This window comes from Saccopteryx bilineata, chromosome 9 (assembly GCF_036850765.1).
Source record: "Saccopteryx bilineata isolate mSacBil1 chromosome 9, mSacBil1_pri_phased_curated, whole genome shotgun sequence".
NCBI classification, from domain to species: domain Eukaryota; kingdom Metazoa; phylum Chordata; class Mammalia; order Chiroptera; family Emballonuridae; genus Saccopteryx; species Saccopteryx bilineata.
This window is the reverse complement of record NC_089498.1, coordinates 41468537-41612715: the sequence shown is the minus strand read 5'-3', so window position 1 is coordinate 41612715 and position 144179 is coordinate 41468537. Positions and strand designations below refer to the sequence as shown.

The window sequence follows — 144179 nt, the reverse complement described above, 5'->3', positions numbered from 1 at the left end:
TTGTACTCAGAAAATCATAAAACATTGATAAAAGAAATCAGGGAAGATACAAATAAGTGGAGGCATATACCGTGCTCATGGTTAGGAAGAATAAACATCATTAAAATTCCTATATTACCCAAAGCAATTTATAAATTCAATGCAATACCGATTAAAATACCAATGATTTACTTCAAAGATATAGAGCACATATTCCAAAAATTTATATGGAACCAAAAGAGAACACGAATAGCCTCAGCAATCTTGAAAAGGAAGAATAAAGCGGGAGGTATCACACTTCTGGATATCAAGTTATATTATAAGGCCATTGTACTCAAAACAGCATGGTACTGGCATAAGAACAGGCACATAGATCAATGGAACAGAACAGAGAACCCAGAAATAAACCTTCAGCTCTATGGACAACTGATATTTGACAAAGGAGGTAAGGAAATACAATGGAGTAAAGACAGCCTCTTCAACAAATGGTGTTGGGAAAATTGGACAGCAACCTGCAAAAAAATGAAACTAGATCACCATCTTATACCACTCACAAAAATAAACTCAAAATGGATAAAAGACTTAAATGTAAGCCGTGAAACCATAAGCATCTTAGAAGAAAACATAGGCAGGAAGCTCTCTGACATCTCTCGCAGCAATATATTTGCTGATTTGCCTCCACAGGCGAGTGAAATAAAAGACAAGATAAACAAATGGGACTTTATCAAACTAAAAAGCTTTTGCACAGCTAAAGACAATAAGAACAGAATAAAAAGACAAACTACACAATGGGAGAATATATTTGACATTGCGTCTGATAAGGGGTTAATAATCAAAATTTATAAAGAACTTGTAAAACTTAATACCAGGAAGACAAACAATCCAATCCAAAAATGGGCAAAAGAAATGAATAGACACTTCTAAAGAGGACATACAGATGGCCAATAGGCATATGAAAAAATGCTCAACTTCACTAATGATTAGAGAAATGCAAATTAAAACCACAATGAGATATCACCTCACACCAGTCAGAATGGCGCTCATCAATAAAACAACACAGAATAAGTGCTGGCAAGGATGTGGAGAAAAGGGAACCCTCCTGCACTGCTGGTGGGAATGCAGACTGGTGCAGCCACTGTGGAAAACAGTATGGAGATTCCTCAAGAAAATAAAAATCGAACTGCCTTTTGACCCAGCTATACCACTGTTAGGAATATACCCCAAGAACACCATAGCACTGTTTGAAAAGAAGAAATGCACCCCCATGTTTATGGCAGCATTGTTCACAATAGCAAAGATCTGGAAACAGCTCAAGTGTCCATCAGAGGACGAGTGGATTAAAAATCTTTGGTATATATATACTATGGAATACTACTCAGCCATAAGAAATGATGACATAGGATCTTTTACAACAACATGGATGGGCCTTGATAACATTATACTGAGCGAAAGAAGTAAATCAGAAAAAACTAAGAACTATAGGATTCCATACATAGGTGGGACATAAAGATGAGACTCAGAGACATGAACAACAGTGTTGGGGTTACAGGGTGGGGGGAGGAGAGGGAGGGGGTTGGGGGAGTGGAGGGGCACAAAGATCATGGCTTTTCAGCATTTGCCATATTCCCCCTTTAATGTATAGACAGACAGCAAATATTTACTTATGGTGTTTCCACTATAAAGACTGCTGTCTTAGGGACAAATGCTGATGAACTATTTCAGCAGTTCCTCCTTCTTCAAAGACTTATATGTCAACATAGAGCTCCATGTTTCATAGGACATACTCAAGCTCACTTCATGCTCCCTGGAGCTTTAGCACAAGGGAATGTCCTTTTTTTTTCTCTTTTCTTTTCTTTATTTTTTTTTTATTGTTGTAGTTTTTCTTTTATTTATTTATTTTTTGTATTTTTCTGAAGATGGAAATGGGGAGGCAGTCAGACAGACTCCCGCATGCGCCTGACTGGGATCCACCTGACATGCCTACCAGGGGGAAATGCTCTGCCCATCTGGGGTGTTGCTCTGTTGCAACCAGAGCCATTCTAGCGACTGAGTCAGAGGCCATGGGGCCATCCTTAGTGCCCAGGGTGGCTTTGCTCCAGTGGAGCCTTGGCTGCGGGAGGGGAAGAGAGAGACAGAGAGGAAGGAGAGGGGGAGGGGTGGAGAAATATATGGGCACTTCTTCTGTGTGCTGGGACTGGGAATCGAACCCAGGAATCCTGCACACCAGGCCAAGGCTCTACCACTGAGCCAACCGGCCAGGGCCTAGGAATGCCCTTGTTGATCAAGCTACCCAAAAGAAAATTATACAGAGCAACCATAACAGACCGAGCAAGTCAGTCCCATACTATTCATCACCAGAACGCTGCAGCCCGATGTAAACAGTTTCAACTTTCTCGGGAAGTAGCACAGCAGATTGGGAAATCCTGTCCAAGGGGTCCTATACTGCCCCTTCATTTGGAGTTAACCCTCAAGGACCCCTACCAGGACAACTTTGGCAGATGGATGTTACTCATATACCTTCATTTGGCAAACAGTCATATGTCCACACTACAGGGGATATATATTCCAGATCTATAGTAACCTCTGTCAGAACAGGAGAGGCTGCTAAGCATGTTATAGCTCATTGTCTGTATGCATTGTTCTGTTACTGGATTTCCTAAACTGGCTAAACTGAAAATGCTCCTGCATATGGAGCAAAAGCATTCACTGTATTTTGTCATGCTTACAATCTTTAAAGTTAAGGTATTATTAAAGTGTACTCAGCAAACATTTTAAGGTCAATTAAAAAAAAATTTTTTTTAAAGGGGCTAGTCATATCCTGGAACTCCTATGGGTCTACCATATCATACTTTTTACTTAAAAAAAATTACATTTCTTTTGAATGCTGATGAACAGGAGACACCAAATCTTTTTCGCCTGCAAACTACTACCTTCTTTATTAGATTCAGCTAATAACACTGTTTTGTCTTTTTCCAAATAGCTCCAGATATATGGAAAAGATTTATATAGGCGGATAGGGATCCTCAAACCCCTCAGCGAGATCTTCTGAGCATGGCTTTTAAGATACCTAGAGGCAGAAAAAGCCCAATAGAGATCAGGGGAACTACCAGCTTTTAGGATACACCTTTAAAGGCTCCAATGCCCCAAAGGGTTCTCATAGGATGCCATCTGGATCCTGCTTCAATAGTGGAAAGGAAGGTCATTGAGCTAAAGCCTGCCAGGCTTACACACCTCTGCTGTGAGGAAACAGGGACACTGGAAGGTAGGCTTCCCCCTCGCTCCTCTAAGGGAGGGTTCAGTCTCTTCCAGCCATGCTCCAGCCACCTATGACCTAACCTTGACCAGAAAGCTGGGGTTTGCCACTGAAGGCTGAAGGTGCCCAGGGCCGTCGGCCTCATCTACAACACTGTGGACGAGCCTAGGGTATTTCTTCCAAGAAGCAGGTAAACTGATCTCATTTGCACAAGGGCCACTTAACTATATTTTGCCTGAATAGTCAGGTTTTTTATTCTTCCCTCAAAGATCTCTGTTGTGGGTGTTGATAGTCCTATTTTCTGCTGCTTTGCTTAATATATAGTGTTTCCTTTATCCCTCCTACCTCAATGCCCCACTCATATTTCAGGCTGGGACCTACTCCTAATTTAGAGCTCTCTTTCCCCCTTTTGCCAACTTCTATTATGAATCTACCTTTGCCACCCAGCTTAGTGTATCCCAAGGTTCTCTTTACCATGCCACAGTCGCAGACTCCAGGAAAAAGCAACCTGGTCTCCTCTCTCCAGGCAGAGGAGAACAGAAGCTCCATATCCACGCATGCTGCAAATGGCTTTTCCAGTCTACCTGAATCATTACCAGCTAGAAGCAGTGGTCATTGGGACTTGGACATGAGCTGCAAAGTATAGAATGGTGACAACTCCAGTGCCATTTGGACTTTTCCTGGATGTGGACTTTTCCTGGACTCCTGCTCCCTGTGACAGCTCCTAACAGGCTGAACTGTGGTTGGGTTGCATTTTTCAGGGATTTGGCATGGTGATGGGGCCAACTTGGACTTGGTGAACTGCCGGGGTCCAGCCCCGGGGGGAAAGGATCCAGGGGTCCCACAGGAAGAGACGGCGTCGGCACGAATCGAGTGAGAGAGCCGAATTCTTTTCTTACTCTTTATTCTCCAATTAGCATTTACTGCCAGGCATCTCTCTCAATTGCTGGTCTAGCTTTCCTTTTATGCACACACACTAAGTTACAATCACATGGTATTCAGAATACATTGATTAGTCATTGTTTTTGTTTCACTATGGTTACATTTCCTAGGTAACAGTTAAATCATTTCTATAAACTATAAATCAGGTGGTAAGTCATTCAAAGTACAATTATACAATAACTTGAACAGCAATAACAATATTGATACAAACTTCCAAAAGGTCAGTACTGATTAATAACTCTACCTTGTCTAGGATACTATTGTCTAGTCAAATTTTATTTATTACTATATTCATATACTAATTAAGTTCTAACTTTACTTTTCTCAGAGTGTTCCACCACCTGCAGGTCAGGTATGCAAGAAGAATGGAAAGTTTCTTTACTCTACCACATGAGAAGGCTAGGGAGGAAAAGTGATGAATTAAGTGAAGGCTGAAAGGTGCTCTGTGTATAGTTACTGTTTCCTACCTATTCATAAGTCACAATCTATTCTTTCTAACATGATTAATAAGAAGAAATTCTCCTACCAACTTAACCCTTTATGAGGGATATCATAGCCAGCCTCTTATGTCTATGAGCCCAGTTCAAGGGGCTTACAGGTTTTTCTGTGGAACTCACACCCTCTGTCTCATTTCCAAAGAAATTACTACAATTCTACAGGGAAAGTACGGTACTATTATCCCTGTGCCATAAATGATAGCACACACCCAGAAATGGGGGGATATAAGGCCAGATTAATTCAAAAAGGTCTAAAGGGGGGAGTATTGTTGTGCCTTTCCTTTGCGGTGACTTTGTCAACCCGCAGCTGTTAGTCTTCACTGCGGTGACTTTACTAACCAGCAGCCATAGGTCTTCTTCTGCTGTGACTTTGTCAACCAGCAGTTGTGGATCTTCTTCTGCTGTGACCTTGTTAGCCAGCACTAGTGGATCGGCTCCCGACAGTGAACATGTTAAGGACACTACTCTTTTATGGATTCTTGCTGTATTGGCCAAGAGTTTGCTTAAAGGCTTTTAATCACTGTAAAAAAAAATAGAAGACTGGATAAAGAAGATGGGGCACATATACACCATGGTATACTATTCAGCTAGAAGAAATGATGACATTGGATCACTTACAGCAGAATGGTGGAATCTTGATACCATTATGCGGAGTGAAATAAGTGAATCAGAAAAAAAACAAGAACTGCAGGATTCCATACATTGGTGGGACATAAAAACAAGACTAGGAGACATGGACAGGAATGTGGTGGTTACGGGGGAGGGGTACAAAGAAAACTGGATAGAGGGTGACGGAGGACGATCTCTCTTTGGGTGATGGGTATGCAACAGAACTAAATGACAAGATAACCTGGAAATGTTTTCTTTGAATATATGTACCCTGATTTATTGATGTCACCCCATTAAAATAAAAATTTATTTATATAAAAAAAGATATACCGAAAAATAGTTTATTATTTTATTCATTTAATACTTAAATAAGAACAATAAAAGAGGTATACAAAAGTAGATTATGTTATAAGAGTTTTAAAATATTAATAAAAATATTATATGATACCTAAGAAAACAATAAAACTGTTATTTAAGATATTTCCGTATTGCTTTTTGATTGGCGTCCTCACTTGCATTTTTTTTCACCTATGGAGGGAATGAACATTATTACAGGCACTTAGAAAACGTTGTTGTGCAGATGAACATTAAAAAAGAGTAAGGAATGTACATTTGTGATTTTCACATTGGGTGACTGCCCAGGCACCCACCTTGGAGAGAACCCTGACTATAAGTGCCATTTTAACAACCGGTTGACCAAACTCATCAAAAAATTAGGTATCGGTTCTGCCAACTCAGTGGGAACCCGCTAAATCTCACCACTGGGGGTCTCCCTCCCCATATCAGGCAGTGCTCCCAAGACTCACCTTCCTAGGAGGCCGTGCTGTTGGTTTTTGGTAGTCCAGTCTTGAACTGCCTGACCAGGCAGGGCAGATTGAAACGTTTACATGGGGTTTCCCTGACTTCTGACCAGACTGGCCTTTCTTATCTTTTGTTATGGCTGGAAAACGGGAATAGCCCTGGCTGCCCTGCATTCTGCCAGGAAGAGAGGATGGAGAGTGTGGAGGTCGTGAGGCCTTGGAGAGGCCCCTCCAGGGAGCGTTGACCTCTAGCTACTCTTTCTCCCACATCCCCAGAAGCTCACGGCTGCCCCCAGAAAGGCTGCAGGAACGTGGTCCTCACCAGCTGGATACTGAAGGCCAGCCAAACTGCAGGGCTGAACAACTGCCCTCTGAGTGCCCAGGACCTCAGAGACCATGGTCACTTGCCCCAGCGGCGTCCCTGCCTTCCCCAGCTTCCAAGCTCCAGAACCTTACAGCAGGTTTTCGCCTCTCCTCCCACTTCCACGTCCCCCATGCAGAGTCTTTGCTTTGCCAGAGGCCCTGGTCACTGTCTACTGGGGGGCTGGTTAGGGGAGTGAGGCATGTCCCAGGCACAGGGTAAGTCTCCTCTTCTGAATGAGGGGGACTGTGCTTGGCCACATGGAGGGCAAAGTGTCTGCAGGGAAAGATGTTGTGAGTTTACCAAGCCCAGTAACCCCTTTCTAATGGTGGCTTGGAAGGCCGGAGGATACTCAAGTGTGGACACACAGGAGCTTGTTACATTTCCTCTGGCCTGTGGACCACCCCAGGAAGGGAATCCCCTGGGTGACACCGCCCAGACACCCAGAGAACTTGCTGTGGAGATGGGGCTTCCTTGTGCCCTGGATGGCCCACCAGGATTACCTGTCACTGCTGCCCATCGGGTTTTTTTCCCTGCGCCCAGTGTCTGCCCCACACATGAACCTTCGGGAGTTCCGGGTCCTTGTGGACAGGGACTCCAGGCCCCGGGGATTGTTCGCATGATGGTCCGAGAGACGGGAGTTGGTGGGAGGAAGTGGCTGGGTCGGACGGATGTAGTGGCAGTTGAGAATTCTTTCCAGATCTCTAGAGGCCAGAGAAGGGTGAGAAGGGGGGTGTGGGGCAAAGGAGGTGTGGAGGGCAGAGCATCAAGGCAGACAGATAGGGTGGAAGGAAGGAGGGGGAGGAGGACCAACAAGGTGGGGGAAGCAGTGGACCCCAGTGGACCTGTGGAGGCTGCCATTCTTGTGGGCTTCCAGTTCAAGAGCTGGGCCACCGGCGAGAGATGGGAACTTGACTGGAGGACGTCGAGGAGCAGGAGCAGGCCTAGGGCCCAAGGTGGGGGACTGCCAGATGTCGGGGGTGGAATCAGGTGAGGAGGAAGAGCCAGGGGAAAGGGAAGGGGTAGAGGGTGGGGTGGGAAGAATTGGTAAACGAAGTATCTTTTTCTTCATCGTCCGTGCACAGACTGAGAGCTTAACCCAAATGTGGGGTTCTGAAATCTGCCTCTGTCCTTGTGACCTCAGAAGAAGAGAGTTCTAGAAAGAGAACTGGAACCCTGCCTGAAGCACATCTGTGTGCACTGTAGGGAAGAGCAAACCAAGGCTTTTCTGATTTCAATACAGATGACTTTCAATATTGTTTCGTGTTAGTGTCAGGTGTACAGCACAGTGGTCGGACAATCGTACACTTTACAAGTGTTCCCCAGATATTGTCAGTACCCACCTAGTAACATGCATGGTTTTTCAAATGTTAACTATATTTCTGATGTTGTAGTTTCCATCCCTGTGATGATTTGGTAACTACTAATCTCTACTTTTCAATCCCTTCACCCTTTTCACCCAGTGCCCCAAACTACCTCCCCTCTGGTTACCATCAGCATGTTCGCTGTATCTATGAGTCTGATTCTATATTGCTTGTTCATTTATACCAGGGGTCGGGAACCTATGGCTCGCGAGCCAGATGTGGCTCTTTTGATGGCTGCATCTGGCTCACAGAGAAATCTTTAATAAAAAAAAAAAATAATAACATTAAAATATAAAACATTCTTATGTATTACAATCCATTCATTTCCCACCACTCATGTTCATGGTTGCGGGTGGCTGGAGCCACTCACAGCTGTCCTCCGGGACAACACCAAATTTTTATTGGATAATGCGTAATGTACACGGGTTGTTGTATGGCTCTCATGGAATTACATTTTAAAATATGTGGCGTTTATGGCTCTCTAAGCCAAAAAAATTCCTGATCCCTGATTTATACTGTTAACGTCTTGAGTGTGTCACTTGTGGGAGTTGCTGGCTGGTAGTGGGATGAAGTGGAGTGAAACTGTCTACTGGCTGTACTGGTTCTGGGTCCTCCCGGGAGGTGTTGGCCAAGGTCAGCCACCACCTGGGTTCTTCCTGGGGCCACACTACTGGAGCTACAAAGAGATGGCTGCTACTTGTGCTGGGCTTGGAGGTACCCAGGAGGGGCCAAGCTGTAAATCAAGGTCAGCTGCTGCTGGTGTGAGGCCCGGGACCACTTAGCTAGAGGTATGGGGCTCACTGAGGCCAGATGCTGCTTGTTTCAGGCCTGGGGCCACTTAGTTAGAAGTATGGGGCTCACTGAGGCCAGATGTTGCTTGTTTGAGAGATTTTAGGAAAACCTGAAGCATGAGTCAAGACAGGCTATGGATCTGGAAAATCCACTGGAAACAGCTTGTGTGGTCCCTAAAAGTTCAGTGGGGCAGGGCCTTAAGCTATCACCAGGTTGGGAAAAGAGTGTGAGCCAGGTTGGTGGAGTGTCAGATATGGGGCCTGGCTGCTGGTTTGGTTGAGGGAGGGCTCAGAAAAGGAACAATGACTTGTGTTTTCTTTCTGTCTGAAAGAAAGCTGCCCGCCTCCCAGCTCTAGTCCTGATGTTGGCAGATCAGCTCTTCCCTGTATGTTCCTGCTGCCTTTCAAGCTATCGCCCCATCCCTGGAGCTCAGAGGGAATGAGTCAGAGTAAATCCGTGCACAGGCCCTTTAAGTGAGAGGAACTGCCTGAGACTCCAGCAGTCATCCGTTTCCCTCAGCCTAAATCCTTGCTGGTTTTCACAGCCAGAAGTTATGGGGACCTCTTTTCCTGGAACTGGAACCCAGGGCTGGGGGCCTGGTGTGGGGCTGGGCCCCTCACTCCTCAGAGCAGAGGTCCCCAAACTTTTTACACAGGGGGCCAGTTCACTGTCCCTCAGACCATTGGAGGGCTGCCACATACAGTGCTCCTCTCACTGACCACCAATGAAAGAGGTGCCCCTTCTGGAAGTGCGGTGGGGGCGGATAAATGGCCTCAGGGGGCCGTAGTTTGGGGATGCCTGCCTCAGACAGACTGCCACAATTAACATACCACTCCTGATTTTTATCTACCAAACGTGGGTGTGGGACAAACCCGATTTGTGTCTCTGCCCTCCTACTGATCTCAGTGTGGCCTTCTCTTTAATTCCCTGGTTGTACGACTTCCATTCAGCTCGATCTTAGGGCTTCTGAGTGATGGTTGTTCTGTAGTTTAGGCGTAATGTTGATGTAGTTGTAGAGGGTGTGACACTGCAGGTTTTGTTTGTTTGTCTCCATTTTGTACTTCTTAATTCCTCAGATTTTTCACTCAACCCCTAAACCTCTTCCCGTCTGGCAACCCTCAGTCTGTTTTCTGTAGCTATGAGTCTGTTTCTTTTTTTTGTTTGTTTATTTTGTCCTTTAGATTTAAAACTATATTAATTTTAGTTGTACAACATAATGATTAAATATTTATAAATACTGTGAAGTGATCCCCACCACAAGTGTATTTAAAATCTACCACCACATATCCTGGCCGGGCAGCTCAGCTGGTTAGTGCATTGATTGAAAGTTCAGAGGTTGCAAGCTTGATCTCTGGTCAGGGTACATACAGGAACAGATAGATTTCTCTCTCTCTCTCTCTCTCTCTTCTTTCCTCTCTTGCTGAAATCAATAAATAAAAATTAAGAGATCCACCACCACATATAGTTATAAATTTTCCTCTTTTGATGAAATATTAAGATCTACTCTCTACCATATGATTTCACTTATATAAAGAATATAATGACCAAAATAAACTAATAAACCAGACTCATCGATGCAGAGAACAGACTGGCAGCTGTCAGAGGAGAAGAGGTCTAGACGCTGAGTGAATAAGGTAAAAGGATTAAGCAAAGGAAAAAACAGCTCATAGATACAGGTAACAGTGTAGAGATTATGGGAGGAAAATGAGGGGGGGAGGTAGAGAGGGTAAAGGGGATTAATGGTGATGAAAGGAGACCTGGGGTGATGAATGTGTGGTACGGTGTATAGGTAATGTGTTCTGGAATGGTACACATGAAACCTATGAAATTTTGTTGACCAGTGTCACTCCAATAAATTCAAGTAAAAAAAGAATTTTAAAAGAAAAATATCTACTCTCAAATATACATTACAGTAGAATTAACTACAGTTCCCCATTGCTGTACATTGTATCCCATTAACATTTCTTTTATAACGAAAGATTTGTACCTTCTGACCCCATATACCCATTTAATTCACACACCTGCCCTGTACTGGAATTGCTGGATCCATGTGGTAATTCAGTTTTGAATTCTGAGAAACCTCAGTAGGGTTTCTTCACTGGTCTTTCTCCCTTTTGATTGAACTAAACTATACCAGTGTGTGGAAGTCCCAGTTTTGATTCCCGGCAGAGCACATAAGTGCCCATCTGCTTTTCCACCCTTTCCCTTCTCCTTCCCCTCCCATAGCTAAAGCTCCATTGGAGCAAAGTTGGCCCAGGCACTGAGGATGGCTCCATGACCTCCACCTCAGGTGCTAGAAAGGCTCGGTTGCAACAGAGCAACCCTAGATGGGCAGAGCCTCACCCACCAGTGGGCTTGCCAGATGGATTCTGGTTGGGAGCATGCGGGAGTCTGTCTCTCTGCCTCCCCGCTTCTCACTTTAGAAAAATACAAAAAAAAAAAATTAACACTATACTGATTTGTTTAGTTATAGACCTGTGTTCTCTGTAGGGTCACATAATGGTCCAAATAATGATGAAAGAAGTAAGTCGAGGAAACCTATGTCTGGCCTTACATAGAATGTCATTTCCTTCCAGAGAGAATGTAAAAGAATGAGAAAGGGTCTAGGAATAATAGCAGTTGCAATTCACCAGATGTCACCTCAGAATGTTCTTGAAGCTCTAATTCTCTGTAACGGAGAAGGTGGTGCACAACTATTCATTCTGTGCTGGTCATGATTTAATAAATCTATCTGAGCAGTGAATTACTCTTTTTTTTCTGGTAACATTTATAAATGACTCACTCTCCACACCTGGTCATCAGCTGGACTGGAACAGACTAGCACACTCATCATATTATTTAATAATTTAGTCATGTCCGTTATAAGAGATAATGCCATGGAATTGATAGTGAATGTCATGACTTCCTTTGTCGTGGGTAAGTTAAGCCTGCATCTCCCAGAATGGTCCATGAGATCGCTGGAGAACCAATGGCTATCCATGTGGTATTCAAAAAGATGTGCAAGTTTCTGTTGGAGAAGACACTTATGTTTACCCTAAATGTCCTCACTTCAGTTGTGCGCAGCTTGTTGGTAAATCTTTAATAATTATCTTTTATAGTTTTTGAAAGAAGATATTTTCTGTTATTGCTGACATACTCACTATGCTATCTAGGCATTCTGGGTAGCACTATGTTGTCACCTGGTGAAGAGTGGTTACGTACTGCCTCTTCCTCGGCCCCTGGCAGGACTTGGGTTTCCTCAACTCTTGCCATTCAGCATCACTGGGCTCATTGTACCCACTCGACAGGGAGGGGGGGGAAAACAGGCTTGCACCAGAACTCATGAACTTATAGAAGTTGCCCCCTTATTTAAGGTTTTCCTCTCCACCACTTCCATGTCCTAAGGTATTAAATAGAAATCCCAGAAATAAACAATCCAAAAGTCTTCAACTGTGCTGTTCTGAGTAGCTGATGAAATCTTGGCCGCCCTGCTCCATCCCACCTGGAATGTGGATCATCCGTGGGGCCAGTGTTTCCAGTCATGTGTGCTCATGGCCTGGAAGTCACAGGTTGCCGGCTAAGTTATAACATCAGAAAGACATAGTGTATATGTATAGAGTTTGGTGCTGTCCTTAGGTTCAGGCATTAATTGCACTGTGGGTTTTGGATTGTATATTCCACAGATTAGGGGGGACTACTGTAGTATTTGTAAACGGGGCGCATGCAGTCTTACCATGATGTTCTGGGTCGGTTTCCTTCTCCCACGGAGCTTAGATCTTTGGCCTAAATCAAGGAGAGGAGAAGATGGCCTAAATCATTCTCCAGATGAAGAAGACCATGATGATGGAGGTGCTGAGAGTCTGCAACCTTGGTGAGGTGGGCTGTGGGAAGGCAAGATCCTTGTAGCCTGGGGCTTGGATTTAGGACTAAGCCTTTCCCACCCTTTTTGATGTGGGGTGGTGGAATCCATTATGCCTCAGATAAGTGACTTTGTATTAGAGACTTCCCTATTTTGTATATTGGATTAAAGGTTTTAATTTCTGCACTATAAAGTGGGGCAAACCGGGAGCTTGCTCTCTCTTGATTCCTGAGATTAGCATTAGAGGAGACAGCAGAGAGCAGAGAGAGGCCACGTGGAGGAAGCCAGGAGAAACAGCCAAGATGGTGGAGTGTTGAGTGAGAAGCCAGTTTGTGCAGTTTGTGCAGGGAGAAGGAAGGAGATGGGGAACAGAGGTGAATAAGTCTGGTGAGCTAGAAACCTTTGATTCTAGGAAACTCGGATAAGTCAGTAGCTTTGTGAGCACTGAATAATGGGTTTTGGAGCCCAGTGTGTGTTTTTACTTGCCTGCCGGGTGAAAGCTAGGATTAAAGATGATGGCTCACCAGTTCTTGGCTCCGTTGTTTCTTTATGGACTGTCCAAATCCAATGCGAACCTGATGGGCCAGGCTGCTGTGATGGTGGCCCTGACTACTGGCTTTACAACCCTGTACCTCAATTCCGCGGGTTTTAGTAGAGACACCAAGTCCAGATGAATTTTGAAGAGTTTTATTAAAGGAGAAGATTTATTAAATATGCTGGCTGCATATGGCTGACATGGGGCAGTTCCAAACCCAAATCATGTGCCCAAATACATTTCGGGGGTTGGTTATATACCCTTGATCACACATGGGTGGGGGAGAGCATGACATCATGACACAAGTTTACATTTGTTTAGGGATACACAGAAACATTAAGACTTTCAAGGTAACACAATTAAAGATGTTTACAAATCTTTTAGGGTTCATCTTCCCTCCTTTGCCTAGAGGTATGTTACTCTCAGGATTCCGGGAAGGGGGAGGAACTTCAATCAATGTAAGGTGGTATGTAAATTCTGTCTCCCATTGAAAGAGAAGAAGTTTCTTGGTTAACCTTTATTTTAGATTTAAAACTAAATGACCCAGCCTGACCAGGCGGTGGTGCAGTGGATAGAGCATCGGATTGGGATGCAGAAGACCCAGGTTCGAGACCCTGAGGTCACCAGCTTGAGCGCGGGCTCATGTGAGCAAAAGCTCACCAGCTTGGACCCAAGTTCGCTGGCTCAAGCAAGGGGTTACTGAGTCTGCTTAAGGCCCACGGTCAAGGCACATATGAGAAAGCAATCAATGAACAACTAAGGTGTCGCAACGAAAAACTAATGATTGATGCTTCTCACCTCTCTCCGTTCCTGTCTGTCTGTCCCTATCTATCCCTCTCTCTGACTCTCTGTCACTATAAAAAACAAACAAACAAACAAACAAAAAAACTAAATGACCCATTGTTCTTGTTAGCTAGAAACTTCTACATTCTTCTCCCTCCCCTCCCCAAAGGAAGGATGAGACAAGAACGCCTGACCTTTCCTCCTAAAATATCAATATTAATTTTGCAGCTTTTTGGTACCTTACTACAACATTGTAGTTTTAATCGAAATTTCTCTAATAGCTGGCAAAGATAAATATCTTTTCCTACATCTATTTGTTGTTTGTATGTCTTCATGAGAGATTGTTCTTGTGTCTCTCCCCATTTTTAAATTAGATTGTTAGCTTGTTTGTTGTTGAGTTTTGTGAGTTCCTTATATATTTTAAATATTAACCCTTTTCAAAGTGATTGTTTGTGAATATCATCACCCTTTGGTTGGTGGTCTGTTTTGTTGTTGGTTACTTTAGCTGTGCAGAACATTTTTAGTTTAATATAGTACCACTAATGTATTTTTGCCTTTACTTCCCTTACTGTTGAGATCAAATTCATAAAAAGATGTCTGTGGCCAAGGGCCATAAGTTTAGTACCTATATTTTCTTCTGTGTGATCTATTGTTTCAGATATTATATTGAGGTTTTGACCCATTTTAAATTAAATTCTGTGCATGGGGACAAACTGTAGTCAAGTTGCATTCTTTTGCATATAGTTTTCTAATTTCCCAACACTTTCTTTTCTCCATTATGTGTTTTTGGCTCCTTTTTCAAAGATTATTTGTCCATATATATGTGGTTATATTTCTGAGTTCTCAATTCTGTGTTATTGGTCTGTATGTCTGTTTGTTTGCCAATACCATGCTGTTTTGATTATCGTGGTTCTGTAGTACTATTTGAGGTCAGGTAGTGTGATACCTCTGGCTTCATTCTTGGTTTCTCAGGATTGCTTTGGCCATTAGGAATTTTTTATGGTTCCATACAAAGCTGATGATTTCTTATCCTATTTCTTTTAAAAATGACATTGAGATTTTAATGAGGATTGCATTAAATTTGTTTATATTTTTGGATAATATGGCCATTTTAATTGTTGATTCTTCTGAAACATGAATATGTAATATTTTTCCATTTCATTGTGGTTTTTTTTATTTTAATAATTCTTTGTAGTTTTCAGTATATGGGTCCTTCATATCTTTGTTAAGTTAATTCCTAGGTATTTTATTTTATTTTATATTTGCAATTGTTAAAGGAATTTTTTTAAAGTTCATTTTCTGAAGTTTCATTATTGGTGTATAGGAAAGCAGTAGACTTTTGTATTTTTTTTTTTCTGAAGCTGGAAACGGGGAGAGACAGTCAGACAGACTCCCACATGTGCCCGACCGGGATCCACCCGGCACGCCCACCAGGGGCAACGCTCTGTCCACCAGGGGGCGATGCTCTGCCCCTCCGGGGCGTCGCTCTGCTGCAACCAGAGCCACTCTAGTGCCTGGGGCAGAGGCCAAGGAGCCATCCCCAGCGCCTGGGCCATCTTTGCTCCAATGGAGCCTTGGCTGCGGGAGGGGAAGAGAGAGACAGAGAGGAAGGAGGGGAGGAGGGTAGAGAAGTAAATGGGTGCTTCTCCTATGTGCCCTGGCAGGGAATTGAACCCAGGTCCCCCGCACGCTAGGCCGATGCTCTACCACTGAGCTAACCAGCCAGGGCCGACTTTTGTATTTTGATTTTGTATCCAGCAACTTCATTGTATTGGTTTGTTGTTTCTAATAGTTTTTCAGTGGAGTCCTTGGGTTTTCTATATATAAAGTCATGTTATTGACAAAAAGTGATACCTTTACTTCTTCTTTCCCAATTGGATGCCTTTTATTTCTCTTGCTTGATTTCTCTGGCTAAGACTTCCAGTACTATATTGAATAAAAGTGGAGAGAGTGGGCATCCTTGTCTTTTTCCTGATTTTAGAAAAAAAAAAGCCTTCGGTTTTTCACCATTTAGTATGATATTGGCTGATGGTTGGTCATATATGGTCTTTATTATGTTGAGGTAGTTTCTTTCTGTACTCATTTTTTTAGTGTTTTAAACATAAATAAATATTGTATCTACAAATGTCATTTATGCATCTATTGATAGGGTCATATGATTTTTGTTTTGTTGATATGGTGTATTATATTGATCAATTTACATATGTTGAACCATCCTTGAGCTCCTGAAATGAATCCCACTTGATCATGATGCATGATTTTTTAAAATATGTTGTTGTATTTGATTTGTTACTATATTGTTTAGCATTTTTGCATCTATAGTCATTAGAGATATTGGACTGTAGTTTTCTTTGTTTGTATTGTCCTTGCCAGGTTTTGGTATTAGGGTTATGTCAGCCTCATAAAATGTGTTAGGGAGAATTGCTTCTTCTATTTTTTGGAAGACTTTGAGAAGGGTAGGAACCAAATCTTCTTTGAATGCTTGGTAGAATTCACTAGTGTAGCCATATGGCCCTGGACTTTTATTTTGGGGGAGGTTTTTGATAATTGTTTCTATTTCCTCCCTGCTTATGAGTCTATTTAGGCTTTCTACTTCTTAATGATTCAGTCTAGGAAGATTTGTATAGTTTGAGCAACTTATTCGTTTCTTTTAGATTGTTGACTTTGGTGGCATATAATCATTCAGAGTATTCTAATGTGATCCTTTGTATATCTCTGATGTCTGTGGTAGTTTCTCCTCTTTCATTTCAGATTTTGTTTATATGAGTCCTTCCTCTTTTTTCCTTAGTGAGTATAGACAGGGGTTTGTCAATTTTACTGATCTTTTCCAAGAACCAGCTCTCTATTAATTTTTTATAGTTTTATTGTTCTCTATTTCATTTAGTTCTGCTCTAATTTTTACTATTTCCTTTCTTCTGCTGACTTTGGGTTGCTTTTGTTCTTCTTTTTCTAGGTCTTTCAGAAGTGATGTTAGGTTATTTTCTTGAGATCTCTCTTGTTTTCCCAATATAAGCCTGTAGTGATATAAACTTCCTCTTATTACTGCTTTTGCTGCATCCCAGAAGATTTACTATGTCTTGTCATTTTCATTTGTTTGTATATATCTTTTGATGTCTGCTTTTATTTTTTCTTTAACCTTGTCATTTTTTAAAAATATGTTGTTTAATTTCCACATTTTGGGGTTTTTTTTTTACTTCCTTTTTGCAGTTAAATTCTAATTTCAAAGCCTTATGGCCAGAGATTATGCTTGATATAATTTCAATCCTCTTAAATTTATTGAGGTTAGTTTTGTGGGTCAACATATGGTTTATCCTTGAGAATGTCCCATGCACACTGGAAAAGAATATATAGTCTAATGTTCTGGGATAATATGTTCTGTAAATGTCTATTTTTTTTTATTTAGTCCAGTGTGTCATTTTAGGCCAATATTTCTTTATTGATTTTCTGTTTGGATGATCTATTTAAAGCCATCAACAGTGTGTTGAGATCTCCAAGTATGATTGTGTTTTTGGTCTGTTTTTATTTTTAGATCTACTAGTAGATGCTTATATATAATAGGTGCATATATATATCAAGCAAAAAATAACAAACAATAATAAATTAAAAAATAAAATGCAATTAAAACTTAAAAATCTAGAGAAAAATTACAAAAAACAAAAACTAACCCCCCCAAATAATTAATAACAAACAAAACAACAACAAAAAGAACTAAAGAAAGGCAAAAAAATAGAACAAAAAATTTCCAAGAGGTTTTTCTATCTTTTTTTCAGTAGATGGTGATGTATTACAAGTTTTATTTCTGTTAAATCCCAGGCTGAACTCTGCTAAGAAGCTGCTGTTACAAAGGTGATGGCCAGGCTGCAGTTTTGATGATGGGTGGGATTGTGAGAGCTTTATGGCTTTAGCAATGATGATCTCAGGCTTCTTGGTGATCCTCCCTGCATCTGAACAGAGCAGGGGACCAGACACAGAGAACTTCTGTTCTTCAGCTGTGGGGTATATCTCTGCCACTCTTTGTATCTGCTAGCAGAGGGAGGTGGGATCTGGGCAGCTGCGGGGCCACACTACCACCAGCTCTGTGTTACACTAGGTACTGCGGGAAGCAAAGCCAAAGCCAGAACCAAACCATGAGCTCTATATCAGTTTAAAACTCTTGATAGCAAAGACACCATAAATAAAATTAGAAAGTGAAAGTTAAGCGGTGTAAAAATATTTAATCCAATCTACCCATTATATCATCCTTAAAAAATAAAAAGGTCTTCCACATTTGTAAGAATTAAATGCCACAGGAAAAAAAGTTAACAATCACATATAAAGGCAGTAATAAGTGAAGATGTACAAGTTCCCAATAATCACATGCAACAATTCTTATTTTCAATAATAGACAGTAATTACAAATTTAAACTACTTTACATATCTTTAAATATAAATATATATATTTTACTATATATTACATATAATCCATTGGAATATATTATTGTTTAACCTATTAGATTGACAAAATTTTATGAGCTCTGTTTCCATTGAAGAGGTTGGAGAAGTGAAGGCTGCACTTTCCAGGTCAGCCTCAGGAGCCCCAGGTTTTCATAGGGAGGGTTATTCCACTTGCACCTTTCCCCTTATAGTCCCAGTCCAGTCACAGTGGCAGTCCTCCCAGTCCTGCCCTCCTCTCAACACCTCAACCCCCATCTTTGCCAACCCCAAGGCCATCACACCCACAAGTGGCCTGTGTGCCCGTCACCACCACCCCAACTCAGACTTCAGCTGCCTCAGCCTCTTCCCCTTCTGTGACTTGAGCGTGTGCAGACTTCTGCCTCAGCCATCAAGCAGGTAGTAGTCGCTGTGGGGGCGGCTGGCCCATCTGCCTAGAAGGTGGAGGCCCAAGGCCTCTGTGCGAACCCAGGAGAAAGCCACACTGGAGAGATGTTGCTCCTACCAAAACCTTTGTTATCCCCCTACCTGCCCACTGCTTCCTGCTGCCTCCTCCCTGGGAGGAGCCATCTTGCCAGGAAGGCTTACCTTCCATACCTGCCCTATTTGCCCAGACACAATATACAAATTTGTTTTTATCAAATATTAAGAGGCTGCTGCTTCATTATCATAGAGATGATTATATTCTTTCATGTTAAAACTCATATAGCAAGACTTTGATCCACTGAAGGATTGTTGGCTTTGGAATTACTCACATTTTGGATCAGATCATTCTTCGTTGCAGGGGCTGGTCCTGTGCATTGCAGGACTTTCAACAGCATCCTTGGTCTTTATCCAGTAGGTCCCAGTAGTTCACTTACGGTTCTGAAAAATGAAAACACCCTGAGACATTGCCAAACACCTTGGGATGGAAAACTAATTTCGGTTGTGAACCACTGAATTAGACCTAAATATTCTGTAGGACTAAATCTAAAAGAAGGTAATGATGAATGAAAAATTAGAGATAGACAGTGTATGTAGCACAATGCCATTTAATACGAACTAATATTTCAGGCAAAATGAAGAAGGTCAGAAACCAGATAAGAGGGCCTTTGAACACTTTCATGTTCTGCTTTTTCCTCAAATACTATTCAACTTGAATCTCAAGGACCCTAGTTATACAGTCAGAAAATACAGCTGTAAATAGAGCAGTCACTTCCCTAAGGGAGCTCACTTTCTAAAAGGGGTGGAGACAGAAGACAGACAAGTAAACAAACTTATCCTATGTCAGCTGAGGACATGGGCTATAGAGAAAAAGTCAATTCATTCATTTCTTCTAAGGAGCTGACATTGGCATTTTGTATGGGAAATTCCTTGCTGTGTGGTCCTGCGCTTTTACCACATTTATTTTCTCTCACTCCACACTAAGTTCTGGAAGGCCTATTGAGTCACTAATGGAGCCAAAATATGGCTCCCTAAACACAACACACACACACACACACACACACACACACACACACACACTTCCAAATGCTCTCTAAGGGAGGTGGGGCAATGCTATCCCAGGTGAGAAAAACATCTACATCTTTAAAATTTATTTCCAGGCTTTGTGGCCATCTTCTTAAGCAGTAGGGGACGTCCAGGGAAAGTGAATAAGTCTGTGACCCACCTGTGATCGCCAGGCAAGGAAGGATCTGAATAAAGAAGATCCTTCCCTCATTGGCTCTTTTTCTGATTATGAGAGTTTTTTCTCCGGACCCATTCTTTCCTGGGGCACACAGGAAAAATATTTTGTCTAAATTATTCCAACCCCCATCCCTATTTCTTGGGAAACAGGAGTTGTGGTGGGGACAATATTAACAGTAAAGGGTCAGAGTCACAAAAGCCCTTTGCCAGCCTGGAAAGTCCCGGGCTGTCCTTACACGGCCCCTGGAACTGTGAGACCGTGGAAAACTCTCAGTCTTTCTCCCTTTGCAATTCAGGTAGGGACCCAGGAAAGCAGAAAATGAGGCCAGCTGCTTTACACATAAATATGAGCAAGGAAGGAGCGATCGTGAGTGGTGCACACATCGTGGGTATAACTTCTCAGCTCTTCCCCTAGTGTCCTGAGCCCTCCTACCAGCTTCAACCCAGGTTCTGGAGGAAAGGCACCCACAAAACCCATCACCTCTTCAGGAAAGACACCCTTCCCCCATGACCTCCCTCTCACCTGCTCCTTGTCATCCCAAGTCCACATATACGGCACCCTCATGACTCTTGGTCCATGAAGATGAGCTCTTGCCTCCCTGTATCTGCCTGTGTTGTCCCCACCTGGCTGCCTACTCCTCTTTCTCAACCTGCTCCTTTCCTTTCTTTGTAACCAACCTCATTTTCCATCTTGCCATAAGGTCATCCCAACCTCCACAGGTGGTCACAAGTGGGCTCCCTCTGAACTCACCTCCAGCTCTTCTTTCTTTGTGCTGTGACATGTCCAGGAGTGGTTACCTGTGCTCATGCTATGTGTCCTATAAATCCCTGAACCCAAGAGACAGGCAGGATGAGACTCCTCGTGTGTCTCAATGGCCCCATCACTCCTACACAAGGGGAAATGGTTATAGGTGTTCAGAGAATGAGTGAGGAAGGAAAAGTAAGGTGGGTAAAGAGGAGGACACTGCTTCTGCTCCTACGTAATTACAATGGATGTGCTGAGGACATGAAGGAATGCACATTCACGTACACACCAGTGTGAATAGGTGCAAGCTTTATACAAGGTAATGAATATGTTCCTCTCCTTAAATGTATTGTTTTAACATAAAATTCACAGAACCTAAAATTCACCATTTTAACCATCTTGAAACGTGCGGCCAGGGGAATGTTGCCCATCTGGTCTTACCAGAGCTCTGTGCTTCAGGATAGACCCTGGTGGCTGAGCCTTCACGCACCTTGCATCATGGAAACGGGTGGGGTGCTGTGTGTCCCCAGAATCAAAGTTTCTGTTCTGGACACCAGGCCCTGGGAGTAAGAGGGGACATTGACTTGCCCACCCTGCCCTCTTTGTTCCCTTGACACAGAACCTCCCCTCCTGACACACCCAGTCCCCCGCTCCCCTTTTCCCTCAGACCCACCACCCAGCATTTCAATCACACACACCACTTGACACCGGGGCACCCACAGTGTAACTTCTTGGGCACAAACACAAACTAATACACATTCCTGAAAATCTGAGTTTGGTGACATTACATTTAAAGGAGCAGGTAGGAGTTCTTGAAGCAACAGACACTGGGGCTCATGGAGCTGGAACACGATGATAGTATTAACATGCTAGGTGACCCATGTGAAATGTCTAGGGATGGATGAATAAACAGGTAGAACAGGACATAGTGACTACCGCACATCCCTCTTTGGCCACCAGAGGGAGGCAGAGTTACTCCTCAGCCTGGACCTTCCCCAGGGGGCTGCTGACCAATCCCTCCGCACCCACAGCAGAGCACTGTTGACATAACAAATTTTGTGTCTAAATACAACTTTATATATTTTTGATGAGTTATAAAATAGCTTAAGAGAAAGAGAATGTTTTTTTTTCCTCTCTACAGAAAATGGAATTTTAAGGTATAAGAAATATTCCAAAACTAATCCACGTTCACCCATCCTTTTCTGTGGAATCCACACTTGTTCCGCTCCATCTGGGTGAGCAGCCTTCTGTCCCTGTAACACAGACCTGTCCACGGGGAGCGCCTCAGAGTCACCGGAAGCCCTGTCCACTGTCTTAGGTAGTCCTCTTTGGAGGACATGCTGGCCTGGGGCTGACCGCATCCCGACAAACACCACAGCACTGCAGGAAGCTGTTGAGACAATTAAAATGGTTGTTGATTAACTTCCCACTGAACATGTTCAAAAGCGAACAATCTAATGATACTTCATTTCCAAAATAATGAAACTGACCAGAAAATGTATTTGATTAGTGGCAAAGAAAATAGTGAAAGATTTTAAAAGTTGGCATTGGAAGGAGCCTTATTGTAAAGAACTCAATCCTTTCAAAGGTGAAAAGAGTTTTATTTCTCCAAAATAAAGGACACAGTAAAGTTGACATGAAGCCCAGGGAACTATCCTGAGAGGACATAGAATATTGCCTTCTAGGGAGATTAAAGAGAAGGTAGAGAAAACTTTTTAAAATCCCTCAAGAGTTGACCAGTAATCCAGAAAAATTTTGTCCTCTTAAGAGAGAGAAAAACAAAGTTTAGTTTTCTATTAGTACAATCTTGGTCACCAAGGGCCTCCTTAAAATATTCTTGCACATAAACTGATAAAATCTAGGCCAGCTCTGACCAGAACAAGTAAAGTCACTTTCTGTAAACTTTTGCCACTTTCTATTCCATTCAGGTCTTGACCTACATCCCTCGCCTTCCCTTTCTGTAGCAGCCCATGGCTCTATGGTCGGCCCAAATACGCTCTTCCTGCTCCCTTTTTCTGTAGCGAGATCTCATCCCACATATCTTACAAACTAGGTTGTAGACTGTCTCCGTTTCTCCTACAAGAATCTCCTTCACACACAAGGTGATGTTCTATGACAAAAGGAAAGCTCCTAGGACCTAGAGGAAGCGGGGAGGTGAGTCACATGCACTGCCTGTCAGTCATGCTCCAGCAGTTTGCAACAAATTATATGTCCAGTTGCCCCTTCTCTGCCAGGAACACAATTTCAAGACCCCAGTGGATGCCTGAAACCACAGGTAGTCCAGAATCTTATATATGTTTTCCCTACACATACACAGCTATGATAAAGTTTAATTTATAAATTAGGCACAATAAAAGATTAACAACAGTAATTAATAATAAAACAGAAAATTAAGTTGAGAACGTTCACTTTTTCCCTTAGAGGAGTCCTTACAGCTTCTCTCTGGTATTGCCCAAATTCCCAGCATCACCACCGTTGCACTTTGGGGCCATTTATAAGTAAAATAAGGGTGACGTGAACACAGCATGGCAGTCAGATAACGGCAATGGGTATAAAAAGTTGAGAGATGTCTCTTCACAGTGTCTGCTCTCATAGCCTGGTTTTGACAGAGTGCTCACATTTGTCCACATCCAATACATCCCTGTGTTTCTTTTGTTGGAGACTCTAATAGAAGGATTTGGGAACAAGAAAATAAACTTTTTGAGCATGGTACAGTGCATGAGGTATTTTTAAAAAGAGTAAGATAATGGTTTTGTCTCAGTATAAAATGATTATTTGTGCAAAGTAACACACAAGGAGGGAAGGAAAACAGGGTAGAGGGGAGGGGATTCCGGAGAGAGGGCCAGGCTTTCTCAGGACCCAGCTCTGACCAACATGAGATACGCTTAGCTTGCCCTCAGAGTGGGGCGTGGGCCCGAAGTTTCAGTATTGCTCAGCACTGCCCTACAACAGCCAGAGGTTGCCCTTTCCCCACAAGGCCTCCTTCAGCCTAATCCACAAGTTACCACATTCTCCAGGGGCTGGTGTATAGGGAGTCACCCAGCACAGATGGGTCCGGATGGCAAGGCTTCTGTCTGACCACATGCTGACCATCTTTTAAGACCATTGCGTGGGGGTTCCAAGTGAGCAAATGGACTCCTCGTGCCCAACCTGTCTCCTCTCCCTTTGTTAGTGAGTGACCTGGGGTCCTGAGGGTTCGAGGCCAAGGTTTACATGCTTATTTTTGTAATGAGGAGGCTGAGGAGCCAGAGCAGTGAGGCTCCACTATCCGGGGCTGCACCAGGAGCCCTGTATTTCCACAGGGAGGGCTGTTCCACTCACACTGTGCCCCTCTCCACAGGGGTCTGTCTTTATCCATCCAGGGACTCCTGGCTGACTATCAGGCTTCACAGATACAGTCACACTTCCCCAACTTAGATCCCACACAACATGTGACTTTTAACCCTTACTCCTTCCGCCCCTATGTCCTCAATGCTACTGTCGCTACTCTGCTAAGCTTGGATACCTGCCTTAGTGTGGGAGAAATATGCCTTCACACCACCCATAGTTTGTCCTTCTCCCATCTCGAGTCTCTCCTGTGGACACAGTATACACTTCCAAAATCCCCATCAGATGCTTAGCCCAGACTTTCAGCCTTGGAAACCCTGTGCCCCTCTTAGGGAACCTCACCAAGGCTGCAGACCCTCAGCACCTCTAGCCCCATGGGGCTCTTACCTCCATCATCATGGTCTTCTCCATCTGGAGACATGGCTCCCCTCCTTGATCCAGGCCAAATATCTAAGCTCCGTGGGAGAAAGAAGCCAACCCAGAACGTCATGGTAAGACTGCATGCACCTCATTTACAAATACTACAGAAGTCCCCCCTAATCCATGGAGGATACAGTCCAAAACCCACAGTGCATGCCTGAACCTGAGGACAGCACCAAACCCTATATACACCATGTCTTTCTGATGTTATAACCTAGCTGGCAACCAGTGACTGCCAGGCTGTAAGCACACAAGACTGGAAACACTGGCCCGACGGATGATCCACGTTCCAGGTGGGATGGAGCAGGGCGGCCAAGATTTCATCAGCTATTCAGAACAGCACAGTTTAAGACTATTGTATTGTTTATTTCTGGGATTTCTATTTAATACCTTAGGACATGGAAGTGGTGTAGAGAAAAACCTTAAATAAGGGGGCAACTTCTATAAGTTCATGAGTTCTGGTGCAAGCCTGTTTTTCCCCCCTCCCTGTCGAGTGGGTACAATGAGCCCAGTGATGCTGAATGGCAAGAGTTGAGGAAACCCAAGTCCTGCCAGGGCTGAGGAAGAGGCAGTACGTAACCACTCTTCACCAGGTGACAACATAGTGCTCCCCAGAATGCCTAGATAGTGTGGTGAGTATGTCAGCAATAATAGAAAATATCTTCTTTCAAAAACTATAAAAGATAATTATTAAAGATTTACCAACAAGCTGTGCACAACTGGAGTGAGGACATTCAGGGTAAACATAAGTGTCTTCTCCAACAGAAACTTGCACATCTTTTTGAATACCACATGGACAGCCATTGGTTCTCCAGTGATCTCATGGACCATTCTGGGAGATGCAGGCTTAACTTACCCACGACAAAGGAAGTCATGACATTCACTATCAATTCCATGGCATTATCTCTTATAACGGACATGACTAAATTATTAAATAATATGATGAGTGTGCTAGTCTGCTCCAGTCCAGCTGATGACCAGGTGTGGAGAGTGAGTCATTTATAAATGTTACCAGAAAAGAAAGAGTAATTCACTGCTCACATAGATTTATTAAATCATGATCAGCACAGAATGAATAGTTGTGCACCACCTTCTCCCTTACAGAGAGTTAGAGCTTCAAGAACATTCTGAGGTGACATTTGGTGAATTGCAACTGCTAAACATAGACTCTTTCTCATTCTTTTACATTCTCTCTGGAAGGAAATGACATTTTAGGTAAGGCCAGACATAGATTTCCTCAACTTATTCCTTTCATTGTTATTTAAACCATTATGTGGCCCTACAGAGAACACAGGTCTGTAACTAAACAAATCAGTATAGTGTTAATTTTGTTTGTTTGTTTTATTTTTCTGAAGTGAGAAGTGGGAGGCAGAGAAACAGATTCCTGCATGCGCCTGATTGGAATCCACCCGGCAAGCCCGCTAGGGGGGGATGCTCTGCCCATCTGGGGTGTTGCTCTGTTGCAACCGAAGTCATTCTAGCACCTGAAGCCATAGAGCCATCCTCAGCACCTGAGCAAACTTTGCTCCAATGGAGTTTTGGCTATGGGAGGGGAAGAGAGAGATAGAGAGGAAGGAGAGGGGGAAGGGGGGAGAAGTAGATGGATGCTTCTCCTGTGTACCCTGGCCGGGAATAGAACCTGGGACTTCTACACACTGTGCCAATGCTCTACTGCTGAGCTAGCCAGCCAGGGCAGATCTCTTAATTTTTATTTATTAATTTTAGTGAGAGTGGAAAGGAGAGAGAAAGAGAGACAGACAGAAATATCAATCTGTTCCTGTATGTGTCCTGATCAAGGATTGACCTGAGAACCTCTGAACTTTGGATCAATGCAGTAACCAACTGAAATATCCAGTCAGGACATGTGGTGCTGGATTTCAAATAGACTTGTGGTGGGGTTCATTTCACAGTATTTATAAATATTTAATCATTAGATTGTACAAATAAAATTAATATAGTTTTAAATCTAAAAAACAGAAACTGACTCATAGCTACAGAAAACAGACTGAGGAGGAAGAAAGATGATGACGGAGTAGGCAGACATTCTAACTGCCACCTCCTAGGACCAAATTGGATTACAACTTAATTTAAGAACAATCATCTTGAAAAACCAACTTTGGACTAAAGTAAAAGGAGTCTATAACCAAGGACCACAGAAGAAGCCAAACTGAAACTGGTAGGAAGGCCGAGAGGTGGAAAGGGCTGCCCCGCTACCAGAAGCTAGAGGCAACCGAGGCTCCGGAGAAATTCTCACTGCGGGGAGGTTTGCCCTGAGAGGTGTGGGTGCTCAGCCCCAGGACCAGAGCCCTAGCCTAGAGCCCCAGAGCCTGAAAGAGGTTCCCAGACAGCATTTAGCTGTGAAAAGAGCCGGGTTTCTGTCTGTGAGAAAGAGAGCTCTCAGATGCAGACTTTGGTTTAAAGGGCCCGTGCAGAAAACCTGGTTCACAGCCATTACCCAGGGCTCTGGCAGGGGAGAAGCTAAGAGTACTGGAGTTGCGTGAGGAGAGTATAAAGTTGGAGACCCAGGAAGAGTCACTGTGTGGCATAGCCACCGGAACCCCTGTGCTTAGTCATTCTCAGGTACTGCAGTCACCATCTTTCTTGGGTGGAGCAATCCCCTCTGAGTGGCATCAACCTGGGGAAAAGCAGCTGCTCCACCCTTGGGAGTCTCTCATACTCTAGCCATGGTGATGGGTCGTTCTGAGAAGCCTGAAAGGACGCATCAGTGATTCAGTTTTCTGGTGTTGAGACCGGAGCTCCCCCCACACTCTCCTGAGACTATGACTGGTGCTTCCACTTCACAAGAGACTCAGTTGAAACTGTGGGCAGGCAGACCACACCTCTGGATCTCAGAGGTCACACCCTCCAGACTCCTGTGGCAACACCCTACTCAGGTCTGTGAAAAAAGTCTGGGCAGACTGATGAGCCCAAGGTCGCTGGCTTGAGCAAGGGGTCACTCGGTCTGCTGTAGCCCCTCGGTCAAGGCACATATGAGAAAGCAATCAATGAACAACTAAGATGCTGCAACAAAGAATCAGTGCTTCTCATCTCTCTCCCTTCCTGTCTGTATGTCACTATATGTCCCTCTCTCTATCTCTCTGTCTCTGTCACAAAAAATAAAATAAAATAAAAAGAAGAAATGCACCCCCATGTTTATTGCAGCATTGTTTACAATAGCCAACATCTGGGAACAGACCAAGTGTCCATTAATGGATGAATGGATTAAAAAACTGTGGTATAGCCCTGGCCAGTTGGCTCAGTGGTAGAGCGTCGGCCTGGCGTGTGGGGGACCCAGGTTCGATTCCTGGCCAGGGCACATAGGAGAAGCGCCCATTTGCTTCTCCACCCCCCCCCTCCTTCCTCTCTGTCTCTCTCTTCCCCTCCCGTAGCCAAGGCTCCATTGGAGCAAAGATGGCCCGGGCGCTGGGGATGGCTCTGTGGCCTCTGCCCCAGGTGCTAGAGTGGCTCTGGTCATGGCAGAGTGACGCCCCGGAGGGGCAGAGCGTCGCCCCTGGTGGGTGTGCCGGGTGGATCCTGGTCGGGCACATGCGGGAGTCTGTCTGACTGTCTCTCCCCGTTTCCAGCTTCAGAAAAATACAAAAAAAAACACACAAAAAACTGTGGTACATATACACAATGGAATACTACACGGCTGTGAAAAAGAAGGAAATCTTACCTTTTGTGACAGCATGGATAAACCTGGAGATCATTATGCTAAGTGAAATCAGCCAGGCAGAGAAAGACAAGTATCATATGATCTCACTTATATGTGGAATCTAATGAACAAAGTGAACTGAAAAATAAAATAGAAGCAGAGGCGGGGTCATAGGGACCAGGGGGACAGCAGTTAGAGGGAAGGGGGATAAGGGGATAGGATCAGAGAAGGTAAAGGGATTAGTGAAACTATACATAACACAGAGATATAGATAACAGGACAGCAAATCCTAGAGGGAAGGGGGGCGGAAGTTAGGTAAAGAGGGGCAAAAGGGGTATAAAAAGGGACACAGGGGTGGGAGTTAGGGAGTTATATTTAGTGCGACACTTGAATTCATGTAAACACAATAAATTAAAAATTCAAAAAAAAAAAAAAAAAGAAAGAAAACAAACTGAGGGTTGCCAGACGGAAAGTTGAGTGAAAAATCTGAGGAATTAAGAAGTACAAAATGGAGACAAACAAACAAAACCTGCAGTGTCACACCCTCTACAACCACATCAACATTACATCTAAGCTACAGAACAACCATCACTCAGAAGCCCTAAGATCGAGCTGAATGGAAGTCGTACAACCAGGGAATTAAAGAGAAGGCCACACTGAGATCAGTAGGAGGGCAGAGACACAAATCGGGTTTGTCCCACACCCACGTTTGGTAGTTAAAAATCAGGAGGGGTATGTTAACTGTGGAGGTCCATCTGAGGAGTGAGGGGTCCCAGCCCCACACCAGGCCCCCAGCTCTGGGTTCCAGTTCCAGGAAGAGAAGTCCCCATAACTTCTGGCTGTGAAAACCAGCAAGGATTTAGGCTGAGGGAAACGGATGACTGCTGGAGTCTCAGGCAGTTCCTCTCACTTAAAGGGCCTGTGCACGGATTTACTCTGACTCATTCCCTCTGAGCTCCAGGGATGGGGCGATAGCTTGAAAGGCAGCAGGAACATACAGGGAAGAGCTGATCTGCCAACATCAGGACTAGAGCTGGGAGGCGGGCAGCTTTCTTTCAGACAGAAAGAAAACACAAGTCATTGTTCCTTTTCTGAGACCTCCCTTAACAGAGCCAGCAACCAGGCTGTAAAGCCAGGAGCCAAGGCCAGGGCCACTATCAGAGGAGCCCAGCCCATGCAGGTTCGCATTGGATTCGGACAGTCGGTAAAGAAACCATGAAGCCAAAAACTGGTGGGCCATAGTCTTTAATCTAGCTTGCACCCAGCGGGCAAGTAAAAATACACACTGGGCTCCAAAACCCAGTCACATTCAGTGCTCACAAAGCTACTGATTTATCCGAGTTTCCTAGAATCAAATGTTTCTAGCTCAACAGCCTTATTCTTCTCAGTTCCCCATTTCCTTCCTTATCCCAGATACAAACTCTGTACAAACTGGCATCTCACTCAGCACTCCGCCATCTTGGCTGCTTTTCCTGGCCTTCTCCACGTGGCCTCCTCCCGCTGCTGGCTCTATTCTCTCTCCTCTCTCATGCTAACCTCAGGAACCAAGAGCCCAAGCTCCCACTTCGTCCCCATTTTATAGTATAGCAATCCAAACTCTTAATCCAATATACAAAACAGGGAAGTCTCTAATACAAAGTCACTTCTCTGAGGCATGATTGGATTGTACCGCCCTACATCAAAAAGGGTAGGAAAGGCTTAATCCCAAAACCAAGTCCCAGGCTACAAGGATTCTCCCTGCCTTTAGCCCACCCCAACACACATTAATATCACCTGGGCAATGGCCTCTTTAACAAAGTGAGCATAATACATTTTATCTGCCCAACACAGGCCCCATATCTGACACTCCACCAAGCTGACTCACTCTTTTATTCTCCCTGGTGATTCCCTGAGGCCCCACCCCACTTAACTTTCAGGGAGCACACAAGCTGTTTTCAGTGGATTTTCCTGATCCATGGCCTGTGTTGAGTCATGCTTCAGATTTTCCTAAAAATTTCTCAAACAAGCAGCATTTGGCCTCAGTGAGCCCCATACTTCTAGCTAAGTGGCCCCAGGCCTGAAACAAGCGGCAGCTGGCCTTGGTTCACAGCTTGGCCCCTCCTGGGTACCTCCAAACCCAGCACAAGTAGCAGCCATCTGTAGATCACTTTGTAGTACCTGTAGTGTGGTCCCAGTGTGAACTCAGGTGGTGGCTGACTGTTGGGCAGATAAAACGTATTATGCTCACTTTGTTAAAAATAGGCGCTGCCCACGTGAGGCCGTCACCCAGGTGATATTAATGTGTGTTGAGAATCCTTGTAGCCTGGGGCTTGGTTTAGGGATTAAGCCTTTCCCACCCTTTTTTGATGTGGGGTGGTACAATCCAATCATGCCTCAGAGAAGTGACTTTGTATTAGAGACTTCCCTATTTTGTATATTGGATTAAGAGTTTGGATTTCTACACTATAAAATAGGGAAGGAGCGGGAGCTTGCGCTCTTGGTTCCTGAGATTAGCATTAGAGGAGAGAGCAGAGTAAAGAGCAGAGAAAGGCCACGTGGAGGAGGCCAGGAGAAGCAGCCAAGATGGTGGAGTGCTGAGTGAGATGCCAGTTTGTGTAGAGTTTGTATCTGGGATAAGGAAGGAGATGGGGAACAGAGGTGAATAAGTCTGGTGAGCTAGAAACCTTTGATTCTAGGAAACTCGGATAAGTCAGTAGCTTTGTGAGCACTGAATGTGACTGGGGTTTGGAGCCCAGTGTGTATTTTTACTTGCCCGCTGGGTGCAAGCTAGAATTAAAGACTATGGCTGTAGAGCCAGCAGCCAGGGCCAGGGCCAGCATCAGAGCAGCCTGGCCCATGCAGGTTCGCATTGGATTCGGACAGTCGGTAAAGAAACAAAGGAGCCACAAACTGGTGGGCCATAGTCTTTAATTCTAGCTTGCACCCGGCGGGCAAGTAAAAATACACACTGGGCTCCAAACCCCAGTCACATTCAGTGCTCACAAAGCTACTGACTTATCCGAGTTTCCTAGAATCAAAGGTTTCTAGCTCACCAGCCTTATTCTCCTCAGTTCCCCATCTCCTTCCTTATCCCAGATACAAACTCTGTACAAACTGGCATCTCACTCAGCACTCCACCATCTTGGCTGCTTCTCCTGGCCTCCTCCACGTGGCCTTTCTCTGCTCTCCTCTGCTCTCTCTTCTAATGATAATCTCAGGAACCAAGAGCCCAAACTCCCGTTTTGCCCCCACTTTATACTGTAGCTTCACAACCTCTAATCCAATATACAAAGTAGGGAAGTCTCTAATACAAAGTCACTTCTCTGAGGCATGATTGGATTGTACCGCCCTACATCAAAAAGGGTGGGAAAGGCTTAATCCCAAAACTAAGCCCCAGGCTACAAGGATTCTCAACACACATTAATATCACCTGGGCGATGGCCTCACGTGGGCAACGTCATCTTTAACAAAGTGAGCATAATATATTTTATCTGCCCAACAATGGCCCATCAGTTTTTGGCTCCGCTGTTTCTTTACCGACTGTCCGAATCCAATGCGAACCTGCATGGGCCGGGCTGCTGTGATAGTGGTCCTGGCCCTGGATACTGGCTTTACACTGACCTTGGCCAGCACCTCCCGGGAGGACCCAGAGCCAGTACAGCCAGTAGACAGTTTCACTCCACTTCATCCCACTACCAGTCAGCAACTCCCACAAGCGACACACTCAAGATGTTAATGGTATAAATGAACAAGCAATATAGAATCAGACTCATAGATACAGCGAACATGCTGATGGTTGCCAGAAGGGAGGTGGTTTGGGGCACTGGGTGAAAAGGGTGAAGGAATTGAAAAGTAGAGATCAGTAATTACCAAATCATCACAGGGATGGAAACTACAACATCAGAAATATAGTCAATGTTTGAAAAACCATGCATGTTACTAGGTGGGTACTGACAATATCTGGGGAACACTTGTAAAGTGTACGATTATCTGACCACTGTGCTGTACACCTGACACTAACACGAAACTGTTGTAAGGTATCAAAAAGCTGCAAAATTAATGTTGATATTCTAGGAGAAAAGGTCAGGCTTTTCTGTTCTTTCTTTGGAAAATGGAGGAAAAAGAATATAAAAGTCTCCTGACTTACAAGGATGACTAGGGTCATTTGGTTTTAAGTTCTCTGAAAGGATTAAGGTTATCTGAAGTACTCCATTTTACTTTCAATAAGAGACAAAATTAATGTATCATCCTACACTGATCTTAGCTCTCCCTCCCTTCTTGTAATCCTGAGATTAACGTGTACCTCTAGGCCAGTGGTAGTCAACCTGGTCCCTACCGCCCACTAGTGGGCATTCCAGCTTTCATGGTGGGCGGTAGTGGAGTGTTGGTCAAATAAGTTTGTAAACATGATATATATGTTTGCTCGCTTGTGACTTATAATGGGTGTGGGGGACAGGCTATAAGCAGGCCAGGTTGTTGTAGCCTGAGGTTTGGTTTTGGGACTAAGCTTTTCCCCACACCCTTGACTGATTGTATGATCTGGGTGGTGCACTCTCATGAGAAATCCAATTATGCCTTGGATAAGTGACTTTGTATCGGAGACTTCCTTGTTTGTATATTGGATTAAGGGATTTTGGTTTTCTACACTATAAAGTGGGACAGACCAGGAGCTCAGACACACAGTTCCTGCTATCACAATTGCAGGGGCTCCCCTAATCCCTTGCCCTTCATGGGAAGAGCTGGTTTTCTGCTTTTCCCTTGTCTTCTTTTGTGGTTTGCCTGTCTTGGTGAGACACCAATAAATAGGATGGCCCCCCATCCTCTGACTCCGCCATTTCTTTATCGCCTGCCCAAATCCAATGGGAACCTGCATGTGAATGGTCACGATGACAGCTCCTGGCCTTACATGGAGCAACCAAAGTATAAATAAATTTAACAATATAAATAAATTTAACAATAGTAAGTTGTTTTATAAAGATTTATTCTGCCAAATTTAGCAAAAATCCAACATAAAGTACTTGGTAAGTAATTATTATTATATGCTTTAACTAGCTGTAACTCTGCTTTCTAAATTTTATAAAGTAAAGTTACTTCCCTACTTTATAAATCACCATTACTGTGGAACTGGTGGGCGGTTAGAAAATTTTACTACTAACAGAGATACAAAGTGGGCGGTACTATAAAAAGGTTGACTACCCCTGTTCTAGGCAAAGGAGGAGAGATAGATCCTAAAGGGATTTGTGAATGACTGATTGTATTACCTTGAAAGTTTTTAACAGTTTTTGTAAATCCTGTCAAATGTTAATCTTGTTAATGATTATGTCATGCTGTCATGCCCTCCTCCCCAAACCTGTATGTAATCAAAGAGTATATAACCAGCCTTTGAAATATACTCGGCGCACACGATTTGGGTCTGCAATTGCCCCGTGTCAGCCATATGCGGCAGCATATTTAACAAATCTCCTCCTTCAATAAAACTCTTCAAAATCCATCTGGACTGGGTGTCTCTACGTAAACCTGATAGAGTGAGGTACGGTGCCTTTCAGAATCTGGGGTATGGTACTTTATAACAAAACAATACTGAAAGTCATCTGTATGGAAAACAGAAAGATCAGCTTTACTCATCTCTACAGTGCACATAGATGGGCTTTTGGCAGGGGTTCCAGTCTCTCTCTAGAACTCTCTGCTTCTGAGGTCATAAGGAAAGAGGCAGATTTCAGAACCCCACAGTTGGGTTCAGTTCTCACTCTATACACACAGACGATGAAGAAAGAGCTATTCCATTTATGTACTCCTCCCACCCCACCCTCTACCCCTTCCCTTTACCCTTCCTCCTCACCTGATTCCGCTCCCAACATTTGGCAGGCCCCCACCCTGGGCCGTCGGCCTGGCCCTCGTCCTGCTCCCCAGCTTCCCCTAATCAAGTTCCCATCTCTCACCCATGGCCCAGCTCCTCAACTGGAAGCCCACAAGAACGGCAGCCAGGCCCACAGGTCCACTGGGGTCCACTGCTTCCCCCACCTTGTTGGTCCTCCTCCCCCTCCTTCCTTCCACCCTCTCCGTCTGCCTCGATGCTCTGCCCTCCACCCCTCCTTTGCCCCACACCCCCCTTCTGGCCCTTCTCTGGCCTCCAGACAACCAGGAAGAACGCTCAACTGCCACTACATCCGTCCAGCCCAGCCACTTCCTCCCACCAACTCCCGTGTCTCGGACCATCATGCGAACAATCCCCGGGGCCCGGAGTCCCTGTCCATAAGGACCCGGAACTCCCGAAGGTTCATGTTGGGGGCAGACACTGGGCGCAGGGAAAAGGACTTGGTGGGCAGCAGTGACAGGTAATCCTGGTGGGCCATCCAGGGCTCAAGGAAGCAACATCTGGGTATCTGGGCTGTGTCACCCAGGGGATGCTGTTCCTGGGGGTTGGTCTGCAGGCCAGGGGAAATGTACCAAGCTCCTCCTGTGTGTCCACACTTGAGTATCCTCAGGCCTTCCAAGCCACCATTAGAAGTGAGGGTGCAGGGCTTGGTAAACACAAGGTATATTTCCCTGCAGGTCCCTTGTCCTCCATGTGGCCAAGCACAGCCCCCTCATTCAGAAGAAGAGAACTTGCCCTGTGCCTGGGACACGCCCCACTCCCCAAACCATCTTCCTAAGTAGACAGTAACTAGGGGCCCTCTGGCAAAGCAAAGACTCTGCATGGGGGACGTGGCAGTGGGAGGAGAAGTGAAAACCTGCTGAAAGGTTTTGGAATTTGGAAGCTGGGGAAGGCAGGACCCCTCTGAGGCAAGTCACCCTGGTCTCTGAGGTACTGGGCTGCCAGAGGGCAGTTGTTGTTCTCTGCTGTTTGGCTGGCCTTCAGCGTCTGGTCAGGTGAGGACCGCATTCCCGTAGATTTCTGGGGGCAGCCGTGAGCTTCTGGGGATGTGGGAGAAAGAGCAGCTGGAGGTCAAGGCTCCCTGGAGGGGCCTCTCCAAGGCCTCACAACCTCCACACCCTCCTTCCTTCTTTCCTTGCAGAACTCAGGGCAGCCAGAGCTATTCCTGTTTTCCAGCCATAACAAAAGATAAGAAAGGCCAGTCTGGTCAGAAGTCAGGGAAACTCCATGTAAGCAGTTCCGTCTGCCCTGCCGGGCCAGGCAGTTCGAGACTGGACTGCCAAAAACCAACAGCACGGCCTCCTAGGAAGGTGAGTCTTGGGAGCACTGCCTGATATGGGGAGGGAGACCCCCAGTGGTGAGATTCAGCGGATTCCCACTGAGTTGGCAGAACTGATACCTAATTTTTTGATGATTTTGGTCAATTGGTTGTTAAAATGGCACTTATAGTCAGGGTTCTCTCCAAGGTGGGTGCCTGGGCAGTCACCCAATGTGGAAATCACAAATGTACATTCCTTAATCTTTTTTAACATTCGTCTACACAACAACGTATTCTAAGTGCCTATAATAATGTTCATTCCCTCTATAGGTGAAAAAAAATGCAAGCAAGGATGCCAATCAAGAAGCAATATGGAAATATCTTAAATAACAGTTTTATTGTTTTTTTTGTCATGTATTATTTAATATTTTTTATCAATATTTAAAATTTTTTATAACATAATCTAGTTTTGTATATCTCTTTTATTGTTCTTATTTAAGTATTAAATGCATGAAATAATAAACTACCCACTGGTATATCATTTTTTTATACTTAAAATGGTCATTACGGCAGAGAATCAGTTGTTAAATTATTTAAATCCTAACAGTGGGGACCCCTGAACACTCAGAAAGAACACAGGCTGACTGCCATGTCCAATGGGGCACATCCTGGGCTAGCTCTTCTAACCACAGCCTGGTGTGCTCATGGTTCAGAATGATACTTTCTTTTGAACCCAGTAGAATTCTCAGTCTTGTTACACACCTGCCTGCGGGGTGGATACATGTTGGATGACACACCCTGTGACTGGAGCCCTTCTCCCCTGGATGCACAGGGTTTGAGGACCTGGTAAACCCCATCCCTCCTGCCAGTGGCCTGCAGTTTCAGTTTGCAAATGATTAGGAAGTGAACGCAGTCTGCCTGGAAATCAGAACTTAGAGCTTTGACTTCTAATGTCAAGAGCAGGTAGGGAGCCAGGCAGAGTTTGAGGACCCCTCCACAAGACCCAGTGGTTAGCCCCCATCCTCCATTTCTCCACCTGCTCCAGGGCATGGGTCCTACATCCAAAAGAGCCCCTTCTCTCAATGACCTGTGGTGTCCCAGACACCGCTATCTCAGACATGATGGACCAAGGGCTGAGCTGTGTGATGTCCACCCAAGGAAAGAAATGAATGACCCAACTCTTTGGGGCCATGGGACAGTAATCCTGTCCACTAGAGCTCCCCAGCAACCACACTGGGCACAGGTAACACTAGGCTCTCAGAGGCTCAGTCCAGGCCCCAGGGGTGCAGGGCAAGGGAGAGACCTGGTGAAGAACTTTGTGGGGAGGGTTGGCTACTCCCATCTGTCTCCATCTGGCCTTCTTAAGGTGTGTATTGGACTGCCAGGTGGGGAAGGGGCAGCCAACTCATAGCCTACTTTCCTTCCAAGTGCTGCTTTAGGGGCAACGTTTAAGAAGCCTTGTAGAAAGGTCAGACCCTTCTACTGGCACTGGGTGTTGTTCACGGAAACCTAAAAGAGATGCAGGTGGATCCAGGTTCCATAAATACGTGATCAGAATTGGAGGCTTTATTTACTTCCCTCCCGGAATGATGTCCTAAGATTTCCCAAGGAAAATGAAAAGAGGCAAGATCATGGGACGTGATGGAAACCTGCCAGCTGCCCCAGGGCTGAGGAGGAAGCGCAGCAGGTGTGAGGACCCAGAGCCTCCTCAGAGCCCTGCCCTCGGCCTGCTGCTTTGGGTTCTGGGTAGTTTTGTATTTTCCAGAGCCGGTAGAGTTAAGCCAGAAACGTACCAGCAATCTTCACCGACTCTCTTCCTCATTCTAGTGGCCCAGAAATGGTCAACTTCCTCTTGACTTTCCTTCAGGTGACAACTCTGGAATCAGCAAATATTTCCTACAATGATAGAAAAACATTTGTTAAAACCATTTCACAATAACTTGAGGCAAAGCCAATGTATGCCATGTTGGCTTGGCCAGTTATAGAAAGAGATCTCTGATTGTCCATCTTATATATCTTACAGTGAATAAACGGCATTAAATTTCTATTTCATCAAAATGCTATTTATGTAAATATATTGAGAATTTGTTTTAATTTTTTTTTGAATGAGAGAGAGAGAGAGGGAGAGAGATAGGAATGTGGAGAAGGAGATAGTCAGGAAGGTTGAGAGGATAAGCATCAACTTAGAGTTGCATCACTTTAGTTGTTCACTTATTGCTTCTCATTCATGCCTTGACCGGGGGACTCCAGCTGAGCCAGTGACCTCTTGTTCAAATCAGTGACCTTGGGCTTAAGCCAGTGAACTTGGGCTCAGGCCAGCAACCACAGGATCATTTCAATTATCCCAGGATTAAGCTGGAGACCTCAGGGCAGCATGGTCTGTATTGCTGCTCATCTCTGGAGCAACTGGTTCAACTCTAGCAGGTCCAACCTCAGCTGTGCTCTGCACTCTTGGTGCACCTCTGGGTTCATAACTCAATCTTGCTGTATCTCAGGTTCCTCATCTGTAAATGAGGTTAATGACAATGTATACCTAACAGGTTGCATGAACATTGAAATGTTTTATTTGTAAAGTGTGTAGCCCACTGACTGATCCTTAGGAATCACAGTATAAATGGTTGAGGATGCCATCACAATCGTTAATCAGTTTTCCTTGAAGAATTGGGGTGTCTAGGGGTGGAGACTGAGCCAGAAGTCAGGTAGGGTTGGAAGATGTGTGATGACATTAAAAGCAGAGGTGGAGGACTCCATGTCTGGGAGAAAATGGCCCAGGCTGGAGGGGTAGGGTCAGAGAACAAAGGGTTTGTGGGTGAGAACAAGAATTCTGTTCTTACCCTTAGAGAGGAGTAGTGAGGGGTGGGATTGGGACATCTGCTAACCCTGGCCCTCCAGGCCCTGGGTATTGGAGAAGCTTTTTGATCCTCCACCCCAAGACATATAAAAATATATATAAACAAAAATCAATTCAAAAATTTTTAGGAAGGATCGCCACAGTTGCTCTGACTCTATATGGGTGAGGATAGGGTCATTATTAAAGAGCTAAAAGACAGTTCACAGGAACTAAAGGATATAGTCTTACACCTAAATGAACAATTTCTATACAGCAAAACAAAGATCAAAATGTGTCAGAAGATTATGTCAGATTAATGGCAGTGTGAGAGATACCAGTGATTTCTCCCTATAAATTTCAACAAATTGAACAGCTATTTGAGAGATATTTGAGAGCATTTGGAGTGATACTGAACCAAAGGAGCTGCAGTGTGAGATCCTATAAGCTGCTGACAGCCCACACTCAGGACAGAGACACAGAAATATAAAGTGTGGCCATCCCAGCCTCCCATATCCCACTTCCCTCCCCTTAGGGGGTATGAACAGTGGCAGAGAAAAACCCCACAGCTAGTTCTACAGGGTAACTCTTTCCCCTGAAGAACAGAGGTGGTCTAGGTATGGTCTCCTGGTGTTTTGAACCACAGGGAGGCGCATCAGGATGCCTGAGATCACCATTGCCAAAGCCATAAAGCCCTCAGAGCACACCTCACCCCATCACTGCTGCAGCAACATCCCAACAGAGGTCAGCCTAGAAATTTTACAAAGCTAAAGCACGTAATCAAGCATCACCTACTGGGAAAAAAGAAAAAGAAAAACTTATGGCAACTTCAATACCACTTATTTTTTCTTTGATGTTTTTGTTTATCTTATGTTTGTTTTGATTGTTGGCTTTTGTTCTTTGTTTTGGGGGGTTCTCTTTAATTTATATATATATATTTTTTTCACTCTTAGGTAAGGTGTTTTTTTATTATTCATTTTAGAGAGGAGAGGGAGAGACAGAGACAGAGAGAGGAGAGACAGAGAGAGAGAAGGGGGGAGGAGCTGGAAGCATCAACTCCCCATATGTGTCTTGACCAGGCAAGCCCAGGGTTTCGAACCGGCGACTGCAGCATTTCCAGGTCGACGCTTTATCCACTGCACCACCACAGGTCAGGCTCTTTAATTTATATTTTTACATTATTTATTTATTGTTGTTGCTGTTGTTTTGCTTGATTTCTTAATAATACCATTTTCAAATGTCCATAAGGCAGAAACTAATATCATGTCTACTCAATAAAAAGACAGAGTTCAGAAAGAACAAAAACCTCCAGAAAGCAATTTCAATTGCATGGAAACCAGGGAGTTAAACGATGGAAAACTCAAAATTGAAGTTCTGAAAAATACTCATAGAGATGCGAAAAACACTGATAGGTAATTTAAGGAGCTGAGAAAACAAAACAAGAAATTTACCAAGAAGATTGAAACTTTAAAAACAGAGATGAAGAACTCCTCAATGCATGCCCTGGTCATGTGGCTCAGTGGTCGAGCATCAGCCCAGTGTGTGAAAGTCCTGGATTCGATTCTCTGTCAGGGCACAAAGGAGAAGTAATTATGTTTCTCCACTCCTCCCTCTTCCCCTTTTCTCTTTCTCTCTCTCTCTCTCTCATCCTCTCCTGCAGGCATGGCTCAAATGGTTTGAGCAAGTTGGCCTCCAGTATTGAGGATGGCTCCATGGACTCAACTCAGGTGCTGAAATAGCTTGGTTGCCAAGCAACAGAGCAGCAGCCCCCAATGAGCAGAGCATCACTCTTTAGGGAGCTTGCTGGGTGGATTCCAGATGGGGTGCATGTGGGAGTCTGTCTCTCTACCACTGTGACTCTCTGCCTCTTGCTTAAAAGAAAATAAAAAACTCAATACATGAATTGAAAAATGAGCTTGCAATCTTAGCTAGTAGAATAGGCTAGATAAAGGAGAGAATCAGTGATTTCAAAGACAGGCAAATAGAGATGATACTGAAAGAAGAAGAGAGAGAGACTCAAGTATTTTAAAAAATGAGGAAGCTCTATGTGAATTATTGGATTTTGTCAGAAAAAGCAATTTAAGAATAATGGACATGTCAGAAAAAGAAGAGAGGGAAAAGTGAATGAAGAGCTTATTCAAAAAAAATTGATGAGAACTTCCCAAACCTATGGAAAGAATTAGGGCCTTGAATCCAAGAAGCAAACAGAACACCAAGTAACTGCAACCCAATCAGGCTTTCTCCAAGGCACATTGTAATAAAACTGTCAAAAATCAGTGACAACAAAAGAATTTTCAAGGGAGATAGGGAAAGAAGAACTTAACATTTAAAGAAAGGCCCATCAGGTTATCATTAGACTTCTCAGCAGAAACTCTACAAACTAGAAGAGAACTGACACAAACCTTCAAAGTACTGAAAAAGAGGAATTATCAGCCAAGAATACTATATCCATCAAAGTTGTCCTTCAAATATGAAAAAGAAATAAAAAATTTTCCAGACACACAGAAACTGAGAAAATGTATCACCAGAAAACCCCCTCTGCCAGAAAGACTATGGGGGTCATTCTACTGGATGCAAAGAACAAATCTAAATAAACTACAAGTAAAACCTCTAACAAGGCTACAATAGAAAACAGGTATAATCTGTGACAACAGTGACATAAAAGAGCAGAGGTTAATGATGTGCCCCAGCAAAGGAAGATGGACTGCAAAAGCACTCATAAGACAAAGGGCTCTTGTATAAATGAAAGTGTTTTCCTTAATAACCTAATGGTAACCACCCACTAAAATACCAGTACTGAATCACATAGATAAAAAAGAGGAAACACAGGAATGAAGTATGGAATACCACCAAACAAAAATAACTGATATAAACATAAAAAACAAAAATCTGGTAGCTCTGTGTCTACAGAAGCTACCCAAAACAAAACATAAGAATTCCTTATGCATCAATAATTACCCTAAATGTAAATTGACTGAACTCAACAATAAAGAGGCACAGAATAGCACATTGGATCAAAAAGCAAAACCCAACCATATGCTGCAAGGACAAAAATAGACTCAAAGTGAAAGGTTGGTAAATGATTCTCCAAGCAAATAATACCCCCCCCAAAAAAGAGCAGGAGCAGGTATAGCCATACTAAAATATGACAATGCTGACTTCAAAACAATAAGACTAATTTTAAGGTAACAAGAGTCAAAGATGGGCATTTCATAATGATAAAGGGGACACTATATTAAGAAGACATAATACTTCTTAATATAATGCACTAAATCAAGGAGTACCAAAATATACAAGACATTTACTAACACAACAAAAGAAAATAAATAGACAAAAACACAATCATATTTGGAGAACTCAACACACCAATGACAATTTCAATAGATCATTCTTACAGAAAATCAAAAAAGAAATATCATCCTTCAAAGACCTACTTGACCAAATAAAAATAATAGACAGCTACATAACATTTCATCCCAGGACATCAGATTATACATTCTTTTCAGTGCACATGGAACATTCTCAAGGATAGACCATATGTTGGGTCACAAAACTAACCTCAGCAAATTCAAGAAGACTGATATTATACCAAGCATAATTCTGATAAAGACTTTGAAGTAAGAATTCAACTTCAAAAAGGAAGTAAAAACCCCACAGAAATATAAAAATTAAACAACATACTTCTAAAAAATGACTGGGTCAAAGAAGAAATAAAATCAGAGATCAAGAGAGATATACAGACAAATGATATTGACAATATAATATACCAAAACTTCTGGGATGCAGCAAGAGCAGTAATAAGAGGGAAGTTTATATCATTACAGGCTTATATTTAGAAATAAGAGAGATCCCAAATAAACAACCTAACATTACATCTTAAAGAACTAGGAGAATAAGAAAAAAAGAAACCAAAAGTCAGCAAAAGAAAGTAGCAAAAATTAAAACAAAATTAAATGAAATAGAGAATAACAGTGACAATAACAACAAACTACAGAAAAATTAATACAGCAAACAGCTGGAACTTTGAAAAGATCAGTAAAATTAACATACCCCTGCATAGACTCATGAAGGAAAAAAAATAGAAAGAACTCAAAAAAACATAATTTGAAATGAAAGTGGAGAAATTACCACAGACATACTAGATATACAAAGCATCATACTAGAATACTATGAAACATTATGTTCCACCCAATTCAACAATCTAGAAGAAATAGATAAGTTCGTAGAACTATATTTTTTTCCAACCTGAGTCATGAAGAAGTGGAAAATGTAAATATACCCATAAGAAGGGAAGAAATAGGAACAACTGTCAAAAACCTCCCCAAAATAAAAGTCCAGAACCAGATAATTACACTAGTGAATTCCACCAAACATTCAAAGAAGATTTGGCACCTATCCTTCTCAAAGTCTTTCAAAAAATAGAAGTAGCAATAATCCCTAACACATTTTTTTAAAGTTTATTTATTTATTTATTTATTTATTTATTTATTTACAGAGACAGAGAGTCAGAGAGAGGGATAGATAAGGATAGACACACAGGAACAGAGAGAGATAAGAAGCATCAATCATCAGTTTTTCATTGTGACACCTTAGTTGTTCATTGATTGCTTTCTCATATGTGCCTTGACCGTGGGCCTTCAGCAGATGGAGTAACCCCTTGCTCGAGCCAGTGACCTTGGGTCCAAGCTGGTAAGCTTTGCTCAAGCCAGATGAGCCCGCGCTCATGCTGGTGACCTCAGGGTCTCAAACCTGGGTCTTCTGCATCCCAGTCCGACACTCTGTCCACTGCACCACCGCCTGGTCAGGCTCCCTAACATATTTTATGAGGCCAACATATCCTTGATACCAAGTCTGACAAGGAGAATCTAAAAAAAGAAAATTATAGACCAACATCTTGAATAAATACAAATGCAAAAATCCTAAACATAATACTAGCAAATCAAATACAACAATACATTTAATAATAAAATACATCTCAATCAAATGAGATTTATTCCAGGAGCATAAGAATGAGTCAACATATGTAAATCAATCTATGTAATACACCACATCAACAAAACGAAGGACAAAAATCATATTCTATTGATAGATTCAGGATAGGCATTTGATAAGATACCACATCTCTTTATATTTAAAACACTCAATAAAATTGGTATAGAAGGAAAGTATCTGAACATAATACAGGCCATATATGAAAAACCATCAGCCAATATCATACCAAATGGTGAAAAACTAAAGGCTTTCCCTCTAAAATCAGTAACAAGACAAAGTTACCCACTCTCTTCACTCTTATTCAACATAGTCCTGGAAGTGTTAGCCAGAGCAATCAGGCAAGAGAAAGAAATAAAAGGCATCCATACTGGTAAAGAAGAAGTAAAGGTATCACTTTTTAAAGATCATATAATCATATATATAGAAAAAACCTTAAGATTCCATTGGAAAACAATTAAAAATACTGTAAAATTTCAGGACACAAAATTAGTGTACAAAAGTCTACTGCTTTTCAATATACCAGCAATGAAACTTCAGTAAATGAACTGAAAAGAACAATTCCTTTTATGATTGCTACAACAAAAAGATACCTAGAAATAAACTTAAAAAAGGATATGAAGGACCTATAAAGGCATTATTAAAAAAAATTGAAAAAGACACAATGAAAGGGAAAAATATACCATGTTCATGGATTGGAAGAATCAACATAGTTAAAATGGCCATATTATCCAAAGAAATCTACAGATTTAATGCAATCCCCATTAAAATACCAATGTCAATCGGAATTCCTGGGTTGTCCCTACCACTGGTGAACCTCTCACTCCGGAATCCCCTTCAGATTTCAAGATGAAGGCAAGAAGAAATAAAAAACAGGTCCCAAGCTTTAGGAAGTTGCTAAAACCTAGTAAAGTCAAACTTGAAAACAAGCTAAAAAATAAGCAATTTAAGCAACAAAGCAATCTCAAGAAGTACCGAAAGGAATAGAGGAAACTAAGGCAAGCTGTAAAAGATGCTGTGTCTAAGAAACCCATCCCACTGGAGGACCCAAAGAAAAAATGACCAGGTAAAAGGATTGAGAGGGAAGAGGAGGAGGAAGAGGAAGCCCTTCCTTTAGATATGATGGATGAAGATGACTTACAGTTAATGAAGGATTTAGGACAAAAAGCATCTTTTCTAACGAGAGATCTTTCTTCTAGTGAGCCTGTTCACACCAAGAAATGAAAGCATGAGCACGTTATAGATAAATACGAAAAAATACCAAGGTCTCTGCAAACTGCTCCGGAGAAGGAATTGATTCACTTGCTTCCTATCAAAGATAAAAGTGGTATAATCCCGCAGACATGGGAGAAGCCAGTTATTGACACTAACCAAGATGAAGAGGATCAAGAGGAGGTGGAACTTGAGGAAGAGATTACTGAAGATCCCATTCAAGACCTGACCTTAGAAGAGCATTTAATTGAGAGAAAGAAAAAATTACAGGAGAAGAAAATGCATATTGCAGCCTTGGCATCTGCTGTATTATCAGATCCAGAAAGTAATGTTAAAAAGTTGAAAGAATTATGTTCCATGTTGATGGAACAGGATCCTGATGTGGCTGTTACTGTCTGAAAGCTGGTCATAGTCTCTCTGATGGAGTTATTTAAGGATATTACTCCTTCATATAAAATCCAGCCCCTAAAGAAGCAGAAAAATCTGCCAAGATCCACAAAGAAACCCAAAAGTTAAGAGAATTTGAAGAAGATCTGGTTAGCCAATATAGATTTTATTTGGAGAATCTGAAGCAAATGGTTAAAGACTGGAAGCAAAGGAAGCTGAAGAAAAGTAATGTAGTTTCCTTAAAGGCATACAGAGGACTGGCCGAAGTGACTGTGAGGAGCCTGTGCGAGCTGTTGGTGGCGCTACCTCACTTCAACTTTCACAACAACATCATCGTATTGATCATCCCACTCATGAATGATATGTCAAAGTCGGCATCTGAAATGTGCTGTGAGGCAAGCAGTAAAGAAGCTTTTTAAACAAGATAAATTAGGCCAAGCTTCCCTCGGAGTAATTAAAGTGATTTCTGGTTTTGTGAAGGGCAGAAATTATGACGTTAGGCCAGAGATGTTAAGAACATTCTTGTGCCTAAGAATCAAGGAAGTAGAAGTGAAAAAAGATACAGAGGATATTAATAAACCAAAAAAGTTCATGACTTTCAAGGAAAAAAGAAAAAGTCTGTCAAGAATGCAGAGAAAGTGGAAAAAAGCAAAAGAGAAACTAGAGCGAGAGCTTCAGGAGGCAGAAGCTTCAAAGAGTACTGAGAAGAAACTTAAACTGCACACAGAGACTCTGAATATTGTGTTTGTAACCTTCTTCAGAATATTGAAGAAGGCCCAGAGATCACCTCTCCTGCCAGCAGTTCTAGAAGGTCTTGGCAAGTTTGCTCACCTTATAAATGTGGAATTTTTGGATGATTTATTAGTGGTTCTACATCGTCTCATTGAGTCTGGTGACCTAAGCTATCAAGAAAGTCTTCATTGTGTCCAGACTGCTTTTCATATTTTTTCTGGGCAAGGTGATGTTCTAAATATTGATCCAATGAAATTCTATACACATTTTTACAAAACACTGTTCAAGTTACATGCAGGTGCTACCAACGAAGGAGTCGAGATTGTGCTCCAGTCTCTGGATGTCATGCTAACTAAGCGCAGGAAGCAAGTTTCTCAGCAGCTAGCTCTGGCCTTCATCAAGCGCCTCTGCACGCTCGCTCTTCATGTTCTCCCCAGTTCAAGCATCGGCCTGTTAGCAACTGACAGAATACTAATGCATACATTTCCCAAAACAGATCTGTTGCTTGACAATGAATCTCAGGGCAGTGAGATTCAAGCTGGACAAGCCTGAGTACTGTAACGCTCAGAACACAGCTCTCTGGGAACTGCACGCACTATGGCGACATTACCATCTGGTAGTGCAGAGATTCGCAGCCCACCTCATCGCTGGATCCCCTTTGGAAGGCTCCAAAGCATTCAAACCAGAGTTGAGTCGAAGATCTGCTGTAGGACTTCTTTAGGCTTATAGCATGGCAACAATGACATTCAGTCCTCCTGTTGAAACTTCAATCTCCAAAAAGAAGGATAAAGTTTTACAATGGGATTCATTTTTGAATGGAGATTTAAATCAACTAACTGAAAGACTTTGCAATGAGGTTGCTACTCAGTTGCCTCTGGATTTCACCAAATATTTGAAAATATCATGGTAATAGAAGAATGAAGAGCCAGTGGCTTTCCTGTACATTTGTGTATTTTTTCAGGCGCACACAAAGATAATGGCTAATTTAAGGCCTTCTTTGTGTACAAGGGAAACTTCCTAAGAAAATTAGCAGAGGAGGAAGAATTACCCTTTGCATGGCACAGGATGCTGCCCTGATTCTGAAAATGTCCTTTCATTAAGAAAGGAAAATCAAAAGCCTTTTCCTCCCCTAATATTTGGAATCTTCTTTCTTAATGATGTTGCCTTTTTAAAATTTAATATACTTATTAAGTTACAATGAAAAAAATAAAATAAAATACCAATGTCATTTTTAAGAGAAATAGAACAAAATATCACCAGACTTGTATTGAACCATAAAAAACCCTGAATAACCAAAAGCTATGCTGAGTTTAAAAAAATGAATCTGGATGTATCACACTACCTGACTTCAAATTATACTACAGACCCATGATAATCAAAACAGCATGATATTGATATTGGGTTCAATAAAAAATATTTTTAAAACTAAAAAAACAAAACAAAAATAAACAGCATGATATTGGCAGACAGTCATATGGACCAGTGGAATAGAATTGAAAGCCCAGAAATAAAATTACATATATATGGACAAATCACCTTTGACAAAGGAGCCAAAAACACAGAATGGAGAAAAGAAAGCCTCTTCAATAAATGGTGCTGGGAAAATTGGAAAGCCACATGAAAAGAATGAAACTTGACTACACATTGTCTCCATGGGCAAAAATTAATTCAAAATAGATCAAAGACCTAAATATAAGATCTGAAACAATAAATTACACAGGAGAAAATATAGGTACTAAACTTATGGATCTTGGCCATAGAGACCTTTTTATGAATTTAACCCCAAAATCTAGGGAAGTAAAGGCAAAAATAAATGAATGGAACTATATTAAGCTGAAAAGCTTCTGCACAGAAAAGAAAAATAATGGCAAAACAAAAAGGCAGCCAACCAAATGGGTGATGATATTCACAAACAACAGCTCTGATAAGTGGATAATATCCACAATATATAAAGAACTGACAAAGCTTAGCAACAAACAAGCAACCAATCCAATTAAAAAGTGGGGAGAGGACCTGAACAGACACTTCTCCCAAGAGGACAAACAACAAATAGATATATGAAAAGATGCTCATCTTCGCTAGGTATTAGAGAAATTTAGATTAAAACTACAATGAGATACCATTTCACACCTGTTAGATTGGCTGTTATCAACAAGATAGGTAATAAGAAGTGTTGGAGAGGCTGTGGAGAAAAAGGAATCCACATTCACTGCTCGTGGGAATGTAAACTGGTACAGACATATGGTAAACTGGAAGAAAGTATGGTAATCCCTCAAAAAACGAAGAATAGAACTACCATATGACCCAGCAATCCCTTTACTGGGTATCCTCCCAAAACCACAAAAAACATTGGTTTGCCAAGACACATGCATTCCAATGTTCATCGCAGCATTATTTATGGTGGCTAAGACATGGAAGCAACCAAAGTGCCCTTCAATAGAGGATTGGATAAAGAAGATGTGGTACATATATACAATGGAATACTACTCAGCCATAAGAAATGATGATATATTGCCATTTATGACATCATGGATGGACCTTCAGAACATTATATTAAGTGAAATAAGGAAATCAGAAAAAGCTAAGACCTATATAATGTCATATACAAGTGGAATATAAAACTGAGACTAATGGACATAGACAAAAGAGAAGTGGTTACCAGGGAAGGGGTTTGGGGATGGAGGGAAGTAAAGAGGGACTAATATACAGTGATAGAAAATGATTTGACTTTGGGTGCTTTAGAAGAAGCAGATCTAAATGAAGTTTTCAAATGTTATATAGGATGAAAAATGTTGATGGGCACACAACACAACCAACAGTTCACACTCTATAGAAATGTTTACCTGATGCCTGACCAGGTGGTGGCACAGTGGATAGAGCATCGAACTGGGACACAGAGAACCCAGGTTCAAAACCCTGAGGTCACTGGCTTGATAGCGGGTTCATTTGGCTTGAGTGTGAGATCATAGACATGACCCCATGGTCACTGGCTTGACCCCAAAGTCGCTGGCTTGAGCAAGGGGTCACTCACTCTGCTGTAGGTATCACTCCCCCACCTCCGTCAAGGCACATATGAGAAAAGCAATCAATGAACAGCTAAGGTGCCGCAAATGAAGAATTGATGCTTCTCATCTCTCTCCCTTCCTGTCTGTCTGTTCCTATCTGCACCCCTCTTTGACTCTCTGTCACTGTAAAAAAAACCAAAATGTTTACCTGAAACCTATGTACTCTTATTGATAATGTCACTTCATTAAATTTAACATGTTTGTTTGTTTTTTAAGTTCAGTGAGAGGAAGGGAGGCAGAGAGACAGACTCCCGCATGTGCCCTGACCGGGACCCACCCAGCAAGCCTACTAGGAGCTGATGCTTCACCCATCTGGGGTGTTGCTCCACTGCTCAGCAACCAAGCTCTTCTTAGCACCTAAGGCAGAGGCCATGGAGCCATCCTCAGCACCTGGGCCAACTCGCTCCAATCAAGCCATGGCTGCAGGAGGGGAAGAGAAAGAGAGAGAGAAAAAAATCAAGAGAAGGAGGAGTGGAGAAGTAGATGAACACTTCTCCTGTGAGCCCTGCCTGGGAATTGAACTCAGGACATACACATGCTGGGCCATTGCACTACCACTGAGTCAAACAGCCAGGGCCTAAATTTAATTTCTAAATAAAAAAAAAAATACAAATGTAAGCCAAAATAGTCACAATTCACAATTAACAGATTGGCAACATCTGGTAGTTTCACCAAACCATGTACTGGCACTAATAGTTGGCAACCAAAATAACTATAAGGTATGGTAGAATTGCAAACTGGCACAACTTAGGAAAAACAAAGGACTTTGTATAAAAAAGAGTAGATAGGAATATAATTTGCACTGGCATCTCTTGTTCTGCACTCTAAGCCCAGAGAAAAATCAACCTGAGCACACTGGTGCCTTCATCCTCTCCTTTCCCAGTTACATAACAGCTTTGCTTTCTTTTTCCTAAATTCCAACAGCCCTTCTTTTTTATATCTGTAACTGGTTTCCTTAGCTCACATAGGCTAGTTGGCTCACTTTACCTACCTCTGTGACTTTCTAAATAAACTTTCTCTTATGATTTGAGTTTTTGGCTCTGGTTTCTTTCCCAGATGAACTGAAGAACTAAGATTGCTGAACAAGTTCCAATTCCATCCATTAACTTCTGCTGCTTTAGAAGGAGACCTAGACAAAATTCTCAGAACCAATTCCTAATATTTTGTTGAATTTGGTGAACCAGTTGTTAAAATGGCTCTTGTAATCAGGGTCCTCTCTAAGGTGGGTGCCTGGACAGCCACTCAATGTGAAAAATTGCAAATGAGGACGCCAATTACGAAGCAATAGGGGTCCTGGCCAGTTGGCTCAGTGGTAGAGCATAAGCTCAGCATTTGGATGGTTCAATTCCCAGTCAGGGCACATAGGAGAAGCACCCATCTGCTTCTCCACCCCCTCCTTCTCTTACTTCTCTCTTTCTCGCTCTCTCTCTCTTCCTCTCTCTCTCTCTCTCTCTCTCTCTCTCTCTCTCTCTCTCTTCCGCTCCTGCAGCTATTGCTCAATTGGAACGAGTTGTCTCTGGGCACTGAGGATGGCTCCATGGCTTCTGCTTCAGGTGCTAAGAACAGCCCAATTGCTGAGCAACTGAGCAATGCCACAGATGGGTAGAGCATTGCTCCATAGTGGGCTTGTTGGGTGGATCTCAGTCAAGACGCATGCAAGAGTCTGTCTCTCTGCCTCACTTCCTCTCAGTAAATAAAAAGAACAAGAAGAAGAAGAAGCAATATGGAAATATCTTAAATAACAGTTTTATTGTTTTTGTCAGGTATTATTTAATATTTTTCATTAATTGTTTAAAACTCTTTCTTTTAACAATCTAGTTTTTTGTACCTCTTTTATTGTTCTTTTAAAAATGTTAAATGCATGAAATAAACTACCTTTTGGTATATCGTATTTTTATGTTTAAAACTATCATTAGGGTAGAGAATCAGTTGTTAAATTATTTGAATCCCACCACTGGGGACAGTCATTAAGAAAGACAGTATGCTGGTTCCTCAAAATACTAAGAATAGAGCTACCATATGACCCAGCAATCCCTCTACTGGGTATCTACCCAAGAAACTCAAAAACATTGGTATGTAAGGACACATGCACTTCCACATTCAATGCAGCATTATTCACAGCAGCCAAGACATGGAAACAACCAAAGTGTCCTTCAATAGAGGATTGGATAAGGAAGATGTGATACGTATATACAATGGAACACTACTCAGACTTTGATCACTGTCTCTATAAATCTGTTTTTGTTTATTTTGTTTTCATATTTCACATATAAATAAAACCATATGATGTTTGTCTTTCTCTGCCTGACTTATTTCACTTAGCATGAATACTCTCTAGGTCTTTTTATGTTGTCACAAATGACAAGATTTATTTATTTTTATTGCCCCGATGGTGGCAGATCAGGCACACAACAACCACACCTCAGCAGCTCCATTCTCCTACTTATACATCAAAGGAGTGAAGAGAGAGCAATACTAAAAACAGTGAAAATGATCAGGCTTGGGTATGGAAAAGTTTGACCTTTTCCCCAGTAAACTTCATGGGAACACCCTGGGACTAAGCTGTGTTTCCCCCTTTCTTATGCCTTCTGGCCAGACAGCCATCTGGCATCTAGGGAGGCAGAAGGATTATCGACTCCACGGTCTACCCTGGAGTCACACCTCAGTCACAATCTATGTGTTAAGTCTTCTGGGCAATCATCTATGTGGTTACAGCATTAGTGTTTTGCATCCAGATGCCACAAATATAAGCTGCATCCAAGAATCAAAAGGAGCAAGCAAAGCCCAATAAGGCCAATAATGATGTATTGGCTCTAAAAGTCCAGAGAGAACTCCAAGAATTCAAAGAACCATCCACTATGGAGTTGACATGGAACATAATGCTTCAGCAATGTTATGTGTATTGTCAGGGATATATGTATACACAACACTCCATGTGGAACATGGCACAAATGCCTCTAAAGCCTGCCTTAACAGCGTCAGTTTAGAGAACTCTTTTATACAATGAATAGGGCTAGTTAGGGATGGGAAAGGAATGTGGCTATGTGTTCTTACTCTGGTCTGGATCCTACTTTTTTATTATGCCTTGGCATTCTCACTGTCCTTGGAGATGTTATGACTTTGTTACTTTCTTCAAGGATCTAGATTGGGCCCAAGTACTCTGCGGAGCTGTGGACTCCTGCATTTGTTGTTTTTCAACACCTAATATTTGGGTTAGGGAAGCAGTCCAACTGGCATCCCTAAGCCTGAAAAAAAGAAACATTCAGACAGTTCTACAATATGGCGTGTGTAATGCGGAAGATCGAGGCCAGGGAGGTTCACACTAGATTCAATCAGACCAAGGAATATATGTGGAGCTGGAGGGCGGCATGTCATTCCCATTTATTAAGCCTTGCAGCAGTGGGGTGAGTGGACAGGCAGGGGAAAGAACCGGCCTCTGGTTCGGCACGTATTCTTTGGTCTGACCGAATTTATTGTGAATCTCCCTGGCCTTGACCTCCTGCATTACAGTTGGCATAGTCATCAGGATTTGTCTCAGATGAGTATGGAGCTTCCTGCACCCTTGGAGAGTGGGATACAGGGGTGGCCATCCTCGAGCATGTGGTTTCCTGTGGCTTCCCTATTGTCCACCTGGGCATCTCCCCAGGACTGGCCTGATGTGAATAGGACACCTGTTCAGGTGGAAAGTGTCTCCACACTGTGGGTGAGGGCTTCAAGAAAATAAGCATCCACACAGCGGCAGGAATTGTGGAGTGAATATTTCCTACAGCTCTGTGGGAAGAAACCCAAAACACTCTGTGAGAGGCTGCCTGAGCCCAAGAACTCCTGTGTGGGGAGACTGCAATCTGACAAAAGTCCTCACAGTTTAAGGCTTAAGCCAAAGGGCTAAGCTCTTCCCCACAACCTCTGATTGTTTGATTAAGTTGGTAAAGGCAATTTACATGCCTTCCCCACACCTCCATGTTATCTCTAATGCTGATGGTTTCTACTCATCCCATCCCTCATGTCCCTCAAAGAGACTGGAGGCAGTTTTCTTTTTACCCTTTGTTTTGTGAAGTTAAGATGTTATGCATGGTGGTGGGTTTTCTGCACTTGGGAGAATTCTTGGTTCACCTTGGAAATGTGACTTTGTATTTGAGTTCTCTTTGTTTTGCAAATGGCTTTGCTCTCTGCACTATAAAATAAAGCTTTTGGGAGTGCAGGCTTGCTCTTGCTGACCATTAGTTTTGGCAATGAGACCTCCTGATCCCATCCTTTTTCTCTGTGTTTATTTTCTAATCTTCTATCGTTCTCACTTGAGACCTGCAAAATTACAAGTTGCGCTGGCTCGTGACACTCCAGGGCCAGCTGGAGGCTGTACAACAGCAGCAGCAGGCACTGGAACACAGCAAACGGCTGCTGGAGGAGGAGATGCATGCCTGCCAACATCTGAGTCTGCAGTAGCGATTGCTTTGACTCCTCCAAGAAGGATGAGGGGGCTGAGGCTGACCTTGTTAGACTCAGAGCCCAACCAGTCACCCAGAAGGTGAAAACCCAGCAGCACAGGGTACCTCAGGGGCAGGCACAACCCCCTCCACAGTAGTGGAACCCTTTGTGTTCTAGCGCCCTACACCCATATAAAGTTAGAGTTAAGGGCAAAACTTAGGCAGAAACCAAGTGTCTGGCAGCCTGGTTGCTGCGGTTGTGGGGCATAGGGTTGGATGGTATTTTGCTCTCTGGAGCAGAGATGGAGAAATTAGTCGCCATTACCGTGCACTCCTTCCTGAGACAGCACCTCCAAAACTGCTGTGCCAACCCAGAAAATCATTCCTTTTTTTATTTTTGAATTTTTCTGAAGTGAGAAGTGGGGAGTGGGGCAGAGAGACAGACTCCTGCATGCTCCCAACCAGGATCCACTCGACATGCTCACCAGGGAGCGATGCTCGGCCCCGGGGCCGTTGCTCCGCTGCAATCGGAGTCATTCTAGTACCTGAGGCAGAGGCCATGGAGCCATCCTCAGCACCCGGGCCAACTTTGCTCCTGTGGAGCCTTGGCTGTGGGAGGGGAAGAGAGTCATAGAAAAAGGAGAGGGGGAAGGGTGGAGAAGCAGATGGGCACTTCTCCTGCGTACCCTGGCTGGGAATCGAACCCGGGACTTCCACATGCCGGGCCGACGCTCTACCACTGAGCCAACCAGCCAGGACTGGAAATGATTTTTAATTAGACTGGATGATGGCTGCCATCCATATGACCTGGAAGAATGCTGGAGACCTGCTGGGGTGGTGAGCTGATGGCTGTCATATACTGAGTTGCAACAGTTCCTCCAGAAACTAAGCATGACAAATGCTATTTTTAATATTAGGACCCAGGGACCAGATGAGAAGGCATTTACAGCAGAGACGAGGGATCTTATCCTCCAGACTGTTCTATCTTCCCTTTTTGGGTCCTTTGTGACTATCCTGGGCCTCTATGTGGGGCAAAGCTTCAATGTGGTTATGTAGCCAGTGGCAGATTTGGGGGAGGTAGAGGCAGTGCGGCAATTCAAGCATGTATGGGCTGCTCCCTATGCTGCCCCCCACCCCACTACTAACAAAGGAAATGGGCCTGTGAAATTTTATTTATTTATTTATTTTTTTAAAATTTATTATTTTTTTATTTATTCATTTTTATTATTATTATTATTTATTATTTTTTTTTACAGAGGCAGAGATAGACAGGGACAGACAGACAGGAACGGAGAGAGATGAGAAGCATCAATCATCAGTTTCTCGCTGCGCGCCGTGACTTCTCAGTTGTTCATTGATTGCCTTCTCACATGTGCCTTGACCGTGGGCCTTCAGCAGACCGAGTAACCCCATGCTGGAGCCAGCGACCCTGGGTCCAAACTGGTGAGCTCTTTGCTCAAGCCAGATGAGCCCGCGCTCAAGCTGGCGACCTCAGGGTCTCGAACCTGGGTCCTTCCGCATCCCAGTCCGACGCTCCATCCACTGCGCCACCAACTGGTCAGGCTATTTATTCATTTTTAGAGAGGAGAGGGAGAGAGAGAGAGAGAGAAGAGAGACAGAGAGAGAGAAAGGGGGGAGGAGCTGGAAGCATCAACTCCCCATATGTGCCTTGATCAGGCAAGCCCAGGGTTTCGAACCGGCGACCTCAGCATTTCCAGGTCGACGCTTTATCCACTGCGCCACCACAGGTCAGGCTGGGCCTGTGAAATTAACCAGAACACAGATGTGGGTGGATTTGTCGATGGCTCAGGCAGATAAGGAGAAATTAGATGAAAAAGATAATTAAATCCTTTTAGAGATCTGGCAGCAGTTGAAACCAGAACAGAACTTCCAGCAGGGGAAGCGAATGGCCCCAGCCATCACCAAGAAAACAGCATTCACGCCCCACACCTGCAGGACTATATGTTGGAGACAGTAGAGGAGAAAGAGAAACCACAGTCGCTGTGTTGTTTCAGTTTGAATAGGGGGAAGGCCGAGGGACCGTCTAACAGGTTCAGGAGGAGACCAGAGGGCCTACATGGAATTGGCAATCCACTGGTCTCCTTCAAATGTGCAACAGGTGTTGGACTTAGTAGATGCTTCCTCTTCTATGGGAACCTGGAGTGGACCCTCAGTGACTATTGATGGCTACAGGGGCCAAACTACCACAGTAAAACCCACGACTGTCCCCTTAGGGCAGTGGTTCTCACACTTTTTGAAGTCGGGGCACATTTAAAATCCTACAAATAATTGTAGGTGCACTATATACAAATTTCTGAGAAATATGTTATAATAATTAAGTCAAGTATTAAAGAAAAAAATATAAAGTCCAAGCATGCTTTTATGGTAATTAAACAAAATAAATATAACAAAATTTAATTTATTCTGACATTAAAAAAGATTTTTATGTTACATTTTTTGAGTTATGCTTCTTAGAATTCATAAAAAAGAGGGGTTAAAAAAAACAACCAAAAATGTTATCTTTTTATATATATAGATGCATTCTTAGTAAGATTTAGTAAATTTGGCAGGTCCTGGAGCGAATGTGTGAAGTTTTTTCATTCTTGTGTTTATGAGAAACATGAGCCTGATGTGTCCTAGCGATTTCTTCAATGTTTGGGCATACATTTGAAAGGCAAACTCTCATTTCCTCGTTAATATATTGAAGAATTTCTCTCTTTTTACTCTTAATTATGTGAGTGCAGAAAATCTCCACCATACATATCATCTTAATTTTACACCAAACAAAGGATAGAAGAAACTTGCCTCCAGTCTTTCCTGAGAACATGGGGGTAGTGTAAACAATCCAGCACCACAGCTTAACAGCCTTTTGCAACCTAATCAGGCAAGTGAGGTGGGGGGTTGGGCAGACTGTCAGCTTATAGCCAATTCCCCACACCTCTGTCCCCCAAAAATCTAAACTACAAAAACCCTGTTGGTTTTTTAGTCCCCAATAGGCACATATATCTCTGGAATACCATAGGGCGCACCTGGAAATCTTCTAGGGTGCACCATTGCGCCCTGGCGCATATCTTGAGAACCACTGCCTTAGGGGATAGGAAAATTGCCTCATAAACTGTACAAAGTACATATGTCTCCCATTCCTGAATATATCTTAAGGGTGGGTATCTTGGAAGGGCAGTGGTTAAAGACTACAGCGAGAGAGTTCCGCCTTCAGATCCAGGTTTTGAAGGAGGTATTGCGGGGCATGAAGCACATTTCCCCCTTGCAACTGCCTGTCCCCCGGCATGTGACTAATACCAAGCAATATTGGTTGCTGGGAGGACATGAGGAAATCACAGAAACATGAGCCTGATGTGTCCTAGAGTCAGAAAAAGTAAGAATCACTGGGCCCACGCCCAGTCCTTACAAATCCCTGGTATGGCCTGTGCACAAGTCGAATGGAACTTGGCAGATGCCTGTAGATTACAGAGAACTGAGCAAAGTTGTACCTCCTTTACATGCTGCTGTTCTTTCTATAGCTGACCTGATGGATCGGCTGAGTCATGAACTGGGAGTGTAACATTTTGTGGCGGTTTTGGCAAATGTCTTTTTCTCCATTGATATAGCTGTGGAGAGCCGAGATCAGTTTGCCTTTATGTGGGAGGGGCGATGGTGGACTTTTATAGCATTACCACAGGGTTTTCTGCATAGGCCTACCCTGTGCCATGGGCTGGTAGCTGCTGACACAGCTACATGGAGCCAGCCAGAGGCAGTTCACATGTACCGTTGTATTGATGATATCATATTAACCAGTGACTCTCTTCCAGACTTGAAGCAAGCAGTCCCTACCATGCTTGCTGTGCCAACTGTAATGAAGGAGGTTGAGGCCAGGGAGCTTCCTACTGGACTCGATCAGACCAAAGAATGTATGTAGAGCTAGAGGGCAGTTCTTTCCCCTGCCTGTCTACTTGTCCCACTGCCACAAGGCTTAATAAAGAGGAATGACACAATGCCCTCCAGCTCCGCATATATACTCTTTGGTCTGACCAAATCTAGTGTGCACCTCCCTGGTCTCGACTTATTGCATTACAAATATAAGGCTATTGTATTAGGAATATGTCTATTGTTTGTCCTTGTACATAATTTTTTTTTATAACGCTTTTAATAAGTTTTATTTATTTATTTATTTATTTATTTTACAGAGACAGAGAGTGAGTCAGAGAGAGGGATAGACAGGGACAGACAGACAGGAATGGAGAGAGATGAGAAGCATCAATCATCAGTTTCTCGTTGCGCGTTGCGACTTCTTAGTTGTTCATTGATTGCTTTCTCACATGTGCCTTGACCATGGGCCTTCAGCAGACCGAGTAACCCCCTGCTGGAGCCAGCGACCTTGGGTCCAAGCTGGTGAGCTCTTTGCTCAAGCCAGATGAGCCGGCGCTCAAGCTGGCGACCTCGGGGTCTCGAACCTGGGTCCTTCCGCATCCCAGTCCGACGCTCTATCCACTGCGCCACCACCTGGTCAGGCCATAAGTTTTGATTATTTTATTTCTATAGAATTAGTAATTATTTTTCTGCTTTTTTGGGCCTGGAGATGAAACATAAACTAAATGTTATTCCTAGAGGCTAATGCTTAAGTACCACTCTCCGGCCTCCTAGTTCATTCCCCAGCTAAGGGGGTCTAACGCACTATTTTTTAAAATATGTATATTTTTAAAGACTTAATTCATTTTAGAGAGAGAGAGAGACAGAGAGAGAGAAAGTGGGAAGGAGCAGGAAGCATCAAGTCCTGTACAGGCCTAATAAATTTGCTTCTCACTGTCAACTGTCCTGGGGTGGGACTTCTGTGGGAAATTTCAGTTTTAAAAAGCAAAGAAAGATCCTGAGCCTTTTCATTTGTTGCTGAAATCACCATTTAGCTTATTTATTTATTTATTTATTTATTTATATGCTTTTTCTTTTGCATTTTCGCCTTCCGTGTTACGGGCTTCTAGCGGACTGTTGTCCTCCATCAAAACTATCTCCTACTCTTGGCCATGGAGTCCCATTTGGCCAGGTTCCAGACGGCATGACCAAAGAACTAATACATGCCTGAGTGAGTTGCCTTCCTCAGACTGTGGAGAGTGGCCTGCCAAATCCCGTAACTACTCACTAGTCAGCTCTATTTGCCTCCCAAGCACATCCTGTTGCCTGCCTGCATTAACCTCATGTCCAGTTCTAACTTCAACTCCCTCTCCAGTGTGTGCTTCTGCAGCAAATTGCTTTGCTGGTAACTGACTTTAGTGCCTGAAGAAAGGGCCAGTCAACAGCCCCCACAAGGAGGAGCAGATATTTCTTTTTAGGTGAGAGACACAGTTCACTGACTTTCTGCAAGGTCTAAAGCATACCAGTGGGCATTTCTGGGGGTGGCCCCCCAGTCCCAGGATGGAGTCCAGGGGGCTTGCCAACTCACACCACTTGGAGCCAACAGACCAACCTGGGAGGCCCCACTGCAATCCCCCAGAGGCATGGAGGCAGCAAAGGTCCGCTCAAGCAACGCACTTTCTGGAATATCCTGCCAGCTATGCCGATTGCAACACAGGAGTTCCAAGCCAAGGATATCAACCCTGTACTTGTATACTCCAGAACCACCAGGGGGACTGGCAGTGGAAATATAACCATTTATTACTCTTGTTACAGGAGAAGCCCAATGGCAGCAGATTGGGCAAACAAGCACCTCAGCAGCTTCATCCCTCCTACTTGTACACCAAAGGAGGGAGGAGAGAGCAATACTAAAAACAGCAGAAAATGCTCAGGCTTGGGTATGGAAAAATCTGACCTTTCCCCCAGTGCTCTTCTTGGGAACATCCTGGGATCAAACTGTGTTTCTCTCTCCTTGTGGCTGCTAGCCAGACAGCCATCGCACATCTTGGGAGGAGGAAGGGCTATGTCCTTCATGGATTTCACACTCTGGCATTTCAAATGAGTGTTAATCTAGATGCACAAGAACAGTAGACAGGGCTTCCTTAAGGCAAAGATAAACCTTTTACCAGTACTGGGATTCAAATAATTTAACAACTGGTTCTCTGCCATAATGACCGTTTTAAGTATAAAAAAACAATATGCTGAAAGGTAGTTTATTATTTCATGCATATAATACTTAAATAAGAATAAAAGAGGTACACAAAACTAGATTATAAGAGTTTAAAAATATTAATGAAAAAATAATAATACCTGACAAAAAACAATAAAACTGTTTTTAAGATATTTCCATATTGCTTCTTGATTGGCATCCTCACTTGCAATTGTTTTCACCTGTGGATGGAATGAACATTACTACGGACGCTTAGAATACACTGTTGTGCAGATGAACTTCAAAAAAGAGTAAGGAATGTACATTTGTGATTTCCACATTGGGCGGCTGCCCAGGCTCCCACCTTAGAAAGAACCCTGATTACAAGTGCCATTTTAACAACCGTTTTGCCAAACTCAACAAAAAATTAGGTATCCGTTCTGCTGAAATGGTGCAAAGCAGCTGAATCCCATCACTACCTTCTACTAAAGAAGTTATAGGCCTGGGGTATGACTACTCACCATGACCTGTCCAGTTAGGAATTTATGATCAGCTTACCCCTTGAGGTTACTATAGTCACTGAATTTATCACATATGCTACATACACCCTTTTTTGTTCACAGTATGTATGTATGTATTAAATTTGGTTATTTTCTCTTGTTAATCTTTTATAGATTTAATTATTAGATCAGCTGAAAGAACCTTGAGGAAAGCTTCTTCTTCCCTCATAGGTGCATATGAAATTGTGTCTCTCAGTGAGGGGATTCAGCCGGTTGTTAAACTATTAGAATCCCATCACTGGTGCTTCCCCTTTATGAAGATAGGAAGCTGAGGCTTGCTACAAATCATATTATCCCAGAGCTCCACCCAGCTCCAGAGATTGGAAAGAGCTCCCCTAGGCTGAGCGCCAGATGTGAAACTACGTTACCCAGAAGTCTAGGCGGGTGGGAATTAAAACAATGAGGGATGTGAAAGGGCCGTTTCCAGCTACCTTTATAGTTGGGCGGGACTTCCGGTGTCGCGGGTGAGTAGGCTTTTCAAACCTGGGTCTGTACACCTTGGCTCTCCAGTCAGGCGGCCCTTCAGCACCTTTCAGAGAAGAGCCGTAAGGAGAGGACAGCCACCGCCGCGCCTTGTAGGACCTGGGGCCCCCAGGACACTCTCTGTCGCCGCCTCTCTTGGCCCTGCTCCGCGCACGGACTTCCTAGTTGGTGCTAGTTCTCATGGACCTGGCGCCGGTGAGTACAGGGTGCCCCGGGACCCCTACCCACTTAGACCCCTACCTTCATTGTCTGGCGCCTTGAAGTGAAAGCTGGTTTTAATACGGGGAGTCATCACCGTTCCCTCGCAGCCTTTGGGTCTGGAGGGTCCTGGCATGGGGTCGCTCGCAGCCCGTGGTATGGGATCCAGGCTGGGGTTTCCGTGGAGAGATTCTCATTTCCGGCAATCACCGGTTTGCGGCGTGGAAGGAGGAAATGTAGCTTCCCAGAATCTCCAGTACGCGCCACCCACGTGGACCTTCCCCCTGGGTGGAACTGGGCTGCTGAGTGAAGACCTCAGGGTGGCTTGTAGCCCTCAACCATTCCTGGGCTGTGACATTGTCTGAGTCCACTCATTATACTCGGCCTACATTTTCTCAGGTATAAAATGGGCATGTTAGCAGTTGTTCCCTCTTAGTTTACGCAACTGGAGAGTGCACTTCTGCTGTGGGGAAATGACAGTGAGACCCAGGATGTGGGCCCTGGTCAACAATGTAGACTTCACAGGTCATTTGGCTCCCCTGCCTTTGGGCCCCCTGGCTACGGCTCGCCTGACTCAGCTCTAGCTCCCACGCTCGGTGGCCTGACCCAGCAACTGATATGTAAACCATGACATCATCTCTCCGCTCCTTGTGCTGATGTAACGTTGACACCATGCCAATATTGTCCCTAAGTACTATATCTAATGCACTGCTAGGGTAGGAATAAAGCATTGCAACATGTCTCATATTCCTCCAGCTCCTGATGCTTTCATTCATTCATTCATTCATTCATTCATTTTGGTGACAGAGAGAGGGACAGATAGGGACAGACAGGCAGGAAGGTAGAGAGATGAGAAGCATCAATTCTTCGTAGCGGCTCCTTAGTCTCCTTAGTTGTTCATTGAGTGCTTTCTCATATGTGACTTGACCAGGGGGCTACAGCAGAGCGAGTGACCCCTTGCTCAAGCCAGCAACCTTGGGCTCAAGCCAACGACTATGGGATCATGTGTATGATCCCATGCTCAAGCCAGTGACCCCACGCTTAAGCTGGTGAGCTCATGCTTAAGTCAGCGAGCTCGGGGTTTCTCGAACCTGGGTCCTCCGCATCCCAGTTAGATGCTCTACTCACTGCACCACTGCCTGGTCAGGCTCCTGATGCGTCCTTTACCTTGGGACTCTCACTGCCTAAGCCATCTCTTGCAGAGCAGGTGGGCTCCGACATCTGTTATGTGTGTCTGTCCTCGGCACTGCCCAGGGGTCATCATTCTGTACTCTGTACTCTTACCTGAGAGGTGCATCCTGGACCCGTGTTGATCTTAGTGCCTCACCCCAAGATAAATCTGGTCCTGACCTTCCTGGGCTCTGGCCTTACACATAACTGATGAATGGAGTGGGACATGGATAGCCTGGGGGAAAGGTAGGTGGGAAAAATGTTTAGAATTGCTGTTCTTAGGGCACAGGAGTTCATAAATCAGGCTGAGAGCCAGAAAGGCCCCCAATTCATCTTTTTTTTTCCCCCCTTGTATTTTTCTGAAGTGAGAAACCAGGAGGCAGAGAGACAGACACTGGCATGCACCCAACCAGGATCCACCTGGCATGCCCACTAATATATTTTATCTGCACCTCTTCCCATCTGGGCTGTTGCTCTGTTGCAACCAGAGCCATTCTAGTGCCTGAGGCGGAGGCCATGGAGCCATCCTCAGCATCTGGGCCAACTTTGCTCCAGTGGAGCCTTGGCTGTGAGAGGGAAGAGAAAAGAGAGGGGGAAGGGTAGTGTTGGGCAGATAAAATATATTATGCTCACTTTGTTAAAGATGGCGCTGCCCACGTGGAGGCCGTTGCCCAGGTGATATTAATGTGTGTTGGGGGCGGGCTGTGGGTAGGCAGAATCCTTGTAGCCTGGGGCTTGGTTTTGGGATTAAGCCTTTCCCACCCTTTTTGATGTGGAGTGGTACAATCCCATCATGTCTCTGATAAGTGACTTTGTATTAGAGTCTTCCTTATTTTGTATATTGGATTAAAGGTTTTGATTTCTACACTATAAAATCGGGGCAGAACGGGAGCTTGCTCCTGGTTCCTGAGATTAGCATTAGAGAGCAGAAAGCAGAGAGCAGAGAAAGGCCACGTGGAGGAGGCCAGAAGAAGCAGCCAAGATGGCGGAGTGTTGAGTGAGAAGCCAGTTTGTGCAGAGTTTGTGCAGGGAGAAGGAAGGAGATGGGGAACAGAGGTGAATAAGTCTGGTGAGCTAGAAACCTTTGATTCTAGGAAACTCGGATAAGTCAGTAGCTTTGTGAGCACTGAATGTGAGTGGGTTTTAGAGCCCAGTGTGTGTTTTTACTTGCCCGCCGGGTGCAAGCTAGGATTAAAGATAATGGCCCATCAGTTTTTGGCTCCGTTGTTTCTTTACCGACTGTCTGAATCCATTGCAAACCTGCATGGGCTGGGCTGCTGTGATAGTGGCCATGGCAACTGGCTTTACAGGTAGAAAGCAGATGGGCACTTTTCTTGTGTGCCGGGACCAGGAATCGAACCCAGGACTTCCACACGCCAGGCCAACGCCCTACTGCTGAGCCAAATGGCCAGGGCCCCCAGTTCATCTTTTACAGTTGCAACCTCGCCAGTGGGATTGACTTGCTACTAACAGTAGTGAATCAGTTTACCTCTTTGAGACACATTTGAAAAAGCACATTCGTTATATATTTAGTGTAGATAAAGAAGGGGCACTGTAATAAATCTAACTAAAAGTAACCTCACAGGATGATTTGATCATAAATTGCTAATTGGGTAGTCACACCCCAGGCTTAAACTTCTTTAGTAAAACGTTTATCTTTGCCTCAAGCAAGCCCTGTTCATTGGTCTTGTACATCTAGGTTAACACACCTTTGAAATGCCAGAAATAATTTTCTTTTCCAGACTTCCTGGAGGGGTTACTACCCTCAAGGGATAATTAATCTTGTAACTCTCCTGTACCTTGCTTTCTCCCACCTTTAGGTAAGCTTTAAATTTTCTCCTTAATTCCACATGTCTAAAAGAACTGCAAAGCTGTCATCTGGAGAGCATTTGAGGTCTTGCTTTCTAGCAATTGTCATTAGTTTCGGCTCAAATAAATTCTTATAAAAATTCTTTATAGGTTTGATGTTTCTTATGTCAACATCAGTAATAGTGGTGCGCAGAAGTGTTGTGTCTTTAGATGTAAACACAGAACAGGCCCTGTATTGCTCTCTAGCATGGCACCCCACTTACTTTTGTCATAATCCTATAATGGCTCAGGACTTGTCTTATTAATTTGTCCCCTATGTGGTTCCCTCTCTCACTTCATTTCATGTTCCCTCCAGTGTCCCCTCGTTGGAGACGCCTTCCCCATTCACCCTATTTAAAGTCCTGCCAATCTCTGTTACCGTCATTCTGGTTTGTTGCCTGTAGCATCCTTAAAGCCATTCGAGATAGTAATTTGCATTTCTTTTTGGGAACTTGCCCTCGACCCCGAAACTCCAGCTCCTGTTCTCTGCTTTGTCCTCAGACCTGGAACAGCACAGGGCCTGTGACCAGGGCTCCACAGTGGTTGGTAAGAGAATGACCCTTCTCTGGGCATTTCTACGGTGGCCTGCAAGGCCTTACTGCATCCACCTCTGCCCCGTCCCCTTCTGTTCTCTCCTGTTCCTGCTTGCTCACTGCTGTCCAGCTAGACTGGCTTGAATAGTCCAAGTTCTTTCCTACTTCCTGGCCTTCGCCCATGCAGTTTCCTCAGCCTGGGAAAGTGCTTCCAGATCTCTGCAGGGCTGCCTCTCGACTTCCTTCCCAGCTCTATCCAGTGTCACCTCTGACACGGTCTTCCCTTGGCCTAGCTAGTTCTGGATGAAGTATCCCCACTCCTGCCCGCCTGTCTTCTGGAATCTTTGTGCACAGACTTGAGTACAGTTACAAAAGCAGAGATGTGGTTTTTAAAAAAAAATTGTATGTTTGTTTGATCATATTCTGGGAGCAAAGAGGAAAAATAACAACTAAAACTGTAAGAGCTGGCCTTGGGTTAGTGCTCGATGTGTGCTGAGGCGGAGTCACCCCACCTCCTCAGAGTTGGGTTCTTTCCTCATCCCTGCTTTATCGAAGAGGAACTTCAGGCCTCCCACAAAGGTCACACAACTCCTAAGTAGCCAGAAATCAACACCCAGCACACTGATCACCAGAGCCTGCATTCTTTTTTGTTTGTATTTTCCGAAGTGAGAAGCAGGGAGGCAGTCAGACTCCCGCATGCGCCCGACCAGGATCCACCCGGCATGCCCACCAGGGGGCGATGCTCTGCCCATCTGGGGCGTTGCTCTCTTGCAACCAGAGCCATTCTAGTGCCTGAGGCGGAGGCCATGGAGCCATCCTCAGCGCCAGGGCCAACTTTGCTCCAATGGAGAATTGGCTGTGGGAGGGGAAGAGAGAGACAGAGAGGAAGGAGAGGGGGAAGGGTAGAGAAGCAGATGGGCGCTTCTCCTGTGTGTCCTGACCAGGAATCAAACCCGGGACTTCCACACACCAGGCTGAGGCTCTACTGCTGAGCCAACCAGCCAGGGATGAGCCTGCATTCTTAATCATCCTTCCATCCACAGTGGACTGGGAAGGCTTGGAAGTTACACCTAATGACAACTTTGCAAGGTAAGGAGTGTCTATTTGGCATGTGGACTTGGGAACAAGGGCAGATGGCGGAGCTTCCAGCCAGATGGAACTGTATGTGTAATACATAGGTAGGGAAGATCTCAGGAGAGTGAAGTTGTGTGGTCTTTCACGGATGCTGAAATTCTGCTTTTGTTTCTGGAGCATGTAACTCTGGGTGACTTGCTAGAGCTGCCTGAGCCTCACTGCCTGGCCATAATGATGATGTTGTTTACCTCATAGCTGTGGGTGGAGTAATGAAAGTAGGAAAAGCACGTTGAGCACTAACATGTACTAGGCACGCCAAGGTTTGCTTCATGAACATTTTTCTGTAATTCTCATAACCACCTAGTGAAGGGGGAACTACTACTGTACTGATGTGGAAATCGGGGCTCAGAGAAATAAGTTGATGTTCCTCCAGATTATAGAGCAGGCAAGTGTTATTTCCAGTAGGCTGTCTTCAAAGTCAGAATCTAGCTCCAGAGCTGCAATGTGTAATTGCTAGAATATGACATGTGCAGCTTCAACATGGCGCAGGCACATGGTAATGACCAGCGAGGCTCAACTGTTCCTGCTTTTGTCATGACTGGTGCTTTCATCATTGTCATGTCCTCCCTGTTCCTCTTCATTCCCAAAGTGCTTGCTGTCTGCCTCTCAGGCCACAGGGCCTTGCCATTGTCTTGTGTCTTTTGTGAATGGTTCCACCATAGAAAGCTTTTGTCTCTTAACACAGTCACGTTCTGTCCGACAGCAGTGTCTGACTCCTTGGATCCTGGAATAGAGCTAGGCTGCCAGGAAGTGCTCAGTGATACTGGTTTTGGGGCTCTGTGTTTCTTTACCAACAACTGGCCGTCGGGCTCTAATCTCATTTGACTGGCTCTGGGCTAATGAAGCTACCTCCGTTTGACTTTACAGGCATCAGTTGCCTTGGAGGATGTGGCAGTGACCTTTACCCAGGACGAGTGGGAGCAGTTGGACCTTGCCCAGAGGACCCTATACATGGAAGTGATGCTGGAGATCTGTACGCTCCTGATCTCGCTAGGTAAGGCCTCACTGCGCCTTTCTGTGGGGACCTACAGCCTCCTTCATTCCACCTTATGTTCAGAAGATTTCTATAGGATGCCTTCTATCCCTCTCATAGCCCCAATGTGTGTTGTTTTCACCTTCTCTTGCCTGTCTCCCCGTATTTCCTACGGGAATTCTAAACAAGAAGTGTAGTTCCCTTCAAAATGGCTCAGATACTAAAGGAGAAGTCTCTGAAAGAGGAAATTTGGGTTTCTTTTAATATCCAAGGGCAAGATGTGTAGCTGGGTATCATGAGAGGCTAAAGTCAGGAAATGGAAGAAATCCTGATTAGATTTTGGCCCTGAAGTCTTCTGATCGATACGTTTCTTTGTGGGTCTTGTTGTGCCATTCTCAGCAGATTGGCTTTTTCTGCCACAGAGAGTTGATAGCTGGAAGCGGCCATTCCTCTCCTCACTCTGAGAAGCCCCCAATTCCTTGTCTCTTCTTCTTTGGGTTTGTTGTGTCCCCCCCCTCCCATTTCTGTCTTCTCTCCACTTCGCTGTCTCTGCACAGATGTCCTGAGCCCACACTTCTTTTTACCCTCTCATCCCGGTGCTTGGCACAGGCCGACCTTAGTCTGTCCCTTCTCCAGATTTCCATGAGATGGGAGCTGAGTAGCCAAGCTTACTTGGTTCAGCGCCCAGTCAGCAGGACCCATGGGTAGTGGGATGTTGTTCAAAAATGAGTGAACCAGGTAGGACACCAGGAGGTATGAGTCCTACTGGCTATTGTTCTAAACAACACAATTCATTTAAAAGACCTCTTTGACCCCTGATGCCTACCCGCTCATCCCTTGTATCCTGAAGTCTTGGCCACGATCATCTTTTTGTGTGGGAGGTCATTGGGGATACAAACACAAGAAATGGCGTTGATGGGCAATCAGAGAAAGCTATTCTTTTTTCTCTTTTTTTCCTGCTTGCTGACTGTTCAGGGAGAAAGTATCTGTTTTGTGCTGAGCCTTTCTCTTTCTTTTTCTTTTTTTACAGAGACAGAGAGAGAGTCAGAGAGAGGGACAGACAGGGACAGACAGACAGGAACGGAGAGAGGAGAGAGATGAGAAGCACCAATCATTAGTTTTTTGTTGCGCGTTGCGACACCTTAGTTGTTCATTGATTGCTTTCTCATACGTACTTTGACCGCGGGCCTTCAGCAGACCGAGTAACCCCTTGCTGGAGCCAGCGACCTTGGGTCCAAGCTGGTGAGTTTTGCTCAAACCAGAGAAGCCTGCGCTCAAGCTGGCGACCTCGGGGTCTCAAACCTGGGTCCTCCGCATCTCAGTCCGATGCTCTATCCACTGCACTACCGCCTGGTCAGGCTGTGCTAAGCCTTTCTTAATGCCCCTTTGACTATTGGTAATTTTCTTCTTCAATAGTGGAGACAGTCTCAGACTCACAGCCCTGAGCAGGCAATGTGAGTTAATAGTGCTTTGATTTTCTTATAGTAACTTTACGTTTGTGGCAAATGAAACTGGTTTTTCTATTTCTCAGTTTGACACAAAATTCCCTTTTTGAAGGCATGTATTAAAAAATTAAATAAAAAGTGGGTCAGTGTTTAAAAAAAGAAAGTTAATGGCAATGGTCATAATGTTCTGTGAGCACTGGTGCCCATGGGCCCTGTGACTATATCTGAATAGTTTGGGGGGTTCTCTAGGATGGTGGTAAGGGAGGTGGTTAGGCAGAGACGACCTTCACTACATTACTCAGTGTTTACAACCCAGTGATGACATTCTTGGCCTTGATTGCCAGGTTACAGATCAACTTGACAAGAGCAGCCACATTTCGAGGTCTCTTCTCCATCCTGAAGCCCCAGACACTGTTGAGACATTTCTTTTTGACTTTGCTAAAATATGCATACCTTATTTCTTTCTCCACAAACAGGATATCCAGTTCCCAAATCGGAACTGGTTTGCCTAGCAGAGCACAGGTGGGAGTTACAGATGGTGAAGAGAGGCCTTTCCCAAGGTGCCTGTCTAGGTGGGCGGCCAGGATTTAGGCAGCGGGTGTCAAGGCAGACTATGAGGGGACCACTGCCCCTGGAATTCCGGGGGAAGCTTCTTGTGGCCTTCTTGGGCATTTGAGTGTTTTGATGTCCCTCTGTCCTCCCACCTCAACACATTCTTTCTTGCCACCAGGTGAAGAATCTGTTTTGTTAGGTTAGGGTAAGGCTCTGGGCTCCAATTGCTTGGTCTTAAAACCTGCCTCTGCCCCCCCACCAGCCCTGTGACAATAGGGAAGTGACATGGTTTTGTTGTGCCTTGAATAGCTAAGTTAGGCTAAGTTAATGCTCACTGCAGTAACAGATAACCTCCAAAATATCAGTGGCTCAACATATGAAACATATTTTTTCGCTTATGACAAGGTTCATGTGGGTCAGCATGTGAGTCCATATCACAGTTATTCAGAGACCCATGTGCCTTTTGTCACCTGTATGTGGCCTTTATGGTTACCCTGGAATCATTCTGCTGCAAAGGGCAAGTGAGAGAACGGTAGAGTCACACCCAGTTGCACACACACACATTACTTCCCCTCACATTCTGTATCCGAACTCAGCAGTTGGCCACCTCTTTGGATGCAGCAGGAACTGAAGTTTAGCTGCATGCCCACGGGGAAGAGCAGATGGGTTTGGTTGACTCAGCCTACTCTTGAAAGTGAAACTGGTAATAATTTCTTACTTGTGGGTTGTTTGAAGGCGTAATCATTCCATGCATGAAACTGCTTAACATCATGCCTAAGCTTTAGTTAGGATCTCAATAAAAGTCAGCTATTGGGATCATTCAACTGATATCAGTCACAATGCATAATGTCTCACGTCCTTCTGGACTCAGAAGAAAGAAGGCCTATCTTACTGTATCTGCCTGTAATCTGTTCCCACCGTCTCCATGCATTCATTCATCCTCCCATTTGTCAGGCAGAAGCACTCCCCGGCTCTGTTGGTGTCCTGTCCCTCCTTTACTGGAAAACCTCAAGGTGACCTTTGGATTTGTCTGCCCCACATCTGGGCCGCTGAGGAAATTGGAGTCACTGAGTGTGTTGATTGGCGCCACTGCAGAGCCATGCTCACGCCCCTCTCCTGCCTTGTCCTGCTCAGGCTGCCGGTGACTCTCCAGCCAGTCCTCCTCAGCCCGGCTGAGTCTCTTTACATGCCCCGTGTTCCATCAGATTCTTCGTGCCTAGAAGGAAATCACAATCTTGCCCACCGCTTCGTCCTCCACATTCTCACTGATTGGCTCTGTCGCTCAGACAGCTGAGAAGGGAAAACAACCTTGTACAAACCCATAGCACTCTGCCTCCAACCAACCTCCAGCCATCCTCATCGTGCTTATTTTATGTTTTTCCCATCAGGTGAATCCATCACCTCCACTAATATCCTAGTGTAAGCCCTCATCACCTTGTGCTGGAATGATCCCAGCACACCGTTAACTGGTCAGCTCACATCTGTTTGTTTCTGGTCAGCCCTGTCTCCTGCACCAGCTCCCTCACCCACTCACCCATTGACCCAAACACTGACCATTCCTGAGCCAGTGATGTCTCAGCATACAGCCTACTTCATGTCCTCCTGCTCTTGCTGCTGAGCCTTACAGATTCATCTGTCTGTCTCGTACCTGTAGCTCCCTTTCTTACCTCTGGAAGAAATCTTGTCCTGTTCTGTGGCTACTTCTTGTACCAGAGACTAACTCACATCTCCTGCCTTCTCAGGGACCTTGCTTTCTCACTTATTTTGTTTCTTTTATATTTCCCTCTATTCAACCTTAGAAACACATGCTCAGGGTGCTTAATTGGGGAAAATAAAACACAAAACAGTCCTGGTTCTGTGGCAGTTTGTAAATGTTGACTAATATATTTGTACAATCAAACTCTTGGAGGAGTTGTCTTATTCTTGGAAAAGTTGCCTACATTTGACTTCCTTAGCTCTGCTCTACTTTTTTTTTTTTCTTCTTCAAATTAAAAAGTTTTTTTTAACATTATGAAGGTAATGGAAGTGAGCCAGTTGGGTTGTGTGGGCTCGGGAAACAATTACAGGAGTAAAGAGCCTTGAAGCATAGAGGAGGGAAAGGCAACAGCAAGACACCTGGGCAAAGAGGAGGGGGAAGAAAAGGCTTGGACGTGCTCCCAAGAGGGAGAGCACCCACTCAACTCTATTTCTTTTATTATTTTTCTTCCATACAGCAGTATTCATGTATCTTAAAGAGTTCAGCCTGACGAATTTTTACATAGATATAAGCCCAAGTAACCACCACCCAGGTCAACATGCAGAGTACTTCCAGCAATTCAGGAGGCTTTTGATGCTTCCTCCTAGAAAGGTAACCAATATTTAGGTTGTCACCGTAGATTAGTTTTGACTATTCTAGAATTAATGTAAATGGAACCCCACTGTATATTCTGTCTCTCTGCTTTTTAAAAAAATTTTTATTAATTTTAATGGGGTGACATCAATAAATCAGGGTACATATATTCAAAGAAAACATGTCCAGGTTGTCTTGTCATTCAGTTATGTTGCATACCCATTACCCAAAGTCAGATTGTGTCTCTCTGCTTTTTGATCATCAGTATGTCTATGAGAATCATTTTTGTGGTTGCATATAGTAAATAATTGACAGTATGTCCTTATTTTGGGGGGGATTTTTTATTTTGTTTAGAAAATTAAATTTAATAGGGTAACATTGATCAATAAGAGTATATAGCTTTCAGGAAAACATTTCTATAGCATTTGAACTGTTGATTTTGTTGTCTACCTATAACCTAAAGTGAAATCATTTTCTGTCATCTTATATTTCTCCCTCTTTACATCCTTCCCTCACCCCTTTCCCCACATTCACCTCCCCTGGTAACCACTTGACTTTTATCTATGTCTGTGAGTCTCAATTTTATATCCCACCTAAGTGTGAAATCATACAGTTCTTAGCTTTTTTTGATTTACTTAATTCACTCAGTAAAATGTTCTCAAGGTCCATTCATGTTGTGGTTAATGACAATATGGCATCATTTCTTATGGCTGAGTAGTATTCCATTGTATATATGTATCATATCTTCTTTATCCAATCCTCTGTTGAGGGACACTTTGGTTGTTTCCATGTCTTGGCCACTGAACAATGCTGCAGTGAGCATGGGGCTGCATGTGTTTTTACGTACTAATGTTTTTGAGTTTTGGGGGTAGATACCCAGTAGAGGTATTGCTGAGTCATATGGTAGTTCTATTCTTAATTTTTTGAGGAACAACATACTTTCTTCCATAATGGTTGTACTAATTTGCATTCCTACCAGCAGTGAATGAGCGATCCCTTTTCTCCACAGCCTCTCCAACACCTGTCTTGTTGATAATAGCCAATCTAACAGATGTGAGGTGATATCTCATTGTAGTTTTGATTTGCATTTCTCTGATGATTAGTGATGTTGCACATTTTTTCATATGCCTATTGGCCATTTTTATGTCCTCTTTGGAGAAGTATCTATTCATTTCTTTTGCCCATCTTTTAATTGGATTGTTTACATTCCTGGTGTAGGGTTTTAGAAGTTCTTTATAAATTTTGGTTATTAACCCCTTATCAGACGTGTTAGCGAATATGTTCTCCCATTGTGTGGGTTGTCTTTTTATTTTGTTCCTGGTGTCCTGTTTTTCAGTTTGATATAGTCGCATTTGTTCATCTTGTCCTTTATTTTACTTGCCCATGGAGAAAAATCAGCAAAAATATTGCTACAAGAGATACTGGAGAGTTTACTGCCTATGTTTTCTTCCAAGATGTTTATGGTATTGTGACTTACATTTAAGTCTTTTATCCATTTTGAGTTTATTTTTGTGAATGGTGTAAGTTGGTGGTCTAGTTTCATTTCTTTAGAGGTAGCTGTCCAATTTTCCCAACACCATTTGTTGAAGAGGTTCCGGCAGGGGTCGTCAAACTTTATAAAAACCGCTCACTTTTGCAGTGCTGGTCAACCTGGTCCCTACCGCCCACTAGTGGGCGGTCCAGCTTTCATGGTGGGCCAATCGCAGCGCTGTTTGGTTGCACGGTAGGGACCAGGTTGACCAGCACTGCAAGAGTGGGCAGTTTTTATAAAAAGTTTGAAGACCCCTGCATGTTCTTACCTCCTTTGTCAAATATCAGTTGTCCATAAAGGTGTGGGTTTATTTCTGGGTTCTCTGTTCTGTTTCTTTTTTCTTTTTTTTTTTGTATTTTTCTGAAGCTGGAAACCGGGAGAGATAGACTCCCACATGCGCCCGTGGGGGATCCACCCGGCACGCCCACCAGGGGCAAAGCTCTTCCCACCAGGGGGTGATGCTCTGCCCCTCCGGGGCGTTGCTCTGCGGGGACCAGAGCCACTCTAGCGCCTGGGGCAGAGGCCAAGGAGCCATCCCCAGCGCCTGGGCCATTTTTGCTCCAATGGAGCCTTGGCTGCGGGAGGGGAAGAGAGAGACAGAGAGGAAGGAGGGGGTGGGGGTGGAGAAGCAAATGGGCGCTTCTCCTATGTGTCCTGGCCAGGAATCGAACCCGGGTCCCCCGCAGGCCAGGCCAACGCTCTACCGCTGAGCCAACTGGCCAGGGCCTCTCTGTTCCGTTTCATTGATCTATATGCCTGCTCTTATGCCAGTACCAAGCTGTTTTGAGTACAATGGCCTTGTAGTATAACTTGATATCAGGAAGTATGATACCTCCCACTTTATTCTTCATTTTCAAGATTGCTGAGGCTATTTGTGTTCTTTTCTGGTTTCATATAAATTTTTGGAATATTTGTTCTATATCTTTGAAGTATGCCATTGGTATTGTAATAGCAATTGCATTGAATTTATAGATTGCTTTAGGTAATACAGACATTTTAATGATGTATAATTCTTCCTATCCATAAACATGGTATATGTTTCCACTTGTTTGTATCTTCCTTGATTTCTTTTATCAATGTTTTATAATTTTTCAAGTACAAGTCCTTTACGTCCTTGGTTAAATTTACCCCTAGGTACTTTATTTTTTTGTTGCAATAGTGAAGGGGATTGTTTCCTTAATATTTTTTCAGACAGCTTATTGTTGCTGTATAAAAATGCAACTGAGGCCTGACCAGACGGTGGCACAGTGGATAGAGCGTCAGACTGGGGTGCTGAGGACCCAGGTTCGAGACCCCGAGGTGGCCAGCTTGAGCATGGGCTCATCTGGTTTGAGCAAAAAGCTCACCAGCTTGGACCCAAGGTCTCTGGCTCGAGCAAGGGGTTACTCGGTCTGCTGAAGGCCCGCGGTCAAGGCACATATGAGAAAGCAATCAATGAACAACTAAGATGTCACCATGTGCAACGAAAAACTAATGATTGATGCTTCTCAATCTCTCTATTCCTGTCTGTCCCTGTCTATCCCTCACTCCGACTCTCTCTCTGTCTCTGTAAAAAAAAAAAAAAAAAAAAAAATTTAAAATTAAATAAATAAAATTATAAAAAAAAAAATGCAACTGATTTCTGAATATTAATTTTATATCTTGCCACCTTACTGAATTCACTTATCAAGTCCAGTAGTTTTTTGACTGAGACTTTAGGGTTTTCTATGCACAGTATCATATCATCAGCAAATAATGATAGTTTTACTTCTTCTTTTCCAATTTCGATGCCTTTTGTTTCTTCTGGTCTGATTGCTGTGGTTAGGACTTTCAGAACTATGTTGAATAAGAGTGGTGAAAGGGGGCACCCCTGCCTTGTTCCTGATCTTAAGGGTATTGCTTTTAATTTTTTCCCATTGAGTATGATATTGGCCATGGGTTTGTCATAGATGGCCTTTATCATGTTGAGGTGAGGTATGTTCCCTGTATTCCCACTTTGCTGAGAGTTTTTATCATAAATGGGTGCTGGATTTTATCAAATGCTTTTTCTGCGTCTGTTGATATTATCATGTGATTTTTCTCCTTCCTTTTGTTTATGTGATGAATCTCATTGATTGCTTTGCAAATATTGTACCAGCCTTGCCTCCCTAGAATAAGTCCCACTTGATCATGATGTATGATTTTTTTCATGTATTGCTGGATCCACTTTGCTAATATTTTGTTGTGAATTTTATTATCTAAGTTCATCAGGGATATTGGCCTATTGTTTTCATTCTTTGTACTATCTTTACCTGGTTTTGGAATGAGGATTATGCTCACCTCATAAAACGAGCTTGGAAATCTTCCCTCATCTTGAAGTTTTTGAAATAGCTTGAGAAGGATAGGTGTTAGTTCTTCTTTGAACATTTGTTAAAATTCGCCTATGAAGCCATCTGGTCCAGGACTTTTGTTTGCTGGGATTTTTTTGATAACTGTTTCAATTTCATTTGTTGTAATAGGTCTGTTTAGGTTTTTGATTCTTCCAGATTGAGTTTTGGAAGATTATATGTTTCTAGGAATTTATCCTTTTCATGTAGATTGCCCTATTTTTTGGCATACTGATCTTCATAGTATTTTCTTACAATCCTTTGTATTTCTGTAGTGTCAGTTGTTACTTCTCCACTTTCATTTTTAATTTTATTTATTTGAGTCCTCTGTTTTTTTCTTGATGAGTCTGGTTAAAGGTTCATCAACTTGTTTACCTTTAAAAAAATAGCTCTGGGTTTCATTGATCTTCTGTATTATTTTTTTAGCTTTTAGATAATTTATTTTCGCTCTTATCTTTGTTATTTCTTTCCTTCTACTTCCTCTGGGTTTTATTTGGTGTTTTTTTTTTTCTAGTTCTTCTAGATGCAGGGTTAAGTTGTTTATTTGAGCTTTTTCTTGCTTCTTAAGGTATGCCTGTAATGCTATGAACTTCCCTCTCAGGACTGCTTTTGTTGTGTCCCATAAATTTTGAGTGTTGTATGTTCATTTTAATTTTTTCAAGGAAATTTTTTATTTCTTCCTTGATCTCATTGTTAACCCATTTGTTATTTAACAACATGCTATTTAGCCTCCAAGTGTTTGAATGTTTTTCAGTTTTTCTATTGTAGTGATTTCTAGTTTCATGCCATCATGAGCAGAGAAGATATTTGATATGATTTCAGTTTTCTTAAGTTTATTGAGGCTCATTTTGTGTCCTAACATGTGGACTCTCCTAGAGAATGTACCATGAGCACTTGAGAAGAATGTATATTCTGCTGCTTTGGGTGAAATGTTCTGAAGATACCTATTAAATCTAGTGGTCATTCGACCTCCGCCGGGGTCGCAACCCACAGGTTGAGAACCGCTGATCTAGTGTGTCATTTAAGGCCACTGTTTCTTTGTTAATTTTTTAACTGGAGGATCTATCCTTTGATGTTAGTGGGGTATTAAAATCCACTACTATTATAGTATAGCTGTTGACCTCGCCCTTTTTATCTCGGCCAGCAATATCTGCTTTATATATATATTTAAGTGCTACATTAGGCGCATAGAAATTTACAATGGTTATATTCTCCTCTTGCATTGATCCCTTTATCATTATGTAGTGATCTTCTTTATCCCTTACTATAGCCTTTGTTTCAAAGTCTATTTTGTCAGATATAAGTATTATACCCCAGCTGTTTTTTCATTTCCATTTGCGTGAAATACTTATTTCCATTCCTTCACTTTTAGTCTATGTGTATCTTTTGTTATGAGGTGGGTCTTTTGTAGACAGCATATGTACAGGCCTGTCTTCTTATCTACGCAGCTACCCTATGTCTTTTGATTGAAGCATTTAATCCATTTACAAGGTTATTATTGATATGTAGTTGTTTATTGCCATTTTATTCTTTAAATCTACAATCCACTTTTTCTTGATATTTTTTCCTTTGCTCTTTTTTAAAAATTAATTAATTAATTAATTTTTTACAGAGACAGAGAGTGAGTCAGAGAGAAGGATAGACAGGGACAGACAGACAGGAATGGAGAAGGATGAGAAGCATCATTAGTTTTTCATTGCGTGTTGCAACACCTTAGTTGTTCATTGATTGCTTTCTCATATGTGCCTTGACTGCGGGCCTTCAGCAGACTGAGTAACCCCCTTGCTGGAGCCAGCGACCTTGGGTTCAAGCTGGTGGACTTGCTCAAACCAGATGAGCCCGCGCTCAAGCTGGCAACCTCCAGGTCTCGAACCTGGTTCCTCTGCATCCCAGTCCGACGCTCTATCCACTGCGCCACCGCCTGGTCAGGCATCCTTTGCTCTTTTTACAGCAGGTCTCTTAACATTTCTTGCAGTACTGGTTTAGTTGTAATGAATTCCTTGAGTTGTTTTTTTGTCTAGGAGGCTTTTTATTTCTCCTTGAATTTTAAACAATAGCCTTGCTGGATAAGGAAGTCTTGGTTCTAGGTTCTTGTTTTGCATCACTTTAAATATTTCTTGCCAATCCATTCTAGCCTTAAATGTTTCTGTTGCGAAGTTGGATGTCATCCTTATGGGGGATCCACTCTAGGTTATTAACTGCTTTTCTCTTGCAACTTTTAATATTCTTTGTCTCTTAACTTTGATACTTTATTTATGATATGTCTTGCTGTAGGCCTCCTTTGGTTCTTCTTTAATGGAACTCTGTGCTTCTTGAACTTGTGTGATTTTTTTTTCCTTCATCAGTTTAGGGAAATTTTCACCTATGATTTCTTCAAACAGGTTCTCTATTCCTGTTCATTCTCTTCTCCTTCAAGAACCCGTATTATGTGGATGGTGTTTCTATTCATGTCCCAGAGTTCTCTTAAAGTTTCCTCAGACTTTTTGAGCTTCTTTCTTTTTGCTGCTCTGCTTTTGTGCTTTTGTTTATCTTGTCCTCTACATCGCTGATTCAATTATCTGCTTCATCCAGCCTGCTGTTAATTCCTCTAGTACAGTCTTTATTTCTGATATTGTATTTGTCACTTCTGACTGGTTCTTTTTTATAATTTCAATGTCCTTTTTTATGTTTGCTATCTCTTTATTTAGATGCTCATTATGTCCATTCATTGTTGCTCTAAGATCCTTGAGCATCTTAAAAATCATTGTTTTAAACTCTGCATCTGGTATTTTGGTTACTTCCAGCTCATTCAGTTCTTTTTCTAAGGATTTCTCTTGTTGATTCATTTGGCTCGCATTTCTCTGTCTGTTCATTTTGACTGTGTATTAGGTAGCCCTATCTAACTTTGAGATTTTTGTGTGGTCTTTATGAAGAAGATGGGCTCGGTGGTACTATCCTCCAGGCCACTTGTTTTCCTTGTTCTAGTAATGCTTCTTGAGGGTACTATTTTCCCTCTTGTTGTATGTGAGTATTATATGCAGTTGGTCTTTTCTTGGGTACGTTGATTCCTTCAGGCTGGCTGGCTCTAAGGGTCAACCTTGATTATGTGTATTACACACTGTGCAATGTCTGTCCTGTTGGGCGTATTTATTCTCTACAGTGTCTGATGCCTGCTAAACTCCACCTTTGGGTGTGCTGCTTGTGTAGGTAGTTGAGCCTAGGGTTGGTGTTGTCTGCCACCCACTACCAGTAGTGTTGGCTTTAGTTCTTCCTGGGTTGGCATCAGCTGTTGTTTGTACCCCGCTGTGGGCTACCAGTCTGCAGCTACTGCACTTTTTGCTGTTTGTATCTGTTTTCTGTGTCTGGGTACTGTGGGAGGGGCCAACCTTTGTATAAGGATCAGCTTTCTTCTGCTTAGAGATGACAAGAGCTTTGTAATATCCCCAAGCTCTGTAAAATTTGTCTCTACTTTTCAGCTGCTCCTCTTCCTCTTGCAGCTGCTTGGTCTTCCCACAGAGTCTTCTGTAGTAAGACTGTAGTGTAGGCTCAGATTGGCCTCACCCATCCAACCCTTATACAGATTAAAGCTTGGTGTGTTAGTGCAGCTGAGGTTATGAATATAACGTTTGTGGGACCCCTACTTCAAGAGTCTCTTGGTCAGGAACTCAGTATTGGAAATGTGGCCCCTACTCCAGAGCTGGATTCCTCAGCTTCTGAGGATACTCAAATTTTATTTTTCTCCAACAAGGTGAGCAGCAGATTCAGAACAAGTATGGCCAAGAGTCCCCCCTGCAGAAGTTCTTTCAGCTGTTGAGACCCCTGTCTTAGGAAAGAAAACAGAGAGAGAGAGTCCTCTCCTGGAGCCGACTGTGCCCCTCCCAAAGGAGGCTACGCCTTTTGACCAGATCCAACAATAGACTCACAGGGACCCACACATTAAATGTCCATGCTCCAATCCTCTCTCCCTTCACCCTGTGGAATCTATCCTAGCCAGACAGAATATCCAGTACTTAGGTCGACACACTCTGAAACTCCACCTTATCCAATGCACATTAGCCTCTCTGCTGGTGCTAATCACAGAGAGTAGAACTCATCTAAACTGGGCCTGGTGTGAGAAGCTTTTCCTTAGGATTCCACTCTAGTAAGGGTTGTTAGGTCCTGAACCAATGCTTTCCACTGCTGACCCCTGGATGTGCCAGCACTGGGCCTCTCAGGCAAACCCACTGCAGACCATTGGGAGACACTGCCCGTGACTGGCCCTCAGCAACCTTCTTGGAGCTACAGGCAATTCAGAGTTTGTGGCTCCCTCTGCTGGGCCCAGGTGTACGTGGAAATACCAAACTATACTCCTAGGCTGGCTTTTACCCACTCTGGTCCTGGGGGAAAGTCCGCTCAAATGGCCAAGTTTCCCTGAGTCTCGCCTCCTGGAGCCTGTCTTCTGGCTGCCTGTAGGGCTCAGCCTCTGAAAAACCTTTGCTAGAGTCTAGAGCCTGTGGCAATTCAGCGATTAGGAAGGGTGGTGGGTGTGGCTCTGCCCCTTGGCCCCAAGTATCAGTCTGTCTATACTTTTTTCATAGACCTCAGTAGGTTGTGGCCTCTGAGACCCAGAGGTGTGGTCTGCCCCCTCTCCAGACAGTTTGAGCTGAGTCTCTTGTGAAGTGGAAGCACCAGTCATAGAGTCAGGAGAGTGTGAGGGAGAGCTCAGGTCTCAACACCAGAAAACTGAGTCACTGATGCACCCCCTGCTTCCTGGCCTCTCAGAATGACCCCTTACCATCTCTGGGGTAGAAGAGACTCCCAAGGGCAGACCAGCTGCTGTTCCCCAGGCTAACGCCTCACAAAGGGGATGCTCCACCCAAGAAAGACGGCGACTGCAGTACTGGAGAATGATTCAGCACAGAGGTTCTGGTGGCCGCCTCCCACAGTGTCTCTCCCTGGGCCTCCAACTTTACACTCTCCTCACGCAACTGCAGTCCTCTCAGATCTCTTTCGCCAGAGCCCTGGGTAAGTGGTTGAGAATGAGGTCTTCTGTGCAGGCCCTTTTAAACAGAGTCTGCGTCCAAGAAGTGTATCTCCACAGACAGAAACCCAACTCTTTTCACAGCTAAATGCTATCTGGGCGCTTCTTCTAGGCTCTGGGGCTCTAGGCTGTGGCTCTGGGCCTGAGGCTGAGGACCCACACCTCTCAGGGCAAACCCACCCTGCCATGAGAGTCTCTCTGGGCCACCGCTCACTCCTGGGAGCCAGGCAGCCCTTTTTGCTTCTCCGCCCTTCCTACCAGTCTCCGTGTGGCTTCTTCAGTGATCCTTGGTTATAGATTCATCTTAGTTTAGTCCAAAGTTGGTTTTTCAAGATGATTATTCTTAAATTAATTTGTAACCCAATTTGGTCCTGGGAGGTGGCAGTTGGAAGGTCCGCCTACTCTGTCGCCGTCTTTCTATGTTATTATTTTCTTATAGTTGAGCTTTAAGGATTCTTTATTTTAGATACAAGTTCTTTATTAATATGTGATTTGCAAATATTTTACCTCTGTCTGTGGCTTGTGTTTTAATTCTCGTAACAGTATCTTTCATAGAATGCATGTTTTTAATTTTATTATATAAAGCCCAATTTATCAATATATATTTTTTGAACAATTGCATTTATCAAAATATCTGTTGCCAAATACTAGATCTAACAGATTTTCTTCTGTTTTTCTGGAAGTTTTATGTTTTTATTGTTTACATTTAAGTCTATGATTCTGTCTTATACCACTTGTCTACATGTCTGCATAGTTTTGCCAACAGCACAATTTTGCTTAATATCGCTTCCTTGTAGGTTTTAAATTGGGCAAGGTGTATCCTTAGATTTTGTTCTTTTTCTGAATTATCTTAACAATTTGATTTCCTTTGCCAATTTGATTTTTCTGTGTTGATTTGATCATATAGATTTAGTTTTTAATCTTTCAATAGGTTCTGTTAAATTGACTTATTTTAAAATGTTAAACCAGCCTTTTATTATGCCTTTTCACATAAATTTTGTAGTTGCCTTTTCAATATCTTTAAAGAAAACTTAATGAAAGTTTTATTTGGATTGTGTTTAATCTAAAGATTAAATTAGGGGGAGTTGACATCTTAACAGAATTAATTATTCCAATCTATAATCATGGAATATCTTTTCATTTATTTAGAGCTGCTCTGATTTTTTTCACCAATGTTTTCTAATTTTCAGCATACAAATTCTGCACATAGTAAAAGATTTATACTTAATCCATTCTAATCTGTAGGTTTTTGAGAGTTTTTTAAAATTATGAATGAATATTGAATTTTATTTATTGATTTTTCTATGTTGATTTGATCATATAGATTTAGTTTTTAATCTTTCAATAGGGTCTGTTAAATTGACTTATTTTAAAATGTTAAACCAGCCTTTTATTCTTGCATTGACTCTCTGTTCTTTGTGAAATATTATCTTTCATATTTTGGATTCAGTTTGCTAATATGTCATATATTTTCATGTCTATGATCTTGAGATATTAATCTCTAGTAATAATATCATTTTTGGTTTTAGTATTAAGGTAATGAAGATCTCATAAAATGAGACGGAGAATATTTCATCCTCTTCTGTTTTCTGGAGGAGATTATATAGAATTGATATTTGGTATTATTTCTTCCTTAAATGTTCTGTAGAATTTAGCAGTAAACCATCTGTCCCTATATTTTGTCCCTTTACTCTTCCACTTAAGATCTAGAATTATCTTTGAGTTCTATGAAAAACCCTATTGTGAATTTATCTAGAGTTTATTGATTAATAGATCCATTGAGGAAGAATGAACACCTTTATATTGTTAACATTTCCATTTTTATAAGCCTCCAAGTAAGTAGTTATAGTTTTCACTATCCAGATTCTATCTGTTTTGTCTTTTTACTTGGCTGTTCCTCTGGCAGAGCAGACAGTGTGTCCACTCAGACTATGCTTACTTTTGCCACGTAAACCCTGTCTGGGCACAGCAATGACCGTGCTCACTGGCACCCATGTCAGAGTCCTGCTTGCCCTCTGCCTCTGTCTGCCTGCACCTCTATATCTCCAGCATCCTCTCATGTTCTGAGGTTCTCCAGGCATCCAGGTTTCACTCACATTCAAAATCAGCTTTGTTTCCTTTGCCTATAGCACCCCGTCCACTTCCTCTGGCAAGTAGTTTCTGCCTCTCTATTAGGAAACGACTCCCGGCACACCTCCTGTGAAACCTCTTTTGATGCCTTTACCCATCTGGACTGGAATTGGTGCATCCTACTGGTGCTGTCGTAGCGCTGTGATGAGACATTCTCTCAGAGCCAGCGCGCTGTATGTGATGTCATCATGTTACTGTCCACACTCCTTTACTTTGGAATATAAGGAGGATTCTCCCACCAGCTCCTCTATTCTCTGCCCAAGAATCCCCTCTTGAGTTTCCTTTTTTAAATGATAAGAGCCCAAAGAACAGAAAAGAACAAAATTTTAAACCTGGGTTTCAGATATGTGAAAACATCAGGCTGCCAAGCATTATTTTCATCATTTTTCCTCCAGTAAAAGTGGTAATTTTGTTTCTTCTATGTTGGCATCATTAATAGGTCACTCTTGTGTCATCAATTTTTTTCAGGACCCAGAACAAAATCAAAGACTACAGATCCAACCACTTCTCAGCCACTCTTGTCCAAGGGACCGTCACTGCAGGCATGGCTCAGGCAAACAGCTTTAGGAGGCTCCAGGACTAGAAGAACCAAAACTCAGGAAGGGCTATCAGAAACACCGGAAGGAATCTTAAGGCCAGTGACAGGCCCCCACATGGAGACCGGCCCTGGGAAGATGAACCCTAAATACAATAAGTCAGGGATGGATAACAGGCTACACTCAAGAGTGTTACAGGAACAACTCTCTCCAGCGGGCATTCTCCATGAAAGTGGTATACACAGACCAGTTAAACACCCCAGAAATCAAGTGGGGAAGACCCATTGTGAATATAGTGAATGTGGTAATATCAAGAATTGGGATCTTGCACATGACTGTGTTCATGCTAAAGCAAAGCCCTATGAGTGTGTACAGTGTAGGAAGACCTTCAGCTGTCCGTCAGACCTCATGCAGCACCAGCAGATTCACACTGGAGAACAACATTTTGAGTGCAAAGAATGTGGGGAAACCTTTCACCACAGTTCTGCTCTCAGGCAACACATGAAGAATCACACAGAAGAGAAGCCCTATAAGTGCAATAAATGTGCAAAGGCCTTCACCAAACATCATAATTTAATTAAGCATCGAAAGACCCACACTGGAGAAAAACCCTTTGTATGCAGAGACTGTGGGAAAGCCTTTTGCTACAGGTTTAATTTGAGTCAACACATGCAGATTCACAGTGGAGTGAAACCCTATGAGTGCAGTGAATGTGGGAAAGCGTTTTGTCGCAAGTCGCACCTCACAGAGCACCAGCGGGTTCACACGGGAGAGAAGCCCTACGAATGCAGTAAATGTGGGAAGTCTTTCTCCTACCACTCTGGTTTTGCCCAACACAGTTGGATCCACACTGGCGAGAAACCTTTCAAGTGCAAAGAATGTGGGAAAAGTTTTTGCTCCCAGTTTAATTTGCGTCAACACCTGAAGGTTCACATTGGAGGGAAGCCCCATGAAAGCATTAAATGTGGAAAAGCCTTCAACCAGCACTCATCTTGTGTTCATTATATGAACCACACTGGTCAAAAACCCTTTAAATGCAAAGTCTGTGGGAAAGGCTTTTGCTACTATGGTAATTTTAGTCGACATATGGAGATTCACTCTGGAGAGAAGACCTATGAGTGTATTGAGTGTGGGAAAGCTTTCATTCTCAAGTCATACCTCATAAAGCACCAGCGGAGTCACATGAGATAAACCCGTAAGTATGGACTGGCTTTCACTTCGTACTCATCTCTATTCATTATAATAGGATCCTCACTGTAGGAAACGTTTTTTCCTCTTTCCCATGGTTACTCCTCTCATTCCTCTTCCTTGCACCTCCATGGCCTATTTTCTCTCACTCTTTTAAAATTCAATTTTAATCATTTTTTAAAAAAATTTACTTATTAATTTTAGAGAGGGAGGGAAAGAGAAACATTGACTTATTGTTCCACTTATTTATGCATTCCTTGATTGATTCTTGTATGTGCCCTGATCAGAGATTGAACCTTCAACCTTGGCGTATCTGGACAGTGCTCTAACCAACTGAGCTACCCAGCCAGGGCTTCCATAGCCTGTTTTCTCCAAGGCTGCTGGCTCCTGACAGGGCTGTGAGATGCCTCCTGCTTAGTGGAGAGCTCTGGAGCCATAACACTCAGTGTTCAATCCCAACTGTGCAGGCCAGGAGCAATAATGCCCTGTGCAAGTTACTAAATCTCTGCCTACTTCCATTTCCTCATTGGTGAAATGGGTGATTTAGTAATATAGTACTTACTTCACAGGGCTGTTATGAGAGCAAATGGTTTCAGGTATGACAAAAATGAAAGCAGAATCCATTGCTCTTTGAGTGTGTGGATTGGCAGTTATGATCCCTGCTGATGTTGCTACTATTGTCAATATTGTTGTTATCATCATCACCGTCATATCTGGACTCAAGACCTTTTGGATCAATTTTGTGAAGTTGTGTGGTTAAACAGCACAGATACCAGAGACAGTCCCTAATTCCCAACTTGGATTAGGTGTTGCCATTTTCTTCCATTTCAGAAAATTAGATTATTTCCTTGACCTTCTTTATTTTTATCTACAAATGATGCCTTTCAGGGAATCTACATCTTTTGGATGCCATTAGGAACACCTAGAATTAATCATTTTCTTCCATTTTACTTATGATGTAAAAAGACTAAGACTTACACAAGGCCACATCAGCAAGGTAGTAGAATAGGAGGTTCCAGCCTTCATTTTCACAGAAACTTCAATTTGATAATGATCCACAAAAAAAAAAAAAAAAAGCCTCAAAAGCTCTGGTATCCAGGTAAGAGGTTTCATCACTCAGGTGGAGCATAGAAATGAGAAAAAATGCATCAAAGAGAATAGGATCAACAATTTCATTTTACCCGCATCACTTCTACTTCCAGTCCAATTAGATGAACACAAAGAGTGGTTTTCTCCACTCAGGAACTCTCTCATGAGGAAGAGTGAAATGAGTGTTTGACTTTGCATGGTCCAGGTCCACCTCAGCAGACCTGGGTTCTGACAGTTTCCAGGGCTACTCCGGCCTCACCCACCTATCATCGTTGTGGCCTACACCCATAAACCCAGGCTTAGTCCTTTTCCAGTGGACCTTGGGGCCAACATATCCCCCTCACACTCAAGTTTCAGACCTACCTACCTGAGTTCCAGACTGGCTCCCACACTCTGCCTTCATGCCCATTCCCACAGACCCAGGTTCCAGGCCAGCTCCTGTAGAACCAATTTTCAGGCTAGCATGCATGAACACAAGCCAGAGGCCTATCTTAGTGGTTCCTGGTGCCAGGCCACCCTTCAATCCAGTTTTCAAACTTACCTCTATTAGTTCATGCTCCAGGCCCACCTTATATGTCCAGGCCTGCCACATTGGTTCCTGGTTTTAGGCCACACTCTATGCATCCCAGCTCCAGGCCTGCTGCCAGAGGCTTAGACGTCAGGCCAAGGCCTGAAGACCCAGGCTTAACACCTATCTCAATAGATAAACTGTATGGCTGGGTCCTTGATTGGGCTAGTGCCAAGGTCTGTGGGTGAGTGGGCTGGTGCCAGGCCAAGCTCCTCCAAATCCCAGCACCAGACCTGTCCAGCCATTGACTCTGGTACCAGATTTTCCTGAGGAACCTGAAGCTTCCTCTCCCATAATGCCTGACTGGACTGACTAGTGAAGAACTTTCCATGTCAAAGCCTTAATACACCAATGCAAGGCTGCAGGAATTGCAAAGAATCGAGAAAACAGTGCCACCAAAGAAATAAAGTATCAGTAATACCCTAATAGTATGGAGATCTACAAATAGCCCGAGAAATAATTCAGAATAATTATCTTAAGGAAGCTCAGTGAGTTACAAGAGAACACAGAAAATCACTAAGCAAAGTCAGGATAACATACATGAACAAAACAAAATGTTGAACATGATGGAAATCAAAAAAGGAACCAAGTTATGGGGCTAAAGATCACAATGACATAGGAACTTCAGTACAGAGCTCCAAAAGCAAACTTGAGCAAGCGGAGGGAAGAATCAGCAATTCATAAACTGTTCTGCAAGTACACAGAGAAACAAAAAGAGGAAAGTGAAGAAAGTCTATGGGACTTATGGGACACCGATGTACACCCTGACATTTGGGGGGGTTTGTTTGTTTTATTGTAATGCAAGTGCCTGACTTTGCTTTGATTGCTGAGGCATCTATGTTAAAGAACTACCTTTAATAAATACAGCCACACAACTAGCTAAAGAGCCAGGCCACCTTCCTCCACTGAGGTTCCTCTATTTTAGAGGTCTTGGTTGATTTTAATAACTGACCATTAAGTACCTGTTTGTTTTCTTTTCCAGCACTCTATATTTCCACATTTATGTTTTAAATTCACCAATAAAGAATGAGCGTGTTAGAGGAAAAGGGTTAGGGGACTGGGTGAAAAAGGTAAAAAGATTAAGAAGTACAAATTGATAGTTACAAAGATATAAATTACAGCAATGGGAATGTAGTCAGTAATATAACTACATTGGGGCCAGGTAGGTACTTGAACTATCGGGGGCCACTGTAAAGTACAGAATTCTCTGTCCACTATGCTGTACATCTGAAACTAATACAGAATAATACTGAATGTAAAGTATAATGGGAAAAAAATTAAAAGAAAAAATATTTCAACTAATCTTTGGTCTAAGAGCCAAACATAAAATTAAACTTCAAAAAGAGTAGCTCATGGAAAAGTGTAAATGCATTTATTGGTCTTGATGGCTGTGATGTGATTGAAATTTTATTTGTGTGTAAATTACATTTCCACTGATAACAAAAATAATGAGTAGGGGTGACTTTCATCCCAGCATTTGCTGAAAACATCTTTGTTTATTAAAGGTGGTATAATTTAAAAATAATGTGTGAGCCTATGAAGCCCTAGGCCCTCACTCTTGAACCCAATAAAAGTAGAACCCCGGGCCAATGAGCTCTCTCCTCTCTCTCTTTCTTTCTGTAAACTTTCTGTGTGGCCTCAGGTGGACTGTGTGATTTCCAGGTCTTAGAAGTAATAAACCTATACCTTTTCAAAGTTTCCTGATGATCATCACTAAAGAGTTTCTTGCAATCATAATAAAAAGCACAAGGGCTAGTCCAAGTGTAACATTGGTTACTGATAGGCTGAGACCAGAACAAGAGAGACATCATTAAGCAAGCCAGTATACAATCGGCCATCTGTATTCATGTTTCTGCCCCATTGGATTCAACAAACTACAGATCAAAAATATTTGGAAAAATGTCATGTTGCTGACATGTACTATGTAGTTAGGACTATATGTACTATGTAGTTCAGTATACTGGTTGCATCTGTACTGAACATGTGCACTTTTATTTTGTTCCTTAATATATGATAGTCTACTTTTTATAACATTTATATTGTATTAAATATTATAACTAATCTAGAGATGATTTTAAGTACAAAGAGGATGTACTTAGGTTCTATGCAAATTTTATATAAAAGGATTTGAGCACCCCTGGGTTTTTGGTATCTTCAAGAACTCTTGTAACTGATCCCCTGTAGCTATCGAGGAATAACTGTACATACTATAGAAGTTGAAGGAGGGGCAAGAAGCTTATTTATGTAAAAGAATATCTGAAAACTTTAAATCTGATGAAGGGAAAGGACATCCAAATTTGTGAAGCCCAAAACATACAGTTAAATGGAACCTAAAGAGGCATATACCTAAATATATTGTGATTAGATTGTCAAAACTCAAAGAATTTTGAAAGCAGTAAGTGAAAAGTAACAGGTAAAGATACATATAGAAAAATACAGGATAAAGTAAAACTGTAAGGATGATTCATAAATCATTTTTAACCCTAGTAGAAAAAAGATAAAAGTTAATAATTGTAACCACAAAATTTATTTAATAGGTACAAAATAGAAACAAATGAATTTTTATTTCAGTAATATAAAGTGTGTTGAGGGACTAAAATGTTTTTGTATGTGATCGGAATTATGCTCATAATAGACTTATAAAACAGTAAGGGTCTTATGGAAGCCTCATGGTAACCACAAAGAAAAAAATTATAGCAGAGACAAGAAAAATAAAGTATATTACTACAGGAAAAATCAACTCACAAAGGAAAACTGGAACAGAAGAACTACAAATCAGACAGAAACAAATTAATACAATGGTGATGGTTAAAGCCCTTAACTATCAATAATGACTTTAAACGTAAATTGAGGGAGTGCTGTCAGCATCATGCTAAAGTGAGATGATTCATTTGTATCTTCCCTTAAATCTACAACTAGTCAGACATTTATAACCCAACAAAGGTTCCTCTGCTCAACACAGTAGCATGCATAAGTCTACACATTGGTACATGTAAAGGTGGGCATATGGAAATGCACAGGGGAGGCAGAATAGAGGGAAGGACAGGGGTGGCCCCTGCAGATGTGGTTCCCTGATTCATGCAGCTGAGCCTGAGGTCTGAGCCAATGTGGTAGTGATGGAGGAGTTAGGGTATGGCTCCCACACTATAGTCAGGTGGAGGTTAAAAGAGGCAAAGCAGCATCAGTGACTGAGAATCCAGGTCCCCTCTCCTTCAGGACCTGGTAGCAATAGTGGAGCTACATCTATAGACTCCTGGCTATAAAACAGCACCAGCAGTCATAGGGGGTGAAGTAACAACCAGGCTCTGGAACCTAGCCCCCAGCCACACCCATCCACCATGGTAGTGTAACCCTGAGACCTAGGGACCACAATGTAGCCAGGACACCCACCACCCTGGTCATCCAGGTGGCAACTTCTATAATTACAGTGATGTTCTCCCACTGTGACCCTGGAAGCAAAGTAGCACAGGTAAGAGAAAACAGAAACAGCTCTCACACCATGTACTGGAAAACAAAAAAAAAGATCTCTAGTTATTAGCCTGCTGAATTGTTAAAATGGTACTTAAATAAGAAAGGTATTCACTACTTCAAGTGCACTAGCAGAAGAACAACCCGTCAAGTATTATAACCATGTTAACATGGTAACAGAAAGAAAATCACAGTTCTTCAAAAACCAAACTCAAATCTAAATGAGAATAGGAAAGAGCTGTCATGAAAATACTCTGAGATACAAGAAAACTCAGAAAAGAAGTTCAGTGAGCTCAGTAATAATGAAGAGGAGTACTTCACCAAGGAGGTTAAAACTATAAAAAAGAGCCTGACCAGGCGGTGGCCCAGTGGATAGAGCGTCAGACTGGGAAGCGGAAGACCCAGGTTCGAGATCCCAAGGTCGCCAGCTTGAGTGTGGGTTCATCTGGCTTGAGCAAAAAGCTCACCAGTTTGGACCCAAGGTTGCTGGTTTGAGCAAGGAGATACTCGGTCGACTGAAGGCCCGTGGTCAAGGCACATATGAGAAAACAATCAACTAAGGTGTTGCAACGAAAAACTGATGATTGATGCTTCTCGTCTCTCTCTGTTCCTGTCTGTCTATCCCTCTCTCTGACTCTGTCTCTGAACAAAAAAAAAAAAAAGAAAAAAGAAAAAAACTATAAGAAGTTAACTCCATTAACTATGGAGTTAATAAATAAGATGAATAAAGTAGAAGCATGGGGAATAAAGAAGAGCATATGGAAGAGAGGATTAGTGAGCCCATGATAGAAATATAGAAGTGATTCAAGTGGAAAAGGAAAGAAATAGGATTTTTTTAAAAGGTAAGAACTCTATGAGAACTATCTAACTTTATTTGAAGAAAGGGAAACAAAAGGATAATGGGTAACCCAGAAGAAAAGAGGGTAATGGGAACAGAGAGCCCATTCAAAGAAATAATTGATAGCAACTTTCCAAACCTAGGGAAGGAACTGCACTTTCTCATAAACTAACTGAACACCTAATTATCTCAACACAGACCTTCACCAAGAGACATTTTGCTAAAATTGTCAAATGTTAATGACCAAGAAAGAGTTCTCAAGGTAGCCAGGGGAAAAAGTAACAAAGGAATCCCAGCCAGTTATCAGATTACTACAGGCCAAGAGAGAGTGGCATGATATATTTAAATATTGAATATAAAAACCACCAGCCAAGAATAATATATCCAGGAAAGTTATCCTTTAGATGTGAAGTAGAATAAAGCAGTGGTCCCCAACCCCCCGGGCAGTAGACCAGTACTGGTCTGTGGGCCATTTGGTACCAGTCCGCAGAGAAAGAATAAATAACATTATTTCCGTTTTATTTATATTTAAGTCTGAACGATGCTTTATTTTTAAAATTGACCAGATTCCCTCCGTTACATTCATCCAAGACTCACTCTTGATGCTTGTCTTGTAAGTTCGACAATTATATTTAAAACTACAGTTTTTACGCTGGTCGCATAATTTTATTTTGTGCATTTATCCATCCCACCCTAAAAGCTGGTCTGTGAAAATATTTTCTGACATTAAACCGGTCTGTGGCCCAAAAAATGTTGTGGACCACTGGAATAAAGGCTTTTCCAGAGAAGCAAAAGCTAAGGGAATTTGCTATCACAAGAGTGCATTACAAGGAATGTTAAAAGAAGCTCTTTAACCTGAAGCAAAAAGACAAAAGTGCATAAAACTTTGAGTAAGCTTACAGATATACAGAAAACATTGCAACTTTATTTTCCAAAACAAGGTGTTAAAAACTTCATTGTAATTAAAGATTATAGAGAGAAAAGCATTTAAAATAACTGTAGCCATTGCAATTTGGTAATGAATGCACAACATAAAAAGGATAATTTGAAACAACCAAAATATTAAAAGGAAGAAGGAAAGGATGGAATCCACAATTTAATGAAGATGCTATGAGAATAAAAAGAAAACTTTTATCTATGAGACATTTTATACAAAACTCAGGGTACCCACAAAAAAAAAGTTCAGAGCTGAGACACGAAATATTAAAAAAATGGAGAAAAACTTAATAGAAAATCACCAAACTAAAACAGTAGACAGAAACATAAATAAAATAACGTAATAGAGATACAAAGCAATCAGAAAACAAAGGTTAAAATTACAGTAGGAAGTCCTCAGATATCGACAATCACCCTAAATGTAAATTGACTAAATTCACCAATCAAAAGGCACATAGTAGCTGGGTAGATTTAAAAAAGTCTCAACTGTATGCTGCCTTCTGGAGAAACATCTCAACTTTAAAGATAAACATAGACTCTTAAGTGAAAGGGTAGAAATGATACATCAAGCAAATGGTATCCAGATAAAAGTGTGTATAGACATTCTTATAGCAGACAAAATAGATTTCAAGACAAAAAACAGCAAGAGACAAATATGGACATTTTATAATAATAAATAGGACAGTCCATCAAGAAGACATGAAATTTATTCATATATATATACATATATGTTAATAGTATATATGCTAAGTAAAATAAGTCAGATGGGAAAGGACAAAAACCATATTATTTTATTTGTGGAGTATAAAACAAAAATGAGATAACTAAATAAAAAACACTTGTAGATACAACAGAATGGTGGTTATGAGAGCAGAAGGGATTTTAGAAGGTAAAATGGGCAAGGGGGTAAATGCACTGCTCACAAAAATTAGGGGATATTTTATTGCTTTATATTTATTTTGAAATGTCCCCTAATTTTTGTTAGCAGTATATATGGGAACAAGTGAAAATTAGATTTTGGTAGTGAGCACACAATAGAGTATACAGATATCAAATTGAAGTACATCTGAAATTTATTAACCATTGTCAATAAAAAATAAAATTTTAAAGTGCAGTACTATAAAATAAACTACAAAGCATAATTAAAAGATATTAAATATCTTCATAAATGGAAAAACATTTAGTTTTATAGATCAGAACACATAATGTGATCAATAATCCCAAAGTGATCTATAGAGTCAATGCAATATCTAACAAAATCCCAGCTGATGACTTTGGAGAAATTGGTTAATTCTAAAAATTAATATAAAAACTTAAAGCATTCAGGATACTCAAAACAATCTCGAAAAAGAACAATGTAAAGAAATCATACTTCCTCATTCCAAAACTTAATATAGGGAGTCCTTGGGCTATGACACAATTCTGTTACTATACAGTGACATAACCCAAATTTTGGTCAAAACACACCCTAGCCTAAGTCACTTACCTACCCTAACACAGTTGTAAAATAATAATCTAGAACATAAAAACAGAACTAAGCCACAGAAAAAGGAAAAGGGCATAAATATATTGTACTGCATTGTATGTGTTACTGCGTATTCTTCCACTGCACAACCAAACTAGTTTCGCCCCATAGTTTGTAAGTATGATGCTAATGGTGTAAGCTGAAGCACATCTCAATTTTTTTGTTTTTATGGGAGCAAGTGTTGTAAATTCAAAATGTATTTTGAGACTGTTATCTGAGGACCCCCTGTACAAAGCATCGGTTACCAAGACAATGTGGTACTGGAACAAGGACAGAAATATGAACCAGTAAAATAGAGAGCCCTAAAGTAAATCTTCACATGTATGGTCAATTAATATTTGACAAAAATGCTAAAACTATTCAATAGGGAAAGAACAGTCTTTTCAACAAAATAGTGCTGGGGCAAATGGTAATGGGACAACATGAAAAGAATGAAGTTGGACCCATACTTTATACCACATTCAAATATGAACTCGAAATTCATTAAATACCTATATGTAAGTACTAAAACAATAAAAACCTTAGAAGAAAACAGGAAAACTTTATTTATTTTTGCAACAGAGACAGACAGAGAGAGGGACAGGTAAGGACAGACAGGAAGGGAGAGAGATGAGAAGCATCAAGTCTTCATTGTGGCACCTTAGTTGTTTATTGATCACTTTCTCATATGTGGCTTGAGTGGGGGGCTACAGCAGAGCAAGTGACCTTTTGCTCAAGCCAGTGACTTTGGGCTCAAGCCAGCAACTGTGGCGTCACGTCTATGATCCCACACTCAAGCCCACGACCCCACACTCAAGCTGATGAGCCCAGGCTCAAGCCGGATGAACCTGTGCTCAAGCTGGCAACCTCTGGGTTTTGTTTTTGTTTTTTTTATTTGTATTTTTATGAAGTTGGAAACAGGGAGGCAGTCAGACAGACTCCTGCATGCGCCCGACTGGGATCCACCCGGCATGCCCACCAGGAAGCGATGCTCTGCCTATCTGGGGCATTGCTCTGTTGCAACCAGAGCCATTCTAGCACCTGAGGCGGAGGCCATGGAACCATCCTCAGCGCCCGGGCCAACTTTGCTCCAATGGAGCCTTGGCTGCAGAGGGGAAGAGAGAAATAGAAAGGAGAGGGGGAGGGGTGGAGAAGCAGATGGGCACTTCTCCTGTGTGCCCCGGCCAGGAATCGAACCCGGGACTCCTGCACGCCAGGCCAACGCTCTACCACTGAGCCAACTGGCCAGGGCCAACCTTTGGGTCCTCTGCATCCCAGTTTGATGCTCTATTCACTGCGCCACCACCTGGTCACACAGGAAAACTGTTTTGACATCAGATTTGGAAAAGGATTTTTAGAAATGATGCAAAAAAACCCCACAGGAAACAAGAATAATTTGAACTACATCAAAGTTAGACACTTTGTGCTGTAGAAAACAAGGTCAAGACAATAAAAAGAATAGAATGGGAGAAAATACTTGTAAATTCTATACATGTCTAGTATTCAGACTATTTCACCTCTTTCAACTGAACAATAAAAAGACAAGCAAAAAACTCCAATAGACATTTTCCCAAGGAAGATATACAAAAGGCCAATAATCACATGAAAAAATGCTAGAGGATGATGTCAGAGTAATGGTGGCTGAGAGATACCCTTGAGTTCTCCTCTTGAAATTTCAACAAATTGACTATCTATAATGCTGCAGAGGAACTCCAGCTGGGCTCACAGTCTTGCCTGAAATATCTGCACACTGAATGGATTAAAGGTGGGAAGGGTTGAGAAGGGGGGGCAGAAGATAAGAAGCACTCACAGTAGGCTTGGGAGAGAGAGAGAGGCATGACTATCCAGGTGTTTGTGTGCCAGGGCTCCAGAAAGTAGGGAAGCCAAGACTTTGGGTTTTTGTCTGCTAGGGCTCTGGAGAGGGGAGAAGCCCAGAATGACTGGGTCTCCTTCTGCTGGGAAGAGTGGTGAGATTAGCAGAGAAGGAGATACTAAACTGAAGCAATGGCAGAACGAGGGATCACAGACAGTGTTCCTGTGGTCTACCTGCAGGTTGCACTAGTCACAAAGACTGAAAACACTGATAGATAATTTAATGAGCTCAGAAAACAAACTAATGAACAAAATGAGTACATCAAGTTGATTGGAACTTTAGAAACAGAGACGAAGAACTCAATATATGAAATGAGAAATGAAGTAGCAAGTTTAGCTAATAGAACAGGCCAGATAGAGAACAGAATCAGTGATATTGAAGAGAGGCAACTAGAGAGAAGTCTACAGAGAGAAGGGAAGAGAAACTCACAAATTTAAAAAATCATAGAGCTCTACGAGAGTTGTCCAACTTCATCAGAAAAAGCAATATAAGAATAATGGGTATATCAGAAGAAGAAGAGAGGGAGAAGGGAATGGAGAGCCTATTCAAACAAATATGTGATGAGAACTTCCCAAGCCTATGGAAAGAGATTCTCAAATCCAGCAAGCAAATAAAATGCCAAGTAACCTCAACCCAAATAGACCTCCAAGGCACATTGTAATAAATTTGTCAAAAATCAATGACAGAGTGCCTAAGGCAATGTAGGGAAAAGAAGAACAGAACATATAAAGAAAGGACCATCAGGTTATCATCAGAATCATCAGACATCTTAATGTATATGCACCAAATCAGGGGGCACCAAAATATATAAGATATCTACTAACTGATCTAAAAATAGAAACCAACAAAAATACAATCATACTTGGAGATCTCAGTACACAATTGATGGTTCTAGATCAGTCATCCAAACAGAAAATCAATGAATATCAACCTTAAATGAAACACTAGAACAAATGGATATAATAGACATCTAGAGGACATTTCATCCCAGAATGTCAGAGTATACATTTTCTCCAGTGTACATGGAACATCCTCAAAGAGAGAGCATATGTTGGGCTGCAAAACTAACATCAACACATTCAGAAAAATTGAAATTATACCAAGCATATTTTCTGACCATAGGCTATGAAACTAAATTCAACTATAAAAATGAACTAAACCCACAAAAATGTGGAAATTAAACAACATACTTCTAGAAAATGACTGGGTCAAAGAAGAAATAAAAGCATAGATCAAAAGATATATACAAACAAACAAAAATGACAGGATGACCTATCAGAATCTCTGGGATGCAGCAAAAGCAGTAATAAGGGGGAAGTTCATATCATTACAGGCTTATATCAAAAAACTGTAGAGAGCCCAAGTAAACAACATCACATCTTAAGGAACTAGAAAAAGAACAAAGGCAAGCCCAAATCAGCAGAAGAAAGGAAATAATAAAAATTAGAGCAGAAATAAATGAAATGGAGAACAGAAAAACTATAGAAAAAATTAATACAACAAAGAGCTGGTTCTTTGGAAAGATCAACAAAATTGACAACCCTCTGGCAAGACTCACTAAGGAAAAAAGAGAAAGGACTCAAACAAAATTTGAAATGAAAGAGAAGAAATTACCACAGATATCATAGATATACAAAGGATTATTGTAGAATACTATGAAAAACTATATGCCATCAAAATCAACAATTTAGAAGAAATGGATAAATTTTTAGAACTATATGATCTTCCTAGACTGAATCATGAAGAAATGGAAAGCCTAAATAGACCCATAAGCAGGGATGAAATGGAAACAACTATCAAAAAACCTACTCAAAAATAAAAGTCCAGGGCCAGATGGCTACACTAGTGAATTCTACCAGACATTCAAAGAAGATTTGCTTCCTATCCTTCTCAAAATCTTCCAAAAAATTGAAGAAGAAGCAGTACTTCCAAACACATTTTATGAAGCCAACATAACTATCATACCAAAACCTGGAAGGACAATAAAAAAAAACAAACACTACAGGCCAATATCTTTAATGAATACAGATGCTAAAATACTAAACAAAATACTAGCAAATTAAATACAACAACACATTAAAAAAATAATACATCACAATCAAGTGGTATTCATTCCAGAAGCACAAGGATAGTTCAACATATGTAAAACAATTAACATAATACACCATATTATCAAAACAAAGAATAAAAACCATAAGATCCTGTCAATAGATGCAGAAAAGGCATTCAATAAAATACAACATTCTTTTATGTTTAAAATAAAATGGATATAGAAGGAAAATATCTTAACATAATAAAGGCCATAGTGACAAACCATCAGCTAACATCATACTAACTGGTGAAAACTTTCCCTCTAAAATCAGGAACAAGACAAGGCTGCCCACTCTCTCCACTCCTATTCAACATAGTGCTAGAAGTTCTAGCCTGAGGAATTAGACAAGAGAAAGAAATAACAGGCATATTGGGAAAGAAGAAGTAAAGGTTTCACTTTTTGCAGATGACATGATCTTGTATATAGAAAATCCCAAAGACTCCACAGAAAGACTATTAGAAACAATAAACCAATATAGTAAGGTAACAGGATACAAAATTAATATACAGAAGTCTATTGCTTTCATATATACCAACAATGAAACTTCAGAAAATGAACTAAAAAAAAACAATACCTTTTACAGTTGCAACAACAAAAAAATAAAATAGCTAGGAATAAACATAACAAAGAATATAAAGCACCTATATAATGAAACGTACAGAGCATTATTAAAGGAAATTGAAAAAGACTCAATGAAATGGAAAAATATCCCATGTTCTTGGATAGAAAGAATAAATATAGTTAATATGGCCATATTATCCAAAGCAATATACAAATTTAATGCAATTCCCATCAAAATTCCAATGTCTTTTTTTAAAGAAGTGGAACAAAAAATCATCAGGTTTGTATGAAAACATAAAAAACCCCAAATAACCAAAGTAATCCTGAGAAAGAAAAACAAAACAAACAAAAAGACTTAGCTGGAGGTATTATAATACCTGGCTTCAAGTTATACTACTGAGCCACTATAATCAAAACAGTGTGGTATTGGCAGAAAAATAGACACACAGACCAATGGAACAGAATTGAGAGCCCAGAAATAAAACCAAATATATATAGACAAATCATCTTTGATAAAGGAGTCAAAAACACACAATGAAGGAAAAGCCTCTTCAATAAATGGAAAAATGGAAAGCCACGTGCAAAAGAATGAAACTTGACTACAGTTTGTTCCCTTGCATAAAAATTAATTCAAAATGGATCAAAGACCTAAATATAAGATCTGAAACAATAAATTACATAAAAGAAAACATAGAAGAAACATAGGTCCTAAACTCATGAACCTTGCCCATAGAGAACATTTTATGAATTTGACCCCAAAGGCAAGGGAAGTAAAGGCAAAGATAAATCAATGGGACTATAGCAAACTAAGAATCTTCTGCACAGCAAAAGAAACTGACAACAAAACAAACAGCCAACTAAATGGGAGATATTTGCAAACAACAGCTCAAATAGGGGTTAATATCCAAAAAATATAAAGAACTCACAAAACTCAGCAACAAACAAGCAAGTAATCCAATAAAAAATGGGGAGAGGACATGAACAGACACTCCTCCCAAGAAGAAATACAAATGGCCAATAGATATATGAAAAGATGTTCATCTTTACTAGCAATTAGAGAAATGCAAATCAAAACTACAATGAGATACCATCTCACACCTGTTAGACTAGCTGTTATCAACAAGACAGGTAATAAGGAATCCTCATTCACTGTTGGTGGGAATGTAAATTAGTACAACCACTGTGGAAAAAAGTATGGTGGTTCCTAAAAAAAATTGAGACTAGACCTACCATATGGCCCAGCAATCCCTCTACTGGGTATATACCACCAAAACTCAAAAACATTGGTATGAAAGACACATGTACCCCCATGTTCATCACAGCATTATTCACAGTGGCCAAGACATGGAAACAATCAAAGTGCCCTTCAATAGAGGATTGGATAAAGAAGATGTGGTACATATATACTATGGAATACTACTCAGCCATAAGAAATGATGACATAGGATTATTTACAACAAACATGGGTATACTTTGATAACATACTAAATGAAATTAGTAAATCAGAAAAAGCTAAGAACTATATGATTTCATACATAGGTGGGACACAAAATTGAGACTCATGGACATAGATAAGAGTGCAGTGGTTACCAGGGGGAGGGGGGAGAGGGAAGAAGAGGAAAGGGTGTAAAGAGGGACAAATATAAGGTGACAGAGGATGATTTGACTTTGGGTGATGGGTATTCAACATAATCAACTGTCCAAATGATGTGGAGATGTTTTCTCAAAATCTATGTACTCTAGTTAACCGATGTCACCCTGTTAAACTTAATGTCTAAATAAAAAAAAAATTCCCATTCAATTTTCATTTATTTAAATTCTGTGTCTGACATGAAGATTGTAGAGGTGTTTTTTTTTTTAATATTCATTAATTCAACAAATATTAGTTAGGGCCTATTCTATGCCTTGCAATGTTTTAGCACCGGGGCTGGAGATTTAAATTCAGAACTTGTAGATAAAGTGAAAAAACTGGATGATATCATTAAGAAATGAGTATATATATAAAAAAAGGATGCAAATAAAATTATCTCTGGTATAAGACACAAGTAACCATAAAAGAAGCTGACAAGGAGCCTCCGGTCAAGTAGAAGAAAAACTAAGAGACTATAATATCATGAAAGTCAAACTAAGAAACAGAGAGAGAGAGAGAGAGAGAGAGATTAGTTGTTACAAATAAATAATTAACCAGACACTATGGCAATTAAATCATTAATCCACATTCATTCATAGGGAAAGGTCTGGCAAATCCATCCTGATCTTTAAATGTTTGGCTGTTTTTCTCAATACCATTTCAAAAAATAATACATTCTTTCCCCATGACTCAATAGCTGTTATTACATCTTAAACTATCTTTGAGTCTATTTGTGTGTTTTCCCTCCTGTCACAATGATCATATGTCTATTCCTCTACTAAAACTCTTTATTAGTTGTAGACTTATAACTATGTTATAACATATGATGAAAAAGATCGTGCTCATAGTTTTTATTTTTCTAAATTTGTTGGTTAATTTCAAGCATTTAGTCTTTTGACTTTAAGTCAATCTTCATTAGAACAAAGATTAATTCAGATGTATTTGGGAATAGTTGCTATTTCTTTTTTATATATAAATTTGAATTTTTAAAATTGACTTTTAGATAGAGGAGAGAGAGAGATAAAAAGAGGGGGAAGAAGTGGGAAGCATCAACTCGTAGTAGCTGCTCCTTGTATGTGCCTTGACCAGGCAAGCCCAGGGTTTCAAACCAGCAACCTCAGCATTCCAGGTCGATCCTTTATCCACTGCGCCACTGCAGGTCAGGCATAGTTGCTATTTCTATAATGTTGATTCATTTTATCCAAGAGAATAATTTAGCCCTTTATCCATTCAAATTTTATTTTTTACTTCTCAATAAAATTTTAGAACTTTTTAATACAACTTGAACACTTAAATATTAGGTCTGACAGAGTGTCCAGGACTTAGTAGATGCAAAATTAAGGTGTAGAATAAGCAAACAGGTAAACTCAAATGCTTAAATTCAGCCAGCAGGTTGGAGAAGAGCAAGGACTCAAGCTTCAGGCCTCTTAGCCCCAACTCCCAAGTTCAACTCCCTGCATGTTACCTTATTGTGTCTACCTGTCGCAGGAAGATAGGGCTGTTACTGGTTACGCCATTTTTCTTTTCTGGGCCATCTTTCCTGCAGCCCAACAGTGCTCTAATCTTTAAGAAATAGAGGCAAAAATCTAGTCCCTGCCTTGTAGCTTCACAAGTTGCTTACTGGTAATACAATTACCCATTTGATGCTTTTCGAAGTAACCTCAGAGGGTTCATGACACTTGCCCCAGGGGACACATCCTGCAAGTAAGACTTCAGAGCCTGAGCTTTGCCACCCCAGCAGCATTCCCTCGGGGTTGCTTCTTCCATCCACTCCCTTTCTCCCTTCCTTCTGGGCCAAGGCTGCATGGGGTCCTGGTCCCAGTGATGAAACCCAAAACCAGCAGTGGAGCTCAGTGCCCCTGCAGAAAAATCAGCTGCCTCAGAAGACACCCACCTAAGAAAAAAATGACAAATGCCACTGGGAAACAGAGAGGACTTTGTGATAAGCCTGCTCAGGCCATCTTCTGAGTCACTCTTTAATTACAGAGTGACATTTCAGAGACTAGAGATTCTGCAACTAGACAACTAGAGACACGCTGTCTGTAGCTGTTGACAACATTTTTATCCTTCCAGGCTGGTTAAGTCTGAGGTTGCCTATGTTATTTAACCTATCTTCATATACAATCCCCATTTTATAGATGAGGGAATAGCCCGAGAAAAACAAAACAGCTTGTCCAAGATCCTAGAGCTTGTCAGTTGACAGGGCCTAGATTTATTCTGGTTCTGCCTAACTCCAGCCCCTATGCTCTCAGTGACCACACGTGTCACTCCTCATGATCTCCTAAGCTCTCCCCCGGCCGCTCACACTGTTCGCACAGCACACAGCACACAGAGCCGAGCAGCAGTTATTTTATTAGAGTTAGCCTGATGAACACAGCATCAGGTGGGGACAGGTGTCTAGTTTCCAGCTGCAGATGAAAAGGAGAACAGGGCAGGATGATAGCGCTCAGATTAGGAATCAGTGGCAAAGATTCATCTCTCCAAAGGGTTCAGTTTGGAAAGTTTCTGGACATCCTCCTTCAGCTTGTCCGCTGCGTAATGAATGCATTCCTTGCTGGTGGTGATGGTTGCCTGGGAGACAGTAAGATGCTCGGGCAGAGGACCTGAGCCCCTGGCAGGGCTGACCTATTTCCCCAGGGTCATTCCCACTCCTCATCCTCAGAGGTTCAGTTTCTTCCCCAGCAAGACCCACCACTGGAGAGGGGCTGTGATCAGTTAGGCCAGGATGAGGGTGCCTCCCTAACTGCCATGCACAGGTGTTAGTGGGGTGCTTAAACAACCAGCAGAGACAGAGAGAGAAGGAAATAAGAAGGTTCTGGAAGGCATGGTGGGGCTGGGCCTGAGAGAGGGACCAGATTTGTGTGGTATCTCTTGTGCCTAAGACCCATCTGTTAGAGGTACTGATGTGTGGAATGTGTATGCATGTATTGCAAACAATTGATGTGCCCTGTGTGCCTATATTATAATGCAAGAAATACTGCTTCTTGAAAAACCTTTCATTTTGCAATATCAGCACTTTGGGGGAAATGGGGTAAGAGACAGACAATTCAAAATCTGCATAACTGTGTAAAAGAGCAGTAACAAAGATAGTTTATCAGGAGATACATTGATTAGCCCTGTAAGCAGCTGCACATAGCTAGAAGCTGCCTCACAGGCCTCAGGCACTAATAAAGTAGAAATTCGGACTTGTGGGCACTGAGCCAAATACAGGTGGAAGTGGAGCTCAGAAGCCAGAGGACTAGCCATCAGCGTGGGCACAAGAAGAAGTGAAACAGATCAAAAACCAGAAGCCTTGCAAAGCCAGTGAGTCCCTTCTGGGAAAAGAGCCTGAAAGCTGGTGCTCACTTTTAATATTTCCAAAATAGAGCATGTGCAGGAGCTGAATTGTTACTTTCTTGCCAAAAGTTAAAATTCTACTCCTGCAAAGCTAGCTCCCCTAACACAGGGGAAAAAATCACACACTTCCTGTGTTACACTGATATTAGTCCCCTATTTTCCAATTGTTTGTGAGCTAACTGGCATGATAAGGACACGTGTGATAGCAGAACAGGCTGGATGTGCACGGAGCATGTGGTTGCATATTGTATGTGCTGTAGAGTGGAGCTAAGATTTATGTGCTTGGCTACTTATAGCTTTTGACTGTCATGTATCCCATGATTGAATGGACTATTTGTATGTGACATGTTGTAATATGCTGCATGTATGTTGTCAGGGTGGGGATGGGGAGGAAGAGAGTAAATTACCATGACGATCAGATCCAAGATCTTGGATGTAATTCCCGCCTCATTGTAGCAATCCTGAATTTTTCCGAAGGCTACTTTTTCAGGTTCAGTAGCGTGGACCAGATTGAGGTTGATGTCCAATAGTAACTTGCTTCCAAGAGCCACCGCACCAAAGGCTCCATAAAAAACAGGGCAAGCTCCCGCTGAAGATACAGACAGAAAACACCTCATCAAAGGAATCACCAGGGTAAGAGGTTCCTGTTTCCCCTCCACTTGAGAGTAATTGACATATCCAGTGTTTCCTGACTCCTTTTCCACAGAGACCTGTCCTCTCCCAGTACTGCTCACACTGACAGAGCAAACATTCTCTAAGAGGCACTCCCAGCTCAAAGAAGCGGGATAAGAGGCTAGGACTAGTGGTCTGCCCGGGCCCACTGCCCCCAGGCATCCTAGCCCTTCAAATAAGCACCACAATCCCAACTCACTATCCCCTATGTGTGCATAACTAATGACCCCTTCATTTCCAAACCTCTCCCTCCACTGAAAGACTGAAAACCTCAGGGGCTTTCTACAGGGCTCTTGTGTAAAAGTCTCCCAGCTCTTCCCTAAATTTCTTGCCAGAAGCTGCCCAGAGATCCCTGGGGGAGAGGGATAGATTAGCCAAAAGTCAGGAAGTCCACCTTTTCCCTGCTTCTTATGCTCACCCATCTCAGTGCCCAGCTCTCTGGTCACCAGCAAGGCCAGCACAAGAAGTGTTCCCTTCATAATGTCGACTGCTGGAATGCTCTTGCCCAGGAGAGGTTTTCTGCTGCTTTATAAACTATTAGTTCCTTGAGCCCAGCCCACACCCCAGCAGCTACCAAGACATGTGGGCAGAGACCTGGCACAGGTGACCCCCTCAGCCATTGGAGTGTTAAGTGTGGGGCACAAACTCTGAGAGCATACCTCCTGGGGAAGATGTGGTTTTACCTTTGCCAAAGACTGACTAGAACTGACATTTCTAAATGACTTCATTCTGAGCTAAAAGCTCTGTTGTCTCAGCCCAGCTGTCAGTTCTGTTTCCTAGTCATCCTTCCCCCAAATTATCCTGGCTCCCAATGTAATACTCTCCCAAAATGTGAAGACAAAAACCACAGGAGGGGTCAAGGACAGGTCTGTGCCACGATCGGTGAACAAAACCACATCCAGAAAACTTATGTTTGCCCAGCTTTAATTTCTGGAGCTCAGTATGAGGATCTGGGCTTGACTGGAGTCCCTTGAGTATCTCAGCTGCTGCAGTCCCTGGATGGGACCCCAAAATGGGTGGGCACCGTCCTTGGGCTCCAAATCACTCTCCATCAGGACAGTTGCAGGACTTGTAACCATGTGTTCTCAGGGACTAGCAATGCTCCAATTTTAGATCCTGCCACCAGCTTCACTCTCACCCTTAAGGGAGCAAATTGCTCAACACCTCCTTGATTCCTAGTGGCTCCAGCCTTGTTGCTTGTCTGGCTGTCTCCTCCTCCATCAGTGAACCTGGCCCTAAGAGGGGCTTTTACTGACAGCACATCATAAGCGAGCAGTTGTGGGTTGTGCGGTTTGTCTCCTGTATTGGGGACTCAGAGGTATCCACCGCCCTGCAGGCCACTGTGGGCTAGAGTTCTGCAGACTAGAGTGCAGGGTCAGCCAGAGGTGGCACTCAATCTGCTCAGATTCTCTCAAGAGTTAAATTGAGACTTCTACTCTAGGAGAATAGTTTGTTGGCACAAATATGATGAGACAGTTCATGAAAACTCAGGCAGAAAGAAGCCTGAGAAAGCTCCCAATGGCCAAATCTGGAACATTTGAGCAACAACATAAATAACATAGTATTGAATCATAACCCAAAGTATAAAATAATATATGTGAGTCCATACTGATATAAATAAGTGGTTTAAGAAATAAATACATGGCCCTGACTGAGAATGTCGCCCCAGCGTGTGGAAGTCCTGGGTTCGATTCCTGGCCAGGGCACACAGGAGAAGCTCCCATCTGCTTTTCCACCTGCTTCTTCATCTGCTTCTTACCTATCTCCTTTCTCTCTATCTCCCTCTTCCCCTCCCACAGCCAAGGCTCCATTGGAGCAAAGTTGGCCTGGGCACTGAGGATGGCTCCATAGCCTCTACCTCAGGCTCTAGAATGGCTCCGATTGCAATGTAGCAATGGCCCAGATGGGCAGAGAGCATTGCCCCCTGGTGGGCATGCTGGGTGGGTCCTGGGCGGGCGCATGTGGGAGTCTGTCTCTGCCTCCTCGCTTCTCACTTTAGGGAAGAAAAACAACAACAACAACAACAACAAAAGAAATAAATACCTGGGGGAAAAGAGAAAGCATACCATTCTGTCCCCCTTAAGAGTGGGCTAGACTTGGGAACTCATTCCCAAAGAAAAGAGTAGGGAAAGAGGAAAACAGTGCAGACACCTGGCAAACATGACATGAACCAAGTGACTAAGGCTAATATAACCAGCAGAAAGACATGTTGATGTTACATGCCCAGATGTGATGTGACAAGAATGACACTTCACCTCTGTGTTGTCTTCCCCAAACCCAAAGCTTTAACCTCAGTCTAAATTATAAGAAAAACAGCAGACAGATCCAGCTTCAGGACTCTCTACAACACTCAACCAGTTCTCCTCATGACAGCCACAGCCATAACAAGGAAGCAAGGAAAGACGAAGAAGCTGCCACAAGCCTGAAGAGAACGGGGAGGCGCACAACCACCAGTGCAGAGGGTTTAGGATGTGGATTGGATCTTGGAACACAGAGTGTCAATGGACAAACTGGTGAAATCCACATTACGTTTGGAGGTTAGTTAATAGTAAAGGACCAGTGTCAATTAAAAACTTACATATACAACATATAGATACAGACAAGAGGTGGCAATAGCCAGAGGGAAAGGGGGGTAGAGGTAGGGGAGGAGGGCAAAGGGTTGGGGGGAACGGGGTGGGAAGAGACTCTGCTTGGGGCAGAGGATGCGTGATGAGTGTGCAGAGGGTGTTGTATTGAGTTGTACACTTGTAACCTCTATGGTTTTATAACCAGGATTAAATATGTTATATTATTGATTTACTGATATTAATATGACCAGCCAAAAAATAAAGCTAAATAAGATAGTACTAACAAAGTAAGTTTATAAAAGAGTTCCTGTAAAATATTAGATCCAATTTGTTGCTCTTATAACCAAGATTCTCTATTTCTGGTTTAGTAATCAAAATATATAATCAACACTGTACTTTACTTCTGACCAAGCTCTCACTACAGTGCATCCCCTCTGGCTGATGCACATCAAGGGTTGACATTTGAGCAGGAAGAATAACTGCTTCTCCTCACTCCCACCACGCTCAGGCTTGCAATTCTGATTCTCACTCAAGGCCAAAAAGACAGCTCGACTGTGGGAATCTGTCAACATTTGCTGCATGAAACAAAAACCCTAATTTATAAGTTACTTGCTAGCTTCAGTTCCTTCAACAACCAAGGGAGGGAATGGCTCTCACTTTCAGGTGTGCCAGCTCCGGAACACATGTGGCCTCAATCTGCTATCTGAACACTCTGAGCTGGCTTGGACTAGTCCCCTCCTCCTGCATGGACAAACCCCTCCTTTCGATTCTTTTGTTCTATTTTTGCTCATTCCCCCTTCTTCCCCCTCCTCTTCCAGAACAGGAAGATGGTGTTTGAGGACAGGAGACCCCCCATCTTAGCTGACCAGCACATGAATAAACCTCTTTCTTTCTCACTAGCACCTGTGTCATATAATTGGTTTTCATGGCGACAGGCAGCCAAACCTGAGGGTCATTTTTCTGGTTTCAGTTGGGTGAATCATGTCACCATCATCACTTTTTTTTTTTTAAGTGAGAGGAGGGGAGAAAATGAGACAGACTCCCACATGCACCATGTGCTCTGACCAGGATCCATCCGGCAACCCCCATCTGGGGCCAATGCTTGAATCAACCAAGCTATCCTCAGCGCCTGAGGCTGACACTTGAACCAATCAAGCCACTGGCTGCAAGAGGGGAAGAGAGAGAGAGAAGAGGGAGAGGGAGGGGAAGAGAAGCAGATGGTCGCTTCTCATGTGTGCCCTGATCGGGGACTGAACCTGGGACGTCCACATGCTAGGCCAATGCTCTATCCACTGAGAAAACCAGCCAGAGCCCCCAATAAACTTTTAAAAAATGAATTAAAAATATATATATTATATAGTTTGTCATGACTTTTTTTAAAAGAAGTTTTAATAAATCTTTGCAACTTCTCTATAAATATAAAATTATCTCAAAATAAAAATTTATTAAAAGAAAAATGTGCAATAGAAAAGGCCTACATATGCTGCAGCTCCTTCCTTGACTTTGGCAATTAATTCTGCTTGACCTCACCAAATGTCTCCATCATCTAGAGATGTCTCCGAATGGTTTTGTGACACCCATGCTTGGAAGCATCTGGGGCTGATGGACGTCAGGGCCCTGACTATGATACTTCAGCTCCCCAAGTCCTGCTTCGTCATCTCACAGCACTGGGGAGAGGATGAAAGAATTGTCTTGTGAAGGGCAGCGGCCATGTGAGCCTCGCCCAGGTGTTCCACCACACTGAGATTCTGCTTCCGGGAGAGAAAGCAAGCATGTGCAGCCTAGGGAGTGTAGCGTTTGTTTTTCCGGGCTAATAGATGCCCAAGAACCGTGAAGGGACATTTTCAGTGACCTGAGACCTCATGGGGTCATCTTCAGAGGTATGGCCCCTGAGCATCAGTGGCCTTGGCAAGAGAAGGCTCTGTGGAGGCCAACTGACAGCTGGGGCTCAGTACTTGGGCCTTTTTGCCAAGAGCAGTTACCGGATATGAATCCTGTTTGGCACAGAGTTCTGACTGAGGTCAGAAGACATGTGTCCTACCTTCAACTCTGGGCTTTAACAAACCTTATCCCAGGAAAAAGCTTCTCAATTCTGACTTACCAAAACATATGAAACCTCTTCCTTATTTAATTAATCCTGGGCACTATTCATAAGCACATATATAGCAAATTTACAGATGGCATAGAAATGGGATACTCCTTTCATTCATCTAATGAACACCTGTGAAGCACCTACTGTGTGTCAACTCCTGCCTAGTCCTATGGATGTAGCAGCACACACAGCACTCACATTCCTGGTGCTCATCAGACATCTAAGAGGGACTGGAGGACAATGCACAAATGGCAAGAAGGGCCATGGAGGAAGATGAGGTAGGGGGAAAACAGATGCTGTGGTAAAGGGTATCCCCCTTTGATAGGCGGGATCAAGAGTGGGGGGAAGTCTCTCTGATAAGGTGACAGTTGAAGAGACCTGAGGAATTAGGCAGTGAATCATGCAGACACTTGGAGAACGAGCATTCCAGGTGGTAAGGGGAGCACGTGCAAAGGCCCTCTGCAGGAGCACGCTTGACATGGCCAAGAAGCAGAATGGAGGCCAGTGAGGCAGGAGACAGGACCGGAATACGTTTAGAGAGGCAGTGGGCAGCGGGGAAGGGGGCTGGTGGTACAAATCACACAGAGGTGATGGGCCATAGGGGGGCTTGGCTTTTCTTTTTTGGGGTTGTAGCTCTGCAAAAATGATGGTGTGAGCAGTACAAAGAAACTGAAAATAAGAAACAGATTGAGGAAAAATATTTCTGTGTCAGAGGGAGTGGAGGTCCTACCAGAGTAAGCAGGTGGCAGACTTGCACCTGGCAGCAGGCAACGAGGGCTTCTGGGCCAGCACGCAGGGGACGGTTCGGGCTCCAGAAACAGACTCAGTGGTCAAGGGAAGCCACTGAGCCCGTGACGTCAGAGATGAAAGCAGTGACCGCCAGAGAGCCTGACCAGGGCTCGTGCTCTGGCCTTCCCTTGGCTCTTGCTAGCTGTGAGGCCATCAGCTAAGTACTGAGCTGCCTGAAAAATCCACAGCCAGAACCAGACTGCCAGGACACATGCAGTTGTGACAGAGGCCTGGTTTCGGAACCCTTTTTGCCCCTTTTCTCAGTCAACCTGGGATATTTCAGTTCATAAACCTTCAGTGCCCCTGCAGAGGGGCAAGGAAGGCCGAGCCAATGCCCTTTGTTGACTCAGGGACTTAGGATCTTGTCAACAAATGTACTTCCTCCCTCTACAGCCCCAGGTGATTCCAAGCTGTGGCCTGAGAATGGCCTTGGCAGTGTCTCCTGGAAAAGGAGGCATCAGATACAGGCCTCTCCTGCTCCCCTGTGGGGCCCACGGCAGGTATAAAAGGCTTCCGGGCTGGGTAGGAAGCACCTGCATCCTGCACCATGATGCGGACTGGTGCCCTGGGGCTGCTCTGGGCTGTCTTGCTCCTGATCTCCAGCGGAAGTAGGTGCCAGGGACACAGGTGCCTGGAGACAGGGACGCTCCAGGAGTTTTAACATTTTCCTAGGGTGATTCTGAGGATGTCAGTGCCTGGGGAGAAGAAAGGGAAGGATGTGTGTTGATGAACTTGATGAACATTTCAAGGGTGTGCCAGCTTGCTTTGTGTTTCAGATTGTGGCATTTGCCCAGCCGTGAAAGAAGATGTTAACATATTCCTGATGGGAACCCCAGATGAATATGTTGCCTATGTGGAAAAATACCAAAACAATTCTGTAATATTGACCAATGCCAGAAAACTGAAGGACTGCGTCGATCAGAAATTGACGGAAGAGGATAAAGAACATGCTCTCAGCTTACTGGTGCGTCCAGCTGTGTGTGTCTGTGCCGCTGACACCCGCCTGGGGGTCTGCGCAGATCAGTGGGGGTGGGGGGCTCTCCTCTCCACATGGCTCTCCACAAGGACCATCTGGGGAGGCACAGTCTAGCTCTGGAGCTCCTGAGGTGGCTCTGACCACTCAGATCTACCAGGCCCAGCCAAACACCCTCCACGTGGCCCCACCTGTCCTCAGTGTCAGGCCCTCAGCTCTAGACACCCTGACTTCATCTACTCCAGCACACAAGCCTGGATCTTCAAATCTTTAGCACTGAGTCCTTCCCTTCTCCAAACACCGGTTCCTTTACCTTAATTCCTTAAGCTCCGTACTCTATCTCCCACTAAAAACGTCATTTTGCTTTGTTCCCTCGATCCCAGAGGGTCATTCTGTGCCCCAAATGCCAGGAGAGGAGGCACCTTCCAAACCCCCCCTTCACCTTCCCCAGGTTCAAGTGGCCCTTTGTGGAGAATCACAATGAATACTCTCTCTGCTGCCCTAAGTGGTGGTGGGAACAAGCCACTACTTCAACTGCACGTGTGCAGAGGTAGGGGGACAAAGCCGACTGGGCTCCGCTGGTTCCTGGAGACTCCCAGGGGCCCGCAGTGCTCAGGAAGCCCCACCAGGTTCTCCCCAGCAGCCTCTTCCTGTTCCACCCCAGACTGTCCTCCATCCTACCAAGGTGACCCTTCCTCCTTTCTCTGCTCCACTGGAGGAAGCTGCTGGACACATCCTGGGATGCTCTTGTGGTGCAGGAGATAGGGAGGAACCCTCCGTGACCTGCCCAGATCCAGAGGCTACCCTTCAAACAGACCTGCAGGACCTCCGCAGAGGGTCCAGTGGGGGTCCAGAGCAGTTCGATGTCTTCTACCCCTGCAGACTCACTAGGTTCCCTGACTTTCTCTTTTCAGAATAAAATATACTCAAGTCCTTTATGTTAATGGAACCATCCTGGCCAGGAGCCCCAAGGAAGCCACTTGCCTGATCACTAAGTAGTCTCCGCAGCCTCCATGTCCAGGTGTCTGACTAGAGAATCCCATCAATAAAAGCCTTGCAGTTCATGGAAGAGTGCTTGCTCCTTGGAGACTGGGTTTGGAGGAGGGGGCAGCACATGACGAGACACCCACGTGACTTCCAACTGGCGCTAGATTTGAGTGCTGTCAGGTGTTGTTCTTCTACTGAATTCAGTTTAAGGGGGGGAGGGAATACTGATAACTACATAGAATAGCCAGAGTGCTTGATCACTTTTGTGGACCAGGATCCACCGCTCACATGCATTATCTTACCAGAGTTTAGCCCTCCAGCAACCTTGAGAGATGGGAGTAATCATCCTGGACTTACAAGTGGGGAGGCGGGGACTCAGAGATGTGAAGTGTCTGCCCAAGATTGCAAAGCTCTTGGGTGGAGAATGTGCTGCACCTGCCCCCTGCCTGTCCACTGCTGGGGAGACAGGCTCTGTTAACTCATCATGTAGCTGGACACATACATAGCCCCTCACCAGGTCTCTGGCTCCCACCTATACAATGGAAATGCCGTGCCTCTCTCTCTGGGGCCAAAGTAAAATAATGGTTGAGAAGGCGCCCCTGTCCCTAGCACCTGCCAGGCGAGAAAGAGCAAAGGTTCAAGGTACAAGTATTGACCCTGACCCCTTCCTGTGCCTCATTTCATCCGAATGCCCCCCCCCCCAAGGTTCAGCTGTCTTCATGTAAATACTATAAGTTGGGTCTAATGCTCAGAGTGGGGGCCAGGGTCCTGGAGCTTCAGAACTTATCCTGTGGCTCTGCTCCATGACCATAATGCTGAAGACTTCTCAGACCCCAGTGCCAGCCTGTCCAGAGGCGGATTAAGGTCGGTTGAGGCCCTGGGTGCAGAAGAAAATATGGGGCCCCTTACATTAGAAAAAGGTATAAAGTTGGGGGTTTGCGGGGTCCTTCAGAAGTTTGGGCCCAAGGCACTTCCCCAGTGCACCTGCCATTAAATCTGCCCCTGACCTTGTCTCTCTTATAGCTCTATCACAATCAATTGGGAGCTTACACCACAGGCCCCTCCCCCGAAGAAGTGCCTCTGAGATCCTCATGGTGCAGAGGCCTAGCAGAGGCCCCAGAGGTGCTCCCGAGCAGCTGCTTCCCTCCCTGTGCTGCACGCGCTGGGGGTGGCAGAGGAGGGCCACCTCGCCCAGACTGAGACCTGGCTCTTGGTCTATGCCCCATAGTTCTGAGCCCCAGGGTCTCACTGGGAGCTGCTTCTGAAATGGAGAACGACCTCTGTGGGAGCTAAGGGGAGTTTAGGGGGTACAAGCAGGTTGTGGGGCAGAGACCCTCTCCATCACCTGCACACATGTGACCCAGGACATATATTCCAACACCACCACCCTCTATAGCAGGGGTCCCCAAACTTTTTACACAAGGGGCCAGTTCACTGTCCCTCAGACCATTGGAGGGTCGGACTATAAAAAAAACTATGAACAAATCCCTATGCACACTGCACATGTCTTATTTTAAAGTAAAAAACAAAACGGGAACAAATATAACATTTAAAATAAAAAACAAGTAAATTTAAATCAACAAACTGACCAGTATTTCAATGGAAACTATGCTCCTCTCACTGACCACCAATGAAAGAGGTGCCCCTTCTGGAAGTGCGGTGGGGGCCGGATAAATGGCCTCAGGGGGCCACATGTGGCCCGCGGTCCGTAGTTTGGGGACCCCTGCTCTATAGATTTAAAAGTCCCAGAGCTTCTGAAAGACTCACCCCCCACATGAGTTGGATGGGTCTTACAATGCTTTAAATAGATCACCCCTGCCTGCGGTGACTATATGAGTGTCATGTGTGCCCCATCCAGAGAGGAGCAGAAAATGAGTGACAGTTTATCCTCACTGGGACACGATTAGTCCCTTGGCCATTACTCAGCTTCCACAGAACTCCCTGGCGACTGCTGTGTACAGAGACACTTGCATTTCTCTTGTCTGCTTGGTGGCTTGCTCCAGCACCTTGTTGAACCACTGTTAGGCTCACTGAAAGTGGGGGGGGGGGAGGTTAAAGTCACAGAGCAACCTCACACACTACCCCAGCCTCCTTGGCTTCTCACTTGTCTTTTTGCACACTTTTTCATTTTTTAAATAGTTTTAAATAATTTCAAGACATTGTAAATGATATATTAGAAAGAGAATTTCAGACTTCGGGTGATATTACATTCCCCCGGAGAAGGAAATACTTAGGCTTCCGTCATGCTGCAAGGATGGGGGAGGCAGCATGAGTAGCAGGTAGAGGCATTTGCAGCCAATCCGGGTTTGAGTTTATGTCAGCTGGTTGATTTCTGCCTTACCATTTCTCCAGAATGTAGCACTTCGGGGTCCTAAAGGAAAATCTGAAATGTTTAACAAGCTTTTCCTCATTAGTGGACCTTGAACTCCATCTTTGTCCTCCAAGTCTAATGAGACTGCAAAAGATCTGTTCATATTTTCAGCTGCCACTTGGAAATTGGCAAATGCTTCAAAGGGGAAAGCAATGCAGAATGGCAGGCAGGTCTCTTTGGAATTCTTTTCTCTCCAGGGTCTTTCTCTCTCAAATAAATACTCACTGCCTTGATAGTGCTGATGCTTTCAACACCTTTCTGTTGAACTTTGTTTCAATTTTTTTAGTTGTTCTCAATTGTAGTCTTGGTTTGATATAATCTAGTCCCTGGGGTGGAAACTGAAAGCCTCCTTTTTGAGGTCTTTGATCTGTGTGAGTTAAGGCTCTGCCAGGTCAGTGGGGCATCCATATATACTGCTTACAAAAATTAGGGGATATTTCCAAATGAATAGGAAGTGATAAAATATCCCCTAATTTTTGTGAGCAGTATATTGTCAGGCTCTCATCTAATTGTTTCAGCTGCCTACATGGTCAAACAGAGCCTCGCCAGGATAGACTCCTTTTTCTTTGATGACCTTTCGCTTAGGTTTGTGAATAAACTGGGGTGTGTTCTGAAATCCATGTGATTTCGTATCTCGAGCTTACTCAAGGGACTTAAGGGAGCTTTACACATTCACACTACTCGTATCACATGTGTGTGCTGAGGTGCTTTGCTGGAAGGACGTGGCAGTAGCTTGTTACAGTTATAATACTGTTTGCTATCACTTTTTTAGCTAATGACCGCAAATAAGCAAATGAGGAAACTGAGAGTCAGGAAGGCTAATCAGTTCTTCAAGCTTACATAACCAATGCACAGCAGAGACAGAATGTGACATCTGTCTGGGTGCAGAGGCTCTGCATGCCTGAATGTAATGCAGAGACAAGCACATTAACAGCCATGCACAGAAACAGATGCACAGAAACATACATGCAAAACAATAATGCACAGTTTTTAAAGGACACTCACCTAACTGCCAGATAAAGACAGTATATTGAACACATGTGCTTACTTTTAATACCTCTAAAAATTAAACAAAAATTCAATGACAGAATTGCTATAAAAGGATTTTATGAAGACATCAACCCACAAGAGCAAAAGCAACAAGGGAGAAGAAACTAAGTTTTGGAAGCTGAAAAGCAGATTAGAGGGTAACTTTCTCCACAGTAAAGAGACTAGGCTGACAGGAGGAAAGCCAAGACAACTTGAATTACAACAAGAACCCTCCCAAATATTGGAAATTGAGAGTGCTGAGTATCTCTTAAAGCAACAGTGAATGAAGAGATTTAAAACAGGATTCAATGTAAGTCTAATAATGAAAATGCAAGATCTCCACATCCCTTCTCCCACTCCAGACATCCAGGAAACTGCATTTCCCTCACCTCAGAAGACTGGAGCTCGATTCTCCGAGAAGGTAAAACAGGATGTTTGTGCTGAGGAATATCACACACAAATGAGGGAAAGAGCACTGTGATGGTTAAGTTTATGTGTTAATTTGAACGGGCTAACGGGTGCCCAGGTAGCTGATAAAACATTATTTCTGGTATGTCTGGGAGAGTGTTTCTGGAACAAGTCAGTGTTTGGGTTTCCCCCGCCCACAGCTTTACTGAGATATAATTGACATATAGCATTGTGTAAGTTTAAGGTGTTCAATGTGATTTTATATACATATCTATTGCAAAATATATACCACCATAAGATTAGCTGGTATATCCTTTATCTCACATGTTTACCAGTTTGTTATTGCTATGATAAGAACATTAAAACTGTCCTTATCGAAAATTTCTAGTATACAATGCAATATTGTTAACTCGAGTCACCATGCTGCACACTATATCCCCAGAACTCGTTCATCTTATAAGTGAAAGTTTGTACCTTATACCAACATCTGCCCATTTCCCCAACCCCTCAACCCCTGGCAGCTGCCATTGTACTATCTGTTTCCATGAGTTTGGCTTTTTTAGATTCCACATATAAGAGAGATTATACAATATCTGTCTTCCTCTGTCTTATTTCACTTAGCATAATACCCTTAAGTTTCGTGCCTATTGTTGAAAATTGTAGGGTTTCCTTCTTTGTGTGGATAAATAATATTCACTTGTATATCCCATTTCCTTTATTCATTCATCCACTGTGAACACTTAGGTTGTTTCCATGTCTTGGTTATTGTGAATAATGCTGCAATGAACATTGGAGCGCAGATACCTCTTCGAGAGAGTAATTTTATCTTCAGATACATACCTAGAAGTGAAATTGCTGGGAGATATTGCAGTTCTATTTTTAGTTTTCCAAGGAACTTCCATACTGTTTTCCATAGTGGCTACACCAATTTACAATCCCAACAGTGGTTAAGAGTTCCCTTTTCTCCACATCTATTTGTCATTTATTGTCTTTTTAAAAATTTTTATTAAGTTTAATCTACTGTGTTTACATGGATTCAAGTGTCCCACTGAATATAACTCCCTCATCCCCCACCCCTGTGTCCCTTTCTATACCCACTTTCTCCCCCTCAACTCTTTCTTCTCTTCCCTCTAGGACAGGGGTTCCCAAACTTTTTACACAGGGGGCCAGTTCACTGTCCCTCAGACCGTTGGAGGGCCGGACTATAAAAAAACTATGAACAAATCCCTATGCACACTGCACATATCTTATTTTAAAGTAAAAAAACAAAATGGGAACAAATACAATATTTAAAATAAAGAACAAGTAAATTTAAATCAACAAACTGACCAGTATTTCAATGGGAACTATGCTCCTCTCACTGACCACCAATGAAAGAAGTGCTCCTTCTGGAAGTGCGGTGGGGGCCGGATAAATGGCCTCAGGGGGCTGCATGCGGCCCGTGGGCCATAGTTTGGGGACCCCTGCTCTAGGATTTGCTGTCTCGTTATCTATATCTCTGTGTTATGTATACATAGTTTCACTAATCCCTTTACCTTCTCTGATCCTATCCCCTCCTCCCCCTGCCCTCTGACTGCTGTCCCTCTGGTCCCTGTAACCCCGCCTCTGCCTCTATTCCGTTCCTCAGTTCACTTTGTTCATTAGATTCCACATATAAATGAGATCATATGATATTTTTCTTTGTCTGCCTGGCTGATTTCACTTAGCATTATAATCTCCAGGTCCATTCAGGCCGTTGCAAAAGGTAAGATTTCCTTCTTTTTCACGGCTGAGTAGTATTCCACTGTATATATGTATCACAGTTTTTTAATCCATGGACACTTGGGTTGTTTCCAGATCTTGGCAATTGTAAACAATGCTGCCATAAACGTGGGGGTGCATATCTTCTTTTGAATCAGTGATTTGGTATTCTAAGGATATATTCCTAAATGTGGGATAGCTGGGTCATAAGGCAGTTCCATTTTTGGGAAAACTCCATGCAGTTCTCCACAGTGGCTGCACAAGTCTGCATTCTCACCAGCAGTGCAGGAAGGTTCCCTTTTCTCCACACCCTCACCAGCACTTATTGTGTGTTGTTTTGTTAATGAGCACCATTCTGACAGCTGTGAGGTGGTATCTCATTATGGCTTTAATTTGCATTTCTCTGATGATTAGTGACAAACATTTTTTTATAAGCCTATTGATCATTTTTATATTCTCTTTGGAGAAGTACCTATTGATTTTTTTTGCCCATTTTTTAAATTGGATTGTTTATCTTCCTGGTGTTGAGTTTTACAAGTTCTTTATAAATTTTTATTAACTCCATATCAGACGTATTGGTGAATATGTTCTCCCTTTGTGTGGTTTGTCTTTTATTTTGTTCATAGTGTCTTTTGCTGTGCAAAAGCTTTTTAGTTTAATATAGTCCCATTTGTTCATCCTGTCCTTTATGTCACTTGCCCGTGGAGATAAATCAGCAAAAATATTGCTACAAGAGACATCGGAGAGTTTACTGCCTATGTTTTCTTCCAATATGTTTATGGTTTTGTGACTTACATTTAAGTCTTTTATCCATTTTGAGTTTATTTTTGAGAATGTGTAAGTTGGTGGTCTAGTTTCATTTTTTTGCAGGTAGCTGTCCATTTTCCCAACACCATTTGTTAAAGAGGCTGTCTTTACTCCATTGTATGCTCTTATCTCCTTTGTCAAATATCAATTGTCCATAAAGGCATGGGTTTATTTCTGGGTTCTCTGTTCTGTTCCATTGAACTATATGCTTATTATTATGCCGGTATCAAGCTGTTTTGAGTACAATGGCCTTGTAGTATAACTTGATATCAGGAAGTGTGATACCTCCCACTTTATTCTTCATTATTAAGATTGCTGAAGCTATTTGTGTTCTTTTTTGGTTCCATATAAAATTTTGGAATATGTGTTCTATATTTTTGAAGTATGCCATTGGTATTTTAATAGGAATTGCATTGAATTTATAGATTGCTTTGGGTAATACAGACATTTTAATGATGTTTATTCTTCCTGTCCATGAACACGGTATATGCTTCCACTTGTTTGTATCTTCCTTGATATCTTTTATCAATGTTTTATATTTTTTCAAGTACAAGTCCTTTACGTCCTTGGTTAAATTTACTCCTAGGTACTTTATTATTTTTTTGTTGCAATAGTGAAGGGGATTGTTTTCTTAATTCCTCTTTTAGACAGTTTATTGTTGGTGTATAAAAATGCCACTGATTTCTAAATATTAATTTTATATCCTGTCACCTTGCCAAATTCATTTATCAGGTCTAGTCATTTTCTGACTGAGACTTTAGGGCAGTGGTTCTCAAGGTGTGCACCAGGGAGCACTGGTGAGCCCTAGATGTTTCCCAGGTGCACCCTTTGGTATTCCAGAGAAATATGTGCCTGTTGAGGACCAGAAAACCAACAGAGCATTTGGAGTTTAGATTTTGGGGAGACAGAGGTGTGGGGAATTGGCTGTAAGCTAACAGTCTGCCCAACTCCCCACCTCACTTGCCTGATTAGGTTGCAAAAGGCTGTTAAGCTTGGTGCTAGATTGTTTACACTACCCCCATGTTCCCTAGAAAGACTGGAGGCAACTTTCTTCTATCCTTTGTTTGGTGTAAAGTTAAGATGATATGTATGGTGGGGGTTTTCTGCACTTGGTAAAATTCTTGGGTTGCATTGGAAACATGATCAGGCCCTGGCCGGTTGGCTCAGTGGTAGAGCAACGGCCTGGCGTACAGGAGTCCCAGGTTCGATTCCCGGCCAGGGCACACAGGAGAAGCAACCATCTGCTTCTCTACCCCTCCCCCTTTCCTTCCTTTCTGTCTCTCTGTTCCCCTCCCGCAGCCAAGGCTCCATTGGAACAAAGTTTACCCGGGCGCTGAGGATGGCTCTGTGGCCTCTGCCTCAGGCGCTAGAATGGCTCTGGTTGCGGCAGAGCAACGCCCCAAGATGGGCAGAGCATCAACCCCCTGGCGGGCGTGCCAGGTGGATCCCGGTTGGGCGCATGTGGGAGTCTGTCTGACTGCCTCCCTGTTTCTGGCTTCGGAAAAAATACAAAAAAAAAAAAAAAAGAAGAAGGAAACATGATCAAAAATCTCATTGATTTGCTAATGGCACACTTTACCCTATAAATAGAGCAAGATGCAGTTTTGGGGCATGCTTTGTTCTTGCCAGTAGCAATTATAGGGCCCTGCTGACCCTGTATTTTCTTAATGTCATCTATTTTCTTAATTCCACACAATTCCTACTCGGGACCTGAAATTATTAGCTGTGCTGGTTTGCGGCATGTGCCCGGATATAAAAATAAATATAGTTACTCTATTATACTATTTCATTACCGCTCTTTTTGGCCTTTATCATGTTGAGGTGTGCTCCCTGTATTCCCACTTTGCTGAGAGTTTTGATCATAAATGGGTGCTGGATTTTATCAAATGCTTTTTCTGCATCTGTTGATACTGTCATGTGATTTTTATCCTTCCTTTTGTTTATGTGATGAATGAGATTGATTGATTTGCAAATATTGTACCAGCTTTGCCTTCCCAGAATAAATCCCACTTGATCATGATGTATGATTTTTTTCATGTATTGCTGGATCCAGTTTGCTAATATTTTGTTGAGAATTTTAGCATCTAAATTCATCAAGCATATTGGCCTATAGTTTTCTTTCTTTGTAGTGTCTTTACCTGGTTTTGGAATGAGGATTATGCTTGCCTCATAAAAAGAGTTTGGAAGTCTTCCCTCTTCTTGAAGTTTTTGAAATAGCTTGAGAAGGATAGATGTTAGTTCTTCTTTGATTATTTGGTAAAATTCGCCAGTGAAGCCATCTGGTCCAGGACTTCTGTTTGCTGGGAGTTTTTTGGTAACTGTTTCAATTTCATTTGTTGTAATCAGTCTGTTTAGGTTCTCTGATTCTTCCAGATTAAATTTTGGAAGATTACATGTTTCTAGGAATTTATCTTTTTCACCTAGGTTGTCCAATTTTTTGGCATATAGATCTTCATAGTATTTTCTTACAATCCTTTGTGTTTCTGTGGTGTCAGTTATTACTTCTCCACTTTCACTTCCAATTTTATTTATTTGAGTCTTCTCTGTTTTTTTTTCTTGATGAGTCTGGTTAAAGGTTCATCAATCTTGTTTACCTTTTCAAAGAACCAACTCTTGGTTTCATTGATATTTTGTATTATTTTTTAGCCTCTATGTCATTTATTTCTGCTTTATTATTTCTTTCCTTCTACTTCCTCTGGGCTTTATTGTTATTCTTTTTCTAGGTCTTTTAGATGCAGGGTTAAGTTGTTTATTTGACCTTTGTCTTGCTTCTTAAGGTATGCCTGTAATGCTATGAACTTCCCTCTCAGGACTGCTTTTGCTGTGTCCCATAAATTTTGAGTTGTTGTACAGTATGTTCATTTTCATTTGTTTCAAGGAAATTTTTTTATTTCTTCCTTGATCTTGTTAACTCATTCATTATTTAATAACATGCTGTTTAGCCTCCAAGTGTTTGAATGTTTTTCAGTTTTTCTATTGTAATTGATTTCTAGTTTCATGCCACTGTGATCAGAGAAGATGCTTGATGTGATTTCAATCATCTTAATTATATTGAGACTTGTTTTGTGTCCTAACATGTGGTCTATCCTAGAGAATGTACCATGAGCACTTGAAAAGAATGTATATTCTGCTGCTTTGGGGTGAAAGGTTCTGAAGATATCTATTAAATCCAGTTGATCTAGTGTGTCATTGAAGGCCGCTGTTTCTTTGTTAATCTTCTGTCTGGAGGATCTATCCATTGATGTTAGTGGAGTATTAAAATCTTCTATTATATTATTGTTGTTGATCTCACCGTTTATGTCCATCAAAATCTGCTTTATATATTTAGGTGCTCTTATATTAGGTGCATAGATTTTTACAATGGTTATATCCTCCTGTTGCATTGCTCCCTTTATCATTATGTAGTGACCTTCTTTATCCCTTACTGTAGCCTTTGTTTCAAAGTCTATTTTGTCAGATATAAGTATTGCTACCGCAGCTTTTTTTTCATTTCCATTTACGTGAAATACTTATTTCTATCACTTCACTTTCAGTCTATGTGTTTTGTAGACAGTATATGTACGGGTCCTGTTTTCTTATCCATGCAGCTACCTTATGTCTTTTGATTGAAGCATTTAATCCATTTATATGTAGTTGTTATTGCCATTTTATTCTTTAAATCTACAATTCTCTTTTTCTATATTTCTTTTCCTTTGCTTTTTTTACAGCAGGCCCCTTAACATTTCTTGTAGTACTGGTTTGGTTGTAATGAATTCCTTGCGTGTTTTTTTTGTCTGAGAAGCTTTTTATTTCTCTTTCAATTTTTTAATGATAGCCTTGCTGAGTAAAGAAGTCTGGTTGTAGGTTCTTGCTTTGCATCATTTTGAATATTTCTTGTCAATTTCTTCTGGCCTCCAGTGTTTCTGTTGAGAAGTCGGATGTCATCCTTATGAGGGCTCCTCAGTAGGTAATTTGCTGCTTTTCTCTTGCAGCTTTTAGTATTCATTTTTGTTTCTTAATTTTGGACTTTTAATTATTATATGTCTTGGTGTAGGCAAGACATGGTGGGTTTCCCTTTAATAGAATTCTGTGCTTGTTGAACTTGTGTGAGATTTTCCTTCATCAATTTAGGGAAGTTTTCAGCTATGATTTCTTCAAACAGGTTCTCTATCCCTTGTTCGTTCTCTTTTCCTTCAGTAACCCCTATTATGTGGATGTTGTTTCTATTCATGTTGTCCCAGAGCTCTCTTTGAGTTTCCTCAGACTTTTTGAGTCTCTTTTCTTTTTGCTGCTCTGCTTTTTGCTTTCATTTATCTTGCCCTCTACATCGCTGATTCAGTTCTCTGCCTCATCCAGCCTGCTGTTCATTCTTCTAGTGCAGTCTTTTTTCTGAGATTATATTTGTAAGGTTTTTTTTTCCTGTATTTTTCTGAAGCTGGAAACGGGGAGAGACAGTCAGACAGACTCCCGCATGCACCCGACCGGGATCCACCCGGCATGCCAACCAGGGGGCGACGCTCTGCCCACCAGGGGGCGATGCTCTGCCCCTCCGGGGCAATTGCTCTCTTGCGACCAGAGCCACTCCAGCGCCTGGGGCAGAGGCCAAGGAACCATCCCCAGCGCCCGGGCCATCTTTGCTCCAATGGAGCCTTGCTGCAGGAGGGGAAGAGAGAGACAGAGAGGAAGGAGAGGGGGAGGTGTGGAGAAGTGGAAGGGCACTTCTCCTGTGTGCCCTGGCCAGGAATCAAACCTGGGACTTCTGCATGCCAGGCCGACGCTCTAACACTGAGCCAACTGGCCAGGGCCTGTATTTGTAAGTTTTGACTGGTTCTTTTTTATGATTTTAATGTCCTTTTTGATGCTTGCTATTTCTTGATTTAGGTGCTCATTATGTCCATCCATTGGTGCTCTAAGATCCTTGAGCATCCTAAAAACATTGTTTTAAATTCTGCATCTGGTATTTTCGTTACTTCCATCTCATTCAGTTATTTTTCTGGGGATTTCTCTTCTTGATTAATTGAGGTTGCATTTCTCTATTGGCCCATTTTGTTTGTATATTAGGTAGTGCCGTCTGACTTTGAAACTTTTGTGAGGTCTTTATGAAGAAGATGGGCTCGGTGGTTCTGTCCTCCTGGCCACTTGTTTTTCTTGTTCTAGAATGCTTCTTTAGGGACTTATGTTTCCTCTTGTTGTATGTGAGTATTAGATGCAGTTGGTCCTTTCGTGGGTAACATTATCCCTGCAGGCTGGCTGGCTCTAAGGGTGAACCTTGATCATGTGTATTTTAAACTATACAATGTCTGTCCTGTGGGCGTATTTATTCTCCACAGTGTCTGGTGCCTGCTAGACTCCACCTCTGGGTGTGCTGCTTGTGTAGGTAGTTGAGCCTAGGGTTGGTGCTGCCTGTTACCCACTACCAGTAGTGTTGGCTCTAGTTTATCGTGGGTTGGCGTCAGCTGTTTTTTACCCCACTGTGGGCCCCCAGTCTGCAGCTATAGCACTTTCTGCTGTTTGTGTTTTCTTTGCCTGGGTACTGTGGGAGTGGCTAATCTTTGTATAAAGATTAGGTTCTTCCTGATTAGAGATGACAAAAGCTCCTTAAACGCCCCAAGATTTGTACGATTTGTCTCTACTTTTCAGCTATTCCTCGTCTTCTTGCAACTGCCTGGTCTTTCCACAGAGCCTTCTGTATTAAGACTGTAGTGTGGGCTCAGACTGGCCTCACCCAACCAACCCTTATACAGGTTGCACGTTTGCTGGGTTAGGGCAGCTGAGGTTGTGAATACAATGTTTGTGGTACCCCCTACTTCAGGAATCTCTTTGTCAGGAGCTTAGGACAGGGAATGTGGCCCCTGCTCCAGAGCTTGATCCCTTGGCCACTGCTGAATACTTAAATTTTATTTCTCCCCAACAAGGTGAGCAGCATGTTCAGACCAAGTGTGGCCAACAATCCCCTCTGAAGAAGTTCTTTCACCTGGTGAGAACCCAGTCTCAGGGAAGAAAACTGAGAGAGTCCTCCTCTGGGGTTGACTGTGCCCCCTCCAAAGGTGGCTAAGCCCTTTGACCATATCCAACAATAGACTCACAGGGACTCACATGTTAAATGTCCATACGCCAAGCCTCTTTCCCTTCCCCCTGTGGAATCTAGCCTAGCCGGACATAATAGCCAATGCCCCGTCCAGCTGACTGTGAAGCTCCACCCTACCCAGTGCACATGAGCCACTGTGTTAGTGCTGATTACAGAAAATGGAACTTGCCTCAGCTGGGCCTGGTGTGAGGCACTTTACCTTAGGATACCACTCTGGCAAGGGTAGTTAGGTCCTGAACCGATGCTGTCTGCAGCTGGCCACTGGTTGTGCTAGCCCTGGGCCTCCCTGGCAGAAACCCAGCACAGACCAGTTTGAGACACTGCCCGTGACTGGCCTTCAGCAACCTTCTTGGAGCTACAAACAATCCAGAGTTTGTGGCTCACTCTACTGGGCCCAAGCATACATGGAGATATCAAGCTGCACTTCTAGGCTGGCGTTTATCCACACTGGGCCTGGGGGAAGGTCTGTTTAAATGGTCAGGTTTCCCTGCATCCTGTCTCCTGCAGCCTCTTTTTGCTGGCTGCTTTTTGGGCTCCGCAGCTGAAAAAACTTCTGGTAGACTCCAGAGCAGGAGTCCCCAAACTTTTTACACAGGGGGCCAGTTCACTGTCCCTCAGACTGTTGGAGGGCCGGACTATAAAAAAACTATGAACAAATCCCTATGTACACTGCACATATCTTATTTTAAAGTAAAAAAACAAAACAGGAACAAATACAATATTTAAAATAAAGAACAAGTAAATTTAAATCAACAAACTGACCAGTATTTCAATGGGAACTATGCTCCTCTCACTGACCACCAATGAAAGAGGTGCCCCTTCCAGAAGTGCAGCGGCGGCTGGATAAATGTCCTCAGGGGGCCGCATGCGGCCCGCGGGCCGTAGTTTGGGGACCCCTGCTCTGGAGCCTGAAGAAATCCAGGGATTAGGAAGGGTGGTGGGTGTGGCTCTTGCCCCTCAGCCCCAGGTACAATCTGTCCAGAATTTTGTTACAGACTTTGTATGGTGTGGCCTCCAGGAGTCCAGTGGGTGTGGCCTCCCCACTTTCTGGACAGTTTCAACTGAGTCTCCCGTGAAATGGAAGCACCAGTTATAGTCTCAGGAGAGTGTGGGGGAAGCTCTGGTCCCAACACCAGAAAACTGAGTCACTGACATGCCCCGTGCTCCCTGGCCTCTCCGAACAGCCGTTGTCTTGACTGGGATAGGAGAGACTCTTGAGGACGGAGCAACTGCTTTACCCCAAGCTGATGCCACTCAAAGGGGACTGCTCCACCGAAGAAAGATGGCAACTGAAGTACTAGAGAATGACTAAGCACAGGGTTCCAGTGGCAGTCCCCCACAGTGTCTCTCCCTGGGCATCCAAGTTTACACTCTTTTCACGCAACTCCCGTACTCTCAGCTCTCCCCGCCAGAGCTCCAGGTAAGTGGCTGTGAATGAGGTTTTCTGCGCGGGTCCTTTAAGACGGACTCTGTCTGAGAGCTCTGTCTCTTTTTTGCAGACAGAAACCAAGCTCTTTTCACAACTAAATGCTTTCTGGGTGCCTCTTCTAGGCTCTGGGGGCTCTAGTCTGGGGCTCCCAGCCTGGGGCTCCCAGCCTAGGGCTGAGCACCCACACCTCTCAGGGCAAACCTCCCTGCAGTGAGAGTTTCTCCAGACCCTTAGCCGCCACTCGCTCCAGGGAGCCAGGAGGCCCTTTCCATGTCTCTGTCCTTCCTACCAGTCTCAGTGTGGCTTCTTTGCCGATTCTTGGTTATAGTCTCCTCTTAGTTTAGTCCAAAGTTGGTTTTCGAAGATGATTGTTCTTAAATTAAGTTGTAATCCCATTTGGTCCTGGGAGGTGGCAAGTAGAATGTATGCCTACTCCATCGCCATTTTTGTTTTTCCCATTTATTGTCTTTTTAAAAAAATATTTTATTTATTCATTTTAAAGAGAAGAGTGGGGGAAGGGGGAGAGAAGGAAGCATCATCTCCCATATGTGTCTTGACCCAGCAAACCCAGGGTTTCAAACTGTCAACCCCACAGTTCCAGATTAACGCTATATCCACTGTGCCATCATAGGTCAGGCTATATTGTCTTTTTGATAATAGCCATCATAATAGGTGTGAGGGGATATATCATTGTGTTTTTTTCAGAGGAGTGGAAGGTAGAGAGACTCCCACATGCCCCCTAACTGGGATCCACCCAACAACCCCCATCTGGGGCCGATGCTCAAATACTGAGTCCAAGCTCACTATTCTCAGGGGCCCAAGCCCAATCGAGCCACTGGCTACCAGAGGGGGAGAGAAGCAGATGGTCACTTTTCTTATGTGTCCTGACTGGGAATTGAAACTGGGACATCCATATGCCCTGTGGATACTCTATCCACTGAGCCTACCAGCCAGGACAAACATGTAGAATATTTAAAAAAAATAATTTTGTACTGACTAGATGTTGAAATGATCATTTTTGAAAGAGTAGGTTACATAAAGCATTATGAAAATGAATTTCATCAGTTTCTTTTTATTTTTTTATTGTGTATTCTAGATAATTTAAAACTATATATGGTGGTCTGCCCTGTCCTACCCAAGACATAAATCATCCCTTGTTTCCAAACTGTATATGTTCATACAAGTCACCTACCTGTTTGATTACTGCCTGTTTGCTATTTAGTAAGGTTCCTGGTCATCAGATCCACTGCCACAGTGTCTCAGTGCTTATGTTCAAGTCACCCTTGTTTTACTAAAAACTGGCCTCAAAGCCATGCATGTATAGTTTATTATAGTATGTATATTGCTATAATTATTTTACTTGTTGTTGGTTATTGTTGTTCCTCTCTTACTGTGCCTAGTTTACAAATTAAACATTGTCATAGGTGTGTATGGTAGGGAAAAAGCACAGTGTACTTAGGGTTTGGTACTACCTGGGTTTCAGGCTTCACTGGGGGTCTTGGAACACATTCCCCATGAATAAGGCAGGACTAGTGTATATTATTGTCCGCCTAAAAAATTCTAAAAGCACAACAATTCTATTTAAGAATTTCTGGCTCTTTCCCTGCCCCCTCTGGTGTTGACAGAGGTGGCTTAAGTGCATTCAAGATGAGGCTCCACCTATTACTCACAGCCGGGGCGGAGGAAGGCATTGCTTCTGGAGGTGTGATGGATGTTACCACTGCTTTACAAAAGGTGCGGAAGACTGGCTCATCCACAGAAGCCTAGCACACAGAATTCACGGTTACCTTAGACGAGCGCCAAGCCCATCTCTGTGTGGCTTTGAATTCATGAAGGTAGGTTCTGTGTCTTATTTTGCTTTAACTTTTTGAATCTCTAAAACTCTGTGACTTAGAGATAGTAAACCCATAACATACAGTGGCGGAATAAATAAAGAAGTGCTCAAAACCAGCTCTGACTGGTTGGCTCAGCGGTAGAGTGTTGGTCCAACATGTGGAAGTCCCGGGTTCAATTCCCAGCCAGGGCACACAGGAGAAGCGCCTATCTGCTTCACTATCCCTCCTCCTCCCCTTTCTCTCTCTTTCTCTCTCTCTTCCCCAACAGCAGCCAAGGCTCCATTGGAGCAAAGTTGGGCCCGGTACAGAGGATGGCTCCATGGCCTCCACCTCAGGCACTAGCATGGCTCCGGTTGCAGCAGAGCAACGCCCCAGATGGACAGAGCATCACCCTCTGGTAGGCATTCTGGGTGGGTCCTGGTAGGGTGCATGCAGGAGTCTGTCTGACTGCCTTTCCCCTTCTAACTTTGGAAAAACAAAACAAAACAAAATCTTCAACTAGACCCTGAGCAGGAAGACTAGAAGAACGTAAGGACAAGAATGGGAACACCTAGCAGTCCAGTTAGAAGGAAAGAATGTGTGTTCTGAAATCTCATGCACAGGGAACTTGCAAATCCACACTGACTAACAAGAGAATCTCAGTAGGCATCACAGAAGTAAAGTATTGAATGGCTCCACATTCAAAGTGCCTCAAATGTTGACAGCAGTGAATCTGGGCAATAATAATTTCTATCAGATGACTGTATTTTAAAGATTTAGATCTATACGTTACTTCTTAATGGAATTCATGGGGAAATCCTCTCACAAAGGAACAGTGCATATTTACTGTCAATAAGTTTATACTTTTCTGAGTTATATTCAGAATGGTATGAAATATTGGTTTTGTCAGCTTCTTACAACTTAGAGGTTTATGCTAAGGAGGTGATTCAGGATGGGGAACAGACAGGCCAGAACGACCTATATCGTTAATACAGGTCCGGAAAAAGAACCTCGTCTCTGGGGAAGAGAGAGGGCTAGAGATTAAGTTCAAGTGCATGGCCAGTGACTGAAAAGATCACACCTACATATTGAAATCCCAAGAAAAACCCAGGTTGCCAAGCTCAGGTGAGCGTCTCTGGTGAATGAAACGCACGTGTGTGCTTTGAGGGAGGCCAGACTGAGGGCGCGGAAGCTGGCTACCTGGGAGCGTCCCGCACACCCAGTGATCCCGGTTCCCAGGACGCTTTCCTCCATAACCCAGTGTCCACATGATGGGGTCCTCCTTCTCCAGGCCCATCTCATTTAACAGCTTTAGCTCTTCTTCCCTTCTCTTCTTCCCCTCAGAAATGTCTACAATTTCCTCATTTCTTCTCCATGCTTCCTACTTTACCACAAACTCCATATTTGTCTTGTACCACATAAAACTGCAATTGGAGTTTGTGAAATGAGACCCTTTGGGGATAAAGTAGTGAACACTGTGTGTGTTCTCTTGGGCCTGAGTTTCCGCTGGTCACAGCCCTTTTCCAGGAAAGCATGTCTTGACGAGTCCCCTGTCCTTTATTCTGGGTTTCACATTCCTGTCTCCGTGTCCGCGTGCTGTCTTCCTTCTTCCTACTCTTCCTGGTCTCCTTCCTTAGTAGCGTCCCTGCTTTTCTGCTTCCAGACTCTAGCTGAAGACCTGAGCCAACGTCTATTGTGTTTTCTACCTATGTGGAAATTAAGTCGGGATATTCAAAGTTATGCAGTTTAGATGAGGCCCTGGCTGGTTTGCTCAGTGGTAGAGCATGGGCCTGGTGTGTGGATATCCTGGGTTTGATTCCTGGTTAGGGCACACAGGAGAAGTGACTATCTGTTTTTCCACTCCTCCCACACACCCCATCTCTCTCTCTCTCTCCCTCTCTCTCTCCCCCCTCTCTCCTGCAGCCATGGCTCAATTGGTTTAAATGCATTGGTCCCGGGCACTGAGGATGGCTCCATGGAGCCTACACCTCAGGCACTAAAAATAGCTTGGTTGCGAGCATGGCTCCAGAAAGGGATTACCAGGTGGATATTGGTCAGGGCACATGTGGGAGTCTGTCTCTCTGTGTTCCCTCCTCTCACTTGGAAAGGAAGAAAAAAAAAGAAAATTGGTTGAATAATCACAACCTGTTAGGCAACATGGACATTAACAGTGAACAGGTAATCAGTCTGATACAACCACACATATCATGAAGGTGAGAATGTCATCTTTGTTATATTTCTTAAGAGAAACATTGCACTGTTCTCTTTAATGATCTAAAGTAACATGCAAACATGTCATCCAGGCAAGTTAAAAAATTACAACTGAATTCTTACAATTAAATAATAAAGACCAAAAAACAAATACGTATATTTATAAGACTATGGTGGAACTACCAACCTAGTGGAAAGATAATTGATGTTATATAATTATAATAGAGAAAGCCACAGAAATTTATTGTAAAAATGTAAACAAAATTATATTTACATATGATAAGTCATCGTAAAACTAGGTACAGCATGTTTTCAAACTATGTCTGTTATGAACTATTTAACATAACTATATAAATATTAAATACAAAATAAATATAATAATACTAGGGGCAACATTTTAAAAATAAACCAATAAAATTTATAACATACATTAATCTATCACAATCTTATGATTCTAACTTTATATTTTTAAAGTGTTTCCCTCTGATTCTGAGTCCCTCAACTTCACCTGCAGATGGCTCTAGAGTGTTGAAAAGAAGTGTATAAAATATGGGACCTCTAGCTTATATCAAAGGGGAGATTTGAATTTAACAATCTGAAATTTGGGGCAATGTCTTAGGAGGGGGGGATCCTACAATAACCCTGTTATCCTATAGTCCTTCTACGAGAGCAGGATGTGTTAGCTCTTCAGCTGTTTGAGATTAATCTAAGTTTTGCTCGATTATTTTCACAGGAGGCTCCTCTTTCCTGTCCTTGTGTCTGCCATTAGCATCCAGATGGTCATCGTGTTGAAAACTCGAATCTCTCCTGGGCTGAGCGATCTAGAAGAGGAAAAGGAGATGAGATGTCACATTTCAAAAAGGCAACTCTCCAGATAGAAAGACTATTTAAATTCTCGATCAATTCTAATAAGAGTTTAGGCTAACCTGTAAATCTGAGTTTATCTCTAATCATTCTCAACCCCACTCTTGAACCATTGTTTTCAAGTGTGATTCTTCAACTTTGATGACCCAGAGTCTAAAAATTATTGAATATTGCAGGTAATCAGCTTTATAGCAAGGACTTTAGATGGTTCTGTTCAGGGAGTAAGATGCTGCAAAAGTGTTGCTTTAGCTTACTCACACCTGGTCCTTCTGTACTACTGTACTTAAAACCTTAACGTGTCACCACACAACAGACATCACTGACACATTTACATCACAAACCACAAGACCGGATCCTGACCCCTCATGCTATTCCTGGATCTTAAGTTGAACCAGACTACCTTGTCTAACCTTGGCTAATACTATGGTCTGAGTATTTGTGGCTGCCTTAATTTATAACCCCCAAAATGATGATATTAAGAGATGGCGGTTGGCCCTGGCTGGTTGGTTCAGCTGTAGAGCTTCGGTCCGGCATGTGGAAGTCCCGGGTTTGATTCCCGGTCAGGGTACACAGGAGAAGTGCCCATCTGCTTCTCCAGCCTTCCCCCTCTTCTTCCTCTCTATCTCTCTCTTCCCCTCCCATGGCCAAGGATCCATTGGAGCAAAGCTGGCCCTGGCACTGAGGTTGGCTCCATAAATGCCGCAGAGGTGGTCATGCTGTGTGGATTTTGGTTGGGCGCGTGCAAGAGTCTGTTTGCCTTCTCACTTCTAACTTCGAAAAAATACAAATAAATAAATAAATAAAATAATAAAATAAATAAATAAATAAATAAATAAGAGGTTGCCTTTGGGAGGTGATTAGGTCATTGGGTGTAGCAATTATAAATTATTGCCCTCTATGAAAAGAGGGCTTCTGTTAGCTTGACCAGAACAGGGTTGCCATGGGAGCGTTGCAGGAAAAGAGGGAACCATGCCCCGCTTGGGGGAGTTTTAGAGTTTGGCTGAGAGTGAGGCTGATGGGAAGAGGGACAGAGGAGATTGTTCCCTGAGCCAGGGAGTAGTGGTGACCACCACCCCCATTTACCCAGTCTGGGGTGATTGAGTGACAGGTAGGATGTCAGCAGCATATCTGCATGATTCAGATCTTTAGTAATGAGTGATGCTCCCTCATCGTGAGTGAATGTGCCCCTGCCAATGTCCCAGCACTCAGCCATTGTCTCCATTGACAGTCACATCGGGCTGGGAAGATGGCTTTATCGTCCCATATAAAATGAAGGTATTTATTTCAAAAGGCCAGTCTCAGAGCTACAATTGAAACTGAGCTTTCTGATCCCAAGTGCAGACCCTTTTACAGTCCAGCCTAACCCTGTATCATTTGTAAATGTCTCTGATGAGCAATCAGTACAGAGTCCTCCTAGGATAGAGAGCTTACCAACTAGCAGAGCAATCCTTTTCTATTGGAAAAGAGTAGTTATATAAATACATTTTTTAAAGGATAGATTGGAGGGTGCTCTCCGGGGTCCCCTCCTACCGAGCAGCCTGGTGAAGGCCTTATGGTGCTCGGGTAGCACTGAAGACCGCCTGTGCCTCTTCAACTTCATCTTGAGCCCACAGAGTGTGTCCACGACCCAGACGTCCTGAGCCCCAGGGGCAGACTCCTCTCTCTCCTCCTCTGTTGACCCCTCCCTCTTCCTCTTCCTGTCAACCGACTGAGGCTGGGGGTTGGAATCTACACGGGGGGCTGAGGAAAGAAACCAGGCTACAGTATAAAGTCTTTGCCTTTGGAATTCAGCTACTGGTCCACTAAACCCATCCCCACTCCATCCCACCTATTTCTCTCCCCACCCCCAGTGAGCAAACCCGTCCATCCTCTCCAGTGTCACAGACAACTGGCCTCCTCCCCAGCCATCTCTGCATCTTTTCCCTTTGGTGGAGTCCACCTGCCCCCTCCCATTCATCCTGTCATTGTTCTATGACTCTGTCCTCAAAACTCCTCCTTGTTTAAAGATTATTTATCTTATTGGGGGGGGGGAATCAAAGGAACTCTTCTCTGTTTCCTTTCTTCCCATCTCTCATGCTGGGATCTCATCTCCTAACCCTCCTTCCTTGCTTCCCAGGCTATTTCTTCTTGGGGATATGCTCTTCCCCAGATCCTGTGATCTCCTCTAATCTCTCCTTCCTTTCACACACACTCTCACAGGTCTCCCTTCCTCCTCACTGGTCAGCCCTCTCCAATCCACTCTGTCCCCAGTTTCCTCACCTGATGGTCCTGGCAAGACTTCAACCACTCTCACCTCCAGGGGGTACCCTGAGGACCTAGGCTGGGGGCTCTGATCCTCAGACTGGAAACTTGATTCACAATTGGCCATGGTTTTTTCCTAACTCTTTCTTTTTTGGGTACCTAGACTCTAAACTCTTCTGGGTTTTCTGTGAATACACTGTTCTCTCAACTGATCCGCAGCTTAGAATGGAGAAAACCTCCAGTAAGATGCTGTTAGCACACCTCTGCTGCCAAGCACCACGGAATCTGGTCCTTCCAATCGGGAAGGTCGGAGGCCTCTGAGGTCATCGGTCATTCCAACCAGTCAACGTGTTTGAAGGATGCAAACATGTGTAACTGTCATGTGTGCACTTGTCCTGGAGCTTGGGGGCAAACACTGTCTCCTACCACTGACCCCACAACTTCTGACCAGCTTCCAAAACCATCCTCATGTGTCAGCATTAGGTCTTACCCCTCCCTCGGGGATGCTGCGTTCTCTCCATTCTGAGCTTGAAATATGTTGGGCTCTTCCTTTCCCATTCCTATTCCAGAGCATAGTCGGGTGGAAGAGGGAGGGGACAGGGACATTTAGGGAAAACAAAAATTCTAAAACCTTATGAAAATGAAATCAATGTTTAAAAAAGATCCCAGGTACGTTGACTTTTCAAATTAAATGGTTACTTTAAAACAGTCCATTTGGCAAAGCCTGATGGTTGCAGACACGCTGTACAGGGTTCTGTAACGGGGGCACGAATCCTGTACCCTCAGGCAAGTTTTAGTCTGAGAGACATTGTAAGGACCTAAAATCCTAGAAATAGTACATTTGCTCACATACTTCGGATGGTGTCTACAATGTGGGGGATTCTATGGATCACCCAAAGCTCCTCAATGTAGAAAAGAAAAAAAACACCTCCAGTCTTCATTTCAAAATGTTCAGCCTGTGTATTTCACTCTTGACCCAGAAGTTTCACTACACTCATGTCCTATGAATAAAATGTCACACTCACAAAAAGAATAAGTGGAAAGTCTTCGAGACAAAAAAATGATGCTGTCTGTGAAGGTGTGGAGTGCAGAAAAGACACTAACCAACTTGGTGTTCTGCAGGATCAGGGGACAGTCCTTCTGAACTGCCTGCCTGTCTTATACCATTGCTGTGCAACTGGCTATTGAATCTTTTCTTTCATTTTCTTTCTTTCTTTCTTTCTTTCTTTCTTTCTTTCTTTCTTTCTTTCTTTCTTTCTTTCTTTCTTTCTTTCTTTCTTTCTTCCTTTCTTTCTTTCTTTCTTTCTTCCTTTCTTTCCTTCTTTCCTTCCTCCCTTCCTCCCTCCCTCCCTTCCTTCCTTCCTACCTTCCTTCTTTCCTTCCTTCATTCCTTCCTTTTTTCCTTCCTTCCTTCCTTCTTTCATTCTTTCCTTCCATCTTCACTTATTGTGGTAAAATAACATAAGAATTCACCATTTTAACCACACTTAAGGGTAAATTCAGTGGCGTCGAGCACATTCACATTGTTGTGCTACAATCACCACCGTTCATCTCTGGAACATTTTATCTTCCCAAACTGAGTCTGCATCCATTAACTACTAACTCCCCATCCTCTCCCCCAGCCCGTGGCAGCCACCATTGTATTACTTTCTGTATCTATGAGTTGGACTACTCTAAGGCCCCCATATAAGTGGAATAATACAGTATTTGTCCATTTATTTCTGGCTCATTTATGAGCACGATGTCCTTAAAGTTCCTCCATGTTGTAGCATGTGTCAGAATTACTTTCATTTTTAAGGCTGCATAATATCCATTCTATAGGGCACATTTTGTTACCCAAGGATCAGCTGATGGACACTTGGGTTGTTTCTACCTCTTGACCCTAAGTCTTGTTTTTGATCCTTTGTGTGAACTTTGATGAGAAATTCAGGATATACCCAAACATTTATTTTTATTTTTATCACATATTTTTAATCAGGTTGTACTAAGCATGAGTGAAGTCAGATCAGTTCATGCAGAAAACAGTCCAAGGGGTCCTTGTGTTATGACACTGTTCTGTTCCTACAACAGTGACATAACCCGAATTTTGGTGTAAATCGAAACACACCCTAGCCTAAGTCACTTACCTATCCTAACACAGTTGTAAAATCATAATCTAGAATATAAAAACAACTGAGCCACAGAAAAAGGAAAATCACATAAATATACTGTATTGTACACTATACTGTAGTAACAGAAAAAAATGACAAAAAGTGAGTGTAAGTAAAATTCCTTACGTTTATTCCTGTGCTTGGCTTGCACACTGGAAGGGGCATTGCAAGGTGGGAAAGTGATCTATTGGGAGGAGGAAGCTGGAGCGACAGGGAACCTGCAGAAGGTGCTGGAGATACTGGGTCAGGTGATCAGGATTGCCTAAGGAACATGCAGGAGACACTGGAAATGATTCTACCTGTACTATAGTTGTTTCATCTCGAGAAGCAGCTGATGTAGAGGGTACAGGATCTGCTGCAGGCCTCTATCTTCTTAAAAATTTGTTCCAGGCTAGTCTGGAAAGTTGATGACGTCTTCTCTTCCAAAATCTCCTATAGCATTTCAAGGCATCCAAACAGCTCTGTAGACTTTTCTGAATCTGTCGTCACTGGGGTTCTCAGCCTGAAATTCTGCCAACTGATCCTCCACATAGGAAAACCTTCTGCCAACTCTTGGTAGTAAATCTCTTGGGTGCTGGTGTTTCTCTCTCTTCCTCTTCAATCAGCTGCTTCTTCAGGTGAAGGAGGTCCTCGGGAGACAGCTCCTTCCATGTGATGCCAGTAGCTCTATCATTTAGTAGCCATGATAAAGTCCAAAAGTCATCAAAGCAACACAAATGGAACACTTGTGCTTTTAGCAGTCCAAACAGGTATAGGTAAGCATACTGTGGGACGCCAACTCCCTCACTCATACAACACATTACTGCGTATTCTTCTGCTGTGTGTGACCAAACTATATAGTTTACCCACATAGTCCATAAGTATGACACTAATGTCATAAGCCCAGAGGCGGATCAAGGTTGGTTGAGGCCCCAGACGTGGAAGAAAATATTGGGCCCCTTAAAAAAAGAGACAGGAAAAATAAAAATACATGTTAATCATATTTTTAAATAAATAAAAATATTTTGTACTATTAATGTTAAAATTGCACATATGAAACCAAACTTGGTGTCATTAGAAAACAGTGTAAAGTTGGGGTTTAGCGGGCCCTTCAGAAGTCAGGGTCCAGGGCATGCACCCAGTGCACTCGCTGTTACATCCACCTCTGCATAAGCTAAAAAACTCATGTCTCAATTTTTTAAACTTTTTATGGGAGTGAGTGTCGTAAACTCAAAATGTCTTATGTGGTGACTGTCATAACCCGAGGACCCCCTGTATAGAAGTTTTTCAAAACATTAAAACTAGAATGACTATATATATGATGCAGCAATTCCAGTTCTGGGTATTTATCCAAAAGAAATGAGAACAGGATAATGAAGATGTAGCTGTACCTCCATGTTAATTGCAACATTATTCACAATAGCCAAGATATGCAAACAACCTGTGTCCAACAGCGGATCAATGGGTACAGAACATGTGATATATATATATATATATATATATATATATATATATATATATATATATAATATTGGCATTGATCAAGTGGCTCAGCCAGGGGTCCCCAAACGTTTTACACAGGGGGTTAGTTCACTGTCCCTCAGACCGTTGGAGGGCCGCCACATACAGTGCTCCTCTCACTGACCACCAATAAAAGAGGTACCCCTTCTGGAAGTGCGGCAGGGGCTGAATATGTATATATATATTATATAGATATATAACTTAAATAAGATTTCAGACATATTCATGTGTAGAGAGATAGGTATCTTTTTTTTTTTTTTTTTTTTGTATTTTTCTGAAGCTGGAAACGGGGAGAGACAGTCAGACAGACTCCCGCATGTGCCCGACCGGGATCCACCCGGCATGCCCGCCAGGCCGACGCTCTACCGCTGAGCCAACCGGCCAGGGCCGAGAGATAGGTATCTTATTCAATTTTGAGAAATAAGGAAATCTTGCCATTTGTGACAAGATGGATGGATATTCAGGGTATTATGCTAAGTGAAATAAATCACACAGAGAAAATAAATTCTTCATGGCATCACTAATATGTGTTATTTAAAAAAAATAAAACAAGAAAGAAAAAAGTCAAACTCATCGGAACAGAAAGTAGAAAAGAGTTTTCCAGCAGCTGGTGGGTGGGAACAGGCAAAGGCTGACAGTGAGTGCACACTCTGTTATAAGATGAACAGACTGAGGGTCTCATCAACAACATGGGGGCTTTGGTCGATAGCACTGCTGTACAACTGAAATTTGCTAAGACAGTAGAACTTAAGTGTTCTCTCTCTCACACACACACACAAAATAGGCACACATGTGACATGGTAAGTATGTTGACTGGATGGAGAGAATTCTATCACAATATATACATATGTTAAATCAATATGATGTCCACTTTAAATACCTTATAATATTGGCATTGATCAAGTGGCTCAGCCAGGGGTCTCCAAAAGTTTTACACAGGGGGCCAGTTCACTGTCCCTCAGACCGTTGGAGGGCCGCCACATACAGTGCTCCTCTCACTGACCACCAATAAAAGAGGTGCCCCTTCTGGAAGTGTGCCAGGGGCTGGATAAATGGCCTCAGGGGTCTGCATGCGGTCCATGGGCCGTAGTTTGGGGATGCCTGGTAGAGTGTTGTCCAGATTCGCCAAAATTCTGGGTTTGGTCCCTGGTCAGGGCACATACAAGAATCAACCAATAAATGCATGGATAAGTGGAACAACAAATTGTTGTTTCTCTCTTACACACATCCTTCCTCTCTCCTTAAAACCAATAAATAAAAATTTAAAAACCTGACCGGTGGTGGTGGTACAGTGGATAGAGCATCAGCCCAGAATGCTGAGGTCCCAGGTTCAAGACCCAAGGCTACTGGCTTGAGCTCAGATTCATCAACATGATTTCAAGGTCACTTGCTTGAGTCCAAAGGTTGCTGGCTTGAGTCCAGGGTTGCTGGCTTGAGCAAGGGGTCACTGGCTCGGATTGAGTGCCCCGGTCACAGTATGTATGAAAAGCAATCAATGAACAACTAAAGTGGCAAAACTATGAGCTGATGCTTCTCATGTCTCTCTTCTTGTGGATCTGTCTCTCTAAAAAAATAAAATAAAATAATTTACATTTCCATCAGCAGTGTGTGAGCACACTGCTGGTGGAATGTAAATCAGTATAATTGCTATGGAAGAAAATATGGTGGTTACTCAAAAAATTAAGAATAGAGGCCTGACCTGTGGTGGCGCAGTGGATAAAGTGTCGACCTGGAAATGCTGAGGTCGCTGGTTCGAAACCCTGGGCTTGCATGGTCAAGGCACATATGGAAGTTGATGCTTCAAGCTCCTCCACACTTCTCTCTCTCTCTCCCTCTCTGTGTCTCTCTCTCCCTCTCTCTCTCCTTTCTAAAAATGAATAAAAAATAAAATAAAAAAATTAAGAATAGAACCTTATTCTTATGACCCAGCAATCCCTCCACTAGATATCTACCCCAAAAGCTTGAAAACATTGGTACGTAAAGACATATGCACCCCTATGTTTTTTGTTTTTTTGTTTTTTCAGTTTTTTTTATTAAATTTAATGCAGTGACATTGATAAATCAGGGTACATATGTTGAGAGAAAATATCTCTAGATTATTTTGACATTTGATTGTGCTGTATACCCCTCCCCCAAAGTTAAATTGTCTTCTGTCATCTTCTATCTGGTTTTCTTTGTGCCCCTCCCCTCCCCTAACCCCTCTCTCCTTCTTCACCCCGTCCCCCCTCCCCCAACCTCCCGCCCCTGTTGCCATCACATTCTTGTTCATGTCTCTGAGTCTCATTTTTATGTCCCTTCTATGTATGGATTCATCTTAGTTTTTTTTTTCTTTTCTGATTTACTTATTTCACTCCGTATAATGTTGTCAAGGTCCATCCATGTTATTGTAAATGATCCGATGTCATCATTTCTTATGGCTGAGTAGTATTCCATAGTATATATGTACCAAAGCTTTTTAATCCACTCGTCCTCTGACGGACACTTGGGCTGTTTCCAGATCTTCGCTATTGTGAACAATGCTGCCACAAACATGCGGGTGCATTTCTCCTTTTCGAGCCGTTCTATGGTGTCCTTGGGGTATATTCCTAAAAGTGGGATAGCTGGGTCAAAAGGAAGTTCAATTTTCAGATTTTTGAGGAATCTCCATACTGTTTTCCACAGTGGCTGCACCAGTCTGCATTCCCACCAGCAGTGCAGGAGGGTTCCCTTTTCTCCACATCCTCGCCAGCACTTATTCTGTGTTGTTTTGTTGATGAGCACCATTCTGACTGGTGTGAGGTGATATCTCATTGTGGTTTTAATGTGCATTTCTCTAATGATTAGTGATGTTGAGCATTTTTTCATATGCCTGTTGGCCATCTGTATGTCCTCTTTGGAGAAGTGTCTATTCATCTCTTTTGCCCATTTTTGGATTGGATTGTTTGTCTTCCTGGTGTTGAGATTTACGAGTTCTTTATAAATTTTGGTTATTAACCCCTTATCAGACGTATTGTCAAATATGTTCTCCCATTGTGTAGTTTGTCTTTTTATTCTGTTCTTGTTGTCTTTAGCTGTGCAAAAGCTTTATAGTTTGATATAGTCCCATTTGTTTATCCTGTCTTTTATTTCACTTCCCTGTGGAGATAAATCAGCAAATATATTGCTCTGAGAGATGTCAGAGAGCTTACTGCCTATGTTTTCTTCTAAGATGCTTATGGTTTCACGGCCTACATTTAAGTCTTTTATCAATTTTGAGTTAATTTTTGTGAGTGGTGTAAGCTGGCGATCTAGTTTCATTTTTTTGCAGGTAGCTGTCCAATTTTCCCAACACCATTTGTTAAAGAGGCTGTCTTTACTCCATTGTATTTCCTTACCTCCTTTGTCAAATATCAGTTGTCCATAGAACTGTGGGTTTATTTCTGGGTTCTCTGTTCTGTTCCATTGATCTCTATGCCTGTTCCTATGCTAGTTTTGAGTACAACGGCCTTGTAGTATAACTTGATATCAGGAAGTGTGATACCTCCCACTTTATTCTTCTTTTTTAAGATTGCTGAGGCTATTCGTGTCCTCTTTTGGTTCCATATAAATTTTTGGAATATGTGTTCTATATCTTTGAAGTATGTCATTGGTATTTTAATTGTTATTGCATTAAATTTATAGATTGCTTTGGGTAATATAGACATTTTAATGATGTTTATTCTTCCTAACCATGAGCACGGTATATGCTTCCACTTGTTTGTATCTTCCTTGATTTCTTTTATCAATGCTTTGTAATTTTCCGAGTACAAGTCTTTAGTCTCCTTGGTTAAGTTTACTCCTAGGTACTTTATTTTTTTGGTTGTAATTGTGAAGGGGATTGTTTCCTTAATTTCTCTTTCTGACTGTTCATTGTTGCACCCCTATGTTTATTGCAGAATTATTCACAGTGACCAAGACATGGAAACAACCAAAGTGCCCCTCAATAGAGGATTGGATAAAGAAAATGTGGTACATATATACAATGGAATACTACTCAGCCATAAGAAATGACCACATAGGGTCATTTACGACAACATGGATGGACCTTGAGAACATTATACTGAGTGAAATAAGTAAATCAGAAAGAGCTAAAAACTGTATGATTTCACAGACAGGTGGGATATAAAGCTGAGACTCATAGACATAAACAAGAGTCCAGTGATTACAGGGAGTAGAACATGTACGGGAGGAGGTCAGGGGATGGGAAAAGGATGTAAAGAGGGACAAATATAAGGTGACGAAAAGTGATTTGTCTTTAGGTGATGATATACAACATAATTGACTATTCAAATGATAAAGTGAGTTTGCTTGAAATCTATGTACACTTATTATTCAATGTCACCCTGTTAAAATTAATTTTCTAAATAAAAATAAAATTTTATAAGATAAATCTTATAATTTTATGTTAACTGTTTCTAGGTAAAGCTGAAATTTTTAAGAATCTGTTCACGTGAAGTGGAGCGACTCAGTGTCTCCATTGTTTGCAGTCAGGGATTTCATGGTTGGCTGAAGTCTCCAGACCAGGCACACCGCCCGGGGTTCCTCCACAGCTTCCAAGGCCAGGCTGTCCTACGAACCCCTCCAGGGGGGAGGGCGCTGCCACATGATGATAGGTGTCCCACCCTGTTATAAGGTCAACCCCTACAAAGCAAGTTTGAGTTTGAGGAGACAGATTTACAAATCTTGAAAACAGGTGCCAGTTATGCCAATAGAATTGATGCATTAGAGAGAAGACACAAGCAGGGAAAACACAGGAAAGTAATGAGACAAGTATGAGCAGGAAAGGCTTCTTCAAGGTCAATGTCAAAAGGGATGAAAAGTAGGAAGAGAAAGCAGAAGGATTTGAACACACACACAAATAAATGAGTACATGACATAAAATAAAAGTTTAAAAATTATGTTAGAAAAGCAGGTGACAAATTGGGGAAAATATCTGCAATTTGTACTTATTCAAAAATAGAAAATATCATATTCTAAATACCTTAATAAAGCTGCAGTAAGAGGTGGACACCTGCTGCTTCTAGCTGAGAAATTATCACGGGGTCCAGATTTCTGTCCCAGCTCAACAAGCTTTCAAAATGTGCAACATTCATGAAAAGACAGTTTTTAGCCATTTGAAGAGAGAGTGAGCCCTGAGAGGGTCCAGCTCACTGCCCAGACAGAGTCCTGGCCTCGGAACGGGGAGGAGGCTCTGGGGGAGCTCAGCATGTATCTGAGCTGAAGGGACAGTGTTGGCATTGAGGGCGCATGGCAGCTGGCGTTTGAGGGCAGAGAACTAGAGAGGAGTAGGGTGCAGAGGGCACCCCGGAATTTTGCTGAGCACCGGTCAGTGCACATGGTGGAGGTGAGAACTGGAGGTCAGGACCCAGGCTGATGGTGCTTTGCTCATCTTCACCGCAAGGCTTCCTTCTTCGGTGCTGGGCGCAGCTCCCATCCTTTACCTGCTGGAAATGGAAAAGATCATCGGGAGATGCAACCTGCAGGTTTCCTGGCTCAGGCCCGAGATGGGGTCACTGTCACTCACATTCCAGCCTTGCATCAGTGAGAATTCAGGCACAGGCCATGCTCAGCAGCAGCAGGACCTGGAGAAGACCATTCCTGGGGAAGCAGCCACTTCCAAGAGTAGCTCTGGAGAAGCACAGGTTTTGTGCAGGGTGAGTTTAATGCTGAGGGTCGAGCTCAAGGCAGATAATGTCCCTGTCTCTGTCACCAGGGACTTTAGCCTAGGCACTAGGTACGTACCTCTGGGCTGTAACTACCTGTGTGTCATGGAGATATAAGAGGTTTTCATTTTCTTTGGGAGAAAGGCAATAATGGCCACCCAGACCAGCAGGTGAATTTACAGTAGACTACGAAAGAACGTGCAGTGAATGGTGCTGTCCTTTCACAGGAGATGGTTACCGTTTACCATGGGAGCTACTCTGTAATGATTGCTCTTGCTATCATTAATGGGAGCTAGATGGAAAGATGAGGTTCGTTTCTTTCTTTGCAATTTCCTTAGTGTTTCACCTGCCATGGCCACACAGTCTTGTTTTTTTGGTTCTTAAACAACCAACAGAGCTTCTTGGTGACCAGCTGAACTTGAGTTTAGGGCTCTGGTGGGGACGCCCTGGTGATAGGCTGAACTGGCATCCCCAGGGAAGGCGGTAGGGACCCTTCCTCACCCCTCCCCCAACTCTCTGCGCAGTATAGCACCTCTGTGCAACCTGAGACAGATCCGACCTAACCACAGTTTTCCTGTCTCATCATGTTGTTAATCAACACAACAAATCTTCACAGCTGGTGACTGCCACTTGCTCCCACCCCCCCTTTCTGTATGCCAGTGCAAAAGCAAGGAGCAAAACTTGAAGCACTGATTTGCCTCTGTAGTACGGATTATTGTGGGAATACCTCAACCCCCTGCAAGCAAATACAATCCTCCACACCCTGAGTTTGAACCGCATGTTTTCTTCCTCTCGGAACCCCTACTGCTAGGCCAACATGGGAACCCAGATACTGAAGGGAATGATACCCCATTTGTCTCCTCTGGCTTTGAGAAAGAGAAGGCATTATGAACAGGGACGGCGGGAGAACACCTCCGGAGGATGTGACTCTTTTAAAGGGGTTGGTTGGTCTTCTTTTCAAAACGTCAACAACTTGAAAATGGCAACTGAGTCTAGACAAGTACTGTCACATGAGATGTGGCAAAAAAGCCTCAACTAACACCTCTCTGTTTCTGAAGTGGTCCCGCCCCAGGAAGCACTTAGCCCGGCCGGCGCACTGGGACACGCAGGGACCATGTGTGACTGTGCCACGGGAGCCTGGTACAGCTGTGACCTGGAGAGGGATTTGAGGGCATAGGGGTGCTCCTTCAAGTGCTACAGGGCAGGCAGACCTTGACCCTGTCACTAGGTTGCTTGCCAATAGACTTCTGCGGCTGCTTAGTCCCTAGTACGGCTGCATAGCACGGTGGCAATGGAAGAGGAGTGTGTGGACTTCTGCTCACTAGGCAGCATGTTAGAAGTAGATACTGCATAGTGTGTTTTAGGGAATTTCATCTATTGTATTATCTTTCCTTCCTTGCACTCCCTTCCATCCTTGGTGGACAATCTCCTTCATTTCTCTCCCATTCTCACTCCATCTCCCAAGCACATAGACCAGAACCTTAATCAGCTCCCTTTCTCCCATCTCTTCTCCCTGTGTGGGAATGTGCAGTACTCCATTAGCGATGTCTGCCGCGGGCGGGGCAGAGGGGAGGTGAGAGCAGTGCCAAGTAAGTGATGTATTTACCATCTGATCTTTGAATTTTTTTTAATTGTGGTAAAATACACATAACATGAAATCTACCGTCTTAATCATGTTTCAGTGTGCAGTTCAGTAGTATTAAGTACAGTTACACTGTTGTGCAATCCATCTTTAGAACTCTTTTGTCTTGTAAAACTGAAATTCTACACCCATTAAATAGCAACCCCTTAGCCCTCATCCTCCAGCCCTGGCAATCATTCTACTTTCTCTTTCTATGTCCTTGACTACATGAGATACATGGGATCATGGAGCGTTTGCCTTTTTGTGACTGGCTTATTTCACGTAACATAATGTCCTCAAGCTTCATCCATGTAGCATGTGTCCGGATTGCCTTCCTTCCTAAGGCTTCATAATATTCCATTGTATGTATATACCACATGTGTCATCTGTGAATGGACATTTGGGTTACTTCCGTATTTTGGCCACTGTAAATAATGCTGCTCTTAACATGGTTGTACAAATGGCCAGAGGTTGAACCCACTGATTAAGAATCAGATGTGCTAGTTAAAAATATGTATTGTCTGGAGACCATCATTCAATTGATCCAGGATTGCGCTCAGAAATCTGTACTTCTGAAAAAGAGCCCTAGGATATTCTCACAATTGGGCACTTTAGAAATTGCTGTCTAAATCACCATTCAAAGGTCTCTCTACCCTCCACAAAGCCTTTACCTTTGGGTCATAAATGGCCTCAAACTGCTAGCCATTTACCTTATATATCTTGGTCTTATATTCCCACCTGGACTGCAAATTCATAAAATTTGCTATCTGAACTCAAAGGGGTCATAGGGAACATATAATCTGTTCTACCAAGGACATACCTTAGTTCATTTTAGGACTGGATCTAAATCCAAAATTCCCTCTACTTAGTGGTGATTTAAATTTTTGTTTTCCCACTGCCAAGGCAGGCCAGCACTTAACTTTTAAGAAAGATAGTGTGACTACTGTAGTCTTGGTGAAAGGTTGGGTGCTTATATTTACACCTTCTACTGCTCTGAGAAACACTGTAAATCAATGTTTAGTACAGCATCATGAAGTATAAGCTACTGAATGACAAATAAATCTAACCTGAGCCTACCATAGCCCAAGGTACACAAATAATTGCCTTGACTTTTAGGACAAGTTCAAGTCCACGTCAGCTGTGAGACCCTGGACCAGTATAACTGTTATTTTATTATACTTTCTTCTTTAAGTCATAAATCATAAGAGATTGCATTAATTGAACATCTCTTACCAGGTGCTGTTTAGATGGATTACCTGGATAATTTGATAGGCCTACAAGATAATGAAAGCTTGGATTTTTTTTTTTCATTCAGTTAGAAGAGAGGAGGCAGAGACAGACTCCTGTATGTGCCCTGACCAGGATCCACGCGGCAAGGCTAGTAGGGAGCAATACTCTACCCATCTGGGACGTTGCTCCATTGCTCGGCAACTGAGCTCTTTTTAGTACCTGTGGCAGAGGTCATGGAGCCAGCCTCAGTACTGAGGGCCAACTCATTTCAATCGAGTCATGGCTACAGGAAGAAAGGGAGAGAGAGAGAGAGAGAGAGAGAGAGAGAGAGAGAGAGAGAGGCAAGAGGGGAGAAGTGGAAAAGCAGATGCACAGTTCTCCTGTGTTTCCTGTACAGGAATCAAATCTGGGACATCCACATGCCAGGATGATGCTCGACCATTGAGCCAACCAACCAGGGCTGAAAACTTGGAAATTTTAAGTTGACTTATACAGGGTGGTCTGCTAGCAAGTGACAACAAAGCTTGAATTTGAGATCAGGTTTACTTATTAATCCATTTTCTTAATTGCTGTGCAATTTTGCATTGATGAAAAGAGAAGGCAAGAAAAATGCTAACAGAGTGTGTATGTAGTTCATTCAAGAATCTCAGTAAACGGCCATCGTCATCTTCACTGCACCAGCCACTAACCCTTCCTTACAGGACTCTTATTATGTACCAGGCATGGTTTTAAGCACTTAACATATATTTATTTGCAAAATAACCCTATGAAGTAGTACTGTTATAATAGATTTTACAGATGAGCAATCTGAGGCACAAAAAGATTATTTAACCCAAAGTTATATAGCTGGTAAGTGTCAGAGGTGGGATTTGAACTAGGGAGTCTGGCTCCATTCTTTAGCCATTACCCAGTACACTGTGCTGTCTTCCATGTGGTAAATGGAAAAAAGTACTAATAATGATGATAAGTAGTAAGACCCTCAGAGTCTTTCAACATAATATTTTTCTACATGCTTTCCTTGTGGGCATGCCCTTAAGATAAAAACATATACGATAGTAGATACAAATGTTCTTTTTTATGTCTTCCCTTTCTGCCTTCTCAAAATTGTTATATGGTTCAATCTAATGCTATTTCATATCATCTGATTTCTTAGTCATTTTGGAAGTGACCTCTAGGGAAGGGAAGTTCATGGGATCATTATATCTTTTAAGCTGGGAGAAACTTTTGGAATTCTCCAGGACAGAGGTCTCTAAAATGAAGTGCTTGTACCCTACAGGTTACACAAACTTATCCATCAGAGATGGAGAAGAAAATATTAGTATAAAACCAAAATTAAGAGCCATAGTGGTCTTCCTATTGCTAAGTCCAATGGACATATCCTAGACACTATCGTAATGACTCCTCAGATCCAGCTGACTCTTCTTGAAGTATTTGTTTCCCTTAACTAAGTGAGGTCACACTCGGGTCCTTTTACTTTGCTTTATCTGGTTGCCACGTCTCATCCTCTTTTACAGGTTTCCTATTTCCTGCATTAAAAAAAATTAATGTATGGATTGACGTGGCATCCTCATTTCCTCTATGTATCAGAAGATCATAGACCATGTACAGTGCGTCCCATGTCTAAGGCAAGAGTGAAGCTTCTACAGCAGCATGGACAAAGCTGCCTTCCTTGTTACTTTTCCCCCCCAGTATATTTATGAATGCTGTTATGGGTTAAATTACATTCCCCCAAAAGATATGTTAAAGTCTTAACTCCCAGATCTCAGACTGTGACTTATTTGGAAACACGGTCACTGTAGCTGCATTTAGTTAGGTTACATGGCATCATATTGAATTAGGATGACACACCTTATATAGCTGGCATCCTTATTTTAAAAAGAGAGAGAGAGAGAGACATAGAGAGAGAGACACTCTGAGAGAAGACAGCTATGGGGTGAGGGAACACATCGCAATGAAGAATCAGCAACCCAGAAATGCCATGGATTGCCAGTGAGCAAGAGGTGAAGAATGATTCTTTCCTACAGATAGCAGAGGGAGTGAGATAACAGCCACAGAAAACTAATACATGTGGCTACTTATACTTGTGAATCCTGTTTCCCCATTTACATGAAAGTACCCCTCACTTAATGGGTACTCTGCAAAGACACGTCCAGTTGAAGATTATGCAAACAGGGTGGACCACATGGGCACAGCGGCACTGCCCCACCCCACTGTCACCACTATGTGGGAAAAATAAAAACAGCTCCGTCAAACCTGGTAAGAAGTCATCCAAAAACATCTTGAATTATAAGATATTTGATCTATAAATATTGTTTATTATTATTCTTATA

General features: G+C 42.9%; 2 protein-coding genes and 1 pseudogene across 5 annotated transcripts; 2 read left to right on the top strand and 1 right to left on the bottom strand.

Moving 5' to 3' along the window:
- Nucleotides 1-43773: 43773 nt before the first annotated feature.
- Nucleotides 43774-46405, top strand: LOC136312874 (nucleolar complex protein 3 homolog pseudogene; annotated as a pseudogene).
- Nucleotides 46406-59787: 13382 nt separating this feature from the next.
- ZNF599 (zinc finger protein 599) lies at nt 59788-108781 on the top strand. 4 transcript variants are annotated; one of them, XR_010727076.1, is made up of 5 exons: nt 59788-60016; nt 65572-65698; nt 81477-82739; nt 107524-107711; nt 108635-108781. XR_010727076.1 is itself a non-coding variant. In XM_066242830.1 (3 exons), the coding sequence occupies exons 1-3, from the start codon at nt 60002-60004 to the stop codon at nt 82733-82735; spliced, it is 1401 nt and encodes a 466-aa protein (XP_066098927.1). In that variant the 5' UTR covers nt 59788-60001; the 3' UTR covers nt 82736-86371. The 4 variants fall into 4 exon arrangements, 1 of the variants encoding a protein (XP_066098927.1); XR_010727077.1 differs by lacking the exons at nt 107524-107711; nt 108635-108781 and adding exons at nt 101105-101260; nt 103673-103758; XM_066242830.1 differs by lacking the exons at nt 107524-107711; nt 108635-108781 and having other exon boundaries at nt 81477-86371.
- LOC136312879 (major allergen I polypeptide chain 2-like) lies at nt 99722-101778 on the bottom strand. The gene is made up of 3 exons (XM_066242832.1): nt 101718-101778; nt 101035-101216; nt 99722-99862 (listed from the first exon to the last, which is right to left on the bottom strand). Exons 1-3 carry the CDS (start codon nt 101776-101778, stop codon nt 99764-99766), a joined length of 342 nt encoding a protein of 113 aa, XP_066098929.1. The 3' UTR covers nt 99722-99763.
- Nucleotides 108782-144179: the final 35398 nt, after the last annotated feature.

Coding starts and splice junctions, on each gene's coding strand:
- LOC136312879 (XM_066242832.1), bottom strand. CDS start 101,778: ATGAAGGGAACACTTCTTGTGCTGGCCTTGCTGGTGACCAGAGAGCTG. Junction 101,217..101,717: donor AGAGCTGGGCACTGAGATGG/GTGAGCATAAGA, acceptor CTGTATCTTCAG/CGGGAGCTTGCCCTGTTTTT. Junction 99,863..101,034: donor TCTTGGATCTGATCGTCATG/GTAATTTACTCT, acceptor ACTGTCTCCCAG/GCAACCATCACCACCAGCAA.
- ZNF599 (XM_066242830.1), top strand. Junction 65,699..81,476: donor TACGCTCCTGATCTCGCTAG/GTAAGGCCTCAC, acceptor AATTTTTTTCAG/GACCCAGAACAAAATCAAAG.